This window comes from Aedes aegypti, chromosome 2 (genome assembly GCF_002204515.2).
Source record: "Aedes aegypti strain LVP_AGWG chromosome 2, AaegL5.0 Primary Assembly, whole genome shotgun sequence".
Lineage (NCBI taxonomy): Eukaryota > Metazoa > Arthropoda > Insecta > Diptera > Culicidae > Aedes > Aedes aegypti.
The window spans coordinates 246,457,753-246,597,299 of NC_035108.1; the positions used below are offsets into that span (position 1 = coordinate 246,457,753).

At 40.3% G+C, this 139,547-nt stretch overlaps 2 protein-coding genes across 3 annotated transcripts; both read right to left on the reverse strand.

Annotated features, from left to right (window-relative positions):
* Positions 1–7,993: 7,993 nt before the first annotated feature.
* Positions 7,994–40,525, reverse strand: LOC5571939 (protein peste). The gene is made up of 6 exons (XM_001659993.3): positions 40,372–40,525; positions 32,265–32,533; positions 31,900–32,205; positions 30,994–31,841; positions 30,834–30,924; positions 7,994–8,234 (listed from the first exon to the last, which is right to left on the reverse strand). Exons 2-6 carry the CDS (start codon positions 32,391–32,393, stop codon positions 8,121–8,123), a joined length of 1,488 nt encoding a protein of 495 aa, XP_001660043.1. The 5' UTR covers positions 32,394–32,533; positions 40,372–40,525; the 3' UTR covers positions 7,994–8,120.
* Positions 40,526–61,083: 20,558 nt separating this feature from the next.
* LOC5571944 (protein peste) lies at positions 61,084–102,886 on the reverse strand. Of its 2 annotated transcripts, none has more exons than XM_021844718.1 (5): positions 102,769–102,886; positions 82,482–82,982; positions 73,077–73,906; positions 64,121–64,211; positions 61,084–61,285 (listed from the first exon to the last, which is right to left on the reverse strand). In XM_021844718.1, exons 2-5 carry the CDS (start codon positions 82,911–82,913, stop codon positions 61,175–61,177), a joined length of 1,464 nt encoding a protein of 487 aa, XP_021700410.1. In that variant the 5' UTR covers positions 82,914–82,982; positions 102,769–102,886; the 3' UTR covers positions 61,084–61,174. The 2 variants fall into 2 exon arrangements, with proteins under 2 accessions (XP_021700410.1, XP_001660044.3); XM_001659994.3 differs by having other exon boundaries at positions 61,088–61,285; positions 102,773–102,876.
* Between the last annotated feature and the right edge of the window lie 36,661 nt (positions 102,887–139,547).

Consider the following 139,547-nt stretch of genomic DNA (forward strand, 5'->3'; position numbering starts at 1 on the left):
CACTATATGAACATCAAATCTCGTAAAGAATCTCCAGGATTCACTCAGAAAACTGTCATACCTAGATAGAAATCACCAGGATTTGATTATATCATGTGGCTAACATATTTGACATAATGAAATGGAATGCAGCATACTCCAGCGTGAGCACCCCTGGTATAGAATGTTAGATCGTTCCTTAAAAATCCACCGTTTCACCCAAGGGGGAAACCCGAGTTATGGTTTCCCAAGGTATATATAGAATCGGTAGAAAGACTACCGATTTGTTGCAGTCCCTTTTGTAGTCTCAAATTCATCAACTACAGCGCCATCTATATTCGAAAAAGTAATTGGAACCGTTTCTCCCTTTCTCCATGCAAACTTGGAGCTCTTTTTGCCCCTCCTCTTGGAGTTTAAGGCTAAAACACCTCAATCCTACTCATCGTACGCCCTAATAAACTTATTAGGAAAAAATGTAGACTAGACTTTGCATTTTTTGTCATGGTGATGCTACTGAACAGTGTATAAAAGAAGCCGGTGGGCCATGCATATCGCTAGTTACTGTCAAAGTTATGGAATATATGTTGACACTTACTTGAATAACGTAATTTATTTTGAAAAAAAAAAAAACCATTAAAAGTTGAGAGCCATGAATTTTTGTTGAATTATTTATATTATTGCGGTATGCTTCTTCATACACAATGTATGTAGTTCCATGCAATAAAAATAACAGTGAATCTAAAAGACGAGACGAAATTTGTGATTAGAACTGTTCGATTTATATATTGTGTATTTATATCACCACTGGACTGCGAAGTGCGGTCTCATAAGTGTGAATAAAAGTGCAGGATTGCATCGAATAACGTTGGTGTCTTCAGAGCACTTATTCTCTGATTTACATAGAATAAGCCCCCCAAAGACACCTAACCGATTTGATGCCATTGCGCACTTTTATTGGCGTTTCCGCACTTGTAAAACCTTCTGCGATAGTCCAGTGGTGAAAAAAATTCGCAATACTTGTTTTTTTTTTTGCTTTTATGTAAAACATGTGTTTTGTTCAAAGGAGCTGCTTCAAATCTGAAGAAAAATGGTTACTACTGACTGTATCACCTACTGGCAGACGTATGTGGGCTTAAACTCTTGTTGAGATACTCATAGAGATTGATGGTTTTTGAATGAGCGCGAACGGGAGCCCTAGCAGTTGGTTAGGGCCGCATATCGACGTATATCCAGAGCTCCGGAATGCGATAGGAGTGAAGCTGGTCTGCTTTTCAAATGATCAAAATGAAAGACATAATGACATTAACAAAAATTTACAAATTTTTATGGTATTCAAAAGTGTTGCCAAAAACGGATCCATTTTGTGGCCAAAATCGGGGGGTGCCAAAAACGGAGCATGCCAAAAACGGAATCCCACTATATTCTCTAAATACTCTTTTTTTCATAGAATCCGTGTCGATTTCGATCTTTGGGAGAAATTCAGAAATTCACTGAGAGACAGTAATGTAACGGTGAAAAATATTCGAAAAATTAAGTTTCACTATTTATTCCGAAATTATTTTTTTATTTTTGTACGATAAATGAATAGTATTTTTCCAAAATTTCATGAATATTGACAAGGAACTGAATTTTTAGAGCAGTTTGAAGAACATTTCCGACGTTTTTTTTTTGTTTTGCTCTTTTGTAAAATGTATGGGGAAAACCAAATCCAACTAAAGTTTGTTTTTAAATGTGAGTACACACTTGCACACATTCCACACTAGTCCTTATTTGAAGATTTCTCTGACAAGCTTCTATTTCAAACCTTTTTTTTCCAATTTTAGAATGAAGAGAAATCACTGTGCAACGTAGCTATAATATCTCACGTAAATATCTCAAGCCACAGATTTTTTTTTCATATTTTCTCATTTACGGTTATTTGCTTTTCAAAACAACACGTTAATGAGATTAACTCCCTAATTAAAAAAAAAGACTATGAAAACTTAAAAAAAAACAAGTTTGTAATTTCCTGGTTTCTTGGAGGCAGCTCAACCGAGCCCCGGGATCAAACATCAGTTGTACCTTAAATTTCGATCAGCCATACCTCAGCACGGTTTAACCGATTTTCATAGTTCTTTTACTTATCTCTCGGGTTAACCAGCTAGCGATTTTCGATAGCGATCGATATCGATTTGTTTTGCATCGTTAGCGATCGCCATCGTTGGACAAAGATCTTTAAAAAATATGAAGACTGGTTGGTCAGGTCATGTCCATATTCCATAGTTGAGCACGGTAAAAAAACATAGGGTCGTTCAAATTTCCCCTAGAGCAACTTAGTCAATACAATGTTTTCTCGCACACTGAAGCGGCATGAGAATCGTATCATTTTTTACCGCAAATGTTGCAATTTTAAGATTTTCCAAACCCGTAAGGCAAAACAAAAATATTTCGAGCATCCCTAACGAGGCAGATTTGTGTAGATCGCGGATTTCGCACGTCAAAACCTTTAGTGCTCTGGATATGCATGCTAGAGGTTTGAAATCTTCGGAAAAGTATTTTAGAATAAGTTGCACTACATTTTGATCCCTTTGGATTTCATCTAGATTACTTATAACTAATCTAGATCAGTAGTAGTGGTTAAAAACTTCCTTCTGTCATGTTGAGAAATGAGACATTTTTGTCATATTTTCGACACAAATTTTTTTACAGGATTGCAAAGCACGACAAAGAAATATAAATTTTTAATTATACTCATATTTCAAAATACTAAAAAGAACTAAGAAATATCTTCTTTTTTTCTTAACTGTTTCCTATGAATCAAAATTCCAAGCAATGGCATTTTTTTTTTCGACAAGTAGGCGTAAAAGGACAGTGCCTATAATTCAAATTTCAAAGTGATGACATGTAGTTGTTTCGGCTTAAACTATAAATCTGTAATATCTCGTGGGAGATTGGGTTCTTAACGGACCGAGACTGTGATACGGTATTGTGATATTGGTATTTGGTACGTGCGTCTGTTCGGGTTTGCAGTCAGTAGATAAACTTATTCTTTTATTGATCTAATTCCACTGCTGCACCAGACACAGTGTCCAGTAAACATGTTTTAGCAGAAATAGAAATTTTAGATTACACATAAAATTTCTTTTACTAAAATTGCATAACAGTCCCATTTGAATTTTTATCACTTTTGAGTTAGCTTCACGAATAGCCTTTATTTATAGTGTAGTTTTCAAAATCTGTCTTAAAATTGTATATTTGTATGGACAAAATGCGAAAAAAAAAAAACAAATTATGTGCGTCCCATATTGAAAATACTCGCATAACAGTCCCATCAGTTGAAAACGACGAAATTGAGGCAAACTCAATTCTATTATGATTTCTTAAATTTTATACAATGGTATTCAATTCGTCAGAAGAAGAAATTAAAAAATTATGTGGTTTTCATAATGTTTATTTCAGAAAAACATGATATTTTACAAGAAAGTTTTCCCAGAATGCCTTCTGTAGCGAAAAGTTGTAGAACCTTTTGAAGCCTTCTTACAGTAAAGGCATAATCGCTTCCCTGAATCAATGCACGCTATGTCTGAACCAGGCGATTATAAAAATCAAATGTACATCGAATTTTTTCTCGCTAGAGATCAGTATATGGTCTATATTTTCATAATCGGAAAGTTTTAAAATATTTTATCGGTGAAATTTTTTCCATACATTTTGTATGGGCTGAAATGCGTCAAAAACGTAATTTTTATGGGATTTTGTATGAAAAATGGCTAAAAAATGAAAAAAATCAAAATTTCACCGATGGAATATTTTAAAACTTTCCGATTATGAAAATATAGACCTAATACTGATCTCTAGCGAGAAAAAATCCGATGTACATTCGATTTTTATAATCGTCTGGTTCAGACATAGCGTGCAATGCTTCTATTGTTCTACTACTGTCCTTCAGATAAATCTCCGGTAGTCTCATCTTCCATCGATAGAGGGGAGGTGAAGACCAGAGCAGAACTGAATACATCACCACTATAGTGGTGATGTAGTAGTATATAGGAGTGTGAATATTCAAAGCAATGACATTTAATATGTGCGGCATGAATTTTTATAATTCAGTGATTATACTTATTTCATTATGACTATAAATCGAGTTTCAAAGTGATGTCATGTAGTGTCTCCACATAAATTAGGTAGTGTAAAAATATTTTTGCAATTTCTCATCGTAATAGGCTGTTTTTCATCACGCCAATCTGTCATGAAACGGCCTACTTTTCTGCACTGAAGTATGCTGTGGGGGAATAGTCATTACGCAACTGAAACCAGTGCTGTAATGATTCATTACGCAACGCTTTCTCATGACGCAACTGTTTTGAGTTGCGTAATGAATTATTACAAAACCATTTTTCAGAAATTGTAAAATGATGGTGAATGCATTCCGATATTATTTCTGATACCCTCAAGTGGTCTTCTACGAGATTGCAAAAAATGTTGTACGTAAATCGTTGCAGAACTCGATTTTTACAGCACTCGTCGTACGTTTACGACTCGTGCTGTAAAAATCATCATTCTGCAACTTGTTCCGTAAACTACTATTGTCGAAGATTCCAAATTTCAAAGCACTAGAGATTTTAGCTGTCGAAATAAACGACCTAACCAAATTGCTCGAAATGTATTTTTTTTAAATATATTTGTTATTTTTTTTAATTAAATATTCAAAATTTGAATCAAATAAAGTTGATATGAAAAGTTCCGGTCACCCAAGAAATATATCGGAATATGTTTGAAACCAGAAAACCATACATCAAAGTCAACACAAGTTCTAAAAATAGAAGTTTTTTGAGACCTTGTGAAAAAATGATGCAAAATACTGCAAAATGCAAAAGTTTACGAGATTTAGATGTTTATTTTGGGTGAAAAATGCTGCTGGTAGATAGATTATTTGTCTAGAAAACGTCTTTATTGATTTTTCAGAAAAGATTTAACGATTTATTATATTTTTGTCATGTGCCTCTAGTCGGGTACTGTACAGTTTATGTAACATGAAGGATACAGTTACAATAAAAAAGATTATCGTACCATTAATTGAATGGTAGCAACGGTAATAAAACGACATATCGTGACAGCGTTAAACAATACATTTACATTGTAAAGAGTGTATCAAAAAGTAGTCGCAAACATTTATAACAATCTCAAAAATATTGAGTTAAACTCACAAAAATATGATTTGAAATACTTTGCAATGTATTTAAAAATGTTGAGGAAGTGATTATATTTCAATTCAAAAAGAAACGGTAAACATGTGCAAAATTTGAAGAAAAAATGTTATGTGTTTGAGTTAATTACCCCTATTTTTGTTTACGTTCGAATGCTCTTTCGATCGAAAGCCGTTTTGCATTCCCGTTTACGCTAGCAAAATCAAGTGGGCTATGCATTCGAACGTTAAAAAAAAATTGAAAAATTCGTTAAATAAGCATTTGAAAACAAATTCAAATATCGTGAAACGTGGATTTTTGATTACCTCGTTTTTTGATTTCGTTTTCTACGCCTTAATGGCAATAACCTATTGAAATGAAACTTAAAATATTTGCTTGATTGAAAAAGTTTCTGTACATAATTATTACGTTACAAACTAGAAATGCCACTCTAAGTTATTGCAGCTGTGTTTGACAATGCTTCGATAATTGAGCATCAAAAAGTGACTTTTTAAAACCGACCTTATTTTAATAAATTAGCTTTTTTGATCAATATATTTTTAAATCTTTTTTTTTATCTATATCACCGAGATTTTTAATCCTGGTTTAGTTTATCTCGGGACTAACGGCTTTACTTCCCTTTCGAAGGAAGTTGTCACTAGTGAAAAAATGAACAGGGGTAGCAAAATAAACAGGGGTGGTAAAATGAACACTTGAAAGAACCCAAATTTGGCTTATTCCATTGAACTTCGACGCTGGGTCGGTGCGTCTCTCTCTGTTTTTGACAACATTGCTGTTGCGGGAGTGGCAAAACAACCCAACCGTGGGTAAAAACTAAATGCAGTTTACCCAAATTGGAGTTTAAAGAACTTATTTTTTGGGTAGTCTGATTTCTCCGTGTACTTAATTGTGCTACCCGCTAGAATGTACGGGTATAGTATATGTTTATTTTTATAATGATATTTTAACCCAAGATCTGTCGCATGCGTGTACAAGTACACGCACCCTAAAGAAGCTCGCTTACCATACACTGCTCGAGCGAGGTGGCGCTGACAAAGACTAAACGCGCGACCACTCAGAAACTTAATGTTATTTGTCAAAGATATTTGTTTGAACTTGACTCTAAAAGGGATTCCCCATGCAAAACAATCTACAGCCTATTGAACAACAAGTAAACATTAAATGGACCTATGTATACATTTACGCACATACTTTCCACTTTATCTTAAACCTTGGCTTAAATCACTAAACCATTGAAGGTGATAAAAAAGCACAAACAAATCTTATCTGCGTAGAATTATCGAACACACAGTCGACATTATTTTAAAGCACCAACAATAAAAAATGTCATGATTTAGCGTCTTTCAATCAATGATAGACTAGGAATGACATTTTTAGACAGATTATTTCCAATGCAAATGATTCTTTTCACATATATTAGCAACTGTGATATTTTCCATCATTTTTTTCTTCGAATGCTGGCTCTCCTCTTCGCACTGCCCTTCGACTCCGAGCTTCAGGCCGTTCACAAAATGGCCGCCTCTATTCACCGAATAGGTGACGCCTATGGTTCGCTGTGCCAGATTACGGAGTGGCACCCTTGTCGACTCTAGGCCAACTCCGAACTATGCCGAGGCCACGGTTCACGTCCAGTGATGCTGCGGACGGATCCAATCTCCGGTTCAGGGTCAAACCCAGGAGAAAGCTCAGGGTTGGACTATTGGTAAACTACGGTGAACTACGGGGTCCTGGATGTCTATCCGCTCGCTCTTATCACTTCCACTCTTTAGACCGAAGTCACTTTCTATTTTATGGATTTAAAGTTTTTAGCACTCAATTAAGCTAGCTCACGTCTTGCTCTCACGAATGTTGCAAGGTCATTGCCGGTTCAGCGATGGCGGTTAATATTTGTCCGTTAAGAACTTTCCTCCCAGCTCATTTCGCCTCATCATGGCCCCCTTTACACCACCCACAATGGCCGCCCATCCTTATCCTTCTCGGTGTCTGGTGGTGAGTAGCGGAACTAATACAATGCGGCTGCGTTCTTCACAGTGGGTGTTGGGTGGTGTCCAGTTTTGAATAATTTAATATTTTCTTGGTATAGGCCTCCAATCGCGAAACGCAACATACTGTTAGCCATCTATACTTTGGTAGCGCAACTAGTCAGATGATGAGAGATTTGATTTTTCACGCATCCATCACATGCCGCTGTGTGGAAAAATGTTTTATTTTCCTGATATAAGACGGTTCACAGTGAAACAGTTAGGCGGAAAAGGTAGGAATATCCATTCTCTATGTTCTACATACGTTTGTTTTTTATATTATTCCACTACTTTTATTAAAAAATGAGATCCGGCTGGTAGGAGCACTAGTTTGAGGTTGGAAAACCAGGATATGTGAGGTTAGTTTCATTGGAACTTTCGCCTGAGCGATTTTTGCACTTGAATAAAACACGTTTCGAAACATTGTCCGCTGCCTCTAAAAATACCTTTGGCTAGAGAAATGAATTCTCTACCATTGAATTTCATTCTATTTCACTTATTTCACTTAAGCAGTGAAAATAAATATTTTGTTCCGAATGTTTTGAAACCATGAATGAGTTTGACATTGCTCTCGTCAACCATCATCATGACGACAGCAGCACACCCCACCGGATGAATTGTCGTCTTGGGAGCGAATTGGTTATTTAACAACAAAACGATACACAAAATCACGATAGTCTCACAAATCTTGGACACTTCAACACACCACTGGTTACAACCTTAACTTTAAGTTAACGATATCTACCTTATATTCTTACTTTAAGCTCTTGAGAAAAAGTCATCGCATTCGTAATAACAGAAAACAGATTAAAAAAAATCACCTTTGTTTATTTTTTTGCTAATAATTGATCCTAGACTTAATCCTAGAAGAGTGTATTTTTGGTTACAACCGCTTGTCATGTGCTCGTAGATGGCCCATTCAACGTCCAATCGACTAGTTTTTCCACACGAAGATAGAGAAGTAGAGCGCCACGCCAAAGGCGATTACTCCTACGCCGACAAGCACAAACGCCGTGATATGCCCAGCTGATCGTAGCGTATCGATGTACTGTTGAGAAGATAAGATTGAGAGTTGTTAGGTTTGTTGTCTGGAAACATTATATCAACGAGTAAATTATAGCTTCTACAATTTCCCTCTTCTTGGCAAACAGTCAGTAATTGATTGGTTAACCAAGGGGTTCATAAACTTGTTACTGGCTCATTTGGTTTTTAAATCCAAAATTTTCTCTTCGATTTCATATAAATGAAGCAAAATAACCTGCAACCTAGAAACGAACTGTAAGCCGATCAAAGAGAGAATGTGCAATTTGAGGATCAAAGGCCGATTCTTCAACTTTAGCATAATAAACGTGCATGGTCCTCACGGTTTATGGACAAAAGGTCGAAAGACAAAACGTCGAAAGGACAAAAGGTCGAAAGACAAAAGGTCGAAAGGACAAAAGGTCGAAAATGATTTGCACGGTGGGAAATTTTTCCTTCTTTGAAAATAGATTTTCGACCTTTTGTCCCTCCTTTTTTGTTCTTCGACCTTTTGTCCTTTCGACCTTTTGTCTTTCGACTTTCTGTCCTTTCGACCTTTTGTCTTTCGACCTTTTGTCATAGATTCGCGCCCATCGGCTGACGAACGAGGACGGCCTACGACTGGTTGATTTTGGCCTCCAAGAATATGGCGATCACCACAGCTAACAGAATCTCAAATCGACCACGTTCTGATTAAAGGACGGCACTTGTCCGACATTATCGATGTTAGTCTAACCACTACTGGTGATGGTAAAACTGCGCCCAAAACTATCCATCTTCAACCATGTTCGGTACCAACGGCCACCTCGGTATGACATGGTATGACCTTGAGCGGCTAAAGCAACTAGATGTTGCATTTGCATACCTCGAGGCTTCAGGATTTCAGGAATACAGTGACAGCAGCCATCAACGATAGATCTGAGAGCAACGCCGGGTACTTTTGACGGAGTTGATGGAACGAAAGGTCCGATGACTAATGTAGGCAGATTCTGGAGGGGAAGAATGCAACGTGGGAGAGCATGCTGCAGCAAGAGATCCGGCACCGGAATGGGCAACAGCAGACCCGCCTGGATGAGACGGCCATCAGAAGCTCAACGCATCCCGCAATGGCCTCATGTTCCGAGCCGAGATGTGCAGCGATTTACTAGCTCAAGAACAATAAAGCTGCTGGCAAGAATGGTATCGAAGCCCATAAGATGACCCTGGAGAGACTGGCCATTTGTATGCGCCGGCTGATAGATACAATCTGGGAAACAGAACAGTTACCGAAGAAGTGGAAGGAATAGGTAATGTGCCCATCCACAAGAAAGACGACAAGATTGTGAGAACTTCCTAGCAATCACTATTCTAAACGCAGCATACAAAGTGTTATCCCCAGATCATTTGTGTCATCTGTCACCTGAAGTAAACGAGTTCGTGGGAAGTTATCAAGTCGACTTTATTGACGACCGATCGATAACGGACCAGATCTTCATTGTACGGCAATTCCTTAAAAAAATTCGTAAATATCAGGTTTTATCACATCACATTTTTATCGATTGCAAGGCGGCATTCGACAGTATTGACCACGACTATGGAAATTCATGAATGAACTCAGCTATCCCGACAAGCTCACAAAACTGTTAAGAGCGACGATGGGAGGAGTGCAAAATTGCGTGAAGATTTTAGGCAAACATCCTACATAGTTTGGATCTCGCTGGAGACAAAGAGAAAGTGATGAACTTTCGAGCCTAAAGTTCAACATTGTGCTAGAAAGTGTTATGTGGAAAGCCGGGCTCAACAGCCTGAGTACGATTTTTAACAGATCCAGCATTTTTTTGCTTCACGGAAGATATGAGCATTGGCCAAACATTTAAAAATTTGGCATAGCTGTACAACCGTCTGATACACGTGAATGTGTTAAAGTTAAAATCCATGCTAATCAGTGGCGTAGCTAGGGTTTTCGGGGCCCAGTGCAGAGTCAAATACAGGGGCCCTTTAGAATAGGGATGTGCGTCGCTAGGCTAACATGTGACTAGTCAACAGGGCTGGTAGCGTCTAAGTATCTTAATATATGAACTTTGAGTCCTCGTGCCTAAAAACGTGATCATAAAGTGACTGATCAGGAATAATAAGGATTCCTTAGAGAATTCAACCAATTATCCCTCAGAGGGTTTACTATATGTACCTAATTATTTCCTAAAAATAAATTTCAGGTGTTTGTTTAAAGCTTCCTTCAGTTAATAACTCGAAGATTTCTTCAGCAATTTCTTCACAAATTTTACAAATTCCCCTCAGATATGCGTGCAATATATATACATTTATATGAATTTATCCAGGATTTTTTTTTTCCAAAGAAACCCACTGAAATTACTCCAGGGATTTTTTTCTCGAAACTCATTCAGTGGAAGATCTTTCTCAGAACTCATCCAGCGATTCTTCCATAGAATACAGAAATATATTCTGATTTTCTTTCGGGATCGTTTTTTTCAATTTACTCTTATTTTCGTTCAGAGTTTCTTATATATTGCCACTAGAAATGTATCTAAAAAATCCTTAAACAAAATTTCATCCGGAATTTCATAAAGAACGCTTCCAAGGAGATTCTAAGGAAACTTTCCAGAAATAATTGGAGGGAATTTCTGAAAAATCTGGGGGATATTTCAACACTAAGTTTTATAATAATAATAATAATAATAATAATAGGAATAGGTTGGTTGGTTTGACTTTATTAACGAGATTTTTAGCCCTAGGCTAGTTCATCTCGGGACCAACGGCTTTACTTCCCTTCCGAAGGAAGTCGTCACTATAACTTTTTACGTCATAAGTGACTATGTCGGGGATGAGATTCGATCCCAGATCCTCGGCGTGAGAGGCGAGTGTTCTAACTACTACACCAGGTCCGTCCCCCTAATAGGAATAATTGCTGTAACGTTTTGTGGTCTCAAACCCTAAATGAACTATTAAATTGAAGAATCTATAAAGAATTTACGTCAAAAAGTATTCAAGAAATGTTTGAAAGTAGTCAAAAATGCTGAAGAATTGTATAAGGAACTCGCGATTGTATAATTTTTGGAAGAATCCCTTTTCAATTTTGTGGAATTATTCCTGGTATAAAACAATTCCTGTGATAATCTGTGGTTTAATTCCTGGTTTTAAAATGACACAAAGAAATACTGCAAAAATAACTTCTTTTTTCTTGTTTGATTTCTAGAAAAAAAAATTCAACCCTAGAATAAACCTATGTACACACTTAGAATAATATGCCGATTCTCGGCTATCGGGAACCAAGATTCGCACACCCGAGCGCTCGGTATTCATCTCGGTTAAATAGTTGTAACTGATTTTCTCGGTTTGCGTGAGAAATTTTAGTTACTGTGTTCAACCGAAAATCTCGGCATCACACAAACTGAAATATCAGCAAAAATGAAAAACAATCACTATTAATGCCCTTTTTAATATTTGTCATTAGTATTTTTGACTATTGACATCTATGAGGCTGTCTATACATCATATACGGATATGGTTACAGTCATACCTTAGGAATATTACAAAGAATCCCATAATTACTGTCGTGACTTTACGTCCGATGTCGCATAAATCCGTTTTAAAACTGATTTGTTTACGAGAATTCAAGCGTGCTCAAACCCTTCACAAGCCTTGTGTGCATTCGAACCCTTTTCGGACCTTGTGCGCATTTAAAACCTCGTAATTCCAAAAGCTTTTTTTTATTTTAATTTTTTTTTTACTCTATTACATCTATTCTCTACATTCACCTTCTCCTCTACCCTCTTTGATAATGTAAATAATATTTCCACATGAATGGAAAGCTCACTTCAAAAATGACAAAAAAAAGTTTATGTATTTAAAATATATTGTTTATTTTTTTCATGATATCTTCAATTACTCATATAATCTAATTTTACATGTTATTGATTGTTTGAGCTTACCAGGCTCGAAGCATCCCTTTAGCAGAAAAATTAGAAAATGTTCTATGATATCCTCAGATCATCTCATTTAACATGTTCTAGCGCACTACAAATAGCTCACTCTGATTTCAATCATGCTATTTCGGATTGAGCTTGCCAGGCTCGAAGCATCCCTTTAGCAACATCATCAGAAAATATTTATCAATTTCTTAAAACCATCTCATTTGACATGTTCTAACGCACTACAATTAACTCACTCTGATTTCAATCATGCTATTTCAGATTGAGCTTACCAGGCTCGAAGCATCGCTTTAGCAGTAAAATCAGAAAATGTTCATCAATTTCCTAAAATAATCTCATTTGACATGTTCTAACGCACTACAAATAGCTCACTCTGATTTAAATCATGCTATTTCGGATTGAGCTTATCAGGTTCGAAGCATCCCTTTAGCAGCAAAATCAAAAATGTTCATCAATATCCTTAAATTATCTCATTTGACATGTTCTAACGCACTACAAATAGCTCACTCTGATTTCAATCATGCTATTTCGGATTGAGCTTACCAGGCTCGAAGCATCCTTTTAGCAGTGAAATCAGAAAATGTTCATCAATTTCCTAAAATAATCTCATTTGACATGTTCTAACGCACTACAAATAGCTCACTCTGATTTCAATCATGCTATTTCGGATTGAGCTTATCAGGCTCGAAGCATCGCTTTAGCAGTAAAATCAGAAAATGTTCATCAATAAATCATCTCATTTGACATGTTCTAACGCACTACAATTAACTCACTCTGATTTCAATCATGCTATTTCGGATTGAGCTTACCAGGCTCGAAGCATCCCTTTAGCAGCAAAATCAGAAAATGTTCATCAATATCCTTAAATCATCTCATTTGACATGTTCTAACGCACTGCAATTAACTCACTCTGATTTCAATCATGCTATTTCGGATTGAGCTTATCAGGCTCGAAGCATCCCTTAAGCAGTAAAATCAGAAAATGTTCATCAATTTCCTAAAATAATCTCATTTGACATGTTCTAACGCACTACAAATAGCTTACTCTGATTTCAATCATGCTATTTCGGATTGAGCTTATCAGGCTCGAAGCATCCCTTTAGCAGCAAAATCAGAAAATGTTTCATGATATCCAAAAATCATCTCATCCTACATGTTTTAACGCACTACAATTAGCTCACTCTTATTTCAATCATGCTATTTCGGATTGAGCTTACCAGGCTCGAAGCATCCCTTTAGCAGCAAAATCAGAAAATGTTCATCAATATCCTTAAATCATCTCATTTGACATGTTCTAACGCACTGCAATTAACTCACTCTGATTTCAATCATGCTATTTCGGATTGAGCTTATCAGGCTCGAAGCATCCCTTAAGCAGTAAAATCAGAAAATGTTCATCAATTTCCTAAAATAATCTCATTTGACATGTTCTAACGCACTACAAATAGCTCACTCTGATTTCAATCATGCTATTTCGGATTGAGCTTATCAGGCTCGAAGCATCCCTTTAGCAGCAAAATCAGAAAATGTTTCATGATATCCAAAAATCATCACATCCTACATGTTTTAACGCACTACAATTAGCTCACTCTGATTTCAATCATGCTATTTCAGATTGAGCTTACCAGGCTCGAAGCATCCCTTTAGCAGCAAAATCAGAAAATGATTCATGATATCCAAAAATCATCTCATCCTACATGTTCTAACGCACTACAATTAACTCACTCTGATTTCAATCATGCTATTTCGGATTGAGCATATCAGGCTCGAAGCATCCCTTTAGCAGCAAAATCAGAAAATGTTCATCAATATCCTTAAATCATCTCATTTGACATGTTCTAACGCACTACAATTAACTCACTCTGATTTCAATCATGCTATTTCGGATTGAGCTTATCAGGCTCGAAGCATCCCTTTAGCAGCAAAATCAGAAAATGTTTCATGATATCCAAAAATCATCTCATCCTACATGTTTTAACGCACTACAATTAGCTCACTCTGATTTCAATCATGCTATTTCGGATTGAGCTTACCAGGCTCGAAGCATCCCTTTAGCAGCAAAATCAGAAAATGTTCATCAATATCCTTAAATCATCTCATTTGACATGTTCTAACGCACTGCAATTAACTCACTCTGATTTCAATCATGCTATTTCGGATTGAGCTTATCAGGCTCGAAGCATCCCTTAAGCAGTAAAATCAGAAAATGTTCATCAATTTCCTAAAATAATCTCATTTGACATGTTCTAACGCACTACAAATAGCTCACTCTGATTTCAATCATGCTATTTCGGATTGAGCTTATCAGGCTCGAAGCATCCCTTTAGCAGCAAAATCAGAAAATGTTTCATGATATCCAAAAATCATCACATCCTACATGTTTTAACGCACTACAATTAGCTCACTCTGATTTCAATCATGCTATTTCAGATTGAGCTTACCAGGCTCGAAGCATCCCTTTAGCAGCAAAATCAGAAAATGTTCATCAATATCCTTAAATCATCTCATTTGACATGTTCTAACGCACTGCAATTAACTCACTCTGATTTCAATCATGCTAATTCGGATTGAGCTTATCAGGCTCGAAGCATCCCTTAAGCAGTAAAATCAGAAAATGTTCATCAATTTCCTGAAATAATCTCATTTGACATGTTCTAACGCACTACAAATAGCTCACTCTGATTTCAATCATGCTATTTCGGATTGAGCTTATCAGGCTCGAAGCATCCCTTTAGCAGCAAAATCAGAAAATGTTTCATGATATCCAAAAATCATCTCATCCTACATGTTCTAACGCACTACAATTAGCTCACTCTGATTTCAATCATGCTATTTCGGATTGAGCATATCAGGCTCGAAGCATCCCTTTAGCAGCAAAATCAGAAAATGTTCATCAATATCCTTAAATCATCTCATTTGACATGTTCTAACGCACTACAATTAACTCACTCTGATTTCAATCATGCTAATTCGGATTGAGCTTATCAGGCTCGAAGCATCCCTTAAGCAGTAAAATCAGAAAATGTTCATCAATTTCCTGAAATAATCTCATTTGACATGTTCTAACGCACTACAAATAGCTCACTCTGATTTCAATCATGCTATTTCGGATTGAGCTTATCAGGCTCGAAGCATCCCTTTAGCAGCGAAATCAGAAAATGTTCATCAATATCCTTAAATCATCTCATTTGACATGTTCTAACGCACTACAATTAACTCACTCTGATTTCAATCATGCTATTTCGGATTGAGCTTACCAGGCTCGAAGCATCCCTTTAGCAGCAAAATCAGAAAATTTTCATCAATATCCTTAAATCATCTCATTTGACATGTTCTAACGCACTGCAATTAACTCACTCTGATTTCAATCATGCTAATTCGAATTGAGCTTATCAGGCTCGAAGCATCTCTTAAGCAGTAAAATCAGAAAATGTTCATCAATTTCCTGAAATAATCTCATTTGACATGTTCTAACGCACTACAAATAGCTCACTCTGATTTCAATCATGCTATTTCGGATTGAGCATATCAGGCTTGAAGCATCCCTTTAGCAGCAAAATCAGAAAATGTTCATCAATATCCTTAAATCATCTCATTTGACATGTTCTAACGCACTACAATTAACTCATTCTGATTTCAATCATGCTATTTCGGATTGAGCTTACCAGGCTCGAAGCATCCCTTTAGCAGCAAAATCAGAAAATGTTCATCAATATCCTTAAATCATCTCATTTGACATGTTCTAACGCACTGCAATTAACTCACTCTGATTTCAATCATGCTAATTCGGATTGAGCTTATCAGGCTCGAAGCATCCCTTAAGCAGTAAAATCAGAAAATGTTCATCAATTTCCTGAAATAATCTCATTTGACATGTTCTAACGCACTACAAATAGCTCACTCTGATTTCAATCATGCTATTTCGGATTGAGCTTATCAGGCTCGAAGCATCCCTTTAGCAGCAAAATCAGAAAATGTTTCATGATATCCAAAAATCATCTCATCCTACATGTTTTAACGCACTACAATTAGCTCACTCTGATTTCAATCATGCTATTTCGGATTGAGCTTACCAGGCTCGAAGCATCCCTTTAGCAGCAAAATCAGAAAATGTTCATCAATATCCTTAAATCATCTCATTTGACATGTTCTAACGCACTGCAATTAACTCACTCTGATTTCAATCATGCTATTTCGGATTGAGCTTATCAGGCTCGAAGCATCCCTTTAGCAGCAAAATCAGAAAATGTTTCATGATATCCAAAAATCATCTCATCCTACATGTTTTAACGCACTACAATTAGCTCACTCTGATTTCAATCATGCTATTTCGGATTGAGCTTACCAGGCTCGAAGCATCCCTTTAGCAGCAAAATCAGAAAATGTTCATCAATATCCTTAAATCATCTCATTTGACATGTTCTAACGCACTGCAATTAACTCACTCTGATTTCAATCATGCTAATTCGAATTGAGCTTATCAGGCTCGAAGCATCCCTTAAGCAGTAAAATCAGAAAATGTTCATCAATTTCCTGAAATAATCTCATTTGACATGTTCTAACGCACTACAAATAGCTCACTCTGATTTCAATCATGCTATTTCGGATTGAGCATATCAGGCTTGAAGCATCCCTTTAGCAGCAAAATCAGAAAATGTTCATCAATATCCTTAAATCATCTCATTTGACATGTTCTAACGCACTACAATTAACTCATTCTGATTTCAATCATGCTATTTCGGATTGAGCTTACCAGGCTCGAAGCATCCCTTTAGCAGCAAAATCAGAAAATGTTCATCAATATCCTTAAATCATCTCATTTGACATGTTCTAACGCACTGAAATTAACTCACTCTGATTTCAATCATGCTAATTCGGATTGAGCTTATCAGGCTCGAAGCATCCCTTAAGCAGTAAAATCAGAAAATGTTCATCAATTTCCTGAAATAATCTCATTTGACATGTTCTAACGCACTACAAATAGCTCACTCTGATTTCAATCATGCTATTTCGGATTGAGCTTATCAGGCTCGAAGCATCCCTTTAGCAGCAAAATCAGAAAATGTTTCATGATATCCAAAAATCATCTCATCCTACATGTTTTAACGCACTACAATTAGCTCACTCTGATTTCAATCATGCTATTTCGGATTGAGCTTACCAGGCTCGAAGCATCCCTTTAGCAGCAAAATCAGAAAATGTTCATCAATATCCTTAAATCATCTCATTTGACATGTTCTAACGCACTGCAATTAACTCACTCTGATTTCAATCATGCTATTTCGGATTGAGCTTATCAGGCTCGAAGCATCCCTTTAGCAGCAAAATCAGAAAATGTTTCATGATATCCAAAAATCATCTCATCCTACATGTTTTAACGCACTACAATTAGCTCACTCTGATTTCAATCATGCTATTTCGGATTGAGCTTACCAGGCTCGAAGCATCCCTTTAGCAGCAAAATCAGAAAATGTTCATCAATATCCTTAAATCATCTCATTTGACATGTTCTAACGCACTGCAATTAACTCACTCTGATTTCAATCATGCTATTTCGGATTGAGCTTATCAGGCTCGAAGCATCCCTTTAGCAGCAAAATCAGAAAATGTTTCATGATATCCAAAAATCATCTCATCCTACATGTTTTAACGCACTACAATTAGCTCACTCTGATTTCAATCATGCTATTTCGGATTGAGCTTACCAGGCTCGAAGCATCCCTTTAGCAGCAAAATCAGAAAATGTTCATCAATATCCTTAAATCATCTCATTTGACATGTTCTAACGCACTGCAATTAACTCACTCTGATTTCAATCATGCTATTTCGGATTGAGCTTATCAGGCTCGAAGCATCCCTTTAGCAGCAAAATCAGAAAATGTTTCATGATATCCAAAAATCATCACATCCTACATGTTTTAACGCACTACAATTAGCTCACTCTGATTTCAATCATGCTATTTCGGATTGAACTTACCAGGCTCGAAGCATCCCTTTAGCAGCAAAATCAGAAAATGTTCATCAATATCCTTAAATCATCTCATTTGACATGTTCTAACGCACTGCAATTAACTCACTCTGATTTCAATCATGCTAATTCGAATTGAGCTTATCAGGCTCGAAGCATCCCTTAAGCAGTAAAATCAGAAAATGTTCATCAATTTCCTGAAATAATCTCATTTGACATGTTCTAACGCACTACAAATAGCTCACTCTGATTTCAATCATGCTATTTCGGATTGAGCATATCAGGCTTGAAGCATCCCTTTAGCAGCAAAATCAGAAAATGTTCATCAATATCCTTAAATCATCTCATTTGACATGTTCTAACGCACTACAATTAACTCATTCTGATTTCAATCATGCTATTTCGGATTGAGCTTACCAGGCTCGAAGCATCCCTTTAGCAGCAAAATCAGAAAATGTTCATCAATATCCTTAAATCATCTCATTTGACATGTTCTAACGCACTGAAATTAACTCACTCTGATTTCAATCATGCTAATTCGGATTGAGCTTATCAGGCTCGAAGCATCCCTTAAGCAGTAAAATCAGAAAATGTTCATCAATTTCCTGAAATAATCTCATTTGACATGTTCTAACGCACTACAAATAGCTCACTCTGATTTCAATCATGCTATTTCGGATTGAGCTTATCAGGCTCGAAGCATCCCTTTAGCAGCAAAATCAGAAAATGTTTCATGATATCCAAAAATCATCTCATCCTACATGTTTTAACGCACTACAATTAGCTCACTCTGATTTCAATCATGCTATTTCGGATTGAGCTTACCAGGCTCGAAGCATCCCTTTAGCAGCAAAATCAGAAAATGTTCATCAATATCCTTAAATCATCTCATTTGACATGTTCTAACGCACTGCAATTAACTCACTCTGATTTCAATCATGCTATTTCGGATTGAGCTTATCAGGCTCGAAGCATCCCTTTAGCAGCAAAATCAGAAAATGTTTCATGATATCCAAAAATCATCTCATCCTACATGTTTTAACGCACTACAATTAGCTCACTCTGATTTCAATCATGCTATTTCGGATTGAGCTTACCAGGCTCGAAGCATCCCTTTAGCAGCAAAATCAGAAAATGTTCATCAATATCCTTAAATCATCTCATTTGACATGTTCTAACGCACTGCAATTAACTCACTCTGATTTCAATCATGCTATTTCGGATTGAGCTTATCAGGCTCGAAGCATCCCTTTAGCAGCAAAATCAGAAAATGTTCATCAATATCCTTAAATCATCTCATTTGACATGTTCTAACGCACTGCAATTAACTCACTCTGATTTCAATCATGCTATTTCGGATTGAGCTTACCAGGCTCGAAGCATCCCTTTAGCAGCAAAATCAGAAAATGTTCATCAATATCCTTAAATCATCTCATTTGACATGTTCTAACGCACTGCAATTAACTCACTCTGATTTCAATCATGCTATTTCGGATTGAGCTTATCAGGCTCGAAGCATCCCTTTAGCAGCAAAATCAGAAAATGTTTCATGATATCCAAAAATCATCTCATCCTACATGTTTTAACGCACTACAATTAGCTCACTCTGATTTCAATCATGCTATTTCGGATTGAGCTTACCAGGCTCGAAGCATCCCTTTAGCAGCAAAATCAGAAAATGTTCATCAATATCCTTAAATCATCTCATTTGACATGTTCTAACGCACTACAATTAACTCACTCTGATTTCAATCATGCTATTTCGGATTGAGCTTATCAGGCTCGAAGCATCCCTTTAGCAGCAAAATCAGAAAATGTTTCATGATATCCAAAAATCATCTCATCCTACATGTTTTAACGCACTACAATTAGCTCACTCTGATTTCAATCATGCTATTTCGGATTGAGCTTACCAGGCTCGAAGCATCCCTTTAGCAGCAAAATCAGAAAATGTTCATCAATATCCTTAAATCATCTCATTTGACATGTTCTAACGCACTGCAATTAACTCACTCTGATTTCAATCATGCTATTTCGGATTGAGCTTATCAGGCTCGAAGCATCCCTTAAGCAGTAAAATCAGAAAATGTTCATCAATTTCCTAAAATAATCTCATTTGACATGTTCTAACGCACTACAAATAGCTCACTCTGATTTCAATCATGCTATTTCGGATTGAGCTTATCAGGCTCGAAGCATCCCTTTAGCAGCAAAATCAGAAAATGTTTCATGATATCCAAAAATCATCACATCCTACATGTTTTAACGCACTACAATTAGCTCACTCTGATTTCAATCATGCTATTTCAGATTGAGCTTACCAGGCTCGAAGCATCCCTTTAGCAGCAAAATCAGAAAATGTTCATCAATATCCTTAAATCATCTCATTTGACATGTTCTAACGCACTGCAATTAACTCACTCTGATTTCAATCATGCTAATTCGGATTGAGCTTATCAGGCTCGAAGCATCCCTTAAGCAGTAAAATCAGAAAATGTTCATCAATTTCCTGAAATAATCTCATTTGACATGTTCTAACGCACTACAAATAGCTCACTCTGATTTCAATCATGCTATTTCGGATTGAGCTTATCAGGCTCGAAGCATCCCTTTAGCAGCAAAATCAGAAAATGTTTCATGATATCCAAAAATCATCTCATCCTACATGTTCTAACGCACTACAATTAGCTCACTCTGATTTCAATCATGCTATTTCGGATTGAGCATATCAGGCTCGAAGCATCCCTTTAGCAGCAAAATCAGAAAATGTTCATCAATATCCTTAAATCATCTCATTTGACATGTTCTAACGCACTACAATTAACTCACTCTGATTTCAATCATGCTAATTCGGATTGAGCTTATCAGGCTCGAAGCATCCCTTAAGCAGTAAAATCAGAAAATGTTCATCAATTTCCTGAAATAATCTCATTTGACATGTTCTAACGCACTACAAATAGCTCACTCTGATTTCAATCATGCTATTTCGGATTGAGCTTATCAGGCTCGAAGCATCCCTTTAGCAGCGAAATCAGAAAATGTTCATCAATATCCTTAAATCATCTCATTTGACATGTTCTAACGCACTACAATTAACTCACTCTGATTTCAATCATGCTATTTCGGATTGAGCTTACCAGGCTCGAAGCATCCCTTTAGCAGCAAAATCAGAAAATTTTCATCAATATCCTTAAATCATCTCATTTGACATGTTCTAACGCACTGCAATTAACTCACTCTGATTTCAATCATGCTAATTCGAATTGAGCTTATCAGGCTCGAAGCATCCCTTAAGCAGTAAAATCAGAAAATGTTCATCAATTTCCTGAAATAATCTCATTTGACATGTTCTAACGCACTACAAATAGCTCACTCTGATTTCAATCATGCTATTTCGGATTGAGCATATCAGGCTTGAAGCATCCCTTTAGCAGCAAAATCAGAAAATGTTCATCAATATCCTTAAATCATCTCATTTGACATGTTCTAACGCACTACAATTAACTCATTCTGATTTCAATCATGCTATTTCGGATTGAGCTTACCAGGCTCGAAGCATCCCTTTAGCAGCAAAATCAGAAAATGTTCATCAATATCCTTAAATCATCTCATTTGACATGTTCTAACGCACTGAAATTAACTCACTCTGATTTCAATCATGCTAATTCGGATTGAGCTTATCAGGCTCGAAGCATCCCTTAAGCAGTAAAATCAGAAAATGTTCATCAATTTCCTGAAATAATCTCATTTGACATGTTCTAACGCACTACAAATAGCTCACTCTGATTTCAATCATGCTATTTCGGATTGAGCTTATCAGGCTCGAAGCATCCCTTTAGCAGCAAAATCAGAAAATGTTTCATGATATCCAAAAATCATCTCATCCTACATGTTTAAACGCACTACAATTAGCTCACTCTGATTTCAATCATGCTATTTCGGATTGAGCTTACCAGGCTCGAAGCATCCCTTTAGCAGCAAAATCAGAAAATGTCAACGATTTTGTTTCCATTGATTACGTATTTCATGCACAATCTATCTTATCGTTATATCCCTATTCTGGATCAAGCTTACCAAACTCAATTCGTGTAATCTAATACATATTAATTCTATTTGGGTCCGATGGCTTCTCCGACCCATCGACCAACCCACTCCAGAGTTGGATTTCGAAATTCTTTTGACCCAACTCTGATTTCAATCATGCTATTTCAGATTGAGCTTACCAGGCTCGAAGCATCGCTTTAGCAGTTAAATCAGAAAATGTTCATCAATTTCCTAAAATAATCTCATTTGACATGTTCTAACGCACTACAAATAGCTCACTCTGATTTAAATCATGCTATTTCGGATTGAGCTTATCAGGTTCGAAGCATCCCTTTAGCAGCAAAATCAAAAAATGTTCATCAATATCCTTAAATTATCTCATTTGACATGTTCTAACGCACTACAAATAGCTCACTCTGATTTCAATCATGCTACCGTAAATTCGGGTGAAATTGATCAGTAGGGTGAAATTGATCACCGTGTCACTCGATTTTATTTCTTACTAATGGAGCACAAATATCAATGTAACCTGCAGTGAATGAACGTTGTTTGTCGTAAGTATTGTCAAATTGTGTGTTATGAAGTTTTTTGCGTTAAAGAATGTGTATTTCTATGAAAATAATGAAAAATTTCAAAATCATGTATGGTGCAGTATTGACTAGCATCTCTAAATTTCTAGTTCTAGACAAGGATTTGAACATGGTATAATCCTGAAAGTTTGTGAGGATGCTTAAGATATATCCCTTAACCAGATTTCATAATCAAAACTCGTACCAATTCGCTCATTTGGTTGAAATAATTGAATTTCTGTAAGACATCAGGAAATTCCTAAAGAAATTGCATACATTTAGGCGTTTTCTGTGTAATTATTGAAATTTAATTATTAATTATTTCTATAAATATTGTATTGCTAAGAATTTAGCAAGCATATTCGGATTCCGGGAGCTCATATTTATTGTGTAGAGTTGTTTTGAATACTAACAATAATCGCATTGATAAGTGATCAATTTCACCCCGAAATGACATAACCCGATTTATTATTTTAGAGATATTTTTTAGCACTAAAATTACTTTTGTTAGAAAATTCCGGTACTTGAGCCAATGAGGCTCACCTTCGTACTTGTTTTTCTGCATTCAGTTGTTTGGCATTGCCAACATTATAGAAATCAGACAAGAAAAACCCTGAAAAGTGATCAATTTCACCCGAAATTACGGTATTTCGGATTGAGCTTACCAGGCTCGAAGCATCCTTTTAGCAGTGAAATCAGAAAATGTTCATCAATTTCCTAAAATAATCTCATTTGACATGTTCTAACGCACTACAAATAGCTCACTCTGATTTCAATCATGCTATTTCGGATTGAGCTTATCAGGCTCGAAGCATCGCTTTAGCAGTAAAATCAGAAAATGTTCATCAATTTCCTGAAATAATCTCATTTGACATGTTCTAACGCACTACAAATAGCTCACTCTGATTTAAATCATGCTATTTCGGATTGAGCTTATCAGGCTCGAAGCATCCCTTTAGCAGCAAAATCAGAAAATGTTCATCAATATCCTTAAATCATCTCATTTGACATGTTCTAACGCACTGCAATTAACTCACTCTGATTTCAATCATGCTATTTCGGATTGAGCTTATCAGGCTCGAAGCATCCCTTAAGCAGTAAAATCAGAAAATGTTCATCAATTTCCTAAAATAATCTCATTTGACATGTTCTAACGCACTACAAATAGCTCACTCTGATTTCAATCATGCTATTTCGGATTGAGCTTATCAGGCTCGAAGCATCTCTTTAGCAGCAAAATCAGAAAATGTTTCATGATATCCAAAAATCATCTCATCCTACATGTTTTAACGCACTACAAATAGCTCACTCTGATTTCAATCATGCTATTTCGGATTGAGCTTACCAGGCTCGAAGCATCCCTTTAGCAGCAAAATCAGGAAATGTCAACGATTTTGTTTCCATTGATTACGTATTTCATGCACAATCTATCTTATCGTTATATCCCTATTCTGGATCAAGCTTACCAAACTCAATTCATATAATCTAATACATATTAATTCTATTTGGGTCCGATGGCATCTCCGACCCATCGACCAACCCACTCCAGAGTTGGATTTCGAAATTCTTTTGACCCAACTAGGTCCGATGGCTTCTTCGACCCATCGACCAACCCATTCCAGAGTTGGATTTCGAAATCCCTTTGACCCAACTAGGTCCGATGGCTTCTCCGACCCATCGACCAACTCACTCCAGAGTTGGATTTCGAAATTCCTTTGACCCAACTAGGCCCGATGGCTTCTCCGACCCATCGACCAACTCACTCCAGAGTTGGATTTCGAAATTCCTTTGACCCAACTAGGTCCGATGGCTTCTCCGACCCATCGACCAACTCACTCCAGAGTTAGATTTCGCAATTCCTTTGACCCAACTAGGCCCGATGGCTTCTCGGACCCATCGACCAACTCACTCCAGAGTTGGATTTCGAAATTCCTTTGACCAAACTAGGTCCGATGGCTTCTCCGACCTATCGACCAACTCACTCCTGAGTTGGATTTCGAAATTCCTTTGACCCAACTAGGCCCGATGGCTTCTCCGACCCATCGACCAACTCACTCCAGAGTTGGATTTCGAAATTCCTTTGACCCAACTAGGCCCGATGGCTTCTCCGACCCATCGACCAACCCACTCCAGAGTTGGATTTCGAAATTCCTTTGACCCAACTAGGTCCGATGGCTTCTCCGACCCATCGACCAACTCACTCCAGAGTTGGATTTCGAAATTCCTTTGACCCAACTAGGTCCGATGGCTTCTCCGACCCATCGACCAATCCACTCCAGAGTTGGATTTCGAAATTCCTTTGACCCAACTAGGCCCGATGGCTTCTCCGACCCATCGACCAACCCACTCCAGAGTTGGATTTCGAAATTCCTTTGACCCAACTAGGTCCGATGGCTTCTCCGACCCATCGACCAACTCACTCCAGAGATGGATTTCGACATTCCGCAGACTCAATTAGATTCGATGGCCTCTCCACTTCACCGAACAACTCACTATAAAATTGAACCTTGTCTGAACCAACCAGGTCACGTTCCCATTGGAATAAAACATTCGTAATTGTTAACAATTTTTCAACAACCGTAGTCTACTTTATTACAAAGTTCCGCGAAAAAACAACCTGGTCTACGTCATTGTTGACAACTTGACAAATTTTTCAGGCATATCATAAATAACTTCAAGTCCTTAGGATGGATATTAAACTATTAATCATTTTACTCATTCCTCTATTCGAGTTCGACTCTATTAATGAAATAATTATTATCTCGTTAAGTTAGCAGAAAAAAATTTCATTCGTATCACTCTGCGGAAGTCAGTTCTCTTAATAACGGCTGCGAGCGTACGAACACGACCGAACTCTTAAAAATAATAAGACGATAAATATTGCTGTTTGCATTTGACGTGCAAATCCAGTCTAACTAAGCTTCAAATGCGGTAACACAAAGTAACCAAAGGATACTTAGCAACCATGATACATATCACCGCCAACCTAGCAAAGAAAATAAATCTTTGACATCGCCTTCCTTGTTAAAAATCTTACCGCGTTTGGTGTTCCCGCATTTGATATTTGCATTTCAAACGCACACAGCAATACACTATGCCATTACTAACAGGCAGTAGGTACTCTATGCAAACAAATCATACCTCTAGTACAGCCAGGAACACGTAAAAAAAGACCAGACTGTAATGCGAATTTCTTCTTCGCCATTCGTGATCAAACGTCAACATCCCACCGCAAAATCGCTAGTGTTTGGAGGTGATTTTAACCTCCAAATTGCCAAATAACCTCCAAAACATCACCTCCAAGTTAGTTCTAATAACCTCCGTTACATGAAATATGGTGGCGCGTCGATCGTCGCAAGTTTATCGTTAAACAGTCAATACCACCCTCACTGCATTAGGCTTATATGACTAAAACTTAGACATCTGGTGGCGAGTATGAGAACAAAAAAAGTGTTCAAAATCGCGGAGAATTCCGAGCCGAAACTGCATAGCGCAAAATAGGATGCGCACACATTTTTTTACTTTGGATCTAAATAAGTGTTTTGTGCAGGACTGAACGACCCATAATCTGAAATAATAAATGTCCTCTTTCAGATGCACTTTGTTCCGGAAGGCTAAACTAACTAATAATATGATTTAATTGAGAAGCTCTTGCTGTGCCTCCGAACGTCATCATTCCACCGCAAAATCGCATATGTTTGGGGGTGCGAAATCAACTTATGTATTTCTAATACCCACCGTTATATGAAGGATGGAGGCGTGTCGATCGTCGCAAGTTTCTCGATGAACCCACGCAAACAATCACTCACCTTACGTCAATCACAAAAAATCCAGCCGTCTGCATAATCGCCTTATCCTGTTTCTTCCCTGTCCGACGAAAACAGTAAAACACTACACTGCACTGCAAAAAATGAAAACTCGCGTCGAAGAACAAAACAACAGTGGCCGAGCCGATTGGGAGCTTTAGTTCCCTACCAACTGTGTCATTGTCGTGACTTTACGTCCGATGTCGCATAAATCCGTTTTAAAACTGATTTGTTTACGAGAATTCAAGCGTGCTCAAACCCTTCACAAGCCTTGTGTGCATTCGAACCCTTTTCGGGCCTTGTGCGCATTTAAAACCTCGTAATTCCAAAAGCTTTTTTTTATTTTAATTTTTTTTTTTACTCTATTACATCTATTCTCTACAATTACTTCTCGACAGAAGAGGCACACTTAATGCCCGATATATCGCGACATTGAGCACTAAAATCAATAAAAAAAAATCATTGAGTGTACTTGCTGAAGATTTGGTACCTTCTCACTTCTTTCTGCTTCATCATTCCCACCTGTCCACCTTTTTTCGTAAATACAAGACCGATTCACTATTCCGGATGTGAAAGAAAACAATATGGCAGAATGTCAAACGAAATGCTGAGAATCTCGGTAAATTTAGGTGGAAAACCGATAAAACAGCATTCAAGAAAACTGAGCTCGGTGAAAATATAGTTAAAGTTGGTGCTCGGCACACAGTGTTGCCGTACCTCGGGTAAAAAATAGAGTTAATCGAGAATTCAGTTTCACGAGTTGCCAAAACTCGGTTTACTCTGTTTTTTAGCTGAGTTTTTAGCAAAATGTGCGAAAGCCGAGTTAACTCAGCTTTTTGAAATGCCGAGCTCGCGAATAAATTTTAAGTGTGATAATTTCTCGGAAGTGTTCTCGTAGGAATATTTTTCTAGTTATTACTCTAAAATTGTAATCACTGAAAAAATCGGTAGAACTGACAGAAACTTTCTGAGAAATCCTGTTAGGATTTCTAGGAGAATTAATGGAGTAATCACAATGCTGTAGGCGAATTCCGGCGCGTATTTTCTTCGAAGAAAAGAAAATTTTCTTGCTGGTGAGTTATGGAAGAAAATTTCTTCTCTTCGAAGAAAATGTGTGCTGGAATTCACCTACTGGACTGGTGAACGATTTCCTGTCGCAATTTCTCTTAGCATAACTTGAGACATCATTTAAAGACTTTCAAATCGAATTCTTGAGAGAAACACTAGAGAGGAATCATTATAATAATTTCTGCAAGGATACTAAGAGCAGCCAACAACAACGCTGCCGAAGAAATGGAACCACTGTATCGTTCACAAGAAACGCGAAAGTTCTACGAGAAGCTTAACGCATCCCGAAAAGGCTTCTTGCCGCGAGCGAAAATGTGTAGGGATAAGGACGGAAGCATCTTGACGGACGGACGTGAGGTGATTGAAAGGTGGAAGCAGCACTACGATGAACACCTGAATGGCACGGAGAACACAGGCGCAGAGGGTCACGACAGCGGAGGAATTGACTACATCAGCATAGAACAACAAGGCCGCTGGTAAGGATGGTATTGGAGCTGAACTCATCAAAATGGGCCCGGAAAGGTTGGCCGCCTGTCTGCACCGGCTGATTGGCAGAATCTGGGAAACAGAACAGCTGCCGGAGGAGTGGAAGCAAGGGGTCATATGCCCCATCTACAAGAAGGGTGACAAACTGGAATGTGAAAACTATCGTGCGATCACTATCCTGAATGCCGCCTACAAAGTGCTATCCCAGATTATCTTCCGTCGTCTATCACCAATAGCAAATGAGTTTGTGGGAAGTTATCAAGCTGGTTTCATCAACGGCCGCTTGACGACGGACCAAATCTTCACTGTACGGCAAATCCTCCAGAAATGCCATGAATACTAAGTCCCAACGCATCACCTGTTCATCAATTTTAAAGCGGCTTACGATAGCATCGACCGCGAAGAGCTATGGAAAATTATGGACGAGTACAGCTTTCCCGGGAAGCTCACAAGACTAATTAGAGCAACAATGGACGGTGCGCAGAATAGCGTGAAGATTTCGGGCGAACATTCCAGTTCGTTCGAATCCCGCCGGGGACTTCGACAGGGTGATGGACTTTCGTGCCTTCTGTTCAACATCGCGCTAGAAGGTGTCATGCGGAGAGCCGGGTTCAATAACCGAGGTACGATTTTCACAAGATCCAGCCAATTTGTTTGCTTGGCGGATGATATGGATATTGTCGGCAGAACATTTGGAACGGTGGCAGACCTGTACACCTGCCTGAAACGTGAAGCGACAAAAGCCGGCCTGGTGGTGAATGCGTCAAAAACAAAGTACATGCAGATAGGCGGAACCGAGCGCGACAGAACCCGCCTAGGAAGCAGTGTTACGATAGACGGGGATACTTTTGAGGTGGTTGATGAGTTCGTCTACCTCGGATCCTTGTTAAGGTGAAACAGCTTGGAATCAACTTTTAAGATTGCACTTAAACTTTAAAGGCACAAATCTCTCGAAGAAAGCATCCAACAACAGTGTACTTTTTATTTTGGCTTTGTGCACTAGCAGAAAGCCTGAAATAAGAAGATCAGAAACGTTTGCCAACTATTTCTCAAGTTTAGTGCCTTTAAAAACGCGAGTAGGGTCACAAGTCGGCCATTGTGACGGTCATCTTTGGATTCAGAGATGTTTTACCTTAACGACTGATAACAACGTTAGTCGTGAAATACGGAGACGCATCATCAGTGGAAGTCGCACCTACTATGGGCTCCAGAAGAAACTGCGATCGAGAAAGATTCACCCCCGCACCATGTACAAAACGCTTATAAGACCGGTGGTCCTCTATAGACATGAAGCATGGACCATGCTGGAAGAGGACCTGCAAGCACTTGGAGTGTTCGAACGAAGGGTGCTTAGGACGATCTTTGGTGGACTGCAGGAGAACGGTGTGTGGCGGCGGAGAATGAACCACGAGCTCGCTATGCTCTACGGCGAACCCAGTATCCAGAAGGTTGCGAAAGCCGGGTGGGTTTATATGGCAAAACTACCGAACATCAATCCTGCAAAGATGGCGTTCGCGTCGAATCCGATTGGCACAAGAAGGCGGGGAGCACATCGAGCGAGGTGGCTTGATCGGGTGCAACAAGACCTGGAGAAAGTGGGCCAAAATCTAAGTTGGAGAGACACAGCCATGGACCGAGTAAATTGGCGTAACATCGTTAACGAGGTTTTATCAAATTAATTGATGTAACACCAACTAAATAAATAATTCTGGAAGGATCCCTGGAGGAGGTTTGTATGTATTCCTGGAAAAAAAACTCTTGACCAATCACTGAGAAAATTCCTGAAGCTTTTCCGTGATGAATCTGTAAATCAATAGTATAGTGACTTAGTATTCTTTGGAACACAAACATTCATTTTGAAAGACTTGCAGACCGGGGTTTAGAATATGGTGCATAACAGGAATGTTCCCGGCTCAAGTTATAGAGGGCCCCCGGATACTTAATGATTCACAGAATAATGTATTTTGAAATTTTGAAAAAGCACGACGTTCTATTGAAAATTACTGTTCTCTAAGGTTGAAATCAACGCTACTAAGGCCAGTCCAAATCTGGTTTGCGTTAGTTAAAAACTAAATATCTACCGCTATGGGAAATATTCACCAATATTTCGGGGCCAAGAACTCAGGGCCTTGTGCGGGCCGCACCTACCGCACCCCCTAGCTACGCTACTGATGTTAATAAGTGGAGCCGAGCGCAAAAAAGTTCGCCTAGGAAGCTGTGTGACGGTAGACGGGTATACCTCAAGGATATCGATGAGTTTGTCTACTTTGGATCCTTGCTGACGGCTGTGAAATACGGAGGTGCATCATCAGTGGAAGTCAGGCTTACCATGGGCTCCAGAAGACGCATTTGTCAAAAAAGATCCAAATGTACCTTGCACCAAACTCTAATAAGTCCTCTAAAGGCATGAAACGTGAACTATGCTCAAGGAGGACCTTCACGCTCCTGGCGTCTTCGAAGGTCGAACGATCTTCGGAGGCTTGTAGGAGAACGGTGTGTGAGACGAAGAATGAATCACGAGCGTGCCCAACTCCACAGCGAACCCAGAAACCAGAAGGTGGCCAAAGCTGGAAGGATACGATGGGTAGGGCATATTGCAAGAATACCGGACACCTTCAATGCAGCGAGCTAGATAAGGGGCATCTATCTCCAACAAGTTAAGACATTCTTGTCTTCTCCGGTCAGATTTCGCATTCTTTATAACACTTAACTTTACATCATTGGTAGATATAACCTGAAAAACAAAAAGCTACTTACCATAAGATCATCAATGACTTGTTGAGTAAGGAGAACTCTCTGTTCCACCCAGAAAGCAGGTAACATAACGTCTGGAACTCCCCGAGTAGCACTAGAAAAGCAAAACACCATTTAGTCAGAACACCACTTGAATTGTCTCTACGATATAGATGTAACTCACTCCAATCCATAATCCTTCACATGTACGTTGTACTGTAACCTTCCATTGACGGACATTGGAACACCGGAGAATGGATGCAAAGCGTAGCGGAATTGATGCGATTGGGGCATTGGGCTTAGCCCTGTCACTGCATTCAAATAACTCGGATCCGCCAGATAGAAGTGGGGGAAACTGACCTTGAGAGGTGCACCAAATTTGCATCCCGATACATCGAGCAATCCTGGTTTCAACACTGGACACTGATCCTGTGGGGCAGTACATTGGCACTCAGTTTCTGGGAAGTTATGGCCATTGTCGAACACTCGATCATCTCCCACCCAAACCTTTCCTTCGAGGTCGTTTAGCACAAAATCACCATCATACTTTAGCGTTATAGCTTTGCACAAGTCGGTAATGAATAGCACAAAGTCATCTGGATCTCTTGTTTGGGCACTGGTCATTGGGGCGTTCACTGAACCTGTTGAACCACGAACTTGGCCACACAAGCCTCGGTAGTGCGGGACCGTAGGTTCATCGTTCCATGTACGCATCTGCCCGGTGTTGGTCCACGAATCGGTGCCAGTATTCATGCGGAAAATGCCGTCGTACTCTGCACTGGTATTGCGGTCAATAAAGTATCCGAATCCATCCCAGGGTGGCAATTCCACACCTTCTGGCACTTCAGGTAGAAGAGCTAGCAAATTTTGTAAAGCTGCCAACAGTCTATCCTCTGCTCCATCGAAAAGAATGTCTCTAACCAAAACGTCTTTGTAAGTGATGCCATCAACAAGATCGTTATTGTTGAGAATAATATTCACAAGATCCCCTAGCGTAGGGTCGTCCATTTCCGCGACTAACTTTCCTACAGTCTAGCAATGAATTAAACTGTTAATTTGCAATATGATGTCTCCACGTTTCAAAACTTACCATCAAAATTGTATGCGGTGTTGTAACTCGGTCTGTGTAGAAATCTCCACCCGATTGTTCCGGGACGTACTGCCAGGTTCGTTTTTGCTTGAAAGTGATGGTGTGGTCATTGTTGAATGAGGCATTGATGCGTTCATGAACTTCTTTGAAGACGTATGGTCCTTTTTGGACAAAATTAGGTCGAACAGCGGGGTTGGTAATTTCATTGGGATTCGTCCAATCCCAAAAGTAGATGTCCATGAACATGGGAACTGGAGAGTTCATCCAGTTTTCGTACACTTCTGTGCCGGGTTTCATGACGAATTCCTGCGCCATACAGAAATAATGATTTCACTAGTAGACGAGTTTTCGTTCATCTTACTAACCTGTCGCGCCACAGAATCGACGATTGCTGGGAACCCAAAGCCGAAGAACGCTGCCAGGCCAAAGATCAGCACCACTCCCATGAAGGACCAAACCTTCTTGGCAGTGTTGGAGCAATTACAGCAACACATTTTTTCCAACTTCTGTGGGCGTTGGCGCTTGCTAACTCAGACGAACGTTGCTCCGAGCAGTGCCAAAACGTTTTTGGCGTCTAATCCCCAGTGCAGCCTGGTAGCTATTCGCCTTTACCCCCAGCGGCACCACCTCAGTGCTGTAAAGATAACACAACAATTAAGCCGTAAGCCGTTCTTAAATCTCGATATCTCTAACTACGTAACCAATCGGTACGAGGGCTCTGCATGGTTCCAACACATTTGGACCTAGTCTGATTGCCCTAACCTCACGGTCAACCTCCAATTATTAGATTTGCTGATTTGCGATAAATATCATCGATTATTGGCTTATCTGAACGGGTCACGACACTCAGGACTGAAATAGGTGCCATGGGAAAATGCATACCATAAATCATTGTATTAAGATAATCGTTATTATCACTGCAATGTTACGCGAATTTTGTAACATATGCTGCTGTTTTCAGTTCATTTAATCCGCAACAATTCGAGCTGTAAAACATAGTTTTCAACTAAGCGTAGACATAATCAGCTCTACAAACCAGTGCACATTGTACTCTGGTGCTGTACGTACACACTTACGGAGATTTTTGAACAGTACTTCTCAGTACTACAAAAACAGTATTTTCCAATGCTTTTTCGTCTTTTTGGCGTTACGTCTCAAGTGGGACAGAGCCTGCTTCTTTGCTTAGAGTTCTTATGAGCACTTCCACAGCTATAAAGTGAGAGCTTTCTTTGTCAATTGACCATTTTGCGTTTGTATAAATATCGTGTAGCAGGAACGCAGATACTCTATGAAAATTTCCAACCCGAAAAGATCCTCGATCGGTGAGATTCGAATTCAGCTTGGTCTTGCAGAATAACTGCACGTTTACCGTTACGGCTATCTGGGACCCTGCGATACCTGTACTACAGACAGACAGCATTGGCGTAGCTAGGATTTTTTTATGGAGCGGGCCTGTAGTATAGCAGTATCTTCGGATTGTTCACGGAATCTCGTAACTATTTATTCTATTTGATAAGGCCGGAACAAATTTGAAGTTTTACTTTTGTCTACCCCCCCCCCCCCTTCAAAATTTTCAAAAAGTCAGAAGGGGAAAATAAAAAAAAAAAAAAAAATTATTTTCAGTGTTGTTTTTCATTATTTTTCGTGTTTTTTTTTTGTTAGTTTTGTAATTCATCCTTACTGTATTACATGAGATAACAGGTGTTATTGGATTACAAGTCCTCAATCTATTTGTTTTACTGTAACAGTGTGGTCCATGAAAATAGTTTTTTTTTTATGATTGCCCAGGGAAGTCAAGGAAATTTCCATAACGAAAAGATCCTGAACCAACCGAGAATATTACATACATGTTGGACCAAATTGAAATAATCTTAATATGATTTCAAGTTGCATATAAGGGCAACATTTTCGCAGTCTTCTTGACATTGTTAATAGCTAGCGTACGATTTGAAAGCGGTTTTATGAAAAATGTTATGCGATCGTCGTTAGGAACAATAAAAAATGTCGTGTTTATTGTTGTTTTTTTCACCATATGAGAATAAAAAATGATGAATTTCCCTGAATTTCCATTTTATTATTTTTTGTCCCCCCCCCCTCGACACATTTTAATGGAAAGTGACAAAAGAAGATTTTAAGATTTGTTCCGGCCTAACAGCCCCGATTTATTCGCGTGTCACTCGCCTTTCTTCCACCTCACAATAACCCGTTTCTTCTCTCCTTTACCATCCACTCGATCTCTCTTTCCTTAACCTTCCATGGCCCATTTTCTCCTCTAGATAGATCCTTGCTCCCAGACCCTACAAACCCACCCAGGCTGTGGAAAATTTAACGATCATTGATACACGAGCCATAATTTCAGCCCATTTAACCGACTGCATTCATACAACATGCATGACACTTATCGTTCGTGGAAGATTGCGAACCATGAACGAAAACAAGACAGACACACAGGGGGGTCCGTAGCCTTGAGGTTACGCTTTCGCTTCATAAGCGGAAGGTCATGGGTTCAATTCCCAGCCCTCCACAAAAAAACCCGCCCAGCCACCAGAAGACGCCGTACGGAGGACCGTGCTTTGGGGAGCGCATCCGTCCTCTGTCAGTATCAGATGGTGACTGAGACAAACTGACCCTCTTCGCAGGCAGCTAGCCTCAAACGACTCAAGAACACGGCAAAAATGAACCACCGCAAGAGCAATGGACAATGGCTTATGGAAATCGATTGGACAAACAGCAGAGCACTCTCCTACCTGCTCGGTGTGAGAGTGAATGAGTAGAAGAGAGTGAAAGTAGATATGTAAATCAAGGCTAGTTCATTGTACTCTGTAGCCAGAGCAGTGTTGTTTAGACTCATTGTAATTGTAATTGCTCAATCCACACCCTGGCAGACAATTATCCGCCCATCTAGACACGGGCTGGGTGAGGACCTACCAAGCCTCCCCCGTTAACATGTCCTATACCGTTTAGCACACCGGGATCTTCCACAAGCAGGCGCCGGAATTAAAGCGGTCCCACAAGCTTCAGATACATTAAATAGATATAGTCCCTCTGGCACTAAACCGAATAGCGGCCTTCATATCATCACTAGCACTGCCTATCCCGCACGCCAAACAAAATGCCGGAAGTAGCGTGCCGTGTAGAACATCCGATGTTCTACACAGCACATCACCTCCGACACCATGCTCAACGTACAGCAAAGACATCGCTAATAAAAAGCGGAATGCGTCATTCGATTCAGTGCCAGAGGGATTATAAATGTAACGAAGAGGAAATGAAGAGATAGTAGAGATGGTTTGGTTGTTGGATTGCTGAAACGAGAAGAAATAAAGTCATTACGTTAAAACGTGGTTTTTATAGTTGAATAAATGTATCGATAGTTTCTCATCTGTTTCTTTTCCGTGTCGTAGTTGCGTCGATTCCATCCACCTCGAGTTTTGTCGTCTCCGCACGAGCAATGAGGACCGCGATGAAATGAAAATATAAAAATATGACCATTAGTGTTTATCTATTATTTAATGTGGTTCTCATTTGCTTTTAAATACCTAAGTAACATGTGAACTCTGCCTCTATCAGAAAATTCTAATGAATTATATTATATTCTCCTGCACTTTCCCTAACACAAAGTATTCTTATTTAGTAAGACATTTACAAGTGCAAAAGCGCAAATAAAAGTGTGGGACCTCATCGAATCATGTTGATGCCCTCAGAGCACTCATTCTTCGATTTGCGAAAAATGAGTCCGCTGAAAACACCGACCCGACTCGACGCAATCGCGCACCTCTACCAACGCCTCCGCACATGTAAAAACTTCTACGATAAACCTGTGGTGTGAAAGAAATGCACAATATTATTTTAATTTCAATCCTAACTGCATGACCCGTAGGCTCTATGCGTATGATTGTTCATTATTTTAGCTAAAAATACCAGTTATTCCTGTACATCAGAAGAAAAGAAAAACGATTAACCCTCTAATACCCAACCCCGCCTTTAGACGGGGTACACTTTGGAATTTTGTGTATTTTTTCGTAGCTCGGAAATCGAAATGATTTTATTTTTGGCTAAAACCTTGACTCATAACACGCATATAAGATAAGTTTTTTATGACTTTTGAAACTTTTTTGTATTTTTGAAAATTGTTTGAAAAATTGTATTCTTATATAACCTACAAATACCCGGGGTTCATTTAACGTGTGATATAAAAAATCGTACCTTTTATATTTTTCTACGATCAACCTATCACAAAAGAAGAGCTTGGTGGTGTTCAAATAATTTTAAACCTGTTTTTCCGATAAATACTCGGAAAATAAAAATATTTCCAGAGAAATATTAAAAATTTAATATTTTTAAAACTAGCGTAAAAATTTGAATTTTTATTATTGTCAAAAATCAGTTACTAGAAGAGGCTTCAAGAAAAAATGAAAAAGGGTAGGGATGTTCAAAAATAAAAATTATAAAAATCAAAAACCGAAATCCATAGATTTGCGAATAAAAATAAATCATTGCCCAAAACGTGTTTAGAACGATTTTAGATAACTAAAAATGATATTTAGATCGAAAATAAAAATTTGGGTATTAGAGGGTTAAGAATATCTTGCAGCGTAAAGTTTAAGTGATCAAATATTAATCCTTTCTTCGAACCTAATTTCATTATACATTGGGTTATGCTATGCTTCGCGTGTGATACGAACAATTAGATTTATCAATATAATGCATTAGCATCCAAACAAATACCCTAGAAAATTTTCTTATTGTCCGACAAACATTTCAAAACAATTACGAACTGCAAAAATTCAACGGTAACTTTACTCAACAAAGCTTTCATTCGATCACCCTTAAAATACACAGTCATCAGTAGACCATGCACTATAATATCCTCCTAATATAACGCAGAGCTAAAAATCCTCTCTTGCGTTACCCAATCTGAACAAGAAAACATTTTCAAATACTTCCCATAATTTGTGCACGGCAAAACAGATTCCACTTTCTACGTAATGTAACCTAGTATGAACAGCTGCCCAACTCTCCAGACCTGCGCCCTCCAAGATCCAAGGTGCTGCTGCCTTACGTTCAAAACTTCTTTCCTCAAAGTCTGTCTATCAATTCCGAACTCTATTGCATACTACCATACCAATCAGACCCTATTCCTGACAAGACACAGAGTCATAACCCCAATGTGATGGATTTACCCAGTAAATCCACAACCTTGTCCTAACCCCTCTTACGTTTCGCTATCCTCGAAAGTCACCCATATTGATGCTTGGCAAAAAATATCAGTATTCAATCCACAAATCCCAAATTACACCACATTACGTTGGTCCGTTTGGCGTCGCCGGTGGATACCTGTTCTGACATTCGTTTCTTTTAAACTCCATTTCAACCATGTCCCTCCACTTTATCAATACGAATGTTGACGAATCACGATAATCTGAAGATCGTGACCAGAACGGAGGTAGGATAAATCACTAGGGACCAACTACCACCTACTCTGTAGCCAGAGCAGTGTTGTTCAGACTCATTTCCCCGAAAATAACATTTTCCGAACTACGAAGCCACGATCTACTACAACCATGCTCTATCCTTCTAAGATAGAAAAGCAGATGGTTAAGCTTGAGTACTGCACACAAAATCGATCAATTTTGATCCCAGAGAGCCACAATTCAAGTTTCGGTGAAATGAAATGAGTGAGTGCGAATCATTTCACCGAAACTTGAATTGCGGCCCACCGAGATCGAAACTGTCGAATCCCATGTGCAACACTCAAGCCCAACCACCTCCCCCTCCATCTCAGGAATACAACGCACAGTTATAACAGTTCATATGGCTTCACAATTCGAATTTCGGGGAAATGAGTCTGGTCAACACTGAGCCAGAGTAAGGTTATCTGACTTGGCGAAAGTGGCTAGGAGGCCATCTTTAACTTGTTGGCCGTTTTGTTTACAAACATTACTGCCTGACTGAACGCTCAAACTGAAACTAACCGTGCTGCCAATAGTGCGAACGAAATAGTTAAAAAGAGAGATAAAAGTAGAATACGCTACGCGCAGATGCGACTGCATTAGAATAATTTCAGACACCATTAATTCTCCAACCAATCAGAAGTCATTACTGCCTGGCCCGCAAGATGCTGAAACTAAAACTAGCGCAAACGAATCGTTGAGACTCGTACCAGGTAGATAAACGCAACGTTTTTCGTAGCTGAAATTCATCAGGCAGAAACTCCAACAATTATCCTTGCCTAATAATCATACCCATCAGGTAAATTATAATCATGCTGATTTTCTTCCGTCGGGTAGCCGTTCGAATCTTTTAATTTCAAATGGATTTACCCAATCTAATTCTAATGCCAAATGTAGTAGGTAATTTCAGTTGCTCCCCTCCAAATTTCTATCCTATACGTAACCGCATAAAGCTTCTATTCTATCGCGAAAATTCCAATGAAAATAGGGTCCTAAAGCCCTGTCCCAATATTCGTGCCAAACGCTTAAGTTTAGGACAAAAACACATGTTTACTCAATTCGTGATCAAACGTCAACATCCCACCGCAAAATTGCTAGTGTTTGGAGGTGATTTTAACCTCCAAATTGCCAAATAACCTCCAAAACATCTTCTCCAAGTTAGTTCTAATAACCTCCGTTATATGAAATATGGTGGCGCGTCGATCGTCGCAAGTTTATCGTTAAACAGTCAATTTTATAATGTTTTTCGTTTGTCTAAGCCCAAAAAACATTTTTTTATGTTTTCAATAGATTTTGTCACACCCCTTGGCTTAAACTCAAATTTCGGGTGTTTTCCGTGTCCTCTCCGAAATGTCAGATAGGAACAACCCCAGTGTTAAAACTAAAAGCCCAGTGGTGTTTTTGTCGACTAAGCGAATTTCATTAAACATTTTAGGACTCTATTGGTGATTGTAATGTAAAACATAGCTCATGGAATTTGGTGTTGACTTCGTTGCCAAATGGTTATTCACGCTGATTTTGATTCTGATCATGACCTTCTACATATCATATACCAATGTCACGTTTTTTGTATAAGTCCTCCGAAAATTTTGTAAGGCTTGTCACGATTGGCTTGTTCCGCGACAGTTTCCATTCTTTGCGTTTAAACATTGATTTCTCTAATGGAGTTCAAGATGCCCAGAAACAGCAAATTCGGAAATACTGACCATCATTGGCGGAAACCTTTACTTTTTCACATGAATCAAATATCCTGGTAGAAAAAATAAATAAATATCGTGGCATAGAAGATATTCGGTTTGTTGTTTGTATAATTTGACTAAATTGCTCATATCTATAACATTTTCAACATTATTCATTTCACACTGTTTTATTGCTTTAGATAGTATCAGTACTTCAATCAACAGAAACTTTTTGTGTGCGCACAGCACAAGAAAACGATACGCACTGTGAAATGAGTTTCCTTGTGTTTGGAAAAAAAAACTGCTGTAAGCAAAATCAGATTTCAAATTTAATTTGGTGAGGAGAGAGTTTTGCCAGATAATTGATACGCTAGAAAATGTCGATCTAAATTTAATCTTTCGCGTCAGAGATAAAGACAATCAAGCAACTTAGAAATTGATAAACTTGCTCGATTTTGAAGCATTTCAATACCGTGTGCGTCAGAAACGCTTTGCAATTACGAGCTTGCAATTAGATGTTTTACTACACAAGAAGGCAATCAGTCGGAAAAATGTTCCGCAAAATAATCAGAAACATTACAATAGAATATGAATTGAATTCAGACGAAACAATAAAACTTATGGTACTTATTTTTTTCTTTTTGGCATAACGACTCCACGACTGTTTTTACACTATCCCAAAGTTTAAAACAGAACATTTTATTTAATGTTGAATAGATTGGTATGCTTTGTAAGCATTGTATGCATTTTAAAAAGACACGGAAACCGTCTTCAACCGTTTAGCTGCACAGACTGTAACTTAACTCTATAGACAACGTACAAGCATGATCCAATGGCACATCCGAGAAACATTGCTTTCGAAGTTTTAATGGCTGAAGGTTGATATGCTGCTGACAAGAAAAGTAATCGCCTATCTCGATGCGTGGGAAATTACTTGCATAAAATGGCCAAGAAAATCATATTTCATTGATCGCAGAACGCAATTCAGAAGAAATGCCATTTCAATTGGGGCTCTCTGGAGGAATTTCCTTGACAAGATAACTAGTCGGTGATTGTGTAACTGCTATCTTCGAATTCCGATATATTTCACCTTAAAGTAATGGTAATTATAGTCGAAGCTACTTATAAAAACATCTTTCCTGGTGACAACTTCACAATGTAGCAACACTTTTTGATCCGTTCAATATTATACGAACTTCGACTGTACCTATAAACGTGATTGATACGACTATTTGACTCATAATTGGGAAACCCACAGATATATTGTCTTATCGCCAATATGATAAAAAACATTTACTGAACGCAGAATACAATACAATCTATTTCTATAAATCTCTCACCTGTGCTTGAATAGTCCAGTGAACTTATTCGTTAATTGTTGTTCCAATATTTGGCAATTCGCTACCAGAGAAAGGGACACCCAGGTCGCACCGCGATTGTCTTCAAAACACTGAAATTCCGTAGCCGTGGCATTGGTGCGATGTCCATTCTGTCCGTCTAATCACGCAAACACCGTAACCCAGCAGACTAGAACAATAAAGAATTTCGATCTTATCGCTGGAGATCAGCTTCAAAGGCAGAGCGATAAATAAATCGTGCAACGCAGGTTTATGCGATAGGTTATCTCTAATTCTCGTAACGATATTGAATACCTATTTACCGTTCTAAAAGGGTGAGTAAATAAGGAACATTATCGTTATCGGTGCCCACTTGCACTTGTTTTGGTGGTGGAAACTCCTTGCAGTACAATCGCATTTTTACGACCATCTCTTCTGTCGTAAATCAATTCAATCGAATGCGACTTCCAGTACAAACAAGCTTATCATGCAACTGTGGCAATAAACTTCCTGTGGATTAATACACTGATTTTTAATCCATTGCAAATTATTTTCCTCAATAATAGGACCTTCTGGGCTCTGGGTTATCTGTTCGGTTACTTCGATAAAGTCTTAATAACCATAATCATCAATGTATTCCACAATTATACTTAAGCCCCAAAATTGTTATCAAAACTTATGTTCCCACAAAATCCTTATACAAGCAAGAAGTTCTCGAAATGTTTTATTTAAAAAAAAAAATAAACCAAACCAAAGATCCATATTCACTAGCGCCACGATTGTGATAAAATTTTGACCAACTTTACCGAAGACGCCATCTTTCTAAGTACAGTCAACTCTACATAACTCAAATTGAAAGGACCATCGAGTTACAGAACACAAAGCCAGTGCAAATACGATCCAAGGGATCATCGAGGTAGCTATGAAAACCAACTATCCCCAAGACTGATGGAGCTTCGGTGTTGACACGAGTAGTGTGTCGAACCCTTGGCAAATCGTGCCGAGAAGTTGTTGGTGTGTATCATTTTCAGTCACGTTTCGCGTTTCACTTTATCGGGAGCACACGCATACTCTTGCACCTTAAGGTGAAAACGAATCGAAGCCAAACCTCAAACTTTCAAGAGCACAAAACTGGAGAACCGATCACCCGTTTGAGCTGGAAACTTAATCGATTGCTCACCACCAGCTAGTGACCAATCGATTAACCAAGATTTCAGCTCAAACGAATGTTTGGTTCTCCAGATTCGTGCTCTTGAAAATTTGATGTTTGGCTTCGATTCATTTTCACCTTGAGCACCGCCAACACATTTGCAATTGGAAGTATTTTAGTGCACTCGAACTGACAACATGACGAAATCCATATGGCTACCACACTCAAGTCATGTGGTTTTCCTCATTGCGCAAATCTATAAGTAAAACACACGACCTTGGCGTGTAGATTTTTCTCAGTGAATGATGCGCGAGATGTACCAGGGTGGGTGTACGGCTGACAACTACAAACAAAGCTCGCCTAACAATCATCTCTCGGCGGGCCGGCCCAAACAGCATCATCTCTCACGCGGACCGACCCAAACAGCACAGGTCGAAACGCGGGCCATGCCAGACAGCAAATGCTGATGCATTTCAACACTCAAACATCGGGATGCCTAGCAGCGTTGTGAGCCAAACGAATACACCCACAAAACATGAACGGTAGGCGCACCTCGTTGCGTATACCCCCCCTGAGATGTACTGTTGGCTGGGGATGAAGTGTTGTATTGACTGTTTAACGATAAACTTGTAACGATCGACGCGCCACCATATTTCATATAATGGAAGGTATTAGAACTAACTTGGAGGTGATGATTTGGAGGTTATTTGGCAATTTGGAGGTTAAAATCCCCTCCAAACACTAGCGATTTTGCGGTGGGATGTTGACGTTTGATGACGAATAAAAACCATAATCCCCACCTTCATGCTAGATGGATCAAAGCAACCTTTATAAAAAAGTATTCTACCAATGGATCGATGCACGAGTTCACTAATTTGACGTTTGAGCGGTGCCGAATTCACTGGTTTCCATGGTCACATAAATAACACGGCACCGCTAAAACGTCAAATAGTGAACTCGTGCATAGGTCCATACTTTTCAGAAATGTACTGGGAGCAGATCAAGATCTGTAAGGACACGTCAGTCTGGCAAAGGCCGAACGTCCTATCGGCCAGCATTCAGTAGAAACGAGAAACGAAGCAACAGAAGTCCCAACTGAGAGGCAGGAGAATCGGAAGGACAAACTACCAAAACTTCCAAGGGGAAGTATAGCGTTTTGCACTATTCGACCCATATTAGTGGAGTTTTGTGATATTCTGCCCTGAAAGTGCTGTGTTTTGTGTTTTTAAAAAGTGTTTAGGGTAAGTGTTCCCTTAGTTGTGGGTGTTCCTATAGTTGCGGTAGTGCAGTTTTCACTGATTTTATTACATTAGCCACAGTACCGACACTGCCAATCAACGTATTGGCTTGTTGTTCACGGAATAGTTGAAAAGAGCGTTCAAATTGCTTTAAAACTGATGAAATATCATTAAAATTGCTAAAACTGTTCTTGCTTGTACCAATAGTTGCGGTAAAGTGTTCCTATAGTGGAGGATCCCATAAGAAAACAACGGATACCGCAACTATAGGAACACAAATTAAAAACATACCGCAACTAAAGGAACAGTGTACCAATAGTGGAGGTATTGTTTTTCACTGACATGCCGAGGATTACTGCGATGAAATCATTTTTCTCATAAAGTCAATGGTCGTTACTTCCCGTTACAACATTAACATGTACATTAATTGCGCTTCTTGAATTTAGGCGGTTAAATGAAGTTCAATTGTGCTTAGTACTTCCACTATTGGTACATCTACCCTATAGCGATTCAGTAAAGAGCTCTTCCATCAACCCACGCCCATTTTTCTGCGAACAGCGACATCTTGTGGTGATCACTAAAAAATTGATTTTTGCACGCAAGCTTGCACGGCATTCCGTAGCCGTTGTGGATGTTCAACAACCATCACACGTAATACGCTTGTCTGCTTTGTTACCCTCTCGACTCTGTCTCGAGATACTGACTCTCTTTCTCTCAGGGTCGGCATGAACGTGGGAAAACTGATCAAGAAGGCAAAACACGAGGTCTCCTACTCTACTACACTGATATTTTTATTGCTCTCCTACTTACAATATTCTTGTATGTGTGTCTGAGGGCCGGTGTGTCGGGCGGTGACGACGGGAGCTGACGGACGGTGACTGGCTTGGTGACGACGGTGGGTGGCGTTCTCATCCACGATGGGGCATGCGGTCGGAGGCGCGCACCAGGCTTCTCAGCAACGAAGATGCGAGACACGATTCTGGGCACTCGCAGGTTGATAGGCGAGATGATGCTGGGTGGTCGCTCGATCCTTCTTAATAACACAGCGTAACAAAAATGACATTTTTGCGTGTCTCAAGGATCGAATTATATGTCTCTAGTAGATTTGGGGCTGCTGAATCTGATGCCGTTCTCAGAAATTTTCCAGTACGTCACATTTTTTAGCCATAGGTCGCCAAAGTTGCATAAAAAACTGGTTTTATTGATGTTTACATAAAAATTAAAGAATGATTATCCAAAATTTTTAGGACTTTTCCACCAAGCATACAAAATAGGACTTTAACTTTCATTTCAGATATAATTTGGTTGAAATTGCACGGTTGAGTTTAGATTAAATCGATTTTTTCAACATGCTTACAGTCTCCATACAAAATTCTTCGTTTCTCTTATATGGCAAAATACAATACTTTTCTAAATTAACAAAAAATAATTTTTAAGCATCGGAAGTATTATGAACTTTGTTTATAAATATTTTTGTACATATGAAGTTTGAGTTCTGATGCAAATTAAGCAAATAAATTGCCATATACAGTGGCTCAATTTCATATTCGTACAGGATACATCAAGTTAGTAAAAAACTATTAAATGAAGTATTGAGCTACAAATACTTTATCCACATTGAAGGTAATAGGTGTCATCTATTGTTTGCCAATCACAAAATGTTTCCATTTACATTCATCTTTGGATTAATAGAAAAGTATTGAATTGATGTCTAAAATTCACCCAATTCCATATTCGTACACCTACCAAAATTCAAACGCACAACGTTCAAAACTAAATTTAGAAGCTCTATTTGATTACTGAAGTGCTTTATTATGATGTTCAGATGTAGTGATATACATTTGGACAATTTATTAGTGGACATATATAAAATTTAGGTAAAATTATGAGAAATGCCAGTTTTCCAATGATTTTTGCTATAAAATCCAATAATTCGAACAATAACGTTTATTTTTGTCATTGGATCCAATCTATAGATTATACTCGTAAGCTCTGATAGAAATTTAGTTGAAATATATCGTCCCATTGATGCTACAACTAGATAACTCGAAATTTGAAATTTTTGACTTCAATATGCCAAAACTTTTTTCTTAATTAGATCTGTAAAATACCTACAGCTCATAAGCGTGTGATTCAAAATACACAAGTTAAAGTTTATTTTTGAACCATATCCTCTGCGATTAACCGTCACCTTGTAAAACGGTCTTATTTTCAAAGTTGCACATCCCAAAATTTTGATTTTCGAGTTATCTAGTTGTAGCATTAAGGGGACGATATACACTTTACAGAAATCATAAACAGTTTTTATCCCTTTTGAGTTCAGAAAATTGTTGTGCCATAAGTTCAAAACTCTTCTAAAATGATATTTTTAATCAATGTAAACCAAATTTTCATTCTAAACAACAGGTAAATGTTAATTTCGAATTTGACTGTAAAAATAATTTGAACTACGAACTTCATTTTACAATAAAGTACCCTAAACTACGCTGTACATACCTCCACATAATTGATGTCATCGTAATATTCAATTATCTTTGAAATAATATTTAAATTATATTCAAAATAGCTCCCTATTTTGCAATTTATTGATTTTATAAGAAAAATACAAAATAACTTGAATGAGCAGAAAGCATCGATACACTATTTAATAGAATATATCCTGTTGTTTTCATCATTTTAAAAACACGTTTGTGTTGCGGTTATGGCAATAATATTTATTCTATAAATCTCTATAATCATGTTTGGTAGTAAAATGTAAATTAAAAATGATAATTACGCAATGTTTTGATAGGAACATTAACTATGGATTATGTATATACATTTAGGAGCCAAACATAAAGGAATTGACTAAAATTTTTGGTTTTGGATTTGTTATAAATATTTTATTACCTAAGATTCAAAAGTATAAGTTGTCGATATCCACTCTTAGCTACTCTAAAACTGATTATAATTTTTTGAAACTTGTGCAATATTCGCAATTATCATTCTTAAGGAAGTGATGATGAAAAAAATGCAATTTATTGTTCGACTTACCGAATATTTTAGCAAAAAACATGGGAAAACTGGTATTTTTCTTAAATTTACTTAAGTTTCAAATATATCCGTTTATAAATTTTCCAAATGTATTCTACTGCATCTGAACAACACAACGAAGAGCTTAAGTATTCATCTAGTTCATTAAAAATTAGTTTTGAATGCTGTATGTTTCTTTTTTGTTAGGTGTACGAATATGGAATTGGGTCAATTATAGACACAATCTCAATACTTTTCCATTATTCCAAAGATTTAAGCAAATGAATACAGTTTGTCATTGCCAAACAATAGATGACACCTATAACCTTAATTATTGATAAAGTATATCGAAGTCCATGCACCATTTAATAGTTTTATACCAACTTGATATGAAAACAGTGCCCCGTACGAAAATGAAATTGAGCCACTGTAAGCTGGCAAACTTGCATGCAAGTTGGCTGAAATAGTCAAATATAGCATTTTCAACAGCTAATATCTCAAAAACTAGACGTGCTATGATATTTCTGAAAATGGCAATGGATTCAGCAATCCATAATGAAGTTAATGGCGGTATTTTGGTGCTTGAGACAAAACCGTGTTTCGCAGTGTAATCGTTGGCCATTCCAAGGCGGGCGGGTGGCACGTGCCGATCCACGGGCAATCGCAAACACTGGGAACCCAGCGGCGGCCTTGGGTGGCGAAGGGGGTCGAGGAATTAATCCCAATGGGTCCTGTAATGTCTACCTATCTCAAGTGATATTCCTTATGATTTTGGTACCTTTTACTTGTCCATACCTACGGGATTTCTGAGCTATAAATACTGACTACCGTAGGCGCAGAAGGCAGACTTCCCGGACTGTGGACTGATTAACTTATTATTTTTTATTTTATTTACAGGATATAAAAGTGGCGACGAGGATCATGGAAACGTGTCTTGGCGATTATCGTTTTTCTTTGAGGTGGCGAGTTTGCCAATTTTATTTATTTGAGTGTGGTGAAATTACCAATTTTATTTATTTGAGTGTGGTGAAATTGCCAATTTGAGTTGAACTAAATTGTTCTTCAGAGCTGACGAAATTGTCGTATATTGTGAACATAGTTGTTTTTTGTGAAGCGATTGCTATATTGAGATGGACGAAATTGTTCTTTAGTGTTGACGAAGTTGTCAAATATAATGTTGAGCAGAGCAGCATGAATCCAATTATTTGAATTTCTTGTTCTAGTCATTTGAAGTTACAGTTTTGGAATTTTTTGGGTATATTTTCGATTGTTCGTTGTATGAGTTGTTGTAACGTGAAGGCGGCTTTTTGAAGAGTTATTAGAAAGTTTCTAAAGGGGAAAGGACTGTAATGTCTACCTATCTCAAGTGATATTCCTTATGATTTTGGTACCTTTTACTTGTCCATACCTACGGGATTTCTGAGCTATAAATACTGACTACCGTAGGCGCAGAAGGCAGACTTCCCGGACTGTGGACTGATTAACTTATTATTTTTTATTTTATTTACAGGATATAAAAGGTCCTACATGTGGAAGCCGGAAAAAGGGTCTCGTATAGGGTTTTGCTACCGAATCCACACTCAATTCTCATACCTGATTCTTATTCTGGTCTACACTTAGTCTTCTTCTTCCACTCTTCTCTTTATGCTGACACACTATCTTTGGCCAAAGCACTACTATATAACGTGAGTTAATAAACTGTCACTGATTAGGCTGGACTTCTTAACACCTTGACGGTTTAAGTGGAAAAGACCTCTCGAGTGGATTCGGACCGGTAGCAAACCTCCTCTTTTCCCTTTTTCCAAAAAAAAAACCTTTTCTTTCCCTTTCTTGATTCCGATTTGTCCATTTTCCTTTAATTCCCCGATCCAGATATGTGTAGCTTAAGTGTATGCCTAGTGGGTATAATATAATTTTGGTGCATTCAACTTGACCGTTTCTTTATTTGGAGTTTGAGTGTCTTAATCAAAGGCTTCCATCTTAAATATATATATATGGTTTGGAATAGCTAAACATATTTTTAGGAAAGTTTTTACAGTGGATTAAGCATAATCTGAACTATTTTTGAGAAAAATAATATAATCAAAATCAATTTACGATCTCAATAATAATCTAGATTGTTTCTCTCTAAGGGCCCATTCACAAATTTCATAACGCCGGAGGGGGTGGGTGGGTGTCCTAACGATGTTACGGCCCATACAAAAACTGAATGATATTCATACAAAAAGCGTTACAAGGGGGTGGGTGGGTGTCCAAAATGGTCAATTTCAGCGTTATGAAATAAATGAATGAACCCTAAAAGTTCATGACGAACAGCAGTATGAGAGATGTTTGCTGTTTCATAGTGTTGGGTACTCACTTGGGGCGCTCACCTTCTCTACCAACTAGAGCCTCTCTCATAGGGTAAAGGACCTTAACTGTAACAGCTTCTCCAACACCGTACGTGCATAATAAAAGGAGTTTGCTCACATCCCATACGCGTGGACGCAGAAATGACAAAATCATGCGGCAAATGTGCTGAAGCAATTAACTGCACTTGATCTAGTTATCTGTCGTGGTTACTGCGAATTTGCATTCCACATGAATTGCACAACTGTGACTCGCGCTTTGCAGTCGTATTTCACGTCGCACACGTCGGAGGCTGTTTGGGAACGTCAGGAGTTAATCATCAATTTTAATTTCCTTTTCCCGATCAGCCTAGATAGCCGTGTAGTGTCGGTAGCGGTTGTTTCAATTGGCTAAGAATTAACACTACGGACTGCCTGTTCCGATGGTAAAAGTCCACCTAACAGGTGACCCCTAATTCATGCGGCATTAAGCTTACCGTGCCTAAGAATGAATGGTTAGGAGGGTCTAAATAAAACCTAACCGCAAACGGAGCCTGTGGAGTACCAGGGCGCCCTCTACAGTATTATGCCCTTCGTGTGCTACCCGGAGCAATGATGCAGGTGACCTTGTGCTTCTCCGAGATAATCGGCTGCCCTTCTTCAGTATCAAGCCTGAGGCTAAATAAGGGTGGGATTATTAATACGTTGTAATTTAGTTTAAATTTTCACCTCTATGGTTTCGCATTATGCGTATTACACAGTGTAGTCTGTGCTTTTCGCTTTTGGCGACTTTTAAGAGATACCGATCTGGTTTTTTCGCTGCTGGTCTTTTTCGTTCTGAGATTGCGAAAAGCTTAATCCTGCCTAGTTTGGGTAGTGGCTACGGTTAGGATAGCTTAGTTAGACCAATCTTCAGCATAAAATATCAGCAACGATCAATCTTTGTAGACTCATGCAAATGGTACAGTTCAAATGGCGCAAAAATCTTACTTTTGTGAACTTTTATCTAGGTAACCTTGTGGACCCAGTTTTTGTTACTTTCATAAACATGAAATGGCAAACTCGCGAGCTATACCTCGTGCATGCGTGCTCGTAAATAGCGCTGACGTTGCTACACTTATTTCTGAGTTAACAACCAGAGATGTATGTGCTGTCACAATTGATATTTCTGTTGGTGACCTCAAAAGGAAATACGTCTTTCGTTTTGTGGTGTATTTACCACATGATGAACCATCCCCAATGGATGATTTCAAACGAATTGTCGTTCTCTGCCTATGAAAAGGCCTTCTGCTAATTTGTGGGTAGTGATGCTGATACTCATCACATCATCTGGTGCAGCTCAGATATCAATTTGAAAAGCTCCAGTCTGATGGAATGCTTAAGTAGTTCAAATCTTGGATTACTTATTTTAGGGAATCGCCCAACCTTCATGGTATCTGCTAGAGAAGAAGTGTTAGACATAATGCTCTGCTTGAACAGAATCAGTCACGAGTTGACGAATTGGCATGTATCAGATGATGAATCATTATCTGATCATCGCTACATCTCTATATGAACATATGAATGTAAATTCGCAAACTTTGCATTTGTTATACTCCACAAACTGGGATTTGATTGTGACCAAATTCTATGAATTCTCTCCGTCCATTGGAAATCCTAGTGATTTGAATGTTTCCACTTCCGGTGAATAGGGACACAATTGTCCTTACTTCGAGTGAATCCCACAATTGCTTGTCACTTTGTTCCTCACAACTCCCTTCGCGGGACGAGTTGACGTCTGGCTATTTGTAAAGGAATATGTCAGATAGTCAGGCTGCTTTTAAAGCTCTTGCCTAGGCCAACTCAAGGTCTTAGCTTGTTATCGCACGTCGAACTCAATTTGAGGAACTGAATTCAGTGAACTCTGTAAAACTTATATGAATGAATGAATTGGCTTATGGATTAGCTCGCAATGGAGCATCGCATGACTTCATTGGCTTTCAGGCAGCTATTCCAATTTCGAAGTGCTTCAGAAATTCTTGGGCGGCAACTCAGCACCAGCAATAATGGAATAATTTTGAGTTATGTCTTCAAACAAAATTGTACATTACTGAGCCATCCCAAAGGTGGCAAAGTATTTAACAAATCTGCCGAAGCAGAATTGCAGTCTCTTGGTAACAATCTTGACTGGCCACTGCCGACTCAACTATCACATGGCAAATATTCAGTGTGTTGATATATTTGTGTGTGATAGTTGTGATTCCGATTAAGGAACTTCTTATCACCTGATATGTAACTATCCAGTCTTCGCGTAATTGCGATTCCATTTACTTCCCAGTAAACACAAACTCGTATACGATAGCGCATATGAGTACAAAAGTGGAGGCGATATACGTACATGCGCCATTACGCTACATGCAAAATGTACGTATATCGCCTCCACATTTGTACTCTTATATCCTATTATATAAGATCTTGTGTTTACTGGGTTGGTTAACACTTATTAAGTGAAACGGATTTCAGAAACCTGAATCTTCAGGACATTCTGTTATTCTTAACCCGCTGTGGTAATGAGCTATAGGCTCTCTTTACACTCATGCGTTTTGCAGTGTCGTTTTTAGGGCGCTGTTCGAACCCATTGTGGTATGGAGCTACATGCTCTCAATTCGCTTATGCGATTTTCCCTCTTCAAGGGACCCCACTCCTATTTCCTCTCATCTTTCCCTTCCCTTTCCTCTCCCATCGGGTAGATGATGAAATAGGCTCAAATATGGCGATGGCACAAATCTCCCAAATGGCGGGGAACGTGCCTCTGGAGCCGGCCTTCTGATACCTGAATACGCTTGTCTGCTTCTCCAACACCGTACGTGCATAATAAAAGGCGTTTGCTCACATCCCATACGCGTGAACGCAGAAATGGCAAAATCATGCGGCAAATGTGCTGAAGCAATTAACTGCACTTGATCTAATTATCTGTCGTGGTTACTGCGAATCTGCATTCCACATGAATTGCACAACTGTGACTCGCGCTTTGCAGTCGTATTTCACGTCGCACAAAAAGAATTTATTCTGGATGTGTGATAAATGTGCGGAATTGTTCGAAAACTCACATTTTCGAGCAATCTCTGTACCACAAAACGATGATTCGCCACTATTGTCGCTGACAACCGCTATTGACTGTTTAACGATAAACTTGCGACGATCGACGCGCCACCATATTTCATATAACGGAGATTATTAGAACTAACTTGGAGGTGATGATTTGGAGGTTATTTGGCAATTTGGAGGTTAAAATCACCTCCAAACACTAGCGATTTTGCGGTGGGATGTTGACGTTTGATCACGAATTACCGAGATCCGAACGGAAATTCTACAGATGGCCACTAAAACTACATCTTCTTTGACCCCAGTCGCACGCAGCAGATGGCCTGTTGTAGGTCAACGCATGCAGTTTAAGCGCAAACACGAGAAGCAGAATGAAACTCGGGTAACTGAGGCTTGTAAAACTGGCGCTAAACAATCTCGCTAACGTAGTCGCCGTTCCTACCTACGTCGAACAACAGGATACCAAATTTTGGCTTTACATATCTCGGATTCTACTGGATGTTTCTTTCGATGCTATAATGGCAATGGTAAAAGCCAATTTGTAAATAGAAGCAGACCCTACTGTTGTAAAAATAGTTCCAAAGGGAAAGGATATCAGCCAGCCTCCTGACACCGCCTATACAACCCCATTGAAAAATAACGAGCAAACATCTCTGGTTCCTACTGGGAAGTGGTTCCCACTGACAGCTCAATGTTTGTCAACAAATAACCGTTTGAGGAATAACAATCTATGATGGCGAAATCTTTTTCTCCGAAAAAAATCTTTTCCCGCATAACAACAGCTATTCGAACAAACAAACGGTTGCAAACTATTGGATTGCAGTACAGCAAGTCAATTTGGGTTGATGTGATTAGCTAGAAACACATTTTAGTATTGGAGGAAAAATCCCTAATATGATTAGGCCAATGTACGTTGTTGCTCTTGAGTTTGATGCTGACCACGAAAACATGGCTGCCTAGCACCGGGTTGATATCAGCTCGTTGACATTCGTGTCATTTAAAATTGGAATTGACGCTGATCTGAAATCCAAAGCCTTAGACCCAGCTACTTGGCCCGAAGGTATTATGTTTCGGGTATTTGAAGATTTTGGCGCTCAACTACCCTCAAAAGCTCCACGTTTTTTAACTTCAATAACCACGATGTTCTTACTTCGGACACTCCTGTGATGAATTTGACTTAAACTGTGCAATAAATCGTCATCAAATCATCCAGGAACTGCGACGCAATGAAGTACGCTCCATGGAAGCCCCAAATCCACCCACCACAATCGCGCCTTTGCTGTCAACGTTCATCAGTCGTCCTGGTCCTGTGTGTGGGATTGGAGGAGGGGTCTTCCAACATCCTACGAACGGCAAGTACAACAATAGAATATACAGAACAGTTACTGATTCGTTTCACGGTTCCAGCGATTCATTTGATCTTTGCACGTCGTTTGAGTTACCATCGTTCACCGCGATACCGACAGGGGAAGGGGTGGTAAAATGAACACCTTAAGGAAATCATCTTGTTTCTAATAGAAAAACGAGAAATTTGTATAGTATGTACAACATCAAAAATGGGGATGTAATCTATAGCAGCGACATTAGGGTGCGGCTTATTTTTCAAAAGTTCTCAAAAGCAAAAATTCGTATGTTCTACTGAATTCTAATCACATTAAAAGAGAAACCTAAAAATATGAGCCAAAAATATTAACATTTAGAGGTGGCGCAAGCGTCTTGAAGGTGAATTTTCAAGTTATGAAAAATGACCTTCAGTGAAATAAACATAACTTTGTTATTTTTCAACCGATTTTGGAACTTTTAGCATAAATACCTTCGAAATTGAATTTGCAGAGAAAATATTGCATGAATTAGAATTGCAACTCGCAAAAGTAGGCCTTGAAATTAATCGCGACAAAAGTCAAGTTTTAATTAGATATCCAAATTATAAAGTTCAACACCCAAAGTAGATTCTTTTAAATAATAAGATATTCAAAGTGAGCGACATTTTAGCTTACCTAGGAATATGTTTGACTGCAACGTTAAATCGTAAACTTACATGTAAGCAAAGGTGTTTGAGTGCAGTGAAATCATCGAGAATAATAGTAGAATTTTGCAAAACTTTCAAGCCAAGCTGGGAATTAGGAAAGTTAATGTATAAGACCGTGATAGCACCGTCTTTGTTATACGGAACTAAAGTGTCTGTTATGACTAAGAAAAGCAGGTTAAAAATAGGTAATTATGAGAAACTTATACTCAGGAATATTTATCAATATTGTAAAAAACCAAAAGACTTAAAATTCAATGCTGGAAAATTATTAGACGGAAAAACCATTAACAGAAGAGTAGGAAGAATAAGTTATTTTGGTCATGTAAGACGAAGAGAAAAAAAAAACATCCACTGAAGTTAGCATACAAATTGAAATTTGATAAAAAGAAAGAAGACAGACCATCCTTAACATGGCTGAAATCATTAGATCAGGACTTTGAAAGGTATCAGAAGATGAATAGAAGTAGTTGGGAGGAGCTATCAAAAGACAGGGAAAGGATTAAAAAGAAACTAGATGAAATTTATAAAAATGAGGAGAGCGAAATTTCGGATGGGGAGCCTTCAGATGAGGACCAAAACTCGAGATACAAACATTGGAAATGGAAAAGGAGGAATGAGAAATGATGCGATTCAGAACGACTGGAGTTGAAGAAGAGAGGAGAGAAGATCACCATATTGTGCATTGCCAGAATAAAGGTATTGTAAGTACAAATCAATGTTTTAAATATGTAATACGGAATTCAAACAAGTAAACGTTATTCTGGGAAGGTTTAATTTAATGGTAAGTGAAATAATTACAAAACTTAATCAATAGCACCAATCGTATTTTTCATATATTATATATCAAACAGGACACCCAATTGAAGCAATATGGATGAGGAGAGTGGAATTGCCAACTCCTTATCGCTAACATACTGTTGATAGAGGGATGGTCCTTAAACCCCATTCATTGAGACATCCTTTTGTATGATGAAATGACCGGTAGATCGATGACCAGTATCTAGGTTATAATGTTTGGAATGCCTTAGGTAAACCTTAAATAATAGCAAAGAGCTGAAACAATCAACTGGATAACATCATATAAAATGGACAGTCTACTGTCTAACGGCTGTGCCATGCAACAATGAGTGGTTACCCTTACATACATACATACATACAAATACCTTCGAAATTGAATTTGTGAAAACTTTGTCGAACATAGAATTTGTCTAAAATCAAAACTAGTCTAAGTTAAAAATACTTTTATCCAAATTTTTCCTCATTTTACTAAAAAAAATCATTTTTGTTTGACCATAACTTCATAACTACTCAATCGATTTCGAATCTTTTTTCATGTTTTTGAAGCAAATTTATTTGTTTTTAAATTGTTCATACAACATATTTTTCTAAAAAATGGTTTTGACTTAGTTATTCAACAAAAACTACCCAAAAACATGATTTTTGAATGAAAAAATCAAATTTTTATTGATTATTTAAGTTTTTTTCGCCGGAAATTGCATTTTTTCTATAAAACTTAAATTTTTAAAGCATTTTGCCTTAATAACGAGTTGAATAGTGCATATATATATTTTACAATCGTATAAATATTTTTGTTGAAGAATTTTTTAAAAATTATTGCAAAGTCATTAACAGAGGTTAAACAATTGAGAAAAACCAGTTTCAGCTTTAGAAATAATATTTAACTGGCAAAACATTAAAAAAAACTGGCATTTTTCGTTAAAAAATCATGTTTTTGTTCAGTTTTTGCTGAACAACTTGGTCAAGACATTTTTTTAGTGAAATGTGATGTATGAAAGGTTTAAAACCAATTGAATAAGCTTCAAAATCATGTAAAAAGATTTAGAATCGGTTGAGTAATCATGAAGTTATGGTCAAACAAAATTGAAATTTTTAGAAAAATGAGGAAAAATTTTGAATAAATTACAGTGGGATTCCGTTTTTGGCAACAAAGTCGAAATTTTCAGTTGCCAAAAACGGAACCGTGCCAAAATCGGAACCCATATTTTAAATTTTATTTTTTATCAATTTGTTTTGAAAACATCATTAGAATGTTATTACATCATCCTTATGGGACCATATGGCATCGAGACTTCGGAACGGTCCACTTCGAAGCAGTTTTCCGTAGGGTTGTACAATGCTCTAAATTGATAGCCCCGTAATGTTAATGTTGGCAAACGTTATTAAAAACGCCTCAACGTGTTCAATGATGTTTTAGATGCCTTATATACACTATTTGTATGAGTGGGCTATGTAAAATCAATAATCGCATAAGTGACATTTATTCATAAGCTGGAAATGGCATTAGTTTTTTTTTATTTAATTCAAATAAACAGTCAGTTTAACTTTCAGGCTTAAAAGCTATATTTGACCAAATTCGATAAGTTAGAATTTTTCCTTTAACTTATTTTATTTGAGCATTTCATAATGAATGATTGATTGCAAACTCTCATGATCCATAAATACGGCTCGTGATTTTGTAGAATACACAAATAAACTTCTTATCATTTTTACTTGAAATTAGTTTTTATTGAGCTTGATATGTCTTACACCTACCTTATGAAATTAACGTAAATTTATAGGATCCTGTTATGAAACACCAAGAGCCTGATAGGAATCTTCAGGTGCTCATGAGAAATCTATAGGAAAACGCTAGGGCTCAAGCATCTTGCTGAGAAATCGTAGGATATCGCCTATAATTTTCAGGATCTCGCTAAGGATTTTGCTATGAATTAAAATTTTAGGACTCCGCTGCGATATTGCTGAAAATTCTCAAGTCTACGATAAAAATTTTAATAAGGATATTTTTTCAGGCTACCACTAACACTCCTCAAATTTCTCTGGAATCCTTTTCAAAATCCCCTAGATTTCGCTAGAAACACTAAAAATACCACTAGAAAACCACATAATCCCGCAAGGAGCTTACAAGACACCCAATAATCAATTATACATTCTCAGGATCCTGCAAGAAACCTCCAGTATTCGCTAGGAATCTGTAAACTTTCAAAAGAATCCGTTAAAAAATCTGAGAAGTCCCCTAAGAAAGGTTCTCCAGGGTACGTAAGAAATCTCATAGACCCAGCTCGTAAGGAACATTTTGATATGCTGAAATTTGTATCATTGATTAAAAATTTTGTATAGAGATGATCTCTTAACAAATCTAACGTCTTACAGAATCTCTAACAAAGAGGGAACGTAGCTCTAGATAGTTGACGCAGTACACACTAGTACTACAGAAAAAGGATAAAACACTCTCAATCGTATTAATCGCACGCCTCAATGATATTATTGAGAATGAAGTGTAGTTTGAAATGTGTTCGCATTTGTCATGGTGCCGGTATTAAACGGCACATTAGGATTCTAAAAAAAGATAAACAATATAGTAAAATATGCTCTTCTTATTCTATGGATTAGCACTTCTGTGACTCACTAGAATAACGCAATTTATTTAATGAAATTCCTTAATGGTTATGACACACGACAGTTTGCTGTATTTGTGTCTATTAAAGCCGTGTGTTTTTACATACGCAATGTATGTTACTATATATCGATAAGAACAGCGAGCTAAAAAGGTGAGACGAAATGTATGATTACAACTCTTTGTGTATCATAGAGTTACTTTTGCTCTTATGTCGGTGCTTGTGGTTTGTTCAAACAAGCTGTTCCAAATCTGAAAAAAGCGTTTTTTAGTGTATTACCTACTGGCAGACTCAAGTGGGCTGGTCGCTCAGTATGAATGCCTAAAAAAAGAGATTGGTCTCTAGTTGATATGTTGGTGGAGATTAATGGCCTCATAAAACGTTGCGAGTGCATGACCAATGACCATCCCGAAGCAAATAAGCGTACGGGGGAACCCTTAGTAGCTGGTGAGATTTGGTGGAATATCGACGAAAATGGAGCGCTGGAATGTACTCGGTGTGTAGTTGACCTGCTATTCGAATGATTAAAGCAACAGACACGATATTATTTACAAAAAAGTTATAATTTTAATGGTATTTAAAAATGTTGCCAAAAACGGATCCATTTTGTTGCCAAAATCGGGGGGTGCCAAAAATGGAGCATGCCAAAAACGGAGCATGCCAAAAACGGAATCCCACTGTACTTGTAACGCAAACTATTTTTGATTTTAGACAAATATGATGTTCTATAGAGTTTTCATAAGTTTAATTCTGAAGGTATTGATGCTAAAAGTTTCAAAATCGGTTGAAAAATAACAAAGTTATGTTTACTTCACCGAAGGTCATTTTTCATAACCTGAAAATTTACCTTCAAGACGCTTGCGCCACCTCTTAATATTAATACTTTTGGCTCAGATTTTGAGGTTTCTCTTTTAATGTGATTAGAATTCAGTAGAGCATACGAATTTTTGGTTTTGAGAACTTTTGAAAAATAAGCCGCACCCTAAGCGACATGGATTTAGACTAAAATAGCTAAATTTTCACATATTTTCATCGCTATCAAAAAGCGATGCAAATGTTCATTTTACCTGCACTATGTGGGTAAAATGAACAGCGGTTGGTGGTAAAACGAACACCATGCAAAAAACGTGAGCAAAACAAATATTTCTGAAAATTATCATTGCCCCATCGAATATACATCCACTAATGATTGTAACCCATTCAAAAAGAAATCTAAAGGTATCAGATTTGACATCAAATCATAACTTTTATATCCTGCAAATAAAGAATAAAATAATATGTTAATCTGTCCACAGTCCGGGAAGTCTCTCCCATGATCCTACAGCAGCTAGTATTTATAGCTCAGAAATCCCGTAGGTACGAACCAATAAAAGGTACCAGAGTCGAAAGGTAAAATAATTAATATTGCTTGAGATAGGTAGACATGACAGTCCTTTCCCCTTTAGAAACATTATAATAACTCTTTGAAAGCCACCTACAAGTTACAATAATCGAAAATATACCAATTCCGTGATATTATCTTAATATGCACAAATTTGCTAATTTCATGACTACAACAAAACATTCAAATCATTGGATTTTCAATGCTCAACATTACATTTGAGAAATTCGTCAACACTGAAGAACAATTTCGTTCAGCTCAATACAGCAATCGCTTCACACAAGAATGTTCACAATAAACGACAATTTCGTCACCTCTGAAGAACAATTTGGTTCAACTCAATTTGGCAATTTCACCACACTTTTCAAAAACAAATACAATTGGCAATTCGCCACCCCAAAGAAAAAACGATTATCTTCAACACACGTTTCCATGATCCTCGTCGCCACTTTTATATCCTGCAAATAAAGAATAAAATAATATGTTAATCTGTCCACAGTCCGGGAAGTCTCTCCCATGATCCTACAGCAGCTAGTATTTATAGCTCAGAAATCCCGTAGGTACGAACCAATAAAAGGTACCAGAGTCGAAAGGTAAAATAATTAATATTGCTTGAGATAGGTAGACATGACAATAACGATATTCACCTCACTGAAAAACCTCAAGTCTTCCGAGCTAAAAGTTACGTCAGTTCTAATTTTCAAACCTGATTTTCTAAAATCTTAGTTTTCATTGATATTTTCACTTCAATTGACCTACGTATCAACTCGAACACTCAGATTTATGTTCTCAATCGTCCGTGCGTGATAAAAAATCATCGACATTTGTTTTTTCTCCGTGAAAGGCACGGTGTTCATTTTACCACCCCTGTTCATTTTACCACCACTTCCCCTACCGATCATCGCCTGCAAGCAATAAGGAAGCCTCCAACCCCCTCATCACAGTCGAGTCGAGTGGAGATTGCATACAAAGAACTCTTACTATCTTCTTACGAAAACTATGTCAGCACGATCGAGACTAACGTGAAACAAAACCCTTCGTTATTGTGGGATTTTGTGGAAACACAAAAAGGCACTACTCGCATCACCAGCAATGTCCATCTTAATGGTCCCCACAAACGAAGAAGCCGCTGATTTGTTCGCGTCATTCTTTGAAAGTGTATTCAGCAGAGCAACACCTGTTCCCCGTCGTGATTGTTTCACTCACATCCCAACCATCGACATCTCGCTTCCTGTTATCCAGTTTTCCTGCAACGAAGTATTAGAAGCTATCAATGAACTCGATGTTTCGAAAGGCCAGGGCACAGATGCCGTTCCCCCTCTCCTGTTGAGGAATTGCTTTACTACGTTAGCTGACCACCACCAAAATCTTCGATCGTTCTCTCAGTGAGAAGACATTTCCAGCATTATGGAAACAGGCTTGCATTATCCCTATTCACAAATTTGGGAATTGCAGTTCTATCTCTAACTATCGTTTATATTATGTGCTGCATGAGCAAAATATTTGAAAAAATGGTGCATAGCATACTGTACAATGTAGCAGTTCCGATCATCTCAAACACTCAACATGGCTTCATGAGGCGCAGGTCCACAACATCAAATCTCATGTCCTACGTTACCACACTATCTTGTGAATTGGAGCATAGACGTCAAGTTGATTTCGTTTATATCGAATTCGCAAAGGCTTTTGACACCGTTTCACATGTTACAATCGTCAATAAAATGAAGCGTATCGGATTTCCGGATTGGATCATAGAGTGGCTACGTTCGTATTTATCAGACCGATCCGCATACGTGGTGATCAACTCTGCGAGATCTCGATCGTTTGCCATCACATCTGGCGTACCTCAGGGTAGCGTTCTTGGACCGTTGCTATTCAACATATTTCTAAACGACTTAAGTCTTCTACTGTCGTCGTTCGTTCTATCATTTGCTGACGATATGAAGATGTACCGTACAATATTTTCTCAGCTGGACTGTGTAGCACTTCAAGAGGATGTTAATACGCTGCTGACATGGTGCGGTGATAATGGAATACGCGTCAACGGTACCAAGTGTAAGGTTATTTCCTTCAGTAGATGCAGTGGCAAAACCGTTAATACTAAATCGATTCGGTTCTTCTGCAAAGGATGATGTCCATCTGCGACTTGGGCGTTATCACCGACGAAAAGCTTAAATTCAACGAACACATTGGGGTTACCGCGGCCAAAGCCTTTTCCGCTCTTGGATTTTTTCGTCGGCATGCTGCAGATTTCACAGACATTTATGCGCTGAAAACTCTCTACTGCTCACTAGTACGTAGTTTACTTGAATACGCTGCTCCCGTATGGTGTCCTTATTATTCTACGCTGGTTCTCAAAATAGAACGTGTACAAAGGAGATTCATTAGGTTTGCACTACGCTACCTTCCGTGGAATGATCCCGTCCATCTTCCGCCTTATCCAGACCGATGCCGCTTGATCGGTTTGGAGACTCTATCACAACGACGTGTTTCGATGCAGTGTGTGTTTATTTTCGATATCATTCAGGGCAACATCGACAGACCTGTGCTCCTTGAACAAATCCCTTTGTACGTGCCACCCCGTCAGTTTCGTTACTCCTCGATGCTAGCAATACCACACTATCGGACAAATTATGGCCATTTTAACGCACTTGACTTCTGCTTATGAGAATTCAACAGATTTAGCGATTTGTTCGATTTCAATGTGTCAAAAAATGTTTTTGTTAATAGGATAAGCGATAGAATTTATGTAAAGTACATAATATTAAGTTTTCAGTCTGTGTGACGTGTAGTCAAAGACGGTGAGTGACAGCTCTATTTGATTTGTACAGTAGATGTTAGCGACGTTATGAAATCAGCTCTACTTCTCAGCAGCGTACAGCTCAATTAATTTCGGTACTGGAACCATTCCTTGACCGTTTCTTGTCCTATCATTTTGCACAGTACTTATGATCAGCGTACCGGTCATAAGCATAGGGGAGCAAATACTTCAAAATTTGCATGAGTCTTTTGTACAGTGTTTGAATAAACTCAACAACCTGATACTGATACATCTTTCAGAAGAAAAAACATTGGGAAATGGTTATCTATAAAAGTATGTAATATCAAAAGCTTCTATAAAATATCGATCGTCATATACGTTTTATACAAGAAAATACGATGGAAGTTTTCATTTCCAGACCTTCAGGGAGTAGTGCAAGAAGAGCGCCAGACAGAAAACGCCCAATATCCCGACACCGATGGCAACATAGATCCCAATATACGGCAGAACGAGTAACGTCTGAAAAATAATAAAAAAATAAATTATTCTGGCTCAGTTGCTAATATAAGACAAACAGACGTAAGGTTGACTAAATTTTCATTCACCATTCTATGCTTCAAATCTCACAAACAGAGGCGCTCACATCGTTTCTCTTCGTGTTTGACGTTTCACGCTACTCTGGCATCTAATTTATTTTGCAATCAAATATGCATAGTTTTCATTCACTCAACCAAAGTAACCTTCGAAGTTCATCGCAAAACCTTATGATTTTTTGCTATAACAAATATTCATGAATATCTTAAGAATACCTTATGAAAAGTGATCTTTATAATGGTAACAAATTTCATAAAATATATTCATGAAAAGTACAAAAATAATTGCAAACTGTTGCAGACTGGAATCGATCCATGAACATGTAACACATCAACGCTTGTGAATTTCATGTTGCTAAACATGTATAAAATCTAATGTTATCCTGCTACAATTAAAAATGATGAAATTCAATCATGTGGGTTCAAGTTCCTTGAAAGCTGTTTCATAAGGTGGAAATTACTGTCAACTCTCCATAACTAGATATTGAAGGGAGAACATAGTTATAGAACACAATACCAGTGCAAATGCGATCCAAGGTACCTTCGAGGTAATCATGAAAACCAACTTTTACTATGCTGCCGTTATACGCATAATTGTCCCATGTTCCAAAATATGCAATCGAGAAAAATGCGTTTAAAGATTTTAACACATTTAGACCTCATATTGACCAGGTGTGTGGTAAATTAAATTAAAATCTTTACAATAGTATAAAGAGTAGCATGTTCATCAGAGTCAAGAGTTTGTATTATGGGAATAAAGTAAATTTAGCTACGGAATTCAAAGTGGGACTGTTATGCCTAGAAATACGGAGTTTTTGGTGAATTTCTACGCATAACAGTCCCACTGATAGCAGTGACCAATTATGTGCTAAGCATACTGCTGTAGATGACCGTTCTTACGTATAGATTGTACCGAATGTAGAGGACGTATATCCTCAAGTCTATGTTAAGTTACCTAATGACGGCTCAAGTGGCATATGCTAAACGGAGCCACGTGCGGGGAAGTGAAGAAATACGATTTTGTAGTTTGGATTGGAAAGCAAAGTTTTCTGTATGTGTGAGTTTCTATTCCAGCTGCAGGCTTGACAGAAACTCATCTGCGAATTCAAGGTTATTCTGTGGAGTAAATATTTAACTCAAAATTCACGACACAAATCTTCACACAATTTGACATTTCTTTGGACTTGGTTTGCAAAATCATGATATTTGATACATCGCAAATTAAATTTTAGAACCGCCAACATATTTGCCACTTGCACCGAATAACCAGTTATCCGGAATAACCCAGTATGTGGGCAGGTCATCCAAAACCTTTGGAACGATTTTTCTTTTGGTATGATTTGTGAATTCACAAAGTTTGATAGGTCGCAAGATTTGTCTCAGAATCGCCAATATAATGGCCACTTCCTCTGGGGAACTGGGTATCCAAAACAACCTGGCATGTTATCAAGTCATCCAAGAACGTTTGAATTGCCCTTTCTTAGCCTTGATTTGGGAATTTAAGAAGTTTGATTTTGCCAGCTTAGTTTCAGAACTGACAATTTAGCGGCCATTTCCCCCAGGAAACCGGGAATTCAGAACAACCCAACATGTGGTCAAGTCATTCAAATACATGTGAACCATCTTTAGACTTAATTTGCAAATTCATGCAAATTGATATGTCGCAAGCCAGGTTTCAGATTCGTTAATATAATGGCCACTTCCATTAGTGAACCAGTATTCGGAACAACCCAGCATGTGGCAAGTCATCCAAAAACGGTCGAAATATTTTTATTTAGACTTGGTTTGCTAAATCATGAAGTTGATATGCTGCAAGCCATGGACTCGAAATTGAAGTAATTACTGATTCTTCAAGTGGGATTACTTTAATACTCCCCGTGATGAATCCAAAATTACGGTAAATTTCTAATCGATGACCGTTCTAAAAACTAGAAGAATTTTGTGATCGACCATGAAAACTCAACTGAAATTCATTAAATAATGGATGGGAAATAATTTTTTGATATTAAAAATTTCAATCAAATTTGACGCCAGGCTCGCATGAATGATGAATGCATCCCGTTGTGTTCCACATGGATGTAAAGCCAACTTAAGAAGAAGTTCAAAAAGATTTTCATAAACACCAGCTAATTAAAAACTGCCTACTGACTATTTTGTTCGAGATCAGCGCAGCGAATTGTATAGTGTGACAGTTATGCGTAGAAATGCAGTAGTGGGACAGTTATGCGTGGAAACTTAACAATGGGACAAACTGACTTGGCTTGCTTTTCATTGAGTTTCCGAACAAAGTTAATTTTGGGTAAGTGTTTTCTAAAACTATACGTAAAAATAAACTGTTTCATGGCAAAAAGTCAAAATGCATAAAATGTAACATGGGACAATTATGCGTATAACGGCAGTATGGTTCTTTGACTCGATGTTGTGTTGAGTGCTACTGCAAATTATTACTTGTAAATTATTGAAAATCTCTCATTTTGCGAAAATTGGCATAACATTATTTTAGAAATATTTGGAAAATAATCAATTTTACGGTAAATATTGTAATTTTAGTAAAAAAAATTGAGATTTTCGATAGCTTTCATGAAAAAATAAATTTTTCCATGCAAAAGCTGCTATGCGCCGAAATTTGCGTTACATTATATTTGAATCGTCCCCATGCCCATCAAATAATGCTTGGCATGGCCTTAACAATGGTTATTGAAGAAAAAAATTCTATGAACTACGTCTGTTTGTCTGCTCTGGTCTAAAATAGTCGGTATACCTTCAAATCACTTGCTAGATCCTCATTGAGTTGTGCTGTTTGCCGGAACCATAAAACGGGGAGCATGATTTTCGGTATGCCTTCCAGCAACCTGTAAATATAGATCGTACAAGAGGTTAATACAAATGATGCAACTGATTAATATTGTAAGCTTCTGAGTCAATCATTATATAACGGAAGGCGATAATGTTTAATGAGCATAATGCTGTTTCGACGGACAAAGACTCCTGCAGGTGTGCTTCCTAGGCGCATGGACAGTGCCGTAACGTGCGGTTGGTTAGGTTGGTCCCTGCCGCGCGCTAGCCATCAGGGGGCGCCTAAAGTCATGATTAAGGCGATTCATAATACCTTAGATAAAAAAAAGATATTTTACTTGAGCGCTTTACGGTTTAGGTGCATACTACGCATTACCAAAGTAATATTGACAGCTGATCCAGTATGAGCGAAATGTCACTTTTACTTGCGGAATAATTTAGTGGCACGTTCTTCCGTACGGAAAGCAGCGTACAGCTCAAGTAATTTCGGTACTGGAATCATTCCTTGACCGTTTCTTGTCCTATCCTTTTGCACAGTACTTTTGAACAGCTTAAAAGCCATCATAGATACATCTTCTTCTTCTTCTTTCTGGCGTTACGTCCCTACTGGGACAGAGCCTGCTTCTCAGCTTAGTGTTCTTATGAGCACTTCCACAGTTATTAACTGAGAGCTTACTATGCCAATGACCATTTTTGCATGCGTATATCGTGTGGCAGGTACGAATATACTCTATGCCCTGGGAAGTCGAGAAAATTTCCAACCCGAAAAGATCCTCGACCGGTGGGATTCGAACCCACGACCCTCAGCTTGGTCTTGCTGAATAGCTGCGCGTTTACCGCTACGGCTATCTGGGCCCTGAGAACACATAGATACATCATCGGTTCAATAACATCGCAGGTAGAGCAATTTAGGATTCTGATATGATTTAAAACATAAACTCCAAGAATCTTACACATTAGAGCAGAAACTCCAAGTATTACTGCAGATATAGAGTCCTTCAACTCTCAGCGTCGTTGTTAACCCAAAAAAAAACGCTGATACTTTTTTTTTGTTTTCAGATATGTTCAGCTTCTCGAAAAACTTTTTCTATTTTCTTAATATGTGCTGAATAACATTTTTCGATTTCGGAAATATTTGATGTTACTGAGGGTACCTGAATTTCCAATAAAAATCTCATCCTAATTTTATTTGTAGTAAATTAATAAAAAGTAAATGTAGGAAAAAACAAAAATTATATATGAATCGGTTGATTTACCTCCGAGACATCGCAAAATTATAAAAAAAAGTCTTAAAATAAATCTTCGTTCAGAGATTTCTCCAAATATCTTCCTCCATGAATTACCACAATAATTTCTCAAATACCTACCTTCAACCATTCTTTTTGGAACTCTCCATTTAAACAGGTGTTTTTTGTAAAGTTTTAATTAAAATTGTTCTATGTTTATCTACTTGTTATAAATTCTTTGAAGGAAGTCCTAAAATATTCTTTCAAAAAATTCTAGCTTAGATTTATTGAGGCATTACCAAGAGATTTGTCAAAAAAACTTGTCGAACATTTTACCTGGGAAGTCTAGATAGTTTTCGTATTTTTTATGTGCGATTGAGGAAAAAAGGAATTTGTTACACTCCAACCTTTTTTTACGACCGTTATCGAGGAGTCGTAAAAAATCGGTCGTAAAAAAGTCAGGGTTATAATTATGTTTTTGAAACATGCAACGTCTAGATGCGGAAATACTGATTCGTTTTCCACAAGTTTTCATATTTTGGTAATAGATGGCAAAACTGCTCGATTGTTATCATAAGAGCCAATTTTATAGGGGTGTGATATGCAAATACTAAAAAAAAATTAAGGATAACGATACCGAACGTCACCACAGTTGAAGGAAGTGTTGTGTGCCATACAGTCGGCCGAAACACAAATGTTCATGGGGCTGGCAACACTGTTTAAGAAGAATAATGAAAAGATCAAAACCATAAAACTAGAGCGGAACAGAAAAATAGAATACTTGGCAATATAGCAATACTCGTCAACTGTAATCCAGTTTTTCATTAAAGGGCTCAAAATGTTGTCGTAGCTGGCAACACTGCTTAAGTGAAATTGGGCCACCAAGCAGTACAAGTGTGCATGCAACTTTTGTTTTGCGGACCACTTAGAAAGATGGCATCTTCGGTAAAGATGTTCGGTAGCTCAAGGACTATCATTATTCTAGCCAAGAGATTCGAGATTTTGCCACCAGGCTGAGCTAGTGAGCATAGAACTTTTGTTTTGCGGATAGCTCAGGATCCTGACCACTTAGAAAGATGGCGTTTTCAGCAAAGTTGTTCAGTAGAATAATGATAGTCCTTGAGCTACTGAACAACTTTGCCGAAGACCCCATCTTTCTAAGTGGTCAGGATCCTCAGCTCACTAGCGCCGCCTGATGGCAAAATGTTGAATCTCATGGCTTTTATAATGATAGCGCTTGAGCTACTGAACAACTTTGCCGAAAACGCCATCTTTCTAAGTGGTCAGGATCCGGAGATATCCGCAAAACAAATGTTTCATGTTTACTAGCTCCGCCTGGTGGCAAAATTTTGAATCTCATAGCTTTTATAATGATAGTCCTTGAGCTTCTGAGCAACTTTGCCGAAGACGCCATCTTTCTATGTGGCCAGGATCCTGAGATAACCGCTAAACAAAATTTCGATGCTCACTAGCGCCGCCTGGTGGCAAAATCTCGAATCTCTTGGCTAAAATAATGATAGTCCTTGAGCTACTGAACAACTTTGCCGAAGACGCCATCTTTCTAGGTGGTCAGGATCCTGATATATCCGCAAAACAAATGTGTCATGCTCACTAACGCCGCCTGATGGCAGAATTTTGAATCTTATAGCTTTTATTATGATAGCGCTTGAGCTACTGAACAACTTTGCCGAAGGCGCCATCTCTCTAAGTGGCAAGGATCCTAAGATAATCGCAAAACAAATGTGTCATACTAACTAACGCCGCCTGGTGGCAAAATCTCGAATCTTATAGCTTTTATAATGATAGTCCTTGAGCTAATGAGCGACTTTGCCGAAGGCACCATCTTTCTAAGTGAAAATCTCGAGTCTCTTGGCTAGAATAATGATAGTCCTTGAGCTACTGAACAACTTTGCCGAAGACGCCATCTTTCTAAGTGGTTAGGACCCTGAGATATCCGCAATTCAATGACCACCATATTTTAGCCCTTGAACTACTGAACAATTTTGCTGAACATCATGATCCTCTATTTTGTATACTTTTTAAGATATTGATCATTTATAAAAACGGTCGTTAATCTGCATTTCTTTCGTAAAAAAGTGGTCGTAAAACGAACCGTTGGTAAAAAAAACGGTCGTAAAAAGAGGTTGGAGTGTACAACATTTTGAGCTCGTTATCTCAGTCTTAAGAAGTCGTCTGTAAATGGTTGAATGCCATGAGATGAAGTTGCTCTACCGTTCTCAAGAAACGTGGAAGTACTATCAGATGCTCATTGCATCCCGCATAGGCTTCATCCCGCGAGCTGAAATGTGGCGAACATCATTTTGACGGACGGACGCAAAGTGATCGAAAGTTGGAAGCAGCACTACGACGAACACCTAAATGGTGCAGAGAACACAGGCACAGAAGGTCAGAATAACGAAAGTGTCCAGCACAGCGGACAGTGGAAACCAACCAACTTCCTCGATGGGGGATGTTAAGGATGCCATTCAACAGTTCAAGACAACAAAGCCGTTGGCAAGGATGGTATCGGAGCCGAACTCATCAATATGGGCCCGGAGAGGTTGGCCGCTTGTCTACATCGACTGATAGTCAGAATCTGGGAGACTAGACAGCTACCGGAGGAGTGGAAGTAAGGTGTTATATGCCCTATCTACCCAAAAGGGCAACGAACTGGAGTGTGAAAACTATCGTGCAATCACTATCCTATACGCCGCCTACAAAGTGCTATCCCACATTATCTTCCGTCGTGTATCACCTGTAGCAAACGAGTTCGTGGGAAGTTACCAAGCAGGTTTTGTCGACAACGGACCAAATCTTTTCAGTGCGGCAAATCCTTCAGAAATGCCGTGAGTACCAGGTCCCTACGCACCACCTGTTCATCGTTAATAAGGCGGCATACGACAGAATTGATCGTGTAAAGCTATGAAAGAGCTGTCCTGGGAAGCCCACAAGGCAGAGGTGGGAAAAAAACCAAACCGGTACGCGTATGTGCTGGTTTGGTTCACCAATTCGCAACACGTGTAAACGAGTAGTGCACACCGGGTTCGGTTGAGATTTCGTGCACACGGTAAACGAAACCGAAACCTCACACGGTGTTTGGTTTTGAAAACACAACCGAGTGTAAGTTTACCATTTCACATGTGTGTTCGAGTTTCGTACCGATGTTTTGAATATAATCCGCGTTATCGGGTAAAATATAGCAAAACCGAACCCGGTTTTTATGGAACACGGTTTTAGGTTTCATATGAAAATTAATATATTCAGGAGAAGTGCTGCCGTACCACCAGTACACCAGATAAGTATCCAAAGCCCAAATGTGATAAATTGATAATTTAGGTTGTCGACTGTTTCTTGATGGTTAAGCCTCTAAAACCATGCAATATGAGTATTTTTGATATGGGAAAGGAGTCTAGAAGCCAAAAATGATGATTTGAAAATCCAAGATGGCGGTCGGAAATTCAAGATGGCGTCTGTTTCTTGATGGTTAAGCCTCTAAAACCATGCAATATGAGTATTTTTGGTATGGGAAAGGAGTCTAGAAGCCAAATATGATAATTTGAAAATCCAAGATGGCGTCCGGAAATTCAAGATGGCGTCTGTTTCTTGATGGTTTAGCCTCTAAAACCATGCAATATGGGTATTTTTTGTATGGGGAAGTAGTCTAGAGGCCAAATATGATGATTTGAAAATCCAAGATGGCGGCCGGAAATTGCAGATAGCGTCTGTTTCTTGATGGTTTAGCCTCTAAAACCATGCAATATGAGTATTTTCGGTATGGGAAAGGAGTCTAGAAGCCAAAAATGATGATTTGAAAATCCAAGATGGCGGCCGGATATTCAAGATGGCGTCTGTTTCTTGATGGTTTAGCCTCTAAAACCATGCAATAAGAGTATTTTTGGTATGGGAAAGGATTCTAGAAGCCAAAAATGATGATTTGAAAATCCAAGATGGCGGCCGGAAATTCAAGATGGCGTCTGTTTCTTGATGGTTTAGCCTCTAAAACCATGCAATATGGCTATTTTTGGTATGAGGAAGGAGTCTTGAGGCCAAATATGATGATTTGAAAATCCAAGATGACCAAGAGACTCCTTCCCCATACCAAAAATACCCATATTGCATGGTTTTAGAGGCTAAACAATCAAGAAACAGACGCCATCTTGAATATCCGGCCGCCATCTTGGATTTTCAAATCATGATTTTTGGCCTCTAGACTCCTTCCCCATACCAAAAATACCCATATTGCATGGTTTTAGAGGCTAAACCATCAAGAAACAAACGCCATCTTGAATTTCCGGCCGCCATTTTGGATTTTCAAATCATGATTTTTGGCCTCTAGACTCCTTCCCCATACCAAAAATTCCCATATTGCATGGTTTTAGAGGCTAAAAAATCAAGAAACAGACGCCATCTTGAATTTCCGGCCGCCATCTTGGATTTTCAAATCATGATTTTTGGCCTCTAGACTCCTTCCCCATACCAAAAATACCCATATTGCATGGTTTTAGAGGCTAAACCATCAAGAAACAGACGCCATCTTGAATTTCCGGCCGCCATCTTGGATTTTCAAATCATGATTTTTGGCCTCTAGACTCCTTCCCCATACCAAAAATACCCATAGTGCATGGTTTTAGAGCTTAAACCATCAAGAAACAGTCGCCATCTTGAATTTCCGGCCGCCATCTTGGATTTTCAAATCATGATTTATGGCCTCTAGACTCCTTCACCATACCAAAAATACCCATATTGCATGGTTTTAGAAGCTAAACAATCAAGAAACAGACGCCATCTTGAATTTCCGGCCGCCATCTTGGATTTTCCTATCATGATTTTTGGCCTCTAGACTCCTTCCTCATACCAAAAATACCCATATCGCATGGTTTTAGAGGCTAAACCATCAAGAAACAGACGCCATCTTGAATTTCCGGACCCATCTTGGATTTTCACATCATGATTTTTGGCCTCTAGACTCCTTCCCCATACCAAAAATACCCATATTGCATGATTTTAGAGGCTAAACAATCAAGAAACAGACGCCATATTGAATTTTGGGCCGCCGTCTTGGATTGTCAAATCATCATGTTCGGCTCATTACTTTCTTCCTCATAACCAAAAATATCGATTTTACATATATTTGCTCTGGAACCACTGTCGTATGCAATAGATAAAATCTAATGTACCTCACCGAAACACAACCAGGTTTGGTTCACAAGAAACCTTGGTCTGGTTTTGGTTTTCGTTTACCGGTAAACGAAAACCAAAACTCAACCGGGGTGCTGTGTAAACGAAACACGGTTTGGTTTACGAGACATTCACAAAACACCACCAGTGTCTAAACCGAACACGGTGTGCATCAGTTGAGTACACCGTGTTGAAGTTTTTTGAACCGCACCGGTACTGTACCGGTATTTTCCCACCTCTGCAACAAGGTTGATTATAGCGACGATAGATGGTGTGCAAAACTGCGTAACGTGAAGATCTCGGACGAATCCTCGAGTTCGATTGGTTTTCGCCGGAACATTTCTTCTCGCTCCTTAGAGTAAGGTGGGGCAAAAGTTCGACCTTAGTGGTATAATCAAAGTTTCCAGAAAAACAATAGCAGTTAAAACAAAACAAATACCATACAGTGAACCTTCAACATATTGGCTATAATTTTGCTGAACAAACTTGTGTCAAAATATTTACCCATTTTTAGTTATAACAGTTTCAAAATTGATTGTCTTATTCGAACTTTTGCCCCACCGGTGGGGCAAGAGTTCGAATCTAGTGTGGGCAAAAGTTCGTTGGCTAAAACACAAAACATCGATTCTTTTATGACAAGCATACTTTACACCAGCCGTAAACTTAAGTTTGACGAAAAATACACGCTAAATTTTCATCAAAAAATTACCCAAAACCGGGTTAGTTGTAATATACTCAAAAATAGCATTTTTAGGCAAAACTAAGTAGAAATGTAAAATTTTGGTGACAGTTTTCACACGATCAGACCAATTTAACTAAATTCGAAGATAATATGTGGATTTTAGGCAATTTGCAAATTTTTCCGTGGTTTTATACATGGGTCGAACTTTTGCCCCGCTGATTCGAACTTTTGCCCCACTATGGGCCAAAAATTGTTTTCAAGCATTTATGCAAAAACTAATACACCTCAAAGCAACCTTATGATAGGCCTAGAAACGCCCTTACATAAAACGTTGAAAAAGATTTTATCTTCAATTGGTTCCATGCAACGAAAGTTTGACCAAAAATTACAATATTCACGTCGAAAAACAACAAATAGCCATAACTTTTCCAAATCTCAATCGATTTTTATGATATTTGGATTGAAAGTCCCTTACTTGAATAGCATTCGAACCACCGTGACATTTATAAGATTTGTTTTGAATTGAGCTAGAAATCTTAAAAAGAAACTCTTACCCCACTCGAACTTTTGCCCCACTTTACTCTATGAGTAAAAGAGTCTCATAGATAAAATACAACAATTCTGATTGAATACATATATCCTTAGATCATGAAATGGGGGTTCGAGATGAAAGAAAGTCATTTCATTATTCTTCCATATCCCACAAAACGTGATGAGCGAGTGCGAACGTGCTCGATCGTCTTACTTATTTATTACAGATTCGAGTGCGTTTAATGAGGTTATGCAATCTTGTATGACAGCATAATTGTATGTTCACTCTAAACGCTTAGCATAATGCTATATTAAAATAATGCTACAACGCATTTACAATGTTAATCAAATGCATCATTGCATGACAGTTATTGAATAAATGCATGATAACATTATTAATGCAAAAAATGTTGACTTTCGACCAAATTAATGCAATAATATAATGCTTGTGGTTACTTGGGTATGCTCGAGGAGAAACTGCAAGCTCTTGGGGTTTTGGAACGCCGAATGCTTAAGACAATTTGGCGGTGTGCAGGAGAAGTGTGTGGCGGCGAAGGATGAACCACGAGCTCGCCCAGCTCTATGGCGAACACAGAATCCTAAAGGTGGCTAAAGCTGAAAGGATACGCTGAGTAGGGCATGTTGCAAGAATGCCGAACAACAGCCTTGTAATGAAGGTATTCGCTTTGAGTCCGGTCGTAACAAGAAAGAGTGGAGCGCAGCAAGCTAGGTGGGTTAATCAAGTGTACCCGGAGAGCGTGGGTCGAAGTCGAGGATGGAGAGAGGTTGCCATGAGCCAAATGGCGATTTCGATTATTCTGGTCAAACACGGAGTAACGACTACGAATTGTACGGTCGTCAATGCTTATGTTCATGCTAAAAAAAGGTCCTTCTCAGTTTGAATCTCAAATCAAACAGTTATAACGACTATTAAAATTTCCAAGAAGATTGCTAAGAATCTAACTGCCTAACATGCACTTATTATAAATTTCGGAATAATGTAAAACTGGTTCAGGAATTTTTCAACTAATTTGTATAAATTATTTCACGAATTTCTCTCATGAATTTTCAATTTATGAATTTTGCAATGTTTTAAAATGCAGGATATATTGGTGGAGTGGAGCTGAAGCAGGAATTTCTTCAATTTTTCACCGTCATATATCTCTTTTAAAGGCTGGCGCTCTTGGCAGGGGCCAACCTGGTCAACCACACGCTACGGCACTGCATATCTGATTTACCCTAATTTTCCTTAGCATGAACACTATAAACATAAGGCATTAATTAAAATTAATGTTTGTACTTACGTCAGCTTGTAATCCTCCATCAGAAGATTAACCTGCAATTGAGCTTTCACTTGAAGTGGAATTCCGGTGTATGGTTCCAAGGCCATCATAAACTCGTGCTCTTCTTTGTTCGGATTCAATCCTTCTACTGCATCCAGAGACGAATTATTGGCCAAGTAGAAATGTGGAAAGGAGACAGTCGCTGGAGCTCCCATTTTACAGCTTGATACATCCAAAGCGCCATATTCCAGGAACGGGCATTCTTCTTTCGGAGCAGTGCATTGGCAAGCAGTTTCGCTGTAGTGATGGCCATTATCGAAGACTCGGTCGTTTCCTTTCCACTTTAAGCCTTCTACCCCGTGTAGCCTGAAGGTACCATCGTACTGTAACGTTACGGCGCTACATATGTCCGGTGAGAAAACCGTTACATTAGTAAACTGGCGTTCTTGGAACGGTGGCCATAGCTCTCCTGTTGTTCCAATCACCGCTCCGCACTCATCCCGATAAAATCCAGTATGATTGGCTGCATTCCAAAGTTTTAGGATACCTAGATTCTGGAAACCGTCCGTACCTCTTCCGATAGTGAAATTTCCGTCGTAAGTCTCACTTTCATTTCTTCCGTAAAACCAACCAAATTTGTCAAACGGTGGTAGATCGAACTCTTCTCCCAATACAGGATTTTGTTCCACAACTTGCAAAAGGTTTTTAAGCAGCAAATCTTCATAACCGTCAAACAGGACATCTTTGGCTCTCAAGTTGTAGAATGGGTTATCCACAAACTGAGGATTTTCGTTGAGTAGCGCGTTTATGAATGGAAGGAAAGGACTATCCTTCATGGTGAACCCTAGGGTCTGAAAATAATCAACAGAAATAAGCACAATTTAGATTGTCAGTGATTTGCTTTCTTAAATGCAGAGAAACAGCCACAAGTATCACAAACATTAAATCATTACAGTAATTTAATTGTAATTCAGCGAACGCAATGCATCATTGCTTTTATTAAGCCACATGCGAATACCGACGTGCTGTTGCTATCGGACTCGTACCGCATACCAGCCAACAGCGGGAACTGGGTGGCGTATAGGTTTCAACAGCTAGCAGCTATAGGGACGATAGGACGATACCCAATCCAAGAAATAGTCTCTATCTCAAACGACGGTTTTGTGATAGCAAACATCAACGGCGTGTTCTATTGCAGCTGTTACGCGCCCCACATGATCGACAGGATGATAGCCGAATTGGCTAATCAGCAGCCAGTAGTGATAGCTGGTGACTTTAATGCATGAGCAGTGGAGTGCGGTAGCCGCTGCATCAACCAAAGAATCCGCATTAAATGTAGAGCTGGCAAATGTGGGTACACTGAGTACCTTCCGCAGAATCGATCATCGATGTGATGTTATGTAGCCCTAAACGTTTAGGTATCATGAACTGCGTTTATGACGGTTATACTCATGGCGATCGTCAATCGATTCGTTATAGTATAATATCAGGCAGGCGGAGTGCAGTGCGATGTAACTCGACCCAAGTCCGAGGTTGGATAACAGCGCGCTTCATCGGCGAAGCCCTGAGGCGCGAACGGAACACTCTGGACCTAAATGATGCTTCCATGCCGAGAAAAGCCCTCCTAGAGTTAACAGGCCACCGGTGTACTGGTGGTGCGAATCAATTGCAAATCTTCGAGCGATTGCCTTTATGAGATCTAGATCTAGACGAAGAATGCAACGCGCACGCAATGAAATACAAAGAAAAGAACGCAGTGATGCATTCAAAAAGACAAAGTTAGCTTTCAAAAAGGAAATCAAGAGTCCAGAACGGGCATGCTTTGATAGTCTATGCCAGAGTGTCATTCCTTGCTTAGCGCTTGAACGAGTCGGTCGACAGGATCCCGGTCTCATCGTACGGCACTTTTTGCAGAGTTCATTTAGGCCTTTTTCCCCACCGCCCGCGTGGGTTTTTGGTTTAATTAGTGAGTTAAACAAGTTTCAGTTTTGTGCAAAGTGAGTGCTTAGACGATTGCGCTTTGCGAAGGAAGCGAACTAGTGAAACTAGTATCGTTCCACCGCAATAAAATCATCGCCCATCATCAATTATCGGTGATTGATTTTCTCCCGCACCGAGAACAACAACAAGGCAGAAGGCCGACCCGGTCGGTCTACTACCTACGGCGCGTGGACGTTCTCCTGCTGTAGAACGGATAAGTATACATTATCTATTGAATTGCTTTCGCATCTCCGAACAACAGTGTTGAGTTCAAGGTTGTTTTTCGCTTCTCCTCTGTCTCTCTCCCGGTGCAATTTTGCCTGTATAGGGGAGTTGGGTACAAAATAGCCCACTAACTGGTTAATTTTTTTTTTCTTTTTTTTTTTGTGAATTTGATTTACCCATTTAGGGGAGGTGTGTACAAAATAGTCCACTGATTAATAATTTTTTTACACATATTTTTTTTTTGTTTTTGTTTTTTTTTATTATTATTTTTTTTTCTTCATTTGGTTGCGGTTAAGCTTTTTTCCGCATGGATGAATCGGATGGAGGCGATACGCCTCCTAGAGATCTCGTTGCTCGAACGCGGTTCTATCAACCGTCTTCGGCTGGGCCTTGGGTTGTCTATTTCCGGCGCAAAAAGAAGATTTTGAACGTGCTCTCGATTTCTCGGGAGCTGACGCGTAAATATCCTGGGACCGTTATTCACCAAGTGAAAGAATCCAAGCTGCGTGTAACTGCACCTAGTTACAAAGCAGCGAATGAAATTGCTCAGCATGAGGCTTTTACTGTGGAATATTGCGTCTATGTGCCGGCACGAGAAGTCGAGGTGGAAGGGAAAATTATCGACGCGAGTCTAACATGCGAAGACATTAAGACTGGCAAAGGCGTCTTTGAGAACCGGTCCATTCCTGATGTGGCTATACTGGATTGTAAACAATTACAATCAGTTTCCATGGAAGGAAATAAGAAAGTGTTTTCGCCGTCAGCCTCGTTTCGAGTGACTTTCCCCGGTTCCGTCCTCCCGAAATTTGTTTGTATTGACAGTGCTTTTTACCCAGTGCGTCTTTACGTGCCGAAGGTATTCAATTGTACCAACTGCAAGCAGCTTGGCCACAGTGCTAGCTATTGCGACAACAAGCCCCGTTGTGGCAAATGCAACCAAGCTCACTTGGAAGATGCTTGCACACAGGAAGCCGAAAAATGTAGCTACTGTCGCGAGGAACTTCATGACCTGCAGAAATGCCCGGCTTATAAAAGACGCATTCGAAATGAGAGTCGCTCAATTGTGAAGCGCTCCAAGAAGACATACGCGGAAATGGTAAAATCTTTAAATCCGTCCGCAAAAGAGTCTTCATCAGCCATCCCAGTTGGTAACTCTTTTCAAGAGTTGTCTTCCGATGAAGCGAACGACGACGAAACCGATGGGGGAGATTCTTCGGAGGTACACGCACCCGGTAAACGAAAGTCTCAATCTTCTCCGGGACTGCGCCGAAAGGTAATGAAATCTTCCCTCAAAAGTTTGCCTAATTCAAAAGGAGGTGGGGCAAATTTGAAATTGCCGAAGAAACAGGTCTTTGATGCTTCCGTTCCGTGTTGCAGCAAAGATCTGCCGCCCCCGCCTCCACCTATTAAATATACTTCAAAAAGAAGCTCTAGACAAGATAGCAAGAAAAAAGCTACTGAAGTCCCTCGCTCTTCCTCGAAAACCCCCGGGGCCAAGCGAGGACTGATAACTTTTACGGCCCTTGTGGATCGCATATGCAATGCCCTCGGAGTTTCAGACTCATTCAGAGGCATACTCGACCTTTTTCTCCCCGCAATAGAAGAGTATCTCAGGGAATTGACTATTTCGTGGCCCCTCCTTGCTTCGATCATATCTTTCGATGGATAATTCATCGAGTGAGGTACAAGATATGATCACTGTGCTACAGTGGAACTGTCATAGTCTAAAACCTAAATTAGACACATTTAAGTTTTTGCTTCACAATTCCGATTGTGATATATTTGCACTCTGTGAAACATGGCTTTCTTCTGAAGATGATCTTAACTTCTACGATTTTAACATTATACGCCAGGATCGAGATGATAATTACGGGGGTGTGCTTTTAGGGATCAAAAAGTGCCACTCATTCTACAGAATCCCCATCCCGACTCATCCAGGCATAGAAATCGTTGCTTGCCAAATAAGCGTAAAGGGTAAAGACCTTTGCGTAGCTTCTGTTTATATTCCTCCAAGAGTTTCAATAAACCGCCGTCATCTCTGGAATGCAGTCTCCATGCTCTCATCTCCAGTTTTAATACTGGGTGATATGAACTCACATGGTACTGGATGGGGCGAGTCTTATGACGATTATAGAGCGGCTATTTTCTATGACTTATGCGACGATTTCAACTTGAACATTTTGAACACAGGTGAAGTGACACGTATTTCATCCGACGGCAAAGAAAGCCGCCTTGACCTGTCTTTGGGATCAAGTTCACTATCATTCGATTGCATGTGGAAGGTGATCGATGACCCCCATGGTAGTGATCACTTGCCCATAATAACTTCTATCAGAAATAATTTTGAAAGGTCAGAACAGTCAATTCAGGTTCCTTTTGACCTCACTAGGAATATCGATTGGCAAAAATTTGCATCAGCGGTAACCTTTGGTATCGAATCATTCAACACTCTCCCACCGTTGGATGAGTATCGACTCCTAACAGAATTGATTTATAAAAGTGCATTAGAATCCCAAAAGCAACGAGTTCCAAGTGCATCCTTCAAAAGACGACCAGCCACACCTGGTTGGGATGATGAATGCACTCAGTTGTATCGAGAAAAATCTAATGCCTTTAAAGCTTTTCGTAGATATGGTACCTCAGAACTTTATTTAGAGTACTCGAAGCTCGAAAAAAGACTGAAGAATCTTATTAAAGCGAAGAAGCGTAGCTATTGGCGACGTTTCATCGATGGCCTCTCACGAGAAACTTCAATGACGACGCTTTGGAGAGTGGCTCGCAACATGCGAAACCGCTCATCCTCAAATGAGAGTGACGAATACTCCAATCGTTGGATATTCAACTTCGCAAAAAAGGTCTGTCCAGACTCAGTTCCAGCTCAACCGCCATTCTGGGAAACCCAGAGAGACGATGCGTTGGACAGACCATTCACTATGCTGGAATTTTCTATGGCTCTTCTTTCATCAAACAACTCCTCTCCGGGACGCGATATGATTAAGTTCAATCTTCTTAAAAATCTCCCTGATATCGCTAAAAGACGGTTGCTTGACCTGTTCAACTTATTCATGGAGCACAACATTGTTCCACCTGAATGGAGACAGGTCAAAGTAATAGCTATTCAAAAGCCTGGGAAACCAGCGTCTGATCATAATTCGTACCGCCCGATTGCTATGTTATCATGTTTAAGGAAATTGTTAGAAAAAATGATCCTATCCCGACTCGATCACTGGGTCGAATCAAACAACATGCTTTCCAGTACTCAATTTGGCTTTCGCAAGGGCAAAGGAACAAACGATTGTCTAGCGTTGCTTTCATCAGATATTCAACTAGCCTTTGCGGACAAGGAGCAATTGGCTTCGGTTTTCTTGGATATTAAGGGCGCTTTTGATTCAGTTTCCATAGAAATATTGTCAGAAAGCCTGCACAATAGTGGATTACCTGGAATATTGAATAATTTCTTGTACAATCTGTTGTCAGAAAAACACATGAGCTTCACTCTCGGTCAACTGACAACTTCCAGAATTAGTTATATGGGGCTTCCCCAAGGCTCATGTCTGAGTCCCTTGCTTTATAATTTTTATGTTAAAGATATTGACAACTGTTTGGAAGAACCATGCACGCTAAGACAACTTGCAGATGATGCTGTGGTTTCTATGAAGGGCCCACGAGCGGAAATCTTGCAAAGACCATTGCAAAATTCCCTTGATAATCTATCCACTTGGGCTAGAAATTTAGGGATCGAGTTTGCTCCGCAAAAAACTCAACTGGTTGTATTTTCTAGGAAGCGGAATCCTGCCCAACTAAAGCTTAAGCTTTTGGGAACAGACATCGACCAGTCTTTGACTTCAAAATACCTTGGGGTCTGGTTTGATTCAAAAGGCACTTGGCGAACTCATATTAGGTATTTAACGGAAAAATGCCAACAAAGGATCAATTTTCTACGAACAATTACCGGAACATGGTGGGGTGCTCACCCGGAAGACCTCATAAAACTCTATAAAACAACCATTCTCTCTGTTCTAGAGTATGGCTCTTTCTGTTTTCTCTCAGCAGCAAACTGCCACTTGATTAAATTGGAACGAATTCAATATCGTTGTTTGCGTATCGCCTTAGGGTGTATGCACTCGACACATAATGCGAGCCTAGAGGTTCTGGCAGGGGTTTTACCGCTACAAAACCGATTCTGGGAGCTCTCGCTAAGAATACTTATTAAGTGTGGAGTGAGCAACACACTCGTCATCGAAAACTTCGAAGAATTGCTCAAACTGAACACTCAGTCAAAATTCATGAGAGTTTATCTCTACTACATGTCATCTGACATTAGCCTTCCATGTTATAACCCTCCACGTGTACGCTTCACCAATGACAGTTCCTCTGTTGAATATGATCTGTCCATGAAACAAGCTATTCATGGAATTCCAGATCAACTTCGATGTATAACTATTCCACGTATTTTCAACGCAAAGTTCCAGAATGTCGATTCCTACAGGAGATATTTCACTGACGGGTCACGTATAAATGGATCCACTGGCTTCGGTGTCTTCAATGAAAACTCTTCCGCCTTCCGAAAACTTCAGGAACCTTGCACGGTTTATGTTGCTGAGCTGGCAGCAATCAACTTCGCTTTGGGGATGATCTCTAACATGCCCGCAGACCACTTCTTCATCTTCTCGGATAGTCTCAGTTCTATTGAGGCACTCCGATCGATGAAACCTGTAAAGCATGCATCTTACTTTCTTACAAAAATAAGAGAGCAGATGTGTGCACTGGTCGAAAGATCATATAAGATAACCTTTGTATGGGTCCCCTCACATTGCTTAATTTATGGCAATGAGAAGGCGGACTCTCTCGCAAAGGTGGGCGCTGAGGAAGGTGAGATATATGATAGAAGAATTTCACACGATGAATTGTTTCATTTAGTACGTCAAAGTTCTCTTCACGGTTGGCAAAGCGACTGGCTAAATGACCAACTGGGACGGTGGTTACATTCCATAATCCCTAGAGTTTCCTTGCGAGCGTGGTGGAAAGGTTGGGATGTAAGTCGAGATTTCATTCGCGTGATGTCAAGACTTATGTCCAACCATTACTCGCTAGACGCACATTTGCACAGGATCAACCTCGCGCTGAGCAATATATGTAATAGGTGTGGTTCCGGTTATGATGACATCGATCACGTAGTTTGGCAGTGCCCGGATATGGACGCCTCCAGAGCACAACTTATGGATACCCTTGTGGCCCGAGGTAGACAACCCTATGTTTCAGTTAGAGATGTGTTGGGCTCCCGCGATCTCGTCTACATGTTGTCGATTTACGATTACCTTCGCTTGTGTTGTATAAAAGTTTAATTCTCTTGTGTTCTCTTCCCCAGTTTTTTTTTTCTCTCTGTGTTATGGTCCATTTGTGTTGGATTGATGTTCCTGGCCATCCGGCAATCGAAAACCCACATGAAGTTGGTATACGCCATGATACGACAAACGAGCAACCATGAAATACCACCCGGATGAGCTGCAAAGAACCCTGTAACCCAATCCCAACCTAGCCCTTCCTAAAAATATTTGTGACCACTAACCTCGAGTTGCCACGAGTACCCTGGCTCCAACCCGGACTAAACTTGGTACTTAAGAAGTTAAACAATTGTAAAAAAAAGTACAAAAATGAATCTCGGCTCCGTAAAGCGTTAAACGCGATAGAGCCTTAAATAAATGAATTGGTATGCCAGAGTGTCAACTCGAGTTCGTGGGGTGACGCATACAGAGTGGTAATGGCTAAGACTAAAGCCATAGCGCCCTAAGAGAAGTCGCCCGAGTTGTGGCGATCGATAATCGATGTACTCTTCCCACATCATCACACAAGCCCATGGCCTCCAGCGCCGTATGCGGCAGATGAAGGAGAAGAACCGGCGAGGGTGACGATCGAAGAGCTGGCAGAGGTCGTGAGATCATTGCGTCACCGAGACCCGATGGTATCCCGAATGTTGCGGCACCTAATCAACTCAAATGAACATTCTATGCATCAGTCATGTAAGATTCATCTGATTGTCGTAGTTCATTAGACATTACAAAATCAGTTGGAAGCTACATATATGCTTTTTATAATATGAAAAAGATATCAATTACGGTAGTCAAGTGCAAATTATCTGAGCAACCAACACTTCAATTCGCGAATATTGCAGCTACTAGAAATATGAGGTATTTCCTTATTTAAATTGAAAAATATAGCGAAACAGTTTTTTAAGTTCTTATTTTAGATTGCAGAAGCATAGGTCATGCGAAGATGTAATCTGTTCTCCAGAGAAAAAAAATGGACGTAGATGTCACATAATGGAAGCGGAATTATACATTGTCATGTGTTCTTATAATTGGATGTCAGTTCATTATAACAACATAAATGATAATGCTAAATATATAAAATTGAAACATATACAGATCATTGAATGCTGTTTTTTTTTAATTTTCTGTAAACCCATAAAGAAATATAATATGATGTATAAACAAATTTATCTGATTATATAACAAATTTGCCTTTCTTATATTCTGATTTCCATATATCTTTCAGATAGAAATTATATGATTAACATAATGAACTCTGTCTATATTATTTTAATATAAATGTTAAATGAAAAACTGCATGGAAATAAGCTAAATGTATTTTTGTATTGAATTGAACATTATAACTTCTTAGAGTGCATAAATGTATATTTACCAAGTTGTAGTTCAACAGAAATACCCAAAGTTTCTAAAACTTAGAATGACGAAAAGAGTTGACTTTTTACATATTTGTTGTGAGAATATGAGAATCGAAAAGTAGATTGAGTATTGTCCCTTTTAATTCCGCCCTAATTGCACTTTATTTTGGCAGATACGCGTATTTCAACTACCAATTTTAGCCTTCTTCTATATCAGCTCGGTAATTTTAAGGTAAAAATACATCGAAGCCAAACCTCAAATTTTCAAGAGCAGAAATCTTTCGATGCATCTTCAGCTTGAAAGCGTTTTATTTTTAAGCAGGTAAAATCAACTCACCTGTAAACATTTTATAAAAAATCTGAACTGCTACGGCGAATGAAATGTAGTATAATAATTTAGTATAACCAGATTAGGAATGATAGTGTTGCCTAACACAGATTACCTAGATATGAGAAATGTAATGTTTGAAATGGTTATAATAAAGGAATTAAAAGTTACTGCCTTTTTCAAATCTTTGGTATCTGTTAACACTTACCAGCAAAATGGGATTGATGGTCACCACCTTATCGTTCTCCAAGTCGCCCTTAGATAGTTCTGGTTCAAAGTGCCATGTGCGCCTCTGGCTGAAAGTAAGTGTATCCTCATCATCATTCCAGACGAGCCCAATACGTTCCATTTTCTCTCGAAACGTGTACGGACCCAGCTGCTCCAAATGAGGTTTTTCACTCCGGTAGTCCTCTGCATTCGTCCAGTTCCATAGGTATAGCTCCAGGAAGCTATCGATCGGTGGATTCAGCCAATTTTCGTAGACCTCTTTTCCAGGTGCAAAGGCAAACTGCTTTTCTATCTCACCCCGAATTATGAACGGCCACGCTATGCCAAATGCAATCGCTATCACACAAATTCCAACCGAAATGCCCAGTGACCACCATCTTTTGGCTTTGTTCGAGCATTTACCGCACATCATGAAACCGAAGAAATTTGTTCGAACGACGATACTTCGTTGCTACGCAGACGGCACCCTTTTGGTCGTAATCTGTAATTGATTATAATGTGCTCATAGTGAGTGAAAAGCTATCTACCTAATCGAAATTCAAGGATGCACTTGTGAATTCGGTAATCTAGCAGACCGTTTACCGAAACTGCAGTTCGACACTTACAATGACGAACTCATCATATTTTGTTGAATCAATTTAACTAAGTAATACTCCCATCGTTCTCATGATAAAAATACTTTTCTTAACATATTGTACAATCAAAATAAAAGCATGGAACGAGCTCATCAAATTTATCATCCATCCTTGATTGAGCAGCTGTAAGCTACTTTAATCATCTTGTTCATTTTACATTTTTTTTTAAATTTTATATTACATTTTACGGCGCCAGTTAGCATTAATCTTTTGTTTCCGAATCTGCTGGTTAAAATAGTAACAGTTTATAACAAACTGACCAATTATGTAAGCAACATTATCTTTCTACGTAGTCATGATTCTAAGATATCTGCGAAAGAAACATTTCATGCTCACTAGCGCCGCCTGGTGCTAATATTTCAACTCTAATGGCTAGCCCTGGAGCTACTGAACAACTTTGGCAAAGACGCCATCTTTCCAAGAAATCAGGATTCTTAGATATCTGCAAAACAAAAGTTTATGTTTACTAGCACCGGCGACAAAATTTTATATTAATTGATCACAATAATCACATAGCACTATAATTCGCCTGCCTATATAGTGCTTAGAGTGGTTTAAAAAATCGTTTTTGCTCCACACCATTCTAGATCAAATTCTGAGTGTTCTCCCAAAATTTGAGCTAATTCGGATGAAAACTGAGACTGCACAAGCCCTTCAAAATTTATATGGGAATTACTATGGGAAAAGCAATCAATTCATTCAGTCGGTCATAGTGTTTGCCCATGTGCTCTTAGAGATTAGAACTACGTTGATACTGTGAGATGCAATAATCAGTTACAACTTACGAATGAGCAAAAACGATTTTTTGAACCACTCTAATAGGCCTATTCACATGACGTCTCAAATCAGCTGATCGGGAAGCACTTTGACAGTTCTTCTATGAAAATGACAGGCTCGTGTTAGCACCGGTCCTCCACCGATGTAAACAAATGCATAGACGGATCTGTCACATGAAAAGGCCTATAACTACATAGGTAAGTTTCATTGAAGACCGCATGAAGGGATTTGCAGGGGAAACGTTCTTTTTGGTGTATTGATTGTTTCTAGAATTTCAAGTTTTTTCGAATTTAAGCTGTATATCAGTGATGTAGTTTCCAAACAATATATGCTAGTTTCAGTTTTATTTTTCATAGAGATCGATTAAAACCTTATTGAACGCCAGTTTCATTGATAAGGTAATTGTAAAGTGTTATTAACATTCCTGACAGCGTAATGAAAGTGTTATTTTTTTAGATATTTATGATTTACATCTCCACTTAAGGAGGAGGAAGTATTGCCGGAGGAGTGGATGGAAGGTGTCGTGTGTCCCATCTACAAAAAGGGCGACAAGTTGGATTGCGCCAATTGTCGTGCGATCACATTTTTGAGCGCCGCCTACAACGTACTCTCATTCCTTGCTGTGCGCTTGAACAAGCCAGTTCAGTTTTTGGCAGTCGGTAGTTTTTTGGTTTTTTCTTCCACCGCCCGTGTGGTTTTTACCAGTGCAGTATTGTACCGTAGTGCTTTAAACCGCGCATCGTGAAGGAAGCGAACCAGATTGGCAAGGGTCAACTGGTATCGTGCCACGAGAAGATATTGTCACCATCATCCCCCGGTGATTGGATCCCCCGTTTGCATCAGCAGCGAAAACGACGGTCATCGAACGGGAACGGATAAGTATCAATTGTAAACCTACTCCACATCCTTTTGAATTGCTTTCGCATCTCCGAACAAACAAGGTTGAGTTCAAGGTTCACTGAGAAAAATCTACACGTCAAGGTCGTGTGTTTTACTTATAGATTTGCGCAATGAGGAAAACCACATGATTTGAGTGTGGTAGCCATATGGATTTCATCATTGATTTCACGGTATAATAACATGTGTATCAACATTAGGTTGTCATGTGAAACAAACATGAATTTCCAAATATTAAATCATGAAACCCAACTGATTTGCTTATTGAATTAGAAATGTAGTAGCTTTAGATAGTCATGTGTGATAGAACATAAATGTCATGGGGCTGAAAGAAGAAATTTGGTAGAAAAACTTTTGCTCCCCAAAATATGGATCCGAGGCTCCTCTGCTTGTCGCAAACTCTCTTTATTTTTTTTCAAACCCGTGAGCCAGCAACAAGCGGGGCGCCGCAAATCCATAATTTGGGAAGCTAGGGATAAGCATATTCCATTTTTTTCGAAACTGAAAGCCAGAAAAATCTGTTAGTGGAATCCGATTTTTCTACTAAACTATACATTATAATCAATGTTTTCTTATAGAAAGGTAGAATTCTCGTACATCGGTCAACTTCACTAATAAAAGAAAAATCGAATTCATAAATTTTCATCTAACACTTTCAGCTTCAAAATTTGCTTCTTCTCTTTGGAAGCATGATGATGACTGTCGTTCGACACGAGGTCCAACCGCAATTCAGTTCACTATGCATCCCATGGGTTGATCACAAACAATTTAGAAGCTTTGAACATGGAAATCGATAGCATAGCTCATGGATTTCATCATAACAATCTCATTGCGCAAATCAATGAATCGACTAACTTGAACATGATGATTATGACACAAGATAACCATAAGCAAAACACACTGAATCCGTGTTGGTGTGATGATCTATGCGTCCATAGGTTGACACATACGAATCTGAAGAGAAAGCTTCGGGAACTTATGTGGAAAAAATATGGAATCCCTGTTGTCGGTTGATGAATCAATCCATGAAGCAAAACACAGGAATTTAATGTGTAACACACACGAAGTTTGCAAGAAAATCATAGCAAATCGATATGGACGTTCATGAATCGATCCATAATTTTAAACACACAGATCGAGCGTGTGGATTTTTATCAGTGTTGTTTTTCGGTTCACTTCTGTCTCTCTCCCGGTGCCAGTTTTGCCCGAATAGGGGAGGCTTGTACAAAACAGCCCTAATCGGTTAAGTTTTTTTTTTCTCGATATTTTTTTTTTGCCCGTATAGGGGAGGTGTGTACAAAATAGTCCACTAATAAGTTAACTTTAAGCATTTTTTTGTTTTTTTTTTGTACTTTATTATTATTATTTTTTTTTACTTTATTGCTTTTTTTTTAATAATTATTTGGTTGCGGTTGATTTTTATCCCGCATGGACGAATCGGATGGAGGCGATACGCCTCCTAAAGATCTCGTTGCTCGAACGCGGTTTTATCAACCGTCTTCGGCTGGGCCTTGGGTTGTCTATTTCCGGCGCAAAAATAAGATTTTGAATGTGCTCTCGATCTCTAGAGAGCTGACGCGTAAATATCCTGGGACCGTTATTCACCAAGTGAAGCAATCCAAGCTGCGTGTAACTGCACCTAGGGTAGAAGTACCAATTATGGCTATAGTACCAAATATGGCAATAGTGGGAACAAAAAGAGATTTTTCTTATTGTTTTAATAGAATATAACGGCTAATATTCACAGGAACGATAAACCTATTTGTTTTTGATGATAACTAAGCCTTGATAAGCACATTCGAGCAATAAGCTTTAAAAAATGAACATTTGAAAAATTTGCCTCACACATATGTCACCTTCTTAGCAGTTCGGTAAGGAACACCCGTCACGAAATTTATGTTTTCATCCGGTAAAACTACTTCAACCGATAAATGTATGTTGCCTAGTGAGAACAAATGAACAAATTTAGCTGGTGAGCAACTAAATCTACTATTTTAAGTTGGAAATCGTGTTATTTCCACATGTCGATAACTGGTACAAAGAGTGTATGAGAGCCCAATTATGGCGATACTCTGGAGGCGGTTTGTTTACATTTTTTGATCAGTAAAATAAATGAAATAAAGCTATTTTACGGGTGACTTCCACGACGGGACGGTTTGGTAAGGCATTATCTTCATGATTTGTACTCAATTACATAGATTTTTCAATCACACGTTCGAAAACGTTCACAAGCGGAAGATGCTAATTTCATGGTAGAGAGGAGTATTCAGCAATACTCGATTTTTGAATTATCGCTCTTTTTTCGTTAAAATTAGGCGCTGGAAAGGTAATGTGAGTTCATTAATGCTGTTTTGTATCATAATTTGCATTTTCACTACATTTTGACTCCTTTTCGAAAATTCATTTCCTCCCATGAACCCATTGCAATAAATAGATTTAACATCTATTTAACACAATTTTTTTGGATACATTTATGAGCAATCCCTTCATTACTTATTAACGTTGCATTATCATTCGCTCTGGATGATGTTTGACTTCATTTTGTGCAAATATTCGATAGTCCATAATTGGTACACTTTTATGTCGAATGATAGGAACGCTATTGCCATAATTGGTACAAAGACAACGCTTTTTAAAACCAATTTTTAGAAGCTTTAAGTTAATTTAGTACTAAAACTGTTTAATTCAACTGTTTCGCAAGGCTTCAAACTAGTAATTAACATCAACAAGTCATGCTTACGTTTCAGAAACGCGATTATAATTTGATTTTTATCCATACTGTTGACATATTGCATCCATAATTGGTACACCTACCCTAGTTACAAAGCAGCGAATGAGATGGCTCAGCATGAGGCTTTTACTGTGGAGTATTTTATCTACATACCTGCCAGAGAGGTCGAGGTGGAAGGGAAAATTATCGACGCGAGTCTGACATGCGAAGACATTAAGACTGGCAAAGGTGTTTTTGAGAACCGGTCCATTCCTGATGTGGCTATACTGGATTGTAAACAATTACAATCAGTTTCCATGGAAGGAAATAAAAAAGTGTTTTCGCCGTCAGCCTCGTTTCGTGTAACTTTTCCTGGTTCCGTTCTCCCGAAATTTGTTTGCATTGATAGTGTTTTTTACCCAGTGCGCCTTTACGTGCCGAAGGTATTCAATTGTACCAACTGCAAACAGCTTGGTCATAGTGCTAGCTTTTGCGATGGGGGAGATTCTTCGGAGGTACACGCACCCGGAAAACGAAAGTCTCCATCTTCTCCGGGACTGCGCCGTAAGGTAATGAAATCTTCCCTCAAAAGTTTGCCGAATTCTAAAGGAGGTGGGGCAAATTTGAAATTGCCGAAGAAACAGGTCTTTGCTGCTTCCGTTCCGTGTTGCAGCAAAGATCTGCCGCCTCCGCCTCCGCCGATTAAATATACTTCGAAAAGAAGCTCTAGACAAGATAGCAAGAAAAAAGCTACTGAAGTTCCTCGCTCTTCCTCGACAACCCCCCGGGCCAAGCGAGGACTGATAACTTTTACGGCCCTTGTGGATCGCATATGTGATGCCCTCGGAGTTTCAGACTCATTCAGAGGCATACTCGACCTTTTTCTCCCCGCAATAGAAGAGTATCTCAGGGAATTAACTATTTCGTGGCCCCTCCTTGCTTCGATCATATCTTTCGATGGCTAATTCATCGAGTGAGGTACAAGATATGATCACTGTGTTACAGTGGAACTGTCATAGTCTAAAACCTAAATTAGACACATTTAAGTTTTTGCTTCACAATTCAGATTGTGATATATTTGCACTTTGTGAAACATGGCTTTCTTCTGAAGATGATCTTAACTTCTACGATTTTAACATTATACGCCAGGATCGAGATGATAATTACGGGGGTGTGCTTTTAGGGATCAAAAAGTGCCATTCATTCTACAGAATCCCCATCCCGACTCATCCAGGCATAGAAATCGTTGCTTGCCAAATAAACGTAAAGGGTAAAGATCTTTGCGTAGCTTCTGTTTATATTCCTCCAAGAGTTTCAATAAACCGCCGTCATCTTTGGAATGCAGTCTCTATGCTTTCATCTCCAGTTTTAATACTGGGTGATATGAACTCACATGGTACTGGATGGGGCGAATCTTATGACGATTATAGAGCGGCTATTTTCTATGACTTATGCGACGATTTCAACTTGAACATTTTGAACACAGGTGAACTGACACGTATTTCATCCGACGGCAAAGGAAGCCGTCTTGACCTGTCTTTAGGATCAAGCTCACTATCATTCGATTGCATGTGGAAGGTTATCGATGATCCCCATGGTAGTGATCACTTGCCCATAATAACCTCTATCAGAACTAATAGTGAAAGGTCAGAACAGTCAATTCAGGTTCCTTTTGACCTCACTAGGAATATCGATTGGCAAAAATTTGCATCAGCGGTAACTTTTGGTATCGAATCATTCAACACTCTCCCACCGTTGGATGAGTATCGATTCCTAACAGAATTAATTTATAAAAGTGCATTAGAATCCCAAAAGCAACGAGTTCCAAGTGCATCCTTCAAAAGACGACCAGCCACACCTGGTTGGGATGATGAATGCACTCAGTTGTATCGAGAAAAATCTAATGCCTTTAAAGCTTTTCGTAGATATGGTACCTCAGAACTTTATTTAGAGTACTCGAAGCTCGAAAAAAGACTGAAGAATCTTATTAAAGCGAAGAAGCGTAGCTATTGGCGACGTTTCATCGATGGCCTCTCACGAGAAACTTCAATGACGACGCTTTGGAGAGTGGCTCGCAACATGCGAAACCGCTCATCCTCAAATGAGAGTGACGAATACTCCAATCGTTGGATATTCAACTTCGCAAAAAAGGTCTGTCCAGACTCAGTTCCAGCTCATCCGCCTTTTTGGGAAACTCCAAGAGACGATGCTTTGGATAGACCATTCACTATGCTGGAATTTTCTATGGCTCTTCTTTCATCAAACAACTCCTCTCCGGGACGCGGTATGATTAAGTTCAATCTTCTTAAAAATCTCCCTGATATCGCTAAAAGACGGTTGCTTGACCTGTTCAACTCATTCATGGAACACAACATTGTTCCACCTGAATGGAGACAGGTCAAAGTAATAGCTATTCAAAAGCCTGGGAAACCAGCGTCTGATCATAATTCGTACCGCCCGATCGCTATGTTATCATGTTTAAGGTAATTGTTAGAAAAAATGATCCTATCCCGACTCGATCACTGGGTCGAATCAAACAACATGCTTTCCAGTACACAATTTGGCTTTCGCAAGGGCAAAGGAACAAACGATTGTCTAGCGTTGCTTTCATCAGATATTCAACTAGCCTTTGCGGACAAGGAGCAATTGGGTTCGGTTTTCTTGGACATTAAGGGCGCCTTTGATTCAGTTTCCATAGAAATATTGTCAGGAAGCCTGCACAATAGTGGACTACCTGGAATGTTGAATAATCGTACATAATTGTACAATTTGTTGTCAGAAAAACACATGAGCTTCACTCTCGGTCAACTGACAACTTCCAGAATTAGCTATATGGGTCTTCCCCAAGGCTCATGTCTAAGTCCCTTGCTTTATAATTTTTATGTTAAAGATATTGACAACTGTTTGGAAGAACCATGCACGCTTAGACAACTTGCAGATGATGCTGTGGTCTCTATGAAGGGCCCACGAGCGGAAATCCTGCAAAGACCATTGCAAAATTCCCTTGATAATCTATCCACTTGGGCTAGAAACTTAGGGATCGAGTTTGCTCCGCAAAAAACTCAACTGGTTGTATTTTCTAGGAAGCGGAATCCTGCCCAACTGAAGCTTAAGCTTTTGGGAACAGACATCGACCAGTCTTTGACTTCAAAATACCTTGGGGTCTGGTTTGATTCAAAAGGCACTTGGCGAACCCGTATTAGGCATTTAACGGAAAAATGCCAACAAAGGATCAATTTTCTACGAACAATTACCGGAACATGGTGGGGTGCTCACCCGGAAGACCTCATAAAACTCTATAAAACAACCATTCTCTCTGTTCTAGAGTATGGCTCTTTCTGCCAACTGATTAAATTGGAACGAATTCAATATCGTTGTTTGCGTATCGCCTTAGGGTGTATGCACTCAACACATAATGCGAGCCTAGAGGTTCTGGCAGGGGTTTTACCGCTACAGAACCGATTCTGGGAGCTCTCGTTAAGAATACTGATTAAGTGTGGAGTGAGCAACACACTCGTTATCGAAAAACTCCAAGAATTGCTCAAACTGAATGCTCAGTCAAAATTCATGAGAGTTTATCTCTACTACATGTCATCTGACATTAGCCTTCCATGTTACAACCCCCCACGTGTACGCTTCACCAATGACAGTTCCTCTGTTGAATATGATCTGTCCATGAAACAAGCTATCCATGGAATTCCAGAACAACTTCGATGTATTACTATCCCACGTATTTTTAACGCAAAGTACCAGAATGTCGATTCCTACAGGAGATATTTCACTGACGGGTCCCGTATAAATGGATCCACTGGCTTCGGTGTCTTCAATGAAAACTCTTCCGCCTTCCGAAAACTTCAGGAACCTTGCACGGTTTATGTTGCTGAGCTGGCAGCAATCAACTTCGCTTTGGGGATGATCTCAAACATGCCCGCAGACCACTTCTTCATCTTCTCGGATAGTCTCAGTTCTATTGAGGCTCTCCGATCGATGAAACCTGTAAAGCATGCATCTTACTTTCTTACAAAAATAAGAGAGCAGATGTGTGCACTGGTCGAAAGATCATATAAGATAACCTTTGTATGGGTCCCCTCACATTGCTTAATTTATGGCAATGAGAAGGCGGACTCGCTCGCAAAGGTGGGCGCTGAGGAAGGTGAGATTTATGATAGGCGAATTTCACACGATGAATTTTTTCATTTAGTACGTCAAAGTTCTCTTCACGGTTGGCAAAGCGATTGGCTAAATGGCCAACTGGGACGGTGGTTACATTCCATAATTCCTAGAGTTTCCTTGCGAGCCTGGTGGAAAGGTTTGGACATAAGTCGAGATTTCATTCGCGTGATGTCAAGACTTATGGCCAACCATTACTCGCTAGATGCACATCTACACAGGATTAACCTCGCGCTGAGCAATATTTGTAGTAGGTGTGGTTCCGGTTATGATGACATCGATCACGTAGTTTGGCAGTGCCCGGATATGGACGCCTCCAGAGCGCAACTTTTGGATACCCTTGCGGCCCGAGGTAGACAACCCTATGTTCCAGTTAGAGATGTGTTGGGCACCCGCGATTTCACTTATATGGTCGCAATTTACGATTTCCTTCGCTTGTCTTGTATAAAAGTTTAATTCTCTTGTGTTCTCTTCTCCAGTTTTTTTTTTCTCTGTGTTGTCCCTTTTGTGTTGGATTGAGGATCCTGGCCATCCGGCAGACGAATACCGGCAAGAAATTGGTACCAACGCCATGACACGATAATAGAGCTACCACGCTGTACCTCCCGGATGAGCTGCAGAGAACCCTAAACCCAATCCTTACCATGTCCTTCCCTTTCAAAATTGTGACCATTAACCTCGAGTTGCCACGAGTACCCTGGCTCCATCCCATACTAACTTTGGTAATGAAAAAGTAAATAAATTGTAAATAGTACAAAAATGAACTTCGGCTCCGTAAAGCGTTACACGCATTTGAGCCCCAAATAAACGAACTAGTAAAAAAAAAAAAATACAACGTACTCTCCCAAATTCTATGTCGCCGTCTATCATCAATTGCTAGAGAATTCATTGGGCAATGTCTGGCAGGATTTATGGGCAAACGAGCAAGAACGGACCAGATATTTGCCATCCGCCAGATGTTGCAGAAATGCCGCGAATACAATGTACCCACACATCATTTATTCATCGATCTATGATACCCAATCGATCGAGAACAGCTATGACAGATTATGCACGAATACGGTTTCCCGGACAAACTGATAAGATTGATCAAGGCGACGATGGAGCGAGTGATGTGCGTAGTCCGCATATCAAGGACACTCTCGAGTCCCTTCGAATCTCGAAAAGGGTTACGGCAGGTTGATGGCCTTTCGTGTTTACTGTTCAACATTGCGTTAGAGGGTGTGATAAGAAGAGCGATGATGAAATTTGTGGCTGCGCTCTTCTGCAAACTATAAGAAAATGTTCTTTTGATCAACTTTGTCGAAGACACTTTTGATCTAACTCTTCATTTGAGCTAAGTAAATTGATTTTGAAAGTTTTAACTAAGGGTGGACCCAAAAAATCAGTTATTTTGATCTAACTTTTTAATATTCAGTTTTACGTGAACGTGGTCTTCAGAAGAATTGCAGAGGAAGTAAAGATACACATTTTTGCTGAACATCGCAAGTTTGTAATTCTTTTGATTTTGAAGTTATCAGCAAATTAAAGTGAAAAACTATGAAATCTTTAGATGCCTATAACTCATAGAGTTGGTTCGATAATTTTTTTCTTTTAGTGGCATTAGAAACGGCATACAATAGACAATTTTTGCTGCAAAAACTGTGAGAATGTAATTTTTGTAAATTGAAAAAATTAACTTCAAAAATACATTAAAAAACTCAAAATTCACTTGTAACTAACAAGATTTTAAAGTGAACGGCGTGCTGTTTTTAGCAAAGTTGTAGAATTTAACTAGATCTACCACTTTCCCATGCACCACTATTTAACTTTTTTCTTAAAATATGCAAAACTCAATTACGAATAACTTCTCTGAAGACATCGAACGTCTAAAATCGACGAGAACAGAGAAAACACATTGTATTTGGCTAAATTGTTGATTCGGTCCATTGTGAAGTGGTAATAGACCATTTCCGTGATTTTTTTTTATTGGCTTATATGCTTTCTGTCAATTCTGTCAATGTCGATAGGTATTTCTTTAATGAACAACATTGCCGAATACCGTAAAGCAATCCGATATTTATGAAAAAAAGCTATTAAGCATAGACTATTCGGAAATTTTGCCCGAGTTTGTTATTATTGTTATTTCTTTACGTGTTAATCAACGTCGCCTTGCTAAGAGGTTTTCATTGAATAACTTTTTTCTCAAATGTCGGATTGTTTCACGGTCTTCGGCAATATTCTTCATGGTAAAAATACCTATCGTGGTTTGTATTCAGAATTTTTATAGAGGTCTGTGGGCGATTTTTCTTTGCAAAAGTAAGTTTTCCCATAGTAAATCCCATACAAACTTTGAATGGCTGGCGCTAAAATATACTTGTTTTTAATTATGAATCGTGGTTTTACGGCTAACCAGCCGAATGGAAGTTTAACAACTACCGAAAAGCTAAACATTACATATAATTTGCAATTGGATTAGATGGACAAATTGATGTGAAGATTTGCGAAAAAGTTACACGTCTTCTGAAATCGAATTCAGGTTAACTTCTGCGTTCATGAGTCCTCTCATGGCGTAGTGGTAACGCGCCCCAACTAGAGATCGGGGAGTCGTGAGTTCGATTCTCACTGAGAAGACGTGTAACTTTTTCGCAAATCTTCACATCAATTTGTCCATCTAATCCAATTGCAAATTATATGTAATGTTTAGCTTTTCGGTAGCTGCTAAAATATAGTTTCTCCGATCGAGCTAAAATTTTGTACAGTTGTTATGGGACCTAAATGCAATCCAAAAAGTGGACTGGAGCAAGAATCTAAATTTTGTCCCACACTATTGAACAAACTGTGCCACATCTCGAATTATTTTTCAAAATGTGGTATCTATGTTTTCAAAAATTTATAAGAAAATCAGGAGTGCATATAAACCAAATCTGAAAGCATTAATATTCATTAAAATGATTGTCTTTCGAAGAAAAATACAAAAACTGGGGGTTAGATCTGACGGAAATGGTCTATTATCAATGTGTTCTCGAACTACTGTGCGACAACTGATAACGATAGTATCAATGTCGGTTTGTTCAACGTGTTCACGCAAAACGCGAACGGTGTGCAACATTTCAACCCTGATCAGTTCAGTCGTCGTTTTCACCCTGTTGTTGATCCTGTCTATGTAATCCATTCCCCCCTATTCCCAATTATGTAAAGCAAACATATAACTAACCTCGAGTCGCCGCGAGTATTTCGGCTACCACCACTAACAAGCACCCTTTCCTACCTGAACCTCTCTCACACACACACACTACTTCACGCAACCCTATCGACAAACTTGAGCTCTCCATCATCACACCACCCGGACCACCGATTGCAGCATCCAGTATGTAGTACATAAGACAGTGGAAATTTCCCACCGAAGCCATTTCACTGTGCATGCAATGAATCCTTCTACCTGCAGCCTACTTAAGGAGCTTGCGTGCACAGAATTCATTCATTCAGTTTCATTCAGTATTTAGCCGTTGTATGGCACGCGCAATAAACCGTCGTAGTTCGAAAACCGATACCCAAAGCGTTTCTCTCACCGAAAGCAGCCCAACCTAGTAGTCCTTTTCAGGACTGTTGTTAAGAAATCATATTCACAGTCTGAGCTATCGACACCCCAGGCATTCCTTCAGAAGAAGGAACTGGCCGATCATCCCTGGCATTCCGAAGAGGAATTGGCCGCCGAAGCAGGGATCCTTCAACCGAAAGGATTGCCCTCATCAACTACTGTCCGTGATCGGACATTTTGGTCCTTCGAGCCGGATCTGAGTGATCCGCATCCAGCGTGTTGCACCCGCAACCGTGGCTTGGCAATCAACCGATTGCCCATCGTTCCCGTTGTTCCCGTCGATGCTCAGCAGAGTTGTTAAGAAAAATATTCCTCGCTGCTTCGATGAGGGAAATTGCCTTCCGTAAGTGTGAAAGTAAGTCGCGAGTGAAAAACGTAAGTGCAAAAGTAAGACGTGAGTGAGAAACATTTCGCGAAACGTGAGTGCGAAAGAGAAGTGGAAAAACTGTTCCGAGAGTGCGTGAATTGTCGCCGCGGAAAGAGTAACCGATGTGTTAATCGATCAACCAGTGAGAAAAATTGCCACGTGTGCAATTTGTTGAACGTGTCGAAACACGTTCGTACCTGTCGTCGCCGTGCGGAAGCGAAACGCACCATCGCCGTGTTCGATGCCGATCGAGCACACACCAACGAAAACCGACCAGAAGGAGAGGATGGCGGAGCTGAAATCGCTTGTTCACCTACTCGGACAGGTGAAAGCGAAAGTGACGCGCATCCGCAATTCCGCCGAAGAAGCATCCGGAGCTGGAGCAGTGCAGTTAGATTTGATCCAGCTGAAGCTCTACCAGCGAAATTTGGAAACCCACTACAAGGAGTATTGTGAGTTGCATCGCCAAATTGTGACTCTGACGCCCGCCGAGAAGCTGATCGAACAGGATGAAGCGTACATCGTGTTCGAAGCCCAGCACAACGAAACCTGCCTGCTAGTCGAAACGCTAATCCAGTCCATGACCGACACCACCGACATGAGACTGCAACGAAGAAGCCAGCAAGAAGAAGCACCCCGCATCATCGTCCAGCAGCAACCGCTGAAAGCACCCATCCCCACGTTTGATGGGAAACCAGAGAACTGGCCACGCTTCAAGGCCATGTTTCTCGACGTGATGAGGACCTCCACCGATTCCGATGCCATCAAGCTCTACCACCTTGATCGAGCTTTGATCGGTAGTGCAGCGGGAATCATCGATGATTGCACCATGCAATCCAACAACTACGCCCACGCATGGAAGCTGCTGGAAGAACGATTCGAAGACAAGCGCCTCATCGTAGATACTCACATCTTGGGTATGCTACACCTGAAGAAGATGACCCGACCCAGTGCAAAGGAGCTCCGTGAACTGATCGACGATGTAACCCGGCACATCGACGGTCTGACCCTGATGGAGGAGCAAATGCTTGGAATGTCCGAGCGTTTCGTCGTGAACCTGGTTGCGACAGCGTTGGACAACCGAACCCGGATGGAGTGGGAATCCACGGTGCCCCACAAGCAAATTCCCACCTACAACGAGACCATGGACTTCCTGAAGAAGCGTTGTTCAATTCTCGAGCGATGTGAAGACGCAATCGAGAAGCCCACCGTGAAGCCGATCCCAGCGAAGAGTTCCAGCCAAATGAAGACCTTTGCTGTTACCGAACCAGCAGAACCGATCTGCCAAGTGTGTGGCAACGGAAGCCACCCAATCTTCAAGTGCGACGCCCTCCGCAAGATGTCCGTTCCAGAACGAGAAGCCAAGGTAAGAGAGCTCAAGACTTGCTTTAATTGTTTGCGAACGGGTCATAGGAGTAGTGCGTGTAAATCCCTTTTTAACTGTTGGAAATGTGAAGGTCGACACCACACCCTTCTCCACCCTATCGAATCTGATGTGTCTCCATCCAAATCCAGATCCGATGATTCGGATTCCGAAACAAAACCCATCTAATACAGTCCACTTCTGCCGTCTATCCTACCAAGAAAATCCACCACATGTGCAACAGTCTTTTGATGACCGCAATGGTTCAAGTGTTCGATGCCAATGGTGAACTTCAGCCTTGTCGAGTCTTCCTCGATAGTGGTTCCCAAGCAAATATTGTTTCTCGTAAACTTGTCCAATCCCTGAAACTCCCTCGGCTCGCAACAAAGGTTGATATTGTTGGAGCCAACAACCAAAAGTCATCCCTGTCAGAAGTAGCGAAGCTCAGAATTCAATCTCGTTATTTTGACTACAGTGCGCAGTTAGAGTGTCTTGTTTCCGATCAAGTCACTGGCCCAATACCGTCAGCTCCCATCGATATCAAATCATGGGACATTCCGCCCGGATTTGCACTTGCCGATCCAAATTTCCACATTCCCAGTGAAATCGATCTCCTCATTGGCATTCAGCACTTCTTCAAGCTGATGATGCCAGGACAAATCAAACTCTCCGAGGATCTTCCTATCCTCCAAGAAACCCGTCTTGGATGGATGATCGCTGGAGCTGTTAATTCTACTCGTCCTAAGCCAGACAAGTACATAGTTGGTGTACAGTCGTTAACCGGTCAAGTAAATCCCTCCTGTCGAAACTGTCTGCCCCGTCGTACAGTGTATAGTCCCACAGAGAATCTCTCCCTCGATCCACCTGATTTTCCATCTTTCCCAAAACGATCGATCTTTCGAAAAAGAAGCCTTGTTTATCCCTATGTTTCCCAAAACCTTGAAGATACTCAATACATGAAACAGATCCGTCAGTCCACAAACCCACAAAGTTGTCAGTTACCAATCCAAGTAAATGAGCCCTTGAAACCCAAACAGTCACGGAATCCTCCAACCGCATGTGCTGAAAACCCGCTTTACGATCTTCTGCTAGAATCCCGACAGTCTTTAGTGAATTCTCGTTCTTCCCCTAGTAACTCAAACCGTACGTCTAGTTCATCCACACTACTCTTTAACCAGAATCAAACCGTTACAACCAAACCCATCGTAATCAATCCAGGTCAACAACGTCCGCATTCCGTTAATACCGTTAATGTAAGTGATTCCGCTAATCTGTCAGATACCCAGCCCGTAATGAATCAAAAAATCACTGTAGCACCACTGCCCTCAAATCCACCGGTTTCACACTTTTCGTTGGCGGGAGAATGTTCACGCAAAACGCGAACGGTGTGCAACATTTCAACCCTGATCAGTTCAGTCGTCGTTTTCACCCTGTTGTTGATCCTGTCTATGTAATCCATTCCCCCCTATTCCCAATTATGTAAAGCAAACATATAACTAACCTCGAGTCGCCGCGAGTATTTCGGCTACCACCACTAACAAGCACCCTTTCCTACCTGAACCTCTCTCACACACACACACTACTTCACGCAACCCTATCGACAAACTTGAGCTCTCCATCATCACACCACCCGGACCACCGATTGCAGCATCCAGTATGTAGTACATAAGACAGTGGAAATTTCCCACCGAAGCCATTTCACTGTGCATGCAATGAATCCTTCTACCTGCAGCCTACTTAAGGAGCTTGCGTGCACAGAATTCATTCATTCAGTTTCATTCAGTATTTAGCCGTTGTATGGCACGCGCAATAAACCGTCGTAGTTCGAAAACCGATACCCAAAGCGTTTCTCTCACCGAAAGCAGCCCAACCTAGTAGTCCTTTTCAGGACTGTTGTTAAGAAATCATATTCACAGTCTGAGCTATCGACACCCCAGGCATTCCTTCAGAAGAAGGAACTGGCCGATCATCCCTGGCATTCCGAAGAGGAATTGGCCGCCGAAGCAGGGATCCTTCAACCGAAAGGATTGCCCTCATCAACTACTGTCCGTGATCGGACACAACGTTCACCATTCCAAGATACAGTCATCTGTCAGAAAGAACCATAAAGCGACAACAACGTGTAATCGTATTGTTGAGTGGCAAATAGATTAGCAAACTATATTAAACTATTATTTGGAGATTCACTATTGAACATTAGCAGAGGTTTGATACTATATATTGCGTTAAATTAGTTAAATTCAATGATTTATTGTCCATTCAGGGTTGATTGCTTTCGGCTGCCGAGTTGCCGAAGATTAGGTTATCTGGGTCTGAGAATGTTATAGATTAATCGTAAGTCGGAGATTGAATTACATTCTGAATTATGGCCTGTCACGCACATTAGTATAGTTTTGAAGTACCGTAAATTCGGGTCAAATTGATCAGTAGGGTGTAATTGATCACCGTGTCACACTATTTTAATTCGTGCTTATGGAGCACAAATATCAATGTAACCTGCAGCGGAAGAACGTTGTTTGTCGTAACTATTGTCGAATAGCGTGTTGTGAAGTTTTTTGCGTTAAAGAATGTTTGTTTCTATGAAAATAATGTAAAATTCCAAAATCATTTACGGTGCATTATTGACAAACATCCATAAACTTCTAGTTCGAAACAAGAACTTGAACATTGTATAAACCTGAAAGTTTGTGATGATGCTTAAGATATATTTCCAAACCAGATTTCATCATCAAAACTCGTACCAATTTGGTCATTCGGTTGGAATGTTTGATTTTCTGTTGGATGTCGAGAAATTCCTTAGGAAATTGCATACATTTGGGCGTTTTCCGCGTATTGCTTGAAATGTAAATTTTTATTATTTCTTTAAATATGGTATTGTTAAGAATTTAAGAAGCATAGTCGGATTCAGGGAGCTCAAATGTGTTATGTAGAGCCGTTTTGAAAACTACCAATAATCGCATTGACAAGTGATCAATTTCACCCCGAAATGAGATCCTCCAATATTTTATTTTAGATACATTTCTTAGCACCAAAATGACATTTGTTAGAAAATTTCGGTACATGAGCCAATAAGTCTCACGCTCGTACTTGTTTGGGATGGTACACAAATTATGTCACGCTAAATTTCAACATTTTTGACACCATCCCCCCCCTCTTTTGTCACGTATTTTGTATGAGTCCTCCGAAATTTTTGTAAGGCTTGTCACGCTTGGCTTGACCCCCTACCCCCCCTCGGAGCGTGACGTAATTTGTGCATGACCCCTTTTCATGCATTCAGTTGTTTGGCATTGTCAACATTATAGAAGACAGACAAGAAAAACCGTGAAAAATGAACAATTTCACCCTACATTATGGGATCTGTTGGGAATCGATCATCATAAAATCTACCGGGCAAGGAAAGCGTACTGAAATGTATGAAAAGCCCAACTCTATAACCGTACAATGTTGCTTTTTGAAATTTATATTGCGCATTTCTCTCACCAATGGACTATCGCAGAAGTTTTTACATATGCGGGAACGCTAATAACAGTGCGCGATTGCATCAAATCGAGTCGGTGTCTTCAGCGGGGTTATTTATCGAAGTCCAAAGAATAAGTGCTCTGAAGACACCAACATGATTCGATGCAATCACGCACTTTTATTCGCATTTTCGCACTTATGAAACCGCACTTCGCAGTCCAGTAGTGAATGAAATACCGTTATTTCGGGTGAAATTGATCATTTTTCACGGTTTTTCTTGTCTGATTTCTATAATGTAGGCAATACCAAACAACCGAATGCAGAAAAACTAGTACGAAGGTGAGTCTCATTGGCCCAAGTACCGAAATTTTCCAACATCTGCCATTTTAGTACTAAAAAATATCTCTAAAATAAAAAAATCGGGTGTTGCCATTTCGGGGTGAAATTGATCACTAATCAATGCAATTATTGTTAGTTTTCAAAACAACTCTACATAATAAATTTGAGCTCCCTGAATCCGAATATGCTTGCTAAATTCTTAACAATACAATACTTATAGAAATAATGAATGTTTAAATTTCAAGAATTACGCAGAAAACGCCTAAATGTATGCAATTTCCAAAGGAATTTCCTGATATCTAACAGAAATCCAATTATTTCAACCAAATGCGCGAATCGGTACGAGTTTTGGTTATGATATCTGGTTTGGGGATATATCTTAAGTATCCTCACAAACTTTCAGGATTATACCATGATCAAATCCTTGTCTAGAACTCGAAGTTTATTGATGTTTGTCGATACTGCACCGTACAAGATTTTGAAATTTTACATTATTTCCATAGAAATACACATTCTTTAACGCAAAAATCTTCAAAATACACAATTTGACAATACTTACGACAAACAACGTCCATTCACTGCAGGTTACATCGATATTTGTGCTCCATTAGGAAGAAATAAAATCGAGTGACACGGTGATCAATTTCACCCGAATTTACGGTACACAGCTTTAAGCTGCGCTACAGACAAGCTGCTAATAGGCGTTATATCTGTCCCGGTGACGATTCCCAACACAACTCTATCAAAAAAGTTTTTTTTTTAGGAAAAAAGATCCCCACTTGACTTTGGCACCTCCATATTTGTAAATCCGGCCCTGCTCTTGGTTAAAATAATGTTAGCCCTTGAGCTACTGAACATCTCTCTAAGTGGTCCGACTTCTGAGATATCCGAAAACAAAAACTGCATGTTCACTTGCACCGCCTGTTGGCGTAAACCGTATCTGAATGACCACCGCATGTCTTCCATTGAACTACTGAACAACTCTTCCGAATACACGGACCTTCTCAATCATTATGATCTAGAGATATCTTCTTCTTCTTCTTGGCATTACATCCTCACTGGGACAGAGCCTGCTTCTCAGCTTAGTGTTCTTATGAGCACTTCCACAGTTATTGATCGAGAGCTTCTTTGCCAGAGTTGCCATTTTTGCATTCGCATATCGTGCGGCAGATACGATGATACTCTGTGCCCATGGAAGTCAAGCAAATTTCCATTACGAAAAGATCCTGGACCGACCGGGAATCGAACCCAGACACCTTCAGCATGCCAGCATCTAGAGATATCATATGTTACAAAGTTAGCATTAGTTATAAAAAGAGCACCCGCACAATAAAAACCCCTCTCCGCACCTTCCATCTTTTTTTTTTCATAATTTGTATGAGAAATGAACTGAATTTCTTTTCAAAACAGTTGAAAATCTAAAACCCGTGCGGATTTCACGGAGTTTTTTCGTTCTAAGTTCGCAGAGTTAATGATTTGAATTTGGGGTCAAGGCACAAACAACGTAGTGTTATATTGATCGATCCCAGAGGGGTTAACCCTCTCTTTCCCATGGTAGTCACAGGTGATCAACCGATATTCGACGAACGCTAGCTTAAGCGAATTTGTACGATTAGCTCAATAATTATTGGAATACATTTATGCGTTCATTTGTCTCATCAAACGTCAAAATCAGTGAACTAAGAGTCAAACTATTGAATAACATTCGAAAATGTTTATACTGATTTTGAATAATTTATTTGCAACCACTTTTGTTCGAGCATTTTTTTTTTAGAAACGCTGATTTAACAGTTAAATTTTCGAACAAAGCTGTGGGAAAGAAAGGGTTAACAGTGCACCTCACAAGTCGTTTTCTCATCACGTGCTTTCTGATGACTGCTTTGTTATTTAATCTAATCACATCATAGTTTATACTGCACACTGATTGCACCTTTTTACTATCAATATGTACGAATATTTACACCCTTTACCTACAACAGGGCTACACCATTCACTTTCTACACTACGAACTCGACATGTGCTTCCTAGTTCTCAGGACAGCTCTCCAGAGACTAATTGGAGCTTCTCGTCAAATTGATTTCTACACTGAAAAGTTGAAAGTTTCCTGACCACTTTATTGGTTTATTGTAGTTGTGTAATCCCGAATTGTCTAATCTCCTCCGGTATTCATTAGATAACACCTGTGATACTTATGAAATACAACGTTTCTTTATGCCTTTTGAATCGACAGATCATCTACCCACCTAATCAGTAAAAGGTACATGCAAGTGGGCATGGTAAGGGACTATTTCTTTCAAAAGGAAACAAAAAGTGCAATTGCATTTACACTGGCCGATGGTTATTTAAAAACAGGGAATAATAACTACAATAATAATAAATTCGTGTTTCACAGCTCAGTAGCTATTAGGTGCCCGGTTCAATGGAAAACTACATAAACTTCTCAAAAAGTAATTACCAAGGATGGAAATCTAGTGATCATGACAAAATAAGTGATGCATCGCGGTTGTTCTTTATCGTGCGATCATAGCAACAACGATTAGTCGTCAAGTCCTAACAACAAACTCCGCTCTGCGAAAAATGAATCGCTTGGCATGTGTGCTAACGATCAATTATATTCGCAAACCAAAATCATAACTTTTGGGGGATGTTTACGTTTTTATTCCGCGATCTGCCTTGTGGTATGTCATTTAAGATTCGAATGTCAATCGGGTATGGTCTGAGTGAAAAATTATGCCAAGAACGCGTTCTGATTCATGTTAATCGCGACTTGTAACAACATCCGACAAACGGTTTGTCCCGCGACAAACAGTGCATCGGATGCTCCATTTATCCTTACTATGCACGCGTGATGAGCTGTTCAAATCATGCTTCTGCAAGAGCAACAGCCCTTTTAGACCATTCAAATAATATGTTGTTAGTCGCTAGAGGCGATTTTTTTCCATCCTTGGTATTTACCAAGCAAGGGGCGGGACAGCCTACTGATCTTAAGGTAGATCATGAGTTGCTTTTGAGCAACTCAGAGTAACTCGATTTGTCCGGCTTCATGTGGACATAGCAACCATGAGCGTTTGATTGTTTGTTTCACAAAAAAAAAATTATATCGTGTCATAGGTAGGGTAAGTGTTCCCTTAGTTGTGGGTGTTCCTATAGTTGCGGTAGTGCCGTTTTCACTGATTTTATTACATTAGCCACAGAACCGACACTGCCAATCGACGTATTGGTTTGTTGATACACGGAATAGTTGAAAAGAGCGTTCAAATTGCTTTTAAACTGATGAAATATCACTAAAACTGCTAAAACTTTTCTTACTTGTACCAATAGCTGCGGTAAAGTGTTCCTATAGTGGAGGATCCCATAAGAAAACAACGGATACCGCAACTATAGGAACACAAATTAAAAATATACCGCAACTAAAGGAACAGTGTGCCAATAGTGGAGGTATTATTTTTCACTGACATGAAGTGGATTACTGCGATGAAATCATTTTTCTCATTAAGTCAATGGTCGTTACTTCCCGTTACAACATTAACATGTACATTAATTGCGCTTCTTGAATTTAGGCAGTTAAATGAAGTTCAATCGTGCTTAGTACCTCCACCATTGGTACATCTATCCTATGCGAAGGCATTCCTTATCAGAGATCTACACTGTTGAAAATAATGAAGATTACACGTCATGTAAATTCCATTCATGCGATGTAAACATGACGTCATGTAAATTTAAGTCTGAAATCATGTAAAAATATGTTGTATGTCATGTAATCACTCAGGATCCTGCTGGTTTACATGACGTATAATTGAAGTTTACATGATACATCATGTAAATATCCATGATATTCCACGCTCCAATTATGTGCATTACATTTCTCAGAAATTTACACGTTTCGTTCGAACTGTGTAGTTTTGAATTAAAAACTGGAGTCAAACATTTTCTTTAACAACTACCGAAAAGCTAAACATTACATATAATTTGCAAATTATATGTAATGTTTAGCTTTTCGGTAGTTGTTAAACTTCCACTCGGCTGGTTGGCCGTAAACCACGATTCATAATTAAAACAAGTATTTTCTTTAAGTTTTGCGTGTGAAGTTTAGTACCATCAAATAGGTACTGGGGCAAAAGTGATGAAGTTTATAATTGCCCATTGAGCTATTTATTTGCATTACATCTTCCTCAACCCGATACGATCCTCGTAATGTTTATGTGTGGGGCGGCTCCGCCAGTCTTGTACTGCAAGGACCATATTTGCACCATCGTGTTAAAGCAAAACTACAGTAAGAAACATATATGCAGATAATGTGTTCTAAAATGGATCAGAAATGCAGCAGAGTTGCCTTCGATTTTTAGGAGTGTTCAATCAATTATTTGATTTAAAAAAGTATTACTTTATTCACTCTTAAAATGTAGTGCATAGTTAGTTATTTTTACGAAGGCCACGATTCTCAGAACTAGGCTAAAACCTGGGGGGTGCGAAGTGAATATCAACAAGCATCCAGGCTGCTGTCAAGCTAAATTTTTCATGAAAATGATTCGAGTATGCCTAGGCGTGTGCGGTCATTACTTAGTCACGCTAAAAAATGTTATGCATTTTATGTGACACAATAACTTCCAATTATTGAAAAAACGTTATACTTGGTCTTAATTATGCATAAGTTTATCAAAAGTCTGGTAAAAAATATTTCTAACTAATCGCGCATAACTTGTGATCTCACCCTAAAAGCCATTGGTACCTGAGTGTGTAGCTAGTTGTTTCTGAGCAAACGAATGGATTTACAAGTTATTAAACATTGCTACGAATGGTGATAGTTTTCATCCTGGTCCATTCATTTGCTTAGAAACAAGGAGCTACACACTCGGTTACCAATGGCTTTTAGGGCGAGATCACAAGTTGTGCGAGTAATGTACGGTCGGAAACTATCTGATTCAGCCGACTTATTGGACTTATTACCAACATCAATCGGCAGTAGGTTTGTGTGGAGTATGTTAAGTGTGCACCTTGAAAACGGTTTCCTGCGAGACAAGCTAACAAGCAACGGTTGGCACTGGTGGAAAAAATTGGTTTCAAATTGAAAGACCATAATGCTCAAGTTCGCACCCCTCAGGCTAAAACTAGTAAAAGGTTAAAGTGACAAAATTACAGCCAAGGGACGAAATTTCTGCTGGAACGGCTATCGGATTCCCTACCTATGTGCTCTTGAAATTTCTAGGTTTGATTCATGTTTACTTTGAATTAGGCAAAAATATCTTCCAGCCCTATTTCCATTTCTCGAACTTTTTCACAATTGGTATGACGGCGTTTTCTTCGTAACATTCTAAACTTCGAACATCGCTGAAAAACACATTTCCTATCCTACATTTGATAAACTTGATAACAGCAAAACTATCTGACTGAATTTGCTGCTTTCTGAGTAACAATGAGTAAGTAACTCAAAGAGTTGCTTGATGCGCATAGCCCGTTCAGAGCAAAGCTGTCCTCCCCCTAGTACCCAATAAGAAACCATGCTGCTCAAGCTGCAATTCATGTACATAAACGGTAGGTAGGGTCGGTGTTCCCTTAGTGGACAGTCCCCTATAGTCGCACTAGTGGCTTTTTACGGCCGTTTTGCTATTAATCTTTTTAAAATAATTTTTGACATGAAGGTCAGGAGCAATCTATCTAAGTACCATTGATACACAGCTTGATTTTGTTCAACAAATGATCGAAAAAAATAGTTTTGCTTAAAATTTTAGCTCCCTTGAGCCTATAGTAAACCTATTGTTCCTATGGTAGCACTACTGAGAGAAACTATTTTTTATTATACGAAATAATTGATGAATTAAGAACTTTTTTTACATCAAACGAAAGCTTTTTATACACATATTGTAGGAAAAATATAAAAGTTTTATAAAAATACGGTTTTGATTAGTATTTTGCTAACGCCGTGATGCTTGTGCTACTATAGGAACAGAAATTAGAAATAGTGCTACTATAGGTACATGTATTCCTATAGTGGAACAAGCGATAATAAATACAAACATATGAGTTTTCGTAGTTTTCATATTTTTCCCACAAAACCAAGATAAAAAGCTTTCAGATGATGTAAAAATAATTACGCTAGCGTTATTTTTCAATTTTATATGAATATTTGTTCTTAGCTATGCGGCTATTGGTACATCGACCCTATACACAAAAAAAAATAAAATTAAAATGAAGCTAAAACACAGTACAACACTGGAGTATGTTGACCTTCATAATGTCGAACTATTCAGGGATGGTACACAAATTATGTCACGCTAAATTTCAACTTTTTCGACCCCCACCCCTTGTCACACTTTTTGTATGAGTGCTCCGAAAATTTTGTGAGGCTTGTCACGCTTGGCTCGACCCCCTTCCCCCCCTTGGAGCGCGACGTAATTTGTGCATGACGCCAAAGGCTTTTTTTAATAGGTAAATGGGGTAAGTGAAACTGATTTCTGTATTTTACTGAATATGTGCATTAAAGTTTTAAACTCATGCGTAAATCTTTGAGGCCATTCAGAACATTACGATAGGTAGGCAAGAGATTCCTGAGATTTTTCAACCATTATTGCATAATAGGGCAAAAGATTATTAACCTGTCAATTATTACTCTGTAACAAGTTGGCGGCGTGCAATCATACGTTGATATTTTTGGTGGAAAAATGTTGCGGAAAACAATTGTCTATACCACTTCTAAGTTGTCCTCTTTGATAATTTCAAACCGAAATAAAAAAAAGTTTTAGAATTAATTCGACGTATACCTAAAAAACTAAATTAAAACACCATCAATTTTTTAATCACATGGGGCAAGTGAAAAGTTTCTCACTAGAGATTGAATTTGTTTGTTCTTTAAGGTGATTATACGACGAAGCCAAACTTTGAAATTTCAAGTGCACAAAATTGGAGATTCTGACAATCGTTCGCGTTGAAAACCAATCAAATTGCTTGCATGCTGGTGGTGATGAATGGGATAAATTTTCAACGCGGAGCGCTGTTTGGTTATCAAGTCTTGTGCTCTTGAAAATTTGAGGTGTGGATTTGTTCGAAACATCGGAACAACCCTGTATCGCTGAGATTATTGTTAACCCTTTGGGAAATATAGACCATCGCGATCCAAAGCAGAAGCAGCGTGTGTCATCGGAGTTGTCAGCAGAAACGCGAGTAGAAGGCACAGCAGAATGACAGAACAAAAGTGGAATTAATGCTATTGAGAAGACACGTTTATGGAGTTTGTAAAATTTCCCAAATTTACTGAATTTATTATTCTATTTCCATTATTTAAGCGCAATTAGTGACACCTAAGTTCTTATTTTTTCACTGTGTGAGTTAGCAATTGAATTTGTTGAAATTACGGATAAAATAATCATAAATTGTTTATTCCTAGATGCGCTAAAGAATTTGATAACCTAAAATCACTAGTGACAAAGATTAAATCACTAGTTAATTAGTAAGTAAGTTATGGAACAGCTTCGAAATTAGTTTAAATACTCAAAATACCCTATTTACTTAATTTAGTTCTTAAATCCTACGAAGAAACCGTAAATTCCCAGTGCAAGATATTCCTTCTGGTTACTAATTCAAGACAGAAAAAAAACTTGATGTAAGTCTCTGACAACCCTAGCAAAATCCTACGAAAAAACTAATAAAACTTATTTTTTAGCTTTAAGCTGTCATCACTAACGACTGCTTTGAGGACGGTTTGCATTTCTATCCGAACAAACTTAAAGATCAACATTCGGAGACTCTTGAAATGCCAGAGGAATCGGAGGCGATGGGAAATGAAGGTCGCAACTGTATGTTGTGCGAGGACCATGATAGCGCAGACGACATGGTCCAATGCGACAACTGTGACCTGTGGGCCCAATATCGTTGCGCTAATGTGACCGAAGCTGCCAAGGAAAACCCGTGGGTGTGCCCAAAATGTACCAACTCCTTGCAGGTACCAAAAAACCCCAGGAAGCCCACGACGAGGAAGACTTCCGGTAAAAAAGGTAGTAGAAGCGATACCGGGTCGGAATCTGGGAAAGTGGATGCAATCGTCGCTAGCTTCGAAGAGTCGCTGGCTCAGTTGCAACAGGAAAAAGGAGACAGAGCGAAACAGCTAGACGAAGAGAGAATCCTTCATGAAAAGCGGCTTGAAATGGAGCGTGAGATGATGGAGAAAAAACGGTTGCAGAAAAAGCAAATGTTGGATAAACAGCTTGCGCAGGAACAACAACTCCTTGAGCAACAGCTTCGGGATGAACAAGAATTCCTTCAACGACGACAGGAGCTTCGTAACCGATTCCACAAACTCAAGCTTGACCTTAGTCAACAATTTGATCAGCCAAGCGAATCGGATGATGATGGAGAGTCAGATGCTGGAGCCGCCGCAAAAGCAAAAGATTGGCTGGATTCGATGAATAATGATCCTCGTGGTGCGTACCCAAAAAGTAAAGGAGTACCGGAAATAGCAGTTCCAAGTTCAGCAGTGAAGCAATCCGTAGGAAACTACAAGCAGAACGTCGATTTGGAACATCCAAGACCTGCGAAGCTGTTGTTGGCCGTGTAGTTCCGGCGTCCAGAATAGAACTACGGACAACCCGTTCCGGTGGTAAGAGTCCACCAAACGGGGTAACCCCAATTCAAGGTGTGATGCGAAAAACCGTGCTGAGGAATGAATGGTCGAAGGGGTGAAAAAGATGTTCGGCCATTAACGGAGCCTGTGGGGCACCTGGGCACCCCTCACAGTATTTTGTCCCTTACCGCGTTAATGCAGGGCTCTGGCGTGGTGGACCTCTTTTCCCGTGCTACTCGTGGGATTCAAAAATGAGTACAATATCTAATCAAAACAATAGTAGTAGTGCAGGTAGTAGCAGTAGTAGGGAAGCGAACCCCTTCGCAAGAAGTGGGCTAGCTAGATCTCCGTTGAGGAGAGTAGAAGCAGGAGGAGGCAGCAGTGCACGTAGTGCCAGTGCTGGAACCCATATTTCATCCCCGACTAACGCATCGGGTGAAGTTATGGATGGAGCGTGGTTGATGAGGGCCATCAATAAAAGTAGAGATGGGCTCTCTGCGATGGAAGTGGCTGCACAGCAGCTCGACTCCATAATTGACTTTGCGTCCTCGAAGTCTAACATCAGCAAGGACCTCAAGCAGGCCTTGCTTAGACTTCGTAAGTCAATGTTGGCGGCCAAGCAGAACCATGCTGAACCCATGGTGACTGTGGCTGCGGCAGAACCCGTGGAACTGAAGGTGCCGAAGTCTACCCAGACGGAACCCTTCGTTTTCGCGGGCAGCCCCAAAAGCGTGGAAGCGAATGCTTACAGCAAGCAATCGCAGAAGCGCGCGAGGCAGCCGTCAGGGGAGGAGCTACCCGGCGGCGCTCGTAAGGCCAGGCGGATACTGACCCCGAAAACCGGCAGAAGTGCCGGAAAATCGGACCCCAGCCAGGCGTCCCGGAAAGCCGAGAAGGGTGGGCCCGAAAAGGCTGGCCCCTCACGGAGTGATGGGAACAGGGGGTTGCGACCTTTGAGAGGTCCTCCATCACCACAGGTCAGGGCGGAGCAGGGGGGGACGCCCCCTGGACAACCGTAGTGAGGAAGAAGAAGAAGAAGAAACAGGAGAAACAGGAGCGCAGGGATACCAGACCTAAGAAAGGTAGGAGGGTAGGTGCCAAGCGCGAAAAGGGTGATGCGATCATCATCAAGACGGAAGAGTCCAAGTACTCGGAAGTCCTGAAGGCGATGCGCAGTGACGCGAAGCTTGCGGATCTAGGAGCCGACGTACGCAGTGTCAGACGCACTCGTACAGGTGAAATGATCCTCGAGCTTAAGCGCGACAAGGAGCGCAAGGGCGCCGCCTACAAAAGTTTGGCGGAAGAGGTCCTTGGCGCTGGTGTTGAAGTGAGGGCTCTGACGCAGTCAGTGACTCTGAAGGTGATGAACCTTGACGAGATCACTAACGCAGAAGAGCTCGTCACGGCACTGCGGCAACAGTGCGAAGTGCAGGTGCCCACCACCGCCGTTCAGCTACGGAAAGGTCCGGCAGGTACTCAGGTGGCCTTAGTACACCTACCTGTGGCAGACGCAAATAAGTCCGCTAAGGTAGGTAAGATCAAGGTTGGTTGGTCAGTATGTTCACTGAACATACATGAGCAACCAGTGATCTGCTTTAGGTGCAGGGAACCTGGACACAAGTCCTGGGGCTGTAAAGGCCCTGATAGGACTAAGTTGTGCAGGCGTTGTGGTGAGGAAGGTCATAAGGCACTAGGCTGCAAGAACCCTCCCAAGTGCTTGATTTGTTCCGGCAAGTCCGTGAACAACAATCACCCAACGGGAGGCTCAAGGTGCCCGACCTTCAAACGAGCCATCAACGAAAAATCACAGTGCAGGTAACGCAGCTGAACCTGAACCACTGTGACGCAGCTCAGCAACTGCTGTACCAGTCAGTTGCTGAGTGGGGGACGGACATCGCCATCATATCGGACCCATACCGAGTACCCGCCGGCAACGGCAACTGGGTCGTGGATGGATCCGGAAAAATGGCGGCGATATGGACAACGGGTAAATACCCTGTCCAGCAGTTGGTGTCTACTACCTACGAGGGCTTCGTGATCGCCAAAGTAAACGGGGTCCTCTTCTGTAGCTGCTATGCGCCTCCGAGTTGGTCGACCGAGCGGTTCACGCAGATGCTGGACTGTATGACGACCGCGCTGACAGGGCGAAGGCCAGTTGTAATAGCGGGTGACTTCAATGCCTGGGCCGTGGAATGGGGAAGCCGTAACACGAACCAGCGAGGTCAAATCCTGCTAGAGGCACTGGCCGTGCTAGATGTCGATCTGGCTAATGTTGGTGCCAAAAGTACCTTCAGCCGTAACGGAGCGGAGTCGATTATCGACGTTACTTTTTGTAGTCCTGGCCTAACGAGTAGTTCGAACTGGAGGGTAGACGATGGCTACACTCACAGCGACCACCTGGCGGTTCGCTACAGTATCGACTACAACAACAGCAGGCAGCGGGTTGAGGAAGCGGCTAGGTCAAGGCCAAGCCCTCGTAGGTGGAAGACATCGTACTTCAATGATGAAGTACTTAGGGAGGCGCTCCGCCGTGAGCGTAGCCTACTCGGCCTAAGCGGGGACGAACTGGTAGCGGTGCTTACGCGTGCATGCGATGCGACCATGCCTAGAAAAGTCCACCCTAGGAATGGGAGACCACCGACATACTGGTGGACTCAAGCTATTGCGAACCTGCGCCGTGCCTGCCTACGGGCCAGGAGACGGATGCAGCGAGCACGTACCGAGCAGGAGCGTGAAGAACGACGGGCGGTGTTCACCGCTGCCAAAGTCGCGCTGAAGTCTGAGATAAGGGCAAGCAAAAAGGCCTGCTTCGAGGGACTCTGTCAGAGTGCCAACGCGAACCCGTGGGGTGATGCCTACAGGATCGTAATGGCGAAGACAAGAGGTGCAATTGCTCCTACGGAGCAGTCTCCACAGATGCTGGAGGGGATCATCGAGGGGCTCTTCCCGCGCCACAACCCTAGCCCATGGCCTCCTTTTGTAGGACAGCCGGGGATTGGGGCTGGTGATGAGGATAGAGCAACTGATGAGGAGCTTGTAGGGATTGCAAAATCCCTAAGCATGGGGAAGGCACCAGGTCCGGACGGAGTTCCAAACCTGGCCCTCAAAGTCGCAATCTTGGAGGCTCCCGGTATGTTCAGATTTGCTATGCAGATATGCCTGGACGAGGGAGTATTTCCAGATGCGTGGAAGAGGCAGAGCCTGGTACTATTGCCAAAGGCGGGGAAACCACCCGGTGACCCGTCGGCGTATAGACCAATTTGCTTGATTGACACGGTGGGGAAAGTGCTCGAGAAGATCATCCTCAACAGACTGTCGAGGTACACCGAGGGTGTAAATGGTCTCTCAGGCAACCAGTTCGGCTTCCGGAAAGGGAGGTCCACTGTAGACGCTATTCTGGCGGTTAAGAAAACCGCTGAGATAGCACTCCAGCGTAAGAGGAGGGGTATTCGCTACTGCGCAGTAGTGACTCTGGATGTAAGGAATGCATTTAATAGTGCCAGTTGGGCGGCTATTGCTGATGCGCTCCTGCGTCTGGGGATACCCGAGTACCTGTACAAGATTCTCGGAAGTTACTTCCAGAATCGGGTATTAGTCTATGACACAGAGGTGGGTCGGAAGTGCTTTCACATAACCTCAGGAGTCCCGCAAGGTTCCATCCTGGGTCCGGTGTTATGGAATGTCATGTACGACGAGGTGTTGAGATTAAAATTCCCGGCGGGTGTGGTCATCGTTGGCTTTGCCGACGATATTACGCTGGAGGTCTACGGTGAATCGATCGAAGAAGTGGAATTGACTGCAGCCCACTCGATTGCAATTGTGGAGGAGTGGATGAGCTCCAGGAAACTGGAATTGGCTCACCACAAAACGGAGGCTGTTGTTGTCAACAACCGAAAGTCGGCGCAGCAAGCGGTGATCAGTGTAGGCGACTGCACAATCACTTCGAAGCGCTCCGTCAAACACTTGGGGGTGATGATCGACGACAAGCTTACCTTTGGTAGCCATGTCGATTATGCCTGCAAGAGAGCCTCCACAGCTATTGTGGCACTGTCCCGGATGATGTCCAATAGCTCTGCGGTGTACGCCAGCAAGCGTAAGCTTCTGGCCAGTGTCGCCTCGTCCATACTGAGGTATGGTGGCCCGGCTTGGGGCACGGCTTTGAGTACCGATAGCTACCGTAGCAAGCTAGAGAGTACTTATAGGCTAATGTGCCTGAGGGTTGCGAGCGCGTACCGTACCGTGTCACACGATGCACTTTGTGTCATCACCGGTATGATGCCTATTGGTATCCTTATCATGGAAGACATAGAGTGCTTCGAAATGCGCGGCACAAGAGGCATACGCAGGACTGCCAGACTGGCTTCCATGGTCAAATGGCAGCGTGCGTGGGACAGTTCCACCAAGGGAGTGTGGACTCACAGGTTGATTCCGAGGTTAGATATCTGGGTCAATAGGCGCCATGGGGAACTAACATTCCACCTAACACAGGTCCTTTCGGGTCATGCATGCTTTAGACAATATCTACACCGTTTCGGTCATGCGGGTTCTCCCGAATGTCCAGTTTGTGCAGGTTTAGAGGAAACGGCGGAACACGTTTTGTTCGTGTGCCCGCGTTTCCGCACAATGCGTGACCGCATGTTTGCCACATGCGGTCGGGACACGACTCCGGACAATTTGGTCCAGAGGATGTGTGCAGACGAGTTTGGCTGGAATGCCGTTTCATCGGCTATCACCCACATCGTCTCGGAACTCCAAAGGAGGTGGCGTGTGGACTCGAGGAGTGACTAGTGCAGACGCTAATCAACAGGTGGTCCAAGGGTTCGCAGTCGGCTACGTAGGTCATACCGGTGCCCTACGGTCGAAATCGACCCTTACAGCGATTAAGTGGCCGCGGGGAGAACATCCTGGTAGCGCTGCTGTCGTGGCGACGGCCTACTGGGTGGGTACGATCCTCTGGTTGTTCGGGGCAGGTGGAGGCCCCTTCGTCAGCAATCCCAGCTGGTGCTAGCTGATAGGGCCTGAGCCTTCAGTAGGTCAAATTGCGAAGCCCGCAGTATCAGTTCTTGATACCTGCGGTGCAGCTGGGCGCGGGCTTAGTGGTCGACCCTGCCCGCCTTCAGCGGACAATGGGAGGTGAGGACCACCCGGGAAGCTGGCAATGCGCCAGCATGCTACCTTGGTGGACCCCCATAAGCGTGTCATCGATGTTCGTTGCTGCATGGCTACGCAGCTAACCTGGAGGATGCGATGTGCAATAGCCCCTCTCCGAAGCAATGCCTTCTTGGTGGTCCCGGAGAGACGAAGGGTTTGGCGGCAATGGAAATGGTTTAGTGGGTCGGGGGTGTAGTCCTGTTTACTGCTTGTACGTAGTAAATGGTCCCCAACCCCACACTCCCGGACCTCGGTCCGGAGTCTGTTGAGCAGATTATCCCCCCATTGCTTAGAAGGAAAAAAAAAAAAAAGACCTGCGAAGCTTAACGAGCCGGGGTCGAAGCAAGCCACCATCATCGGTCAACATATGCACCAGAATTCACCTCACCAGCAACATCAGGCATCAGTTAACACTCCATGCGAAGTTCTGGAACTACTGCAGTGCCCCGATTTGACAGCACATGAGGAAACTGTCCTCAGAAATATTCTGAATCGTAGAAGACAGGAAGGTAACGATCAAGTTCAAGACATCGGCCGAGGTCCGACCCAAGAACAGCTAGCAGCCCGACAAGCTGTCTCTAAACATCTTCCGATATTTCGCGGGGAACCAGAGGTATGGCCTCTATTCATAAGCTGCTATGAATATACGACTGCCGCATGTGGGTTCACAAATACGGACAACCTGAAAAGACTTCAGGACAGCCTTCAAGGACTTGCAAAAGAAGCTGTACAAAGCCGACTTCTAATGCCGGATTCGGTCCCCGAGGTAATAGAGGACCTTCGCAAGCTATTCGGAAACCCAGAAAAGCTTTTGAAAACCCTGGTGGCAAAAGTTCGTAAGGCACAGGCTCCTCGGTTAGACAAGCTCGAGACATTCCTATACTTCGGGATCACAGTCAAACAACTCTGCGATCATCTCGAAGCAGCCGGATTGCACGATCACTTGAGCAACCCAATGCTCGTGCAAGAGCTCGTGAACAAATTACCGCCAGAATACAAACTGGACTGTGTTCGGTTCAAACGCGGTAAATTTGGAACACCGCTAAGGAACTTCACTGATTTCATCAATGAGATTGTGTCGGAAGTCTCTGAGGTAGCTGACTTCACCGGAGCAGAGCAATCTGTATCTAGTTCGCCATGGAAAGAAAAACCAAAGAAAAAGGAATTCGTCAACGCTCATAATACTCAACCGAACCGGTCTGCCAGTTTTCAAACGGAAATGCAACAAAAATCGAGAAAGCCGTGTGTCGTATGTAATCGAAACGACCACAAAATTCGAAACTGCGATGATTTCGCCAAGCTTGGCATCAGTGAACGATTAGGAATCGTCGAAAAGTTCAAACTGTGTCAACTCTGCCTCAACGATCACGGAAAAGCGCAGTGTACGTTCAAAGGACGTTGTAACGTGCCTAATTGTGGTAAGAGACATCACACTCTGTTACATCGAGCGGTTGAATGCGTCCAACTAGCTTTAGTGGAAAACAACACCCACATACAATCCTTTCGATCGGTGATATTCCGCATCGTTCCCATCACGTTGTATTATAATGATCAAACCGTTCAAACAGCAGCGTTCCTCGATGAAGGCGCGTCGACAACGCTAGTTGAGGACTCGATCGCTGATTTGTTGGAAGCCGATGGTGTTTTAGAACCACTAGAGGTTACTTGGACAGCAAATATGAAGCGATACGAAGAAACATCGCGAAAAATCGATCTTCAAATCTCGGCAAGAGGGTCGTCGAATCGGTATGAGCTGAAGGAGGCGCGTACGGTGAACGAACTAGTTCTGCCCAAGCAGAACGATACAATCGAGGATATCATCAAGCGATACCGTCATTTGGAAGGACTATCGATCATTGATTGTGGCAAGGACGTTCCCCGCATATTGATCGGTCTGGATAATCTTCATTTGTTTGCTCCTCTGGAATCGAAAGTGGGCAATTTCGGAGAACCTATAGCGGTCCGTTCACTCCTTGGATGGTCAATATATGGTCCAAATCAACAACGAACTTCACCCAAAGCATGCGTACATTACCATGCGATTCAGCCGATCAGCAATCAATATCTCCACGATCTGCTAAGAACGCAATATACTATTGAGAGCACACACGATCAAGCAGAAGTGTTACCGGAAACGAAGGACGTCCTACGAGCCAGGGAAATTCTAGAACGCACCACTAAACGCATCGGAGACCGTTTTGAAACGGGGCTGATCTGGAGTCACGAAGGCGTAACTTTTCCAGACAGCTACCCGATGGCCCTGAGACGAATGATGACGCTAGAAAGAAAGCTTGCTAAGGACCAATGGCTCCAAACCGAGGTGCACCAGCAGATTGAGGCGTACGTTCAGAAAGGATACTCCCATCAGGCGACCAAACATGAGCTTTCGGGAGCAGACAATTCCAAGGTTTGGTACCTCCCGCTGAATGTAGTCCTGAACCCGAGAAAGCCAAACAAAGTGCGATTGGTGTGGGATGCAGCAGCGACTGTTGCAGGCGTTTCCCTTAATACAAAATTATTAAAAGGCCCAGATCTTCTCACTTCACTACCGGCAGTGATCAGCAAATTCCGAGAACGGCCGATCGCAATCGGTGGCGACATACGCGAAATGTACCACCAGGTACACATTCGAGATGCCGACAAACAAGCGCAACGGTTCTTATTTCGCTTTGATTACACGCAACCTCCAACGGTCTACATTATGGATGTAGCCACCTTTGGGGCAACATGTTCCCCTTGTTCGGCTCAATTCATAAAGAACCTAAATGCCATGGAGTATTCGTCGCAATTTCCTGATGCTGCTTCTGCAATCGTGGACCGAACTTATGTGGATGACTACTTTGACAGTCTAGACTCCGAAGAGGAGGCCCTACGAAGGGCCAAAGAAGTAAGGTTTATCAATTCGAAAGCCGGGTTCGAGGTCAGAAACTGGACATCGAATTCGTCATTAGTACTCAGTGGTATAGGAGAGGAAAATTCGAATGGATTGGTACACTTTCACCTAGATAAGGCAACCGATAATGAAAGAGTACTAGGCGTTATCTGGAATCCGCATCTAGATACTCTGTCGTTTGCAGTTCCATCAGGAATTGAAATTTCAGCAGAACGTCCTGAAAAGCCGACAAAAAGAATAATCCTTAGCTCGGTAATGGCCCTCTTCGACCCATTGGGCCTGCTAGCTCCATTCACCACATTGGGAAAGATGCTTATCCAAGATCTCTGGAGAACTGGGTGCGACTGGGATCAAGCAGTTGACGAAGAGTCGTTCAAAAAGTGGAAATCATGGATTGGGCTGCTTCCAGAAATCTCTAAGTTGAAAATACCTCGTAGCAACTACGGAACAGTGCAATCCAAGGATTTTGAACCGGTGCAACTGCACGTATTTTGTGATGCAGGCGAAAGCGCTTTCGGGTGTGCCGGATTCCTGCGGATAGAGATCAATGGAGAAATTAAATGTTCCTTAGTGATGGCGCGGTCGAAAGTCGCTCCTCTGAAGCAACTCACCATCCCTCGCCTAGAACTGGAAGCAGCTGTATTGGGCTCGCGCTTGTCACACACAATCAAGAAAAATTTGTCTCTCCAAATAAATCAAACTTTTTTCTGGACTGACTCCCAAACTGTCTTGTCGTGGCTGACGTCGGATCAAAAGCGCTACAAACAATTTGTTTGCTTCAGAATCGGAGAGATTTTAAGCCTAACGAAACTGTCCGAATGGAGATGGGTACCCTCGAGGATGAACATTGCTGATAGCCTAACAAAATGGAAGAGTGATTTTGGTTTGTCGCCCGAGTGGTTTAGCGGACCGAACTTTCTCTATCAACTCCAAGAACTATGACCATCTAAGAAACTTCCGCCGGCGAATATAAAAATCGAATTGCGAGCTGTACATCTGTTCCACGACATCATACTCCCGGATAAGCTGATCGATGCAACGAGATTTTCAAAATGGAATGTTCTCATCAGATCGATTGCCAGCGCACTGCGGTTTATTTCCAACTGTCGTCGGAAAGCGAATGGGGAACCCATCGAAACGCTGAAACCAACATGTAACACTCATATGTTTTGTGCCAGTCTAAGAATATTCCCTTTTTGTTCATAACCAAAAGATAAGCAAGCTTTAAGAGTAGCTTTTGTGCCCAAAAGAGTAAAGCTTAAGTAAGTGTTGCGCACGGTGCATAACCAAAGGCGAATGAAATGGACGCTTATGAACATTCGATAAGTTACGGAATTTTCCACTAATTAATTTGTACCTGGCCTTTTGAATTTGCTAAAATCACCAATCGGGAAAGCGAACCAGTGGAAAATTTTTAGATTCCTTCTGAGTTCTCCAGAGCTGACCAATAAAAATCATCGTACAAAAAAGAGAGTACACGATAAGGTGGAAATTGCGTCGTAGCTTTAAGGCTCGAACAAATTTATTGCGCTCGTTCCATTTTATTCTGGTGGAGTTCGTTCAAGTGTAAAGATCATTTTCCAAAGTAGTGAGCTTTCTCCGAAAGTGAATAAAAGTTATTAAAGTAAGCTTTTCGTTAAATTTTCGAACTTTTAAAATCTGAATTCGAAGTAAGTTCGCGAGTTTTCAGTAATTACTCGATCAAAAAGATTAATCGAGTTTTTTTAGTATTTATGAATTTTCAGAGTTCGAATAGTTTGACCAGTGAAAAATTAAATAGTTGTGAAGAATTTATTGTGACTATTCAGGTAAGCCTTTAGTGGAAAATCATTAGTAGATTCAGTTAGTGATTTTATCACGTTGAATAGGCATCGTCAAGCCCATCCAACGTGGGCAACTGGTCCAGGCTGGTGCAAATTGTCCCTGGATTGTCCTGAGTCACTTCGAGTCCACGTGATCGGGAATCGTCCACGTGTTCCAAGAGTGTTCCGACTACGGAGTCCCTTCCTGTGTCTAGCCGAAGACTGTTTCGACTAGTGGGCCATTGTGGGTGGAAAATCTCGTCCAACAATCAAGCTTTCCCCCGAATCGAGAAGCTCAGACGTGAGCTTGTGCCCAAGTGTGTGCTCGACTCGTCGATCTGTAATCGAGTAGAGTTATCGACGATTGGACTCGTTTCGCCAAAGCGTGAGGCGTAGAGCAACAACAACCTGCTCTCACTCCACCAACCGCCAGGGACGCTTCTACCCTGATGATCGTGCCCACGCGCGAGTCTACCGAATAGCACACGTTCCAATTAGATTCCGACGAAACTTTTCTGCCGTCGAGGGACGATCAAGCCATCGCCGTTGGAGCACCACACCGATGCAGTTAAGGTCAGATCCACACTAGCTTTTGAACTGATTGAGAGTATCCGAAAATTGTATATATAGAATAAGAAAGTTAAATGCGTGACGTCACCAGACTAGATACTAGGTACTAATGAATTTTCACAATAAATTGAGAGCTTGCATACGTTTTGAATAGGTCCTATGCAAATAACTCTCTAAATTCATTTTTTTTTTAATAAATTCGTTTAAATTGACTTTGTTTCATAATATTTATTTCGAGTTCGGATTGAAAACGACTCTACCATTCTTTTACGTTTATTTTTTGTAAATATCTAGATTTGTTGGTTCCTTAAGTTAAGACTTTTTCTGCCGCTCAGTTCTGGTTGACTTTTTCTTTTCTTTTTGGTTTAGTTTCCGGTTTTCAGTTGGTTTGTAGTTAAATTTCCGTTCATTTGTCCTTTCGTGTGTGCCATTTTGGAGAGTTTTTGCTTCTGCATTGAACTATTTGCGACCTGCCCTGAGAAGGGTGGTCTCATACCGGGCTTAGACAGAGTGACGGTCCTTCGGAAGTCGAAGGTGGCGCTAAAGCCGTTGCTTGAGGAGCAGAGTAGAACGTTACATTTTGGCGCCCAACGTGGGGCCTTCGAAAAGCAATAGTTTCCTATTTCAAACCAATTTAATTATTTTTCTTTGACTGGCTTTGTACATATTAAATTAAATTCATTGCTTAATTGAACTCTTACATAGTATTTTCAGTTACTTTTTCAACATTTTCTGTCAATTTCATTTTGTTTCTTCATCACATGCGCGGCTAGGTTTGATTGATAATTTCGGTAATTAGTGATTAAGTTCGGTCGGTTATTAGTTTTGGTTTTCGGTTATTAGTTTCGGTGATAAGTATTTCCGGTTTAGTGTAAAATTTTAAGTGAATTGTGTTTGAATTTGAAAAAAAAATCTTTAAATTAAGTTTTTCTTCTTATGAATTGAATTTTGGTTTGTTTGACAATGGAGTGGTATAAAATAAACGCTTGTTACTTGGACGAAAGTGAACTTAATTATGAACTTTTGTTACGTGACTATTCTACGCGAGGATCGCTCGAAGAACGTAGACGAGATCTCCGTGTGTTACTTCGTGATCCACAATCGGAACGATTAGTGCGAGTAACGGAGCACATGATGATTGATGACCTCTGCACAGTACCAAGGAAGTTGAAGGAGATTGCGGACATCCTGTTTCGTGGATCTGATTCTTCATGTCTTTCTCGCTTGGTGCACTACCATCAAAGGATTCGACGCTACCAGCCCCGTACTCGTCGTCAGCAAGAAGATGTGCAGTACTTACTCGATCTGATTGCCAGGATAACCATGCATTACTATGGCCATAACTTCGACGATACCGTGCGTTCAGTACCAATTGCTGAATCCACAGTTCAGGTACCTCGGTCAGACGGAAATACCGCAGGTGCACCGTTCAGTGTGATCATTGAACCTCAATCCATTTCCGAAAATACCGCTGTTGAACATGAGATTACGCAGCGTAATCAAGAGTCTCCCTGGCTCATGGCCTGGAATGAGGCAGAAGAAGCGGTTGGAGGGAACATGGAACGATCGGATGATACGACGGGTGTGATACCAGCACTCGTTAAAAATCTTTTGAATTTTTGGAACCTGGATCGAACACAGACCACCGAAGCGGTTCCGCGTCAAGCTAATCCACCGGATGCCTCCCCTGAGCAGTGTGGTAATCCTTCATCAATAGCACATGGAGATGATCCTACATTTGACCATGTACCGAATGTCCACGGAGTGGAGACTGGAGCCGTAATTGAACCAAACGTGTTCCGTCCTACAATTCCATTGCGGGGAATGTCGGCGACCATCGATCATTCAAGGTCTGGTTTGTCAACGCCAGTTCCGAACCCTATCCGGTCTAGTCCGGTATCCAATGCCGTACCTGAAAATGTAAATTTGCAGAATAATGAGTACGTCCATGTATCCGAGATTTCAACGTACGTCCAGAGATGCTTCGATCAGTTGGTTCGCCAGAGGTTCTCAACGGTTCGGTTGGACCCAGCCGTTGATGCACTTTCGAATAACCTGGCCGAAATGAATTTCCATCCTAGGACTCAAGCTTTACGTGACAATCGGAATACCAGTGAAAATCAGACATTCAGATTCCCTGATCCTTCACCTCCGTTGCAGTTATCTGGTCCTACTTTGGAACATCGTAGTACCCCTGTTCCAAATCCAAGTGGCTGGAATACGATGAATTCCACTAACCGACCAAGAAGTGATTTCCGATCCGCAGCTAACTCAGAGGTAGGAAACGTCACGTTTGCTCCGAGGAACCGGATGAATTCTGGCGGGTCGTCTGCTAGCGGTTACCCCAGACGTTTGCCGCATCAGCAGTGCAGCATAATCGAGAAGTGGCCGAAGTTCACTGGCGATACCAATTCGGTCCCTGTCACGGATTTTCTGCGACAAATAGACATTTTGTGTAGATCGTATGATATTACAAAACCAGAGTTACGAATGCACGCCCACCTACTCTTCAAAGATGGCGCGTATGTGTGGTACACAACGTATGAGGAAAAGTTTACGTCGTGGGAAATGTTAGAATCTTATCTTAAGATGCGGTATGACAATCCCAACCGGGATCGCATAATTCGCGAAGAAATGCGTGCAAGAAAACAAAAACCTACAGAGTTATTCAGCGCCTACCTTACGGAAATGGAAATGCTAGCCCAAAGAATGATGAAAAAGATGACTGAAGCTGAGAAGTTTGAAGTCATTGTGGAAAATATGAAGCAATCGTACAAACGTCGACTTGCGTTAGAACCAATTCACTCGATTGAGCATTTGGCGCAATTATGCTTCAAATTTGACGCTCTCGAGTCGAATTTGTACTCTACTGCAGCACATTCGAGGCCAGCAATCAATCAACTAGATTGTGACGAGAATTACGAAGATGAACAACGTGAACTTGAGGAGACGGAAGAATTGAACGCTCTAAAGGCGAGATTCAATAAACGATTTCCAGTGACCAAACCAACCCCCGGAGATAGCAAGGATAAAACTAAGCAAACGATGTGTTGGAATTGTCAAGGCGTTGGTCATATGTGGCGAGAATGCGATAAAAGAAAGACTATCTTCTGTCACATCTGTGGATTAGCCGATACTACGGCCTATAGGTGTCCAAACAAACACGAGTTAGGCCAAAAAGAGGAATTGCCAAAAAACGAGTAGGCGTGGGCAATTCTGGGAATCCTTGCCCTCAACGCAACGATCCAGAGGTTCCCAAACCCTTCTATAACATCTTCAATAATGTTCATCAAATCAACACAAAGTTTTATCGTTGTCCACACTTGAAAGTCAAGATACTCTCAGAAGAAATCGAAGGCCTTGCCGATACTGGCGCAAGCCTAACTATAATTAGTTCGGTTGACTTAGTTAACAAATTGGGTTTGAAAATTCATCCGATAGCTGTTAAAATCTCGACAGCTGACGGTACAGCATACCGATGCCTAGGCTTCGTCAATGCACCTTACACATATCAGGACAAAACTCATGTGATTCAGACAGTTATTGTTCCAGAAGTTTCAAAATGCTTGATATTGGGCGTAGACTTCTTGAATAAATTTGGATTTCGACTTCTTCCTCCATCTCCGGCAACAGTAGCAAGAGGTCAAGATGAAACAAGTAGTTCAAACACCATGCCATTTGCAGATGACTACTTTGGAGATCGCAGTAAAGAAGTTTGCTTCCAGATCGTGCCTAGTTTGGATAATAATTTGTCGGATCCTACGGAAAACATCGATGAGAGTTTGGAGATGCCAACCATAGAATTACCACAGAAGACCTTTGAAACCTTAGATGACCTTAGTACAGAACATCTACTTTCGGACACAGAAAGAGAAGCCTTATTTGAAGCGATCAAGCAGTTACCAGAAACTCATGAAGGCAGCTTGGGTAGGACGCAGTTGATACAGCACCGTATTGATCTGTTACCAGATGCCAAACCCAAACGTATTGCATATTATCGCTGGTCACCTAATGTCGAAAGTGTCATCGATGCCGAAGTGGAACGAATGGAAAAGTTAGGAGTTATTGAGGAGTGCCATGGTCCAGTTGATTTCCTCAACCCGCTTTTACCCATAAAAAAGGCAAACGGTAAATGGCGTATATGCCTGGACTCCCGCAGGCTGAATCAATGTACCAAGAAAGATGACTTTCCATTCCCGAACATGATGGGAATTCTCCAGAGAATTCCCAAATCAAAATACTTTTCGGTGATTGACTTGTCGGAGTCATACTACCAAGTGCCGCTCGAGACTTCAGCGAAGGACAAGACTGCGTTCCGTACGAACAAAGGTTTATACCGATATACTGTCATGCCATTCGGGTTGACAAACGCTCCAGCAACCATGGCCCGATTGATGACGCGTGTATTAGGTCATGATTTAGAGCCATATGTATACGTTTATTTGGACGATATTATTATCGTGTCCAACAGTATCGACGAGCATATAAGGCTTATTCAGATCGTGGCAGAGAGACTACGTAGAGCAGGATTAACGATAAACCTCCAAAAAAGCAAGTTCTGCCAAAAGAAGATCAAATATCTAGGCTACGTATTATCGGAAGAAGGTCTGTCCATGGACGTAAGCAAAATTCAACCGGTTCTCGATTACCCAGCTCCGAAAACGGTTAAAGATATTCGCCGGTTATTAGGACTTGCCGGATTTTATCAGAAATTCTTGCCAAACTATTCGGAGATTACAACCCCTATTACGAATCTGCTGAGAAAGGGAATGAAAAAGTTTCAGTGGACTGAAGAGGCAGACGCTGCTCTCCAAAAACTTAAAACGGCCTTAGTATCTGCTCCCATATTGGCAAATGCAGATTTTTCATTGCCATTCATAATTGAGACTGACAGCTCTGACTTGGCTGTAGGCGCAGTGCTAGCTCAAGTTCATGACGGAGTACGCAAACCTATTGCGTACTACTCCAAAAAACTTTCGAGTACTCAGCGACGCTATAGTGCCACAGAGCGTGAATGCCTAGCAGTTCTCTTGAGCATTGAAAACTTTAAACATTTCATTGAAGGGTCGCAATTCATCATCCAAACTGACGCGATGAGTCTAACGTTCCTAAAGACTATGTCCATCGAGAGTAAGTCTCCAAGAATTGCTCGATGGGCGTTAAAACTCTCAAAATACGACATGCTCTTGCAGTATAAGAAAGGGAGCGACAACGTACCTGCCGATGTACTCTCTCGTGCAGTTAACACTATTGATGTGACATCTAGTTCGGACCCGTACATCACCCAACTAATTAAGATGGTTCAAACCGTACCCAAACGTTATCCCGATTTTCGTATATCAGACGGAAAGGTCTATAAGTATATAATTGGGTCAACTGTATCTGAAGATCCATCCTTCCGCTGGAAATACGTTGTTCCAGTTGTTGAAAGGAGAGAAATCATCAGAAGAATTCACAGCGAAGCCCACCTAGGGTTCGTCAAGACACTTTCCAAAATTCGCGAAAGGCATTATTGGCCACGCTTAGCTTCAGACGTTAAGCGGTTTTGCAGCCAATGCGAGATATGTCGTGAGTCAAAAACACCCAACATTAACGTTCAACCAATCTGCGGAAAGCCCAAGCATTGCTCTCGCCCTTGGGAACTAATATCAATGGACTTCTTAGGCCCATATCCAAGGTCCAAGAGAGGTAATGTTTGGTTGCTTGTGGTTAGCGACTTTTTCTCAAAATTCGTCATGGTACAATGCTTGCGTTCTGCGACAGCTGCGTCCACTTGCAATTTCGTTGAGAATATGATTTTCAATGTATTTGGCGCACCATCAATTTGCATTACAGATAATGCAACAGTTTTCAAATCTGAGCTGTTCCAGAAAATGTTGCAAAGATTCTCCGTGACCCATTGGCCCCTGTCCGTCTACCACCCCAGCCCTAATCCGGCTGAGCGTGTCAATAGAGTCATCGTGACAGCCATAAGATGCTCGTTGAACAGAGAAAAAGATCACCGCGATTGGGATAAGGATGTACACCAAATCGCGAAAGCTATACGGACTAATGTTCACGAAAGTACGGGTTTCAGCCCCTACTTCCTTAATTTTGGGCGAAATATGATAAGTTCTGGTAGTGAGTACGAAGCCCTGCGAGAAAGCGAATCACCTAAAAGTCCCCAAGAAGTCAGCAAAGACATGGAACTTCTTTACAGCAAAGTTAAGGAAAACTTGCTTAAGGCGTACCAAAAGTACAGCCATCCATATAACTTGCGTGCTAATCGGAAACACCAGTTCGAGAAAGGAGACGTGGTGTACAAGAAGACCATGTATCTCTCAGACAAGTCTCGAAATTTCGTAGGCAAGTTTGCTAACAAATTCGAGAAAGTTCGCGTGAAAGAAGTCGTTGGTACGAACACCTACGTCTTAGAACGTCTGGATGGCCAACGAATAGCAGGAAGCTATCACGGGTCATTCTTGAAACGAGTGTAATACGTAAAGCTATGTCGGTCCTTCGCGAAAAGGTACATAAACAACGAAACTATTACTGAAAATACTCAATGAGGTTCCTAAACTACGTCCAATGTTCGAGATGTCAGCTAGTTCTGTTTCCTCACATTGTCGACTAAAAATATTCTGTCCACAAACACAAGCTATGACTGCATTACGGCCGCGTAATGCATATACTACTTCAAATCTAAAATACACATCTGTGGTGCAACGATGCAGTCCGATCTGAGACGTCCTAGTGTTCCCTCGATCGTTGACGAACTGATAAGCAACTTTAAAACAACAAGCTATGACGGTGCATCCTAATAGGCACATAAACCAAAAGTTTGCAATGAAACACTCTTTGAGGTGAAAAATACATATTGCCGATGTTCGAGAAGTCATCCTAAAGGTTTCCTCACATCGTAGACCACTTTTAGGCAGTAGACTAAGTCAAACAAACCTAGAATAGAAATCCAATTAGAATTTTGTTTATCTCGTTCCGTTTATATTCGTGTTGAGCTGTGTTGCATTGCTTGCAACTTATATAGGTCAATGATGCACTTCGTTGACCTTGACCCAAATCGAATAATTTCACTTTGTTTACAAATTGCAATAGCCCGGAATCACAAAATCTGTTCAATATTTCCAATCTTTAACCATAGATTTCATCCACAATTCACTTTATAGTTAGCATAAAATCGTTTCACAGTAGTTTCCGTCGTCGAATCGCAGTTAAAATCATTAATTTTGAAGAAATTAGGTAGAATTAGTTTACCTCTATCCCATCAGCACAGCTCGCGTTCGTTTTTTGTGTTGATCGATTTCGTGTTTCGTTTTTGACAGATCGTCAAAAAGCTTTCGTGTTAGAACCCGGTACTGAAAGTTCGGGATATGTGTGAAGCGTTTGTCGAGATGTTTATGCGTTCGTGATTCGTGTTTTTGCTATGACATTTTGAAATGAATGATTGCGGTTAATTAATTAATGAGTGATTTCGCGTATGATAAGTTATTAAGTAATCATGTATATTTTCAGACCATTGTTCTGAAGTACGTTGGTTATTCGGAAGAAAATATGCTCAGACATTTCTGAGGGTAATTCGGTTTTAGTCAGTAATTCGTTAGTTGAAGATGCTCAGACATTTCTGAGGTAAATTCGGTTTTAGGTATTAGTTTTCTCAGACGTCTCTGAGGTCATTTCGGTTAAGATAAGTTGGTTGAATGAGTACGGTTGTTTGTAAAGCATGTGAGAGTTCAATATGGCATAGCAGGACCAATCATTTGTTTGTATTTGTTTAGTTTACTAGTTCAGAATTCTTGTATGTTCTTCGATGTAGTTTGAATTAAATTTGAGTTAGATGTTTAATCTGTGAAATTAATAAAAATTTTGAAATTAATTTCAAAATTTTTATTATTATTAGTGTAGGCGAATATGTAACACTCATATGTTTTGTGCCAGTCTAAGAATATTCCCTTTTTGTTCATAACCAAAAGATAAGCAAGCTTTAAGAGTAGCTTTTGTGCCCAAAAGAGTAAAGCTTAAGTAAGTGTTGCGCACGGTGCATAACCAAAGGCGAATGAAATGGACGCTTATGAACATTCGATAAGTTACGGAATTTTCCACTAATTAATTTGTACCTGGCCTTTTGAATTTGCTAAAATCACCAATCGGGAAAGCGAACCAGTGGAAAATTTTTAGATTCCTTCTGAGTTCTCCAGAGCTGACCAATAAAAATCATCGTACAAAAAAGAGAGTACACGATAAGGTGGAAATTGCGTCGTAGCTTTAAGGCTCGAACAAATTTATTGCGCTCGTTCCATTTTATTCTGGTGGAGTTCGTTCAAGTGTAAAGATCATTTTCCAAAGTAGTGAGCTTTCTCCGAAAGTGAATAAAAGTTATTAAAGTAAGCTTTTCGTTAAATTTTCGAACTTTTAAAATCTGAATTCGAAGTAAGTTCGCGAGTTTTCAGTAATTACTCGATCAAAAAGATTAATCGAGTTTTTTTAGTATTTATGAATTTTCAGAGTTCGAATAGTTTGACCAGTGAAAAATTAAATAGTTGTGAAGAATTTATTGTGACTATTCAGGTAAGCCTTTAGTGGAAAATCATTAGTAGATTCAGTTAGTGATTTTATCACGTTGAATAGGCATCGTCAAGCCCATCCAACGTGGGCAACTGGTCCAGGCTGGTGCAAATTGTCCCTGGATTGTCCTGAGTCACTTCGAGTCCACGTGATCGGGAATCGTCCACGTGTTCCAAGAGTGTTCCGACTACGGAGTCCCTTCCTGTGTCTAGCCGAAGACTGTTTCGACTAGTGGGCCATTGTGGGTGGAAAATCTCGTCCAACAATCAAGCTTTCCCCCGAATCGAGAAGCTCAGACGTGAGCTTGTGCCCAAGTGTGTGCTCGACTCGTCGATCTGTAATCGAGTAGAGTTATCGACGATTGGACTCGTTTCGCCAAAGCGTGAGGCGTAGAGCAACAACAACCTGCTCTCACTCCACCAACCGCCAGGGACGCTTCTACCCTGATGATCGTGCCCACGCGCGAGTCTACCGAATAGCACACGTTCCAATTAGATTCCGACGAAACTTTTCTGCCGTCGAGGGACGATCAAGCCATCGCCGTTGGAGCACCACACCGATGCAGTTAAGGTCAGATCCACACTAGCTTTTGAACTGATTGAGAGTATCCGAAAATTGTATATATAGAATAAGAAAGTTAAATGCGTGACGTCACCAGACTAGATACTAGGTACTAATGAATTTTCACAATAAATTGAGAGCTTGCATACGTTTTGAATAGGTCCTATGCAAATAACTCTCTAAATTCATTTTTTTTTTAATAAATTCGTTTAAATTGACTTTGTTTCATAATATTTATTTCGAGTTCGGATTGAAAACGACTCTACCATTCTTTTACGTTTATTTTTTGTAAATATCTAGATTTGTTGGTTCCTTAAGTTAAGACTTTTTCTGCCGCTCAGTTCTGGTTGACTTTTTCTTTTCTTTTTGGTTTAGTTTCCGGTTTTCAGTTGGTTTGTAGTTAAATTTCCGTTCATTTGTCCTTTCGTGTGTGCCATTTTGGAGAGTTTTTGCTTCTGCATTGAACTATTTGCGACCTGCCCTGAGAAGGGTGGTCTCATACCGGGCTTAGACAGAGTGACGGTCCTTCGGAAGTCGAAGGTGGCGCTAAAGCCGTTGCTTGAGGAGCAGAGTAGAACGTTACAAACATCAAGTCAACGAGATCAAATAATCGCCGAGATGCATTCGGTTCGAGTTCCGCTGAAGCAGAGCGAGTATCAATGGGCCGAGAAAGTGCTATGGAGATTCACGCAAAGTAACGTCTTTGGTGACGAAATTAAAACGCTTCGGAAGAATCTGGATCGCGAATCGTCCAAGTGGATTTCTTTGGAGAAGAGTAGTCCGCTTTATAAGCTGACACCGCTCTTAGACAACGAAATGGTGCTGCGAGTAGAAGGACGATGTGACAAAGCCGGACATTTGCCTTTCGACATGCGGTTTCCAGTAATCCTTCCTAGGGACGGAGCAGTCACCGAATTGCTAGTACGTTACTACCATGAAACCTTTGGTCACGCTTTCAGAGAAACGGTAAAAAATGAAATTAAGCAACGCTTCTATATCTTCAATCTGACTTCAGTGCTGGCAAAGATAAAGCGAAGTTGTATCTGGTGCAAGGTTCACAAAAATCGGCCAAATGTACCCAGAATGGCCTCTATTCCCGTGCAGCGTCTAACACCGTACAAAAGACCTTTCACATTTGTTGGTATTGACTACCTTGGACCAGTAGAAGTCTCGGTAGGCCGTCGCTCAGAGAAAAGATGGATCGTACTATTCACTTGTTTGGTGGTTCGAGCTATCCACCTTGAAGTGGCTTATAACCTGACTGCGCAATCGTGCATAATGGCAATTCGACGCTTCATTTGCCGTCGAGGACCTGCGGCAGAATATTTTTCGGACAACGGCACTAATCTTAAAGCAGCTAGTAAGGAGTTTGTCCATCAGTTGCAAGTAATACGGAACGAATGCGCTGAAGAGTTTACAAGTGCCCGGACAAAGTGGCATTTCAATCCCCCGGCCGCACCCCACATGGGGGGCATATGGGAGCGAATGGTCAGGACTGTGAAGAACGTGATGACGGTCCTAAACTATGGACGTAGATTAACCGACGAAATTCTGCACACAAGCCTAGCTGAAACTGAAGACATGGTAAACAGCCGTCCACTTGTCTATGCTCCACAAGAATCTCAGTACGAATCGCTGTCTCCTAACCATTTTCTACGGGGTATAGCTGCCAACGAGCCCCATGAAGTACTTCCTCCTACTGATCCTGCTAGTGCGCTACGTGACACGTATCAGCGCTCAGTACAGCTGTCCAACAATTTATGGGAACGCTGGCTTAAAGAGTATGTCCCGAACTTAAATCGACGCAGTAAATGGTTTGATGACTCGACACCGCTAAAGAAAGGTGATCTAGTATTCGTTGTCGACGGAGGCCGACGTAAGGCGTGGACAAGAGGAATAGTTGAAGAACCGATAGTGTCGATTGATGGGAGGATTCGCCAAGCACTCATCAGGACAAATTACGGTATAGTTCGACGGGCAACTGCCAATCTAGCAGTACTGGAGATAGACGGAAGTAACGCTGTTCCAGATGATAACTCCGGACCAGGATTACGAGCCGGGGATGTGTTCGAAACATCGGAACAACCCTGTATCGCTGAGATTATTGTTAACCCTTTGGGAAATATAGACCATCGCGATCCAACGCAGAAGCAGCGTGTGTCATCGGAGTTGTCAGCAGAAACGCGAGTAGAAGGCACAGCAGAATGACAGAACAAAAGTGGAATTAATGCTATTGAGAAGACACGTTTATGGAGTTTGTAAAATTTCCCAAATTTGCTGAATTTATTATTCTATTTCCATTATTTAAGCACAATTAGTGACACCTAAGTTCTTATTTTTTCACTGTGTGAGTTAGCAATTGAATTTGTTGAAATTACGGCTAAAATAATCATAAATTGTTTATTCCTAGATGCGCTAAAGAATTTGATAACCTAAAATCACTAGTGACAAAGATTAAATCACTAGTTAATTAGTAAGTAAGTTATGGAACAGCTTCGAAATTAGTTTAAATACTCAAAATACCCTATTTACTTAATTTAGTTCTTAAATCCTACGAAGAAACCGTAAATTCCCAGTGCAAGATATTCCTTCTGGTTACTAATTCAAGACAGAAAAAAAACTTGATGTAAGTCTCTGACAACCCTAGCAAAATCCTACGAAAAAACTAATAAAACTTATTTTTTAGCTTTAAGCTGTCATCACTAACGACTGCTTTGAGGACGGTTTGCATTTCTATCCGAACAGGATTCGTTCTATAATCACCTTAAGTTGATATAAGTAAACAAGGTTCGCAATTATCATAGAAAAACAGAACGTGCTGATAGTTCAAGAAGCACTTTACTCAAAGCGTTAAAAGCTATTAGAAATCATGTAACTTCTCTAAAAGATGTTGCCAAATATTACGATTTAATGTGTTTACTTCGGAGAGCAGATTTAAAGGAAGATGTTGATTGAAAAGTTCCAATATAAGAAAACCCACGGAAATCCTGTAGAATGTCGATGTAAAGCTGGTTCTGAACATAAAAATGGGATTTAAAACCGGTACCTAAATACTTTGTTGAAGGATTCCGTTTCGAGAAATGATTTCTCCCGAGGATTTATCCGACGTTATATACGACTTTCTCAACAACAAATATAGTGTTGTTAAATAACGTGTAAATCTATTCAAATGTTCAGAAACAACGAGCTACACACATTGTTACCTATGGCTTTTAGGGCGAGATCATATGTTATGCGAGATTTATTCGTTTTTCGCGATTCTACCCCATTATCCCGATTCCCATAAACCCGAATGTCATTACCTCGAATTCCAATTCCCCATCACATCGAATGATATTACCCCGAATTCCATAATATCATGGGGAAATGTCATCAATATAATCATGTAAAGATAATTGTAAATTCGGGGAAATCGTATTCGTGGTGATGGAATTCGGGGTAATGGTACATTCGGGGTAATGGAATTCGGGGTGATGGGGTAAAATCGAGGGATTGTGGTGGCTAGCAGCAACAGTTTTTTTACGCGTCACAGGTTCGCGTGTGGGATATGCGTAATAATGGTAGATGCGTGTGAGCAATGGTAGTACCGTAATTTCGGGTGAAATTGATCATTTTCCACGGTTTTTCTTGTCTGTCTTCTATAATGTTGACAATGCCAAACAACTGAAAGCAGGAAAACAAGTAAGAGGGTGAGACTTATTGGCTCATGTACCGAAATTTTCTAACAAATGTCATTTTGGTGCTAAGAAATGTATCTAAAATAAAATATTGGAGGATCTCATTTCGGGGTGAAATTGATCATTTGTCAATGCGATTATTGGTAGTTTTCAAAACGGCTCTACATAATAAATTTGAGCTCCCTGAATCCGACTTTGCTTGTTAAATTCTTAACAATACAATATTTATAGAAATAATGAAAAGTTAAATTTCAAGCAATACGCGGATAAAGCCTAAATGTATGCAATTTCCTAAGGAATTTCTCGACATCCAAAAGAAAATCAAACATTCCAACCGAATGACCAAATTGATACGAGTTTTGGTGATGAAATCTGGTTTGGAGATATATCTTAAGCATCATCACAAACTTTCAGGTTTATACAATGTTCAAATCCTTGTTTAGAACTAGAAGTTTATGGATGTTTGTCAATAATGCACCGTAAATGATTTTGGAATTTTACATTATTTTCATAGAAATAAACATTCTTTAGCGCAAAAAACTTCACAACACGCTATTCGACAATAGTTACGACAAACAACGTTCTTCCGCTGCAGGTTACATTGATAGTTGTGCTCCATAAGCACGAATTAAAATCGTGTGACACGGTGATTAATTACAACATACTGATCAATTTGACCCGAATTTATGGTAATAGAAGAAGCTGAGAAGATCCGAAAAAAATGGTGAGTTCGTTCTGATCTGTAGCCAAAGTGCCAGTAATACTTGTTTGTCAGAACGTTTACCGTACGTATCCTGTGGCCCAACCCTTCCCATTAACATTCCGCCATATCCAGTAACATCTATGAGAGGTCGTAGAGTTCTCTGCATCTCTCTTAAGTAGTAATGTATTTTTCAAATATTATAAGATAAAAAAGCAGGTAGTTTTTCAGCAAATATTGTTTACATAATAAGTTTTGTTTCATTTGTCCTCAAATTTTGGTAAGATTCACACATTGTAGCGGCCTAAAGGCGGCTCGGAGTCTGCTACTGACTTCCGGACTGGATTTTAAACGAGTGGCTTGAGCGCCACCTCCGAGGAGGACCACTCGTCGTGTTAACGGTGCCCGACTAGGTACTGACCGAAGAGTCAGCTTTCAAATACTTAACAGTGTTCGGGAACAAGTGAGCAGACTCTTGCTCCAACCTGGCCTCGACGGAATCTAACATTTCAAAAACTGAGACCACACAAACCTAACCAACAAATCCCGACAGACAACCGAATCCTAGAACTCGACCTGACCCTTTTTCTTATCACAGGCAGAGATCTCCCAACCACTTCGACTCCATAACGCTTTGGAAGGCGGATTCCTCAACAAAAAACGGGAAAACTCAAGACAAAACGAAACGTGAAACGTACTTCAACTTTCTCAACTATGACTAACTAACACATGGCTTTTAGGGAAACAAGTACTTAAAAAAAGACATTTATTAACATTTAACTAACCTACATTTTCGTTTTCAGTATTCTCGGCCGACCTTTCTTCGTCTCCTACTATCCCCCTTCCTAGCTAACGTGTGCGGTTCTAATCTCTACTCTTCTCTAGCGCTTTTTGTGTGTCCGTGCTAAATGTATTGCATGCAATTTGCTTCCTACTCACGGTTTCGAAGCTCACTCTCCGAACTTACGGCATGATGGCGTTGCCGATGACGTAGACTACCTCAGGATGACGCTCTGATGGCTTACGTTGCTCCTACGAAATCACACTCATTCACGAGGGCGTTGAGGCGTTTACAAGGATCTGGTCCCAACGAGATGACGGTAGGCGAATGGTATTCTGCCTGGAGTGCGTTGGTGACGTTCGCAACTCCTTTCCGGCCTCAGGGCGCCGGCGAACTTTGGCACCAGAACGTGGAGGACGCGCGACGTGATGTGGTGCAGCGGGACGTTTTCGCTCGTTGCTTTGTGCGATGTACGTGAGCTCTTTGAACTGGTCAACTCGAGTTCAACACGCACAACGAATTACCGCACAATCTAGCTGACTATTTCAGGCGAAATCACACCACAAGAGAAACTACACTACGCGATCCTACTTCTACCACGATCTGGAACAAAGTGGACGAGAATATTTCTGTTCTTCCTCAGATAGGATCTCACGGTATGGCTCCCGGAAACAGAAACCCGACGGTCTCCGTTAATTATGTTTGTGTGATCTGAGTTATTGAAATCTCCGTCGCGATTGAATAGCCTTTTCTTGTCATTCCGTTACAAAGCCAAGTATTCAAAAGCTGACTACTTCGGGGTTCTCTAACACGGTAACGAAAACACGAACAGTGATTCTCGGTCTTGCGCATCTAAGCTGCGTATCGGATAACCTATCTACGCTTGAAGCAGTTGTATGCAATTTTCTGAATTGTTCGTGTCATTTTGGTTTTGATCATGTCCATGTAACTTTTGTTGATTAATTTAAATGTCTTTCAATTTAATTGACTAAGTTTTAATAGAAAATAATAAATAAATAAACAATTAACAAATAAACAAATAACAAAAAGGGCTACCGTTACAACATCCACATTGCAATGCTCTGAAGAACAGCCTATTTCGAAAAGAACGGTGAATTTATTATGAAAAGGATAGCTAGGATAAGGATGTAGTAAAGTCTCTTATTGGAGGTCGATATCCACTTCCTTTCAGTGCTGGGAATGGTAATAGTAGTAGGCTTGAATTTTTGCGAAAATCACGTGGCTCTCAAGTACAGTAGTTCAAAAACGTGAGTCTCATCAAGTAGCCTATGTTGGGTGCACGAATTTTCTAAATCATGAGTGTCATTGAAGGCTCTAAATGCGGGAAATGCAGCGGGAAATGGACCGATGCACGTGTTCACTATCTGACGTTTGAGCGGTGCCGTGTTATTTACGTGACCATGGCAACGAATGAATTCGGCACCGCTCAAACGTCAAATTAGTGAACTCGTGTATTGATCCATAGAACATTTTTCTACAGTAATTCTGGGTTGTCCTTAGCAACGGGTGTTTTGCTATGGACCGATGCACGAGTTCACTAATTTGACGTTTGAGCGGTGCCGAATTCACTCGTTGCCATGGTCACGTAAATAACATGGCACCGCTCAAACGTCAGATAGTGAACTCGTGCATCGGTCCATTTTCAAGGCTTTTTGCCTACAGCAGCGATGGGCGTGAGTTTCACTGGCTTCGCTGACTGTGATTGGCTTTGCTTGGCTACTGTAGAGTGAATTTCAAGATTTTTCCCAACCCTGCTTCCTTTACTTATTTTTGTAAGTGTCGGGCTACTAGCATTAAGATCTTCTTGAAGATTTTATTTCGTAAACGATGCTAATGGAAGATCACCCTGAGATAGTCGCTGCAAGTGTTGTTCTATGGAACCCGCTTAAAGACCAATCTCATAGACAACCGTTTCACTATAGCAAGGAAACGTTAATACTCTTGTACATGCTAGAAAAATGGTGACCTCTAATGCCGCTAAAGTAAAAACTTTCGTTGGTTTGAATTTCGATGAGATAACACCAAAAAATTTTTGTTTTTTGATTTAAGACGATGAAGAATGATGATGATGATGATGACAGAAAAGTGGCGAGCATATCCAAAAGAGACTTGTCTGTGAATGCCTTCAGGATATATTCCTTGAAAAAATCTATTATATACGAAAATATTAGTGGCTAGCTAATCCAACGAAAACTTGAAAGAGCAGCCTATTTAAGAAAGAAGGGCAAATTTCTGGTGAAATGTTTGCAGCTATGACGTGAATGATCACTACTGTAACAACGTGATGCTATGGCAAATTGAAATATGAACACCACCAAGAACTCCAAATACCGGTGATCACGTAGCTGTTCAGCAAGACCATATTGATGGTTATGGGTTCGGACTTCTCTGGTGGTGGATCTTATGCATTGAACATTTCCTTGACGTCCCTAGGCATAGAGGCATATGTACAAGAATGGTAAATTGACAAGGAATGCTCTCAATCAATAAAAGGCTTATTTTATTAAAAGCCCACTCACAAATTTCGTAACGGACAGTACCCAATACCAGACAAAGTCGAAATATTGAGAAATAATGATCCAATGAAGATAGTGTATTAGAAGAAAAGTAAGCTATTAGGAAGAGTAATATTTGCGTAGACATCCTGAAATATGCATGCCTTTTTTAAAAAGTACGTATTGCCCTAAGTTTGAGCCCAATTAGTAATTATTTTGAATATGGCAAAATAATTTATATCACGCAAGCATGATCGAATATAATATGTACCATATTTGAAATAAATATGGTAAAACTACAATTTTGGTCAAGCACCTCCTGTCCCCCAGTTTCGGACAGCTTGATTTGTAATTTTCGCACCAGTGTCTCAAAATATGTACAGTGAGAGGCAAAATAAAGTGCCCACCTTACCAGTTTTCGAATTTCTCTCATTGATTTGGTTCAAATTAAAGTTAACACACCTAAATCTTTTGTGATATTTTATTTTTGATGTTCTTTTAAAGTTGCACTTACGAAATTTTGATAAAAAAAAAGAATTTTACTTAAAGAAAAAGAAAATCAATTTGTATTGAAAAAAAAAGTAGTGACAAAAATAAGTGCCCACTTCCTTCTTGGCCCCAGAAAAGATGATTTAAGAAAAATAAAAAGCAATTTAATAGTTAATGTGTCCTCCTTTGGCCTTAAGGACTTGCTGGAGGCTCTTCGGCATGCTTTTCACCAGGTTTTGTAGGTGTTGTGGATCTAGTTCTTCCCAGGCGCGCTCCAAGGCTTCAAAATAATTATTTTTGTTGGTAACACCAGTTTTTTCAACCCTGGCATCGAGAATCGCCCACAAATTCTCGATGGGGTTGAGGTCTGGGCTTTGTGGAGGCCATTCCAGCGGTTTAATCCGACAAGACCGGAAAAAAGACTTGGTCTTCTTTCCAGTATGCTTCGGGTCGTTGTTCTAGAGAAATATGAATTTCTCTTCAAGGCCCGTCTGGATCAGCGAAACCTCCAGATTTTCCAGCAAGATGTTAATGTAGGAATCTGCCATCATTATTCCGTCGATTTTCACGAGGTTTTCTACTCCACTCCATGAAAAACACCCCCAGACCATCACATTTCCTCCTCCATGCTTCACCGTTCCTTGGATGTGGTGCTCTGCATCACACACGAGCCCGCCGCTCTCGGTTAGACAGCTCGAGCTTCAGGAGCGCCACATCCAAGGAACGGTGACGCATGGAAGTGTGATGTGATGAAATGTGATGGTCTGGGGGTGTTTTTCATGGAGTGGAGTAGGAAGCGTCGTGAAAATCGACGGAATAATGACGGCAGATTCCTACATTAACATCTTGCTGGAAAATCTGGAGGTTTCGCTGATCCAGACGGGCCTTGAAGAGAAATTCATATTTCTCTAGAACAACGACCCGAAGCATACTGGAAAGAAGACCAAGTCTTTCTTCCGGTCTTGTCGGATTAAACCGCTGGAATGGCCTCCACAAAGCCCAGACCTCAACCCCATCGAGAATTTGTGGGCGATTCTCGATGCTAGGGTTGAAAAAACTGGTGTTACCAACAAAAATAATTATTTTGAAGCCTTGGAGCGCGCCTGGGAAGAACTAGATCCACAACACCTACAAAACCTGGTGAAAAGCATGCCGAAGAGCCTCCAGCAAGTCCTTAAGGCCAAAGGAGGACACATTAACTATTAAATTGCTTTTTATTTTTCTTAAATCATCTTTTCTGGGGCCAAGAAGGAAGTGGGCACTTATTTTTGTCACTACTTTTTTTTCAATACAAATTGATTTTCTTTTTCTTTAAGTAAAATTCTTTTTTTAATCAAAATTTCGTAAGTGCAACTTTAAAAGAACATCAAAAATAAAATATCACAAAAGATTTAGGTGTGTTAACTTTAATTTGAACCAAATCAATGAGAGAAATTCGAAAACTGGTAAGGTGGGCACTTTATTTTGCCTCTCACTGTACATTAATTTTCCATGGTTTTCATCGATCATGGAATCAAAGATGCAATAAAAATAAGAAGAATGAAAATTCAGAACAACACGTAAAATGTGTTGTTGTTCATCATATATGAAAGAGATTTCTTGATGACCAACTTGCAGACTTAGTAAATTTTTCTAGGGCAAACATAAAATTTTTCTAGGGCAAGCTTGGATAAATTCTTGAATAAAAAACTGGAGACATCTCTGCAGACTGCATGAATGTCTGTAGAGATTTTCCTGGAAGAGTCTCTGGAGAAACTTCTGTAGAAATCTTTGATAGATTATCTAATCTAATTACTGAAGGACTCCTGGAGACATCTCTGGAGGAATTCCTGGAGGATTCTTCGAGGTATGCTTGGACAAATCCTTGGAGTAAGTTATGTAGCGATTTCACTGGATTCCTATCAGAACCGGTCTAAAATGTTTCATGGCGAACAAAAGTTCTTTCTGGAGGAATCACTGGCAAAAGCCCTTGAGGAGTCCCTGGATAAATTGCTGTATGGAGTAGAGATTATCTTGGAGGATTGTCTAGTAAATTCCCTGGAAGAGTCTTCGAAAGAATTCCTGGAGAAATCTCTGGAAGAGTCTTTAAAGATATTTCGATAGGAATTCTTGATTCTTTCAAGAGGTTTTCCTAAAGTATCAACTGGAGTCCCATTTGAACTGGTACCAAAATTGCGATTGCTGTCAAAAGTTATAATCAGCAAAAAAAATGTCGTTTTACTTTTATGTTTAGGAGGCCCATATAGTTGATGCGGTAAACGCACAGCTTTTCAGCAAGACCACGCTGAGAAGCATGGGTTTGAATCCCACAAGTCGAGGAACTTTTTGATATGTGCCAGTTCCTTCTGAAACAGATTTCAGGTTCCCTTGGGCCCTTATTCTTTATATAAAGCTAAAAGAATGAATATCGGTTCAAAAATGGATTTTTAAAAGCCTTTCAAAGTCATGGGTCATTTTTGACCCTTAATGCATAATGTGTCACTTTTTTGAAGCGCT

Coding starts and splice junctions, on each gene's coding strand:
- LOC5571939 (XM_001659993.3), bottom strand. CDS start 32,393: ATGTGTTGCTGTAATTGCTCCAACACTGCCAAGAAGGTTTGGTCCTTC. Junction 32,206..32,264: donor TCGATTCTGTGGCGCGACAG/GTTAGTAAGATG, acceptor TGTATGGCGCAG/GAATTCGTCATGAAACCCGG. Junction 8,235..30,833: donor AAGTCATTGATGATCTTATG/GTAAGTAGCTTT, acceptor TCTTCTCAACAG/TACATCGATACGCTACGATC.
- LOC5571944 (XM_021844718.1), bottom strand. CDS start 82,913: ATGATGTGCGGTAAATGCTCGAACAAAGCCAAAAGATGGTGGTCACTG. Junction 64,212..73,076: donor ATGGAGGATTACAAGCTGAC/GTAAGTACAAAC, acceptor CTATATTTACAG/GTTGCTGGAAGGCATACCGA. Junction 61,286..64,120: donor ATCTAGCAAGTGATTTGAAG/GTATACCGACTA, acceptor ATTATTTTTCAG/ACGTTACTCGTTCTGCCGTA.